General features: G+C 44.6%; 2 protein-coding genes across 2 annotated transcripts; one reads left to right on the plus strand and one right to left on the minus strand.

Annotated features, from left to right (window-relative positions):
• The first annotated feature begins 8,811 nt into the window (after nucleotides 1-8,811).
• VAPB (VAMP associated protein B and C) lies at nucleotides 8,812-54,279 on the plus strand. Its single transcript, XM_033153622.1, has 6 exons — nucleotides 8,812-9,164; nucleotides 35,075-35,227; nucleotides 44,641-44,744; nucleotides 48,204-48,284; nucleotides 50,121-50,297; nucleotides 51,543-54,279. Exons 1-6 carry the CDS (start codon nucleotides 9,107-9,109, stop codon nucleotides 51,699-51,701), a joined length of 732 nt encoding a protein of 243 aa, XP_033009513.1. The 5' UTR covers nucleotides 8,812-9,106; the 3' UTR covers nucleotides 51,702-54,279.
• A 5,229-nt stretch (nucleotides 54,280-59,508) lies between these two features.
• On the minus strand, nucleotides 59,509-100,390 carry APCDD1L (APC down-regulated 1 like). The gene is made up of 4 exons (XM_033153624.1): nucleotides 99,942-100,390; nucleotides 68,873-69,047; nucleotides 65,516-66,074; nucleotides 59,509-60,626 (listed from the first exon to the last, which is right to left on the minus strand). Exons 1-4 carry the CDS (start codon nucleotides 99,976-99,978, stop codon nucleotides 59,856-59,858), a joined length of 1,542 nt encoding a protein of 513 aa, XP_033009515.1. The 5' UTR covers nucleotides 99,979-100,390; the 3' UTR covers nucleotides 59,509-59,855.
• Nucleotides 100,391-144,179: the final 43,789 nt, after the last annotated feature.

The following is a 144,179-nucleotide window of genomic DNA, read 5'->3' on the forward strand; positions in this document are numbered from 1 at the left end:
GGTGGGTAGCCGTGTTGGTCTGCCATAGTCAAAACAAAATCGAAAGTTCTTTCTAGTAGCACCTTAGAGACCAACTGAGTTTGTTCCTGGTATGAGCTTTCGTGTGCATGCACACTTCTTCAGATACACTGAAACAGAAGTCACCAGATCCTTAAATATAGTGGGGGAGTGGGGAGGGGTATTACTCAGAAGGGTGGTGGGAATGGGTGATAGGCTGATAAGTGTGGAAAACCTGTTGACGACTCTAAACGGCTGCAATTAGTCTTGCAGGGAAAGGCAAGGGGTGAGATGGCTAAAGATGGCTTTGTTATGTATAATGAGATAAGAATCCAATGTCTTTGTTCAAACCAGGTTTCTCCATGGTTTTAAGTTTGGTGATTAGTTGCAATTCAGCCACTTCTCTTTCCAGTCTATTTCTGAAATTTCTTTGTATTAAGACAGCTACTTTGAGATCTTTTATAGAATGTCCTGGGAGATTGAAGTGTTCTCCTACTGGTTTCTCTGTCTTGTGATTCCTGATATCAGATTTATGTCCATTTATCCTTTGGCGTAGGGTTTGTCCTGTTTGTCCAATATAGAGAGCTGAAGGGCACTGTTGGCATTTGATTGCATACACAATGTTGGAAGATGAGCAATTAAATAGTCCTGAGATGGTGTGTTTGATGTTGTTGGGACCAGTAATGGTGTTATCCGGGTTTATGTGGCAGCAAAGTTGGCATCTGGGTTTATTGCAGGCTCTGGTCTCAACATGGACACTGGTACCAGAGCCTGCAATAAACCCAGATGCCAACTTTGCTGCCACATAAACCCGGATAACACCATTACTGGTCCCAACAACATCAAACACACCATCTCAGGACTATTTAATTGCTCATCTTCCAACATTGTGTATGCAATCAAATGCCAACAGTGCCCTTCAGCTCTCTATATTGGACAAACAGGACAAACCCTACGCCAAAGGATAAATGGACATAAATCTGATATCAGGAATCACAAGACAGAGAAACCAGTAGGAGAACACTTCAATCTCCCAGGACATTCTATAAAAGATCTCAAAGTAGCTGTCTTAATACAAAGAAATTTCAGAAATAGACTGGAAAGAGAAGTGGCTGAATTGCAACTAATCACCAAACTTAAAACCATGGAGAAACCTGGTTTGAACAAAGACATTGGATTCTTATCTCATTATACATAACAAAGCCATCTTTAGCCATCTCACCCCTTGCCTTTCCCTGCAAGACTAATTGCAGCCGTTTAGAGTCGTCAACAGGTTTTCCACACTTATCAGCCTATCACCCATTCCCACCACCCTTCTGAGTAATACCCCTCCCCACTCCCCCACTATATTTAAGGATCTGGTGACTTCTGTTTCAGTGTATCTGAAGAAGTGTGCATGCACACGAAAGCTCATACCAGGAACAAACTCAGTTGGTCTCTAAGGTGCTACTAGAAAGAACTTTCGATATTGTCCCTATTGGTTTTTTTCCCCCTTTAGCAGGCATACAATGCCTTCCCCTTTTAGCCTGAAGTCAGATGAACCAGTATGAAGATGTTTGTGATTCACATAGGGTGTCAGACCGAAGAATATGATGCTTTATGGCCAGTGCCAGCAGCAGCGTACTTTACAGCCAAGCATTTCAGAATGCTGGGTTCACGCTGTGATTTACTAGCTTTTAAAGGCCTGTGACCTACTCCATTTCCTTCTACACTGACATGGCAACATATATAGTCCCCAGCAGTATATGCTGAGTACACCAAATTTCACATCTTAGTGAGACGCTTACTGGGGAAAATACAACTATCTGAGCAGTTTTAGAAAGTACAGAGTAAACAGCTTTTTAGCTTGATTCAAACAACATAGTTCTCGCCTGGAGATGATAGAGGGGAGGAACTTCCAACTCCATGATTCTATTCTATGGCACGGTTGTTTGATTCTAACCTTGCTTATTAAGAGAGGGAGGATCCAGCTGCCTCAATGCCGCTCCCTTGGAACACCCCATTTTGGGGATTTCAATGGACTACTGCTAGCGATACTCCCCATGCCCAGACAGCTGGAATGAGGATCTCTGTGTCAATGAGCCCAGGCCAGCAGAGCAAGGTAGAAGGTTACTTTCATCCAATCCACCCCCACCCCTGAGATGGACACAAAGCTTGCATCCCAAGTCACCTGGCCCAAAACACCAATCTGGCTCCATCGAACTAAGGCTCCAGCATATGGTATGCCATTTGAGCAACTCATCTCACTGGAGAGGACCTTAGCTAGGTAACTGCTCCTTTTTGAACCTTGTTTTGCTTGATCTCGGGTTATTCTGCTACCTTCCAACCCTCCTGAAATTCAGCTGTTGCCTTTGGAATTTGCCAAGATCAGACCCTCCAGGTGCCCCTATTTCCAGGGGCAGTCCCAGATTTACAGAAGCTGTCCCGGTTTCTGATTTGAACCTGGAATGTTCTGCTCTTCCTTAGGACATCCCTATTTTTATCGGAGAAATGTTGGAGTGTATGGGGTTATGTGACCCCCCAAGTCAAGGTTGTAAGTAAATATACAACTATTAGAAGGCATCTGAAGGCAGCCCTGTACAGGGAAGTTTTTATGTTTAATGTTTTATTAAGCTTTTATATATGTTGGAAGCCCAGAGTGTCTTGGGCAACCCAGTCAGATGAGTGGAGTGTAGTAGTAGTAGTAGTAGTAGTAGTAATAATAATAATAATAATAATAATAATAATAATAATAATAATAATGGAACAGGACACCCCTATTTTCATCAGAGAAATGTTGGCAGGTATGCAAGATAGGCAGGAGGTTTTATTTTGTCTGCTGCTTGTGCAATTGGAGCCTGTGTTGTTTACTTAAATAAAAAGAAGAAATTAGACAGCTTTCTGTATGGGATTGGAAAGGAATCACAATGAAGTATCCCCAACCTGTTTCTTTAAACCCACCTCTTATGGGATTAAAGTTGTGACCCCAAAAATTCACAATAGGAAGAGAAGTACTGTAAAAAACACATGCATACACAAAATGCACACAACCCTTATACAATTCTACAAATTGTTGTGCAAGTCCTTGGAGTGCTCAGAGTGGCTGGGGCAACCCTGTCAGGTGGATGGGCTACAAATTTATTATTACTACCCAATTAGTTGTGTATAACTTTCCCCGCCCCCCTGGATGTAGCTTGATTTTGTTTCTGCAAACTTCTTTCATGGGGAGGGGGAGCTGCATTAGATTGCAGTTCATCATAGTATGTTAATTCTTTAAATCAAAGATGCAAGTTGAATTAGTTCTTTTGACAATAGCCACAAACAACCAGTGGCTTGGTGATTGTCTCTATTCCTACTGAATGTTTCAGATTTGATTTAGAGACCCTCTAAAGGCTTCAGTTCCAGAGGCAAAAGTGTATAAACTTCCCCAGTGGCCAATGATTGATTATCCTGCCTTGAATCCAAAGACCTGAGAGTCTATAGTCTTGACATCACAGGCAGTCACTGATAAGATTGATACATGGACACATATATCCATATAAGTGACCTCAATGCATTAATCGGCCACTATTCTTCCAGGAGGGTGGATCTGTGTTTGCCACAACCATATAGTTGCCATCTCTTGATGAAATCAGTGGTAATATTCAGGCTAGTGGAGGTGGTTGATAACAACCAGTAATAATACTTGTCATTCAGCCAAGCATTTAGCTAACATGTCTGCTTCTTTGGAGTTTCCATATGGAAAACCATAGAATTGTAGAGTTGGAAGGTACCCAAGGGTCATCTAGTCCAACACCCTGCAATGCAGGAATCTCAGCTAAAGCATCCATGACAGATGGCCATCCAACCTCTGCTTAAAAAAAAACCTCCAAGGAAGGAGAGTCCACAACCTCCCAAGGGAGACCTTTCCACTACCAAACAGCTCTTGCTGTCAGAAAGTTCTTCCTGAATTCTTTATTCAAGAAAACTGCATACAAACAGAGAAGCCTCAAGGCAAGGGTGGCCCCCCAGTAATACAGTGGCCAGGACTGATGGTATCTGTGCCCCCTACTTCTTGCTAAGTCTCCCCTCCAGCCGGATGTCTCCCCAGCAGCCTTAAGCTACACCTGGGAGGAACACCATCTGAGCCCTTTGTTCTGCTACATGCAAGGTTCTTCATGTTCTTGGAGACACGTGAGGAAGGGGAACTTATTATAGTCAGAAAGGCAAGCTCTATGGATGCTTCTGCAGCCTCTGGCCCTTCCTTCCCAGCTTCATGTCCCGAGTCTGAACTGCTTCCTGCCTCTGGCTCTTCTCTCTCACTCAAGCCTGTTGCTTCTGCAGCATCCAACCATTGTGCCCCCAATTCATCCTCTGTGTCCCACCACCACTCCCCAGGCTCTGAGCCTTCTGCCTCTGTGACTTCCATAGAGGGGTTCTCTGTCTGGAATCTCCCACCACTCCTCACCATCCATCCAGTCCCTTACACTAGCCCTTGGTGCCCTCAGTGTCTTGTGTGAAAAGAGTAGGTTGTGTGTCCTCTTCAGAGCCCAAGTTTTGGTTTCTTGGCCACTAGCATGTAATGGTATAGAGTATAGACAACTAGATTAGATAACTTTATTTACAGCATGCACTGTGGAAAATTATTAGTAAACCATAATATTTTTATTTATTTTTTTAAACTATGGTGATAGGCTTAAAATATTTGTTTGCAAACTATTATGTTGCTTGAAATATTTCAGCAGTGCATCCTGCACCCCCATCTCAGGCACAGATTGCTGGCCTAGCAGATCTTAGGACCTGGCTATAAAATATTATTAGAAGTGAACAGTTCCCACACCAATAAAGCTGGATGCCTTGAGGAATGACAACCAAACCAAAGGGTAGCCAGCAGAAATGTGTCCCGTTGACAATTTCATTAAGACGGCATTTGCTCTGCAAGGAGCCATCAAACATTCTTCCAAAATGCTTCATCGTAGAAACAACTATCCTGTTAATATCTCGCCGCTTTCCAGATCAAGTTCTCTACTTGCATTACAAAATGATAGACATCCAGTGTTGTAGAACGCCAGCTTTCTGGCTTGAAGATCAATGAAAAATCCAATTTTGCCATGGTGTGTTGGGGGGTGGGGGGCATGATTTACTGATCAAAGCTGTGCAACCACCATTCATGTCATTGATCATGAGGGACCGAAGAAGAAGAAGAAGAAGAAGAAGAAGAAGAAGAAGAAGAAGAAGAAGAAGAGGAGGAGTTTGGATTTGATATCCCGCTTTATCACTACCCAAAGGAGTCTCAAAGCGGCTAACAATCTCCTTTCCCTTCCTTCCCCACAACAAACACTCTGTGAGGTGAGTGGGGCTGAGAGACTTCAGAGAAGTGTGACTAGCCCAAGGTCACCCAGCAGCTGCATGTGAAGGAGCGGAGACGCAAACCCGGTTCCCCAGATTACGAGTCTACCACTCTTAACCACTACACCACACTGGCTCTCTGAACTACTGAAACAAATGGAAGACATTCAGCAGTGGAAAGACTGCTGTTGTGTGGTAGATAAAATCAGGTATGTTTTATTTTCATGCTGGAAAGAGGTCCCAGGAAATATAAGCGCAAGTCAAAATAATGCAAGGGAGGTTCTTGGGTAGCAGAGAACGTTGAACCTATTGTTTTTTCAAAGCTATGTTTTTAAAAGAGTGTTGTGAGTTTACTGATCGCTATTAACAGACTATCACCTGGTTTAGCACACACAAAAATGTTAATGTTTCCTAAAGCCCATGGCAAAGGAGTATCTATAGTTAGGAGGCTGATACCCTGCGTGGCGTACCAGATATGGGGCAGGCAGAGGGCCCTCTGGGTGGGAAGAACAGACCCTCCAAGTGTCCCTATTTCCCAGGGACGTCCCCGATTTAGAGAAGCAGTCCCTGTTTCTGATTTCAACCGGGAACACCCCACTTTTCCTTAGGACATCCCTATTTCCATTGGAGAAATGTTGGAGGGTATGTGTGAAATTCCTCCCATCAGATGGTGTTCTTCAATCTTTTTCCTGTGACAACTGCTTTATGAACCGTTCGGTTTTATCAGGGAAGTTGTTTGCCCTTCCCACAATGATTTTTGTGTCACGCTAACATCCTGTACGTAAGGAAGGGAGCACTTGCCAGGTCACAGCGTCACACAAGTGTGTTTGTAATTCTAAAGGCCAGCATAATAACAATAATAAATCTCTCTGGAGGAGGGGAAGGAAGACCTGTAACAGGATGTTTCTGAGCCACGGGGCTGGGCACTGATGAGTAACATCGCACTTACATTATGTGCCATATGAAATCACTGCTTTAATTCTGTTTGCAGTCAGTTCTGGAAAAAACATGGCTGCATTCAAATGTTTTTAAGACCAGTAGCTATTTTTATACATCATATTGCATTAGAAAATTAAATAGTCTTCTAGACCTTGGTTAAAAGGCTGAGGTTTATCCACGGCGTGAGCTCTGCAACGTAAGCTCGCAGCGTGTCTCCACAGTATTGTGCTTTGGATCAGGGCTTCAGGCAGTCTGTAGCATACCCTCCAAGTGCTCTGATTTTCCATAAACGGTGCCCAAATTACGAAATCCACCCCAGCTTCTGATTGGATCCCAGAATATCCCTATTTCCCCTGCCACTGCTGCTGCTGCCAAGCTTCAACCAGCCTTCACCCAAGCTGGATCCCAGTCTTTCTTCCCAGCAATCCTTGCTAAAAGCTCTCTTTTCCTGTCGCCTCACAACCAGTTGCCCTGGCAAGTTCTCAACAGCCCCCTGTTAATGACCCTAGCTTGGCCAGGTCGTTTTGCATAGGCTAGCCAAGGAATACCTGTGCAGTTTGTATTTCTCCCTTCACATCCCAAATAATGAAAACCCTACCATTTATTAAATTCTAGGGTTGGGGGGTGGGGTCCCCCCAAATCGTTCCTCTGAGAATACAGAAACCACTAGCCCAGTTTCGCCTCCAACCTGATAGGCAAACTTCCAAGTTTGTTCTTACAGGAAATGGCGACGGGACACTGTAATTAACCTCACCATCAATTGCCAATCATTTAGGAAGCAAGGAAAACCCAAATCATTCTAAGAATCTGGTTTTGCAACCTCTCCTCTGCAAAACCAGGCAGGAAAATAAATGGGTGTGATAAAGCTGCCACAAGATGGAAGGAATAAAATATATTGCTTTCCTTCTGAATAGAATAAGGAGCATGGCGCCTTGTTGTAAATGGTATTTTCTATTTCATTTAATATACTATGATTTAAGGCTCCAGTTCCTCTCCTAGTTAAGGCCCATAATTTCAAATGTTTTTGTGGGGTGAGGAAAATTTTTTAAGGCAAAGTTGCTTCTGTGATATTATCATCATCACTATTCCACCAGTTCGCACGGTGCTTTACTGCAGTGTTTTTCAACCTTTTTTGGGCAAGGGCACACTTGTTTTATGAAAAAAATCACGAGGCACACCACCATTAGAAAATGTTAAAAAATTTAACTCTGTGCCTATATTGACTATATATAAAGTAATTCTCTTGAATAGGAATCAAATAAACACAATTTTCCCACGGCACACCAGGCAACATCTCGCGGCACACTAGTGTGCCGCGGAACAGTGGTTGAAAAACACTGCTTTACTGCACCAGCTCCTTGGGATGCAGGATCTGGCCATGGTGTCACATGCCTTCGTTACATCTATGTGATGTGTTCAGAAGCTTCAGCTGATCCAGAACCCTGCAGCCAGAATGGAGACTGGGGCCAAATTACAGACAGCATGTTACTCCCTTGTTGAAACAGCTTCACTAGCTACAGACCCATTTCCAGGCACAATTTGAAATGCTGGTTAGACCACAGCGCCTCTTGGGCTTGCCAATCGGAAGCTTGGTGGTTCGAATCCCCACGGCTGGAGTGAGCTCCCGTTGCTCTGTCCCAGCTCCTGCCAACCTAACAGTTTGAAAGCACACTAGTGCAAGTAGATAGGTAGGTAGGCTAATGCTGTGGTGGGAAAGTAAACGGCGCTTCCGTGTGCTCTGGTTTCCGCCACGGTGTCCTGTTGAGAAGTGGTTTAATAGTAGGAAAAGGAGAGTACCCAAAACGTGTGTGTGTGTGTGTGTGTGCAAAAGTCTATGTAAGGGCTTGCGCAGCATTGTTCTGGGTTCCTCCTCCCTCCTGCGTGTGGCGAGTGAGGGCCCTGTTGCAAGTTTAATAAAGATCTGGCTTACTAGCTGCTTTGCTTCTCAATATTCTCTGGTTGGCCTCTGTTATTTTCTCCTACCGATATGGGACCCACTTAAGGACTCTATATGGGCTCTTCGATACTCAAGGGGAAAGGAGTAGGGGTTTTTTTATTACAGTATACTAATACTAATAACGGCATAGGACGTGTCCCTGTTTTGGAGAGTATGTAACAAAATCCAACGTGTGCAATGCTTTTGCTCCAATGCCAGCTGGGCCCCCTACTGCTTTCTCCCGAGTAAGCCCTCTGCGCCTCTTCCCCCCCCCCCCGCTGCTCCTTGCGCGCTTCCTACGCGGCGCGTGCGCCCTCGCCTCCTCCAGACTCCCTTTTAAGCCCCGCCCAGCATGACGCGCGCCGTTCCTTTCGCCTCCCCGAGCGCTGGGTTTGCCTCTTGCCCGCCCGCCCGCTCGCTCGCCCCCCCCCTCCGCCCGTGCCGGCTGGAGACGTCAGCTTGCAGCTTCCCTCTCCGACCTCCCCCTTTGCCATTGCTGCATCGTCCTCCCCGCCTCCTTGCCAGGGAGGGAAGCAGCGGCAGCGTCGGCGAGCGAGTGTGCGCGTTGAGGGCGCGCGCGGCGGCTTATTCCCCTCGCTGTGTGCAACAGCCTCCGGTGGGTGCTGCCGCCTCCCTTCGCCCTAGAACCGGAGCCGCCGCCGCCGCCACCTCCCTCCTCCGCGGTTATTTTCCTTCCCTTCCCAGGCTCCTCTAAGGAAGGAGCTCTTACCCAAGCAGCCGCGGGTGCGTCCGTGGCGTGTGTGCATTCTTCTCCTTCCCTCCGCCTCCAAATCGCAATCTTACATAAATATATATATATATCTCATAGAATATATAGATATATATATATTGCTGTTCCCTCTCCAACCCTGCTTGGTGCCTCCACCGCCGAGGAGGAGGAGCGGCAGCAGCAGCAGCGGCAGCAACATGGCGAAAACCGAGCAGGTCCTGAGTCTGGAACCGCAACACGAGCTGAAATTCAAAGGTAAGGAGGGGGCGGCCGCCCATGCAGCAGCCATGCGACGCTTCCTCGCCTTCCACTTCCTCCCCCCGCCTGTTTCTTTCCCCCATTTTATTATTATTATTATTATTAATTTTCAGAAACAGAAAGGCAAGGTGGCTACTCCGGCGGCGCGCTCTGCTGCAGCCGCTTTGCCAGAAAGGGCTCAGCTCCAGCGGCAGCCATTTTCCGGGGGCCGCCGGGGCTGGGCAGCAGCAGCAGCGGCCGCGCTTAGCTCGCAGGGCTTGCTCAAATGTCCTTCGTGGTCGAGGAAGGGAACGGCGCGCGGGCGCGCGGGCGCGCCTTCTCCTCCCCGGGGTCCCCAGGGCACCTGCATCGCCCGGCTGCTGCTGCGCAATCCTCCCTCGCTCGGGGCGCTGGGGATGCGAGAGGAGCCCTCGAAGCGTTTCCCTAATTCGGGTGCAAAAGAAGGCGGAGAGAGGGGTGTTTTTCTTTTTGCACTTGCGCTTTCCCCCTCCGCTCGGGCCTGCTCGGGCCCTGGCGCTATTCCTGCGTTTCGATCCCTGGATGCCCGGGGAAGAAAAACCTTGCCAGGCGCAGCAGCCTTTCAGAAGCGGGAGCAGCCGCTTGGCCCCCTTGGTTCGGTCCCACCAAGAGGGATCAGAATGGGATATATTTCCCCAGTTTTAAGCCTGTAGATGCTCCGCGGTGCATCTCGATCCTTGGTTTGGGCGGGGGCCTACGAAACCCTCGTTGACGGCGCCAATGACGGGGCTGATCTGCGTTTGCAGAAGGGCGCAGAATATCCGTCTCGGGGAAACTTGACAGGCTCCCCGATTATTATGAAAATACAAACATCTGCAAACTCGTAAATGCAATTAACGGTTGTTGCACAATCGCGCGCTGGTGGGGGGTCGGGACAGTGAGGTCGGCTCCCCAGGGAAGCGTGTGCTGTGGATGTGAAGAAAAAGCACAGCAGCAACAAATAACGCTTCATGACGTGTCACACTTGTAAGGTAGCTGGCTGGCGCTGGGTGCGTTGATAGGCCTGATCCCAATTATTATGTTCACTCGGAAATAAGTCCTATTGAGTTCAGTAGGAGTCAAGCAAACATGCCTAACATTTGCAACAGATTAAGGGTTTACGGCGCAACCTTGTGCATGCTTACTCAGAAGTGAGTCCCAGGTAAGTCTGCGTGGGCATGTGTTGTCAATTGATGGTAGCTGAATGACAACTGGGATTTTTATCTTGCTGGGGTTGAGTCACGTTGCTCTTACTGCCTGCGGCAACCTTATAGAAAGTGTGGAAGGGGTTTCACTTTGTGTGGCAATAAATTCTAAGACCTTTGGCCCAGTGTGTAACAGTGAACGGCTGACTCCTCCTTTTTTCTCTTTTGCATGTTGAGATAAAAACCATCTGCTATTTTTGAAATCCTAACTAAAGTGAGGCCTTTTAATACATGCCTCTGATTCAGGGTGTTATACCAGGTTTGTACTTTAGAAATCAAACGCTGATATTTTCACGGGCAGGGCTGCTGGTAATACAATATGGTGAGATTACACAGCAGCAACCAGCAGACTTATTTATAAAGTGGATCAGAAATGTTTCTGCTTGCAATGGTGTTGCCCCTGTTCCAAGATTCCACCTTTACTTAGGAGTAAGTCCTAAATAAGTGCATGCATGCTTATTTGGGACCAAGTCCAACTGAATTCAGTTGAACTTCTGAGTAAACATACATACATGATGTTGCAGTCAGGCATGTATTTGGAAATGGGGCAAATTGTTTTGTCCAATTGCCTCATACACATACTTGGTCTCCTTGCGGGAAAAGAGTTGTCGCTTTACTGAACACTGCAGTTCAGTTATAAACATGTGGATGAAACATCAGCTGTACATATGCATGTGAGACAGGAGCCATAATATGTATCTGAGGAATATGAAAACGCTGGTTGAATTGTGGAGGCAAGTCCAAACTCAAATCCTGCTTCATTAAACATGGCATGTGCATATAGGCACATTTGTGTGCTCATAAATCTAATGAATAATGATGGAACTGTTGGTGTAAGGTGAGATTAAAAATAAGACACACGCTGAACTTGGAGATTCCATCTTTATACGACTCATTAGGCACTCAATTGAAGTAAATAAAGTTCAGTCATAAGGGACCCTGAAGGCCATAGATCGGTGCTGGCATACCAAATAATTCTGGGTCAGAGCTTCATTTGCGCATGATCTCATGGCCGTCTCTAGTAAGACAACCACCCTAAATGATGATTAATGCCTGTTTGAGTTGAGTGAAACTGGCAAATGAACTCCAATCCCATGCTATATCCACCCCCCCTTTTTTTTACTTTGACCTTGGCAACAGAAATAAAATTTCCTGGGATATTGAAAAACTGGGTTTTTGGTGTTGCTGTTTCTGGCACATTAATTTTCTTTTATAGATATTTGCCCTGTTTGTCCTATTTGCCTATAGATGGGCAGTTAGTTGATAGCACCTGCCATCTATTAGTGCTGAGGAGCGATGCAGCAGAAATAAAGTGCATCAGCCCCTATACTCAAATTGCTTCATGGCTTTCCCTGTGTTCTCAGACTGCTTACTCTAAAGTAATCCCATTACTCTGCTGTTAATCAAGTAATGGACTGTGACTTTTATCTGTGCAGATACGCTGTAGAGAGGAATTCATACTTGGCTGATGCTGTGTACAGTCATAGTGCCTTCTCATGTATTGACATTACATTTTTTTTTCTAAATTAGTTTAAGGCCTTGTTTTTAACTTTGGGAGGTATAAAAATTAAATAGGTGAGAGCTCGTACACTTCCGTAATATGTAAGGTGTGTTCCCTGCTGGAAATAAACTGTTGTTTACTGGGGGTAAAGAAAGAGTAAGCAAAAACATGTCGTTACTGCAAGCAAAAGCACTCTCAACTCTGTAACATAGAAGACGAAGTGAACATTATTACGCCATGCATATTTGTTTAGATTTGCACCCACACATTCAGTTTTAGAAGGATGGATTTAATCTGGCTTCTCTTAAGTAAGAATGCTTAGGGTTGCTGCATATCTTTGAGGCAGATGTCACCAGTGCTTCAGCAGGTACTTCTGTCCTAATTGCAAAACAGTGCAGTAAATAAATAATAAGAGGGAGAAAAAGGGCTTGAAGACTCCAAGGGAATGAGAGCTGGAAAAGTGTTTCAGGTTTCCTAGGTGGCATTGCTAAATATATAGGTGCTTGGGTGGCCAACAAGTCTTTACTCAAGTCTTGCTCGGGCAGGAATTAAGAAAGTAGAAGACAGAATTAGGGTGCTCTGGGAGCTGTGAAGAAGCTTCTTACAAGGAGGAGAGTTTGCTAGAGTATATTACAGTTTGTATGCAGAAGGTCCCATGTATTTGTCGTCTTCAGGGAGAAACTTCTGCCTAAAACCCTGGGGATCTCCCAGTCATTGTAGACAGTACTAAACTTGATGGACTGGTGGTCTGATTCAGTATAAGGAAGCCTCTTCTGTTCCTTCTCCTACAGGTTTGTAGACAGTCCCTGTTTTCCTCTTGGCAGCTGTAAGGTCAGAAGAAGTTGTGCTTTCATAATATCTTGAGGAGACACCCAGACCTGCGTTGCAAGATGTTCTCTGAATGGCAGTGGAGTTATTGATGGACTTCATAAAGTTTAATTTATAAACCGCTTAATATGTATTTAAAAAACCCTCTTCAGTGATTGTCATGAAATATAATTAAAATTCATATAATTGCAATAATCAGATAAAACTTTAAAAAAAAAAAAAAACTGTAGGCCATAGACAAAAAGTGAACAGTGCACCAAAAGAAAAATATAAGTTGTAAGAGTTGGGAAAAGCCAGGAAAGCTTGTGATAAACTTGTGTGTGTTTTAGAAGCATTTAAAGCTGGCTACTGACTGTTCACTACTTGACCCACACAAGTGAGGGCATTCCGAAGTCTAGGTGCCACCGCAGAGAATATGGTCCTGTGCTTTCACCTGCTGCAAACTTGTCTGCTTATGCCTGCGTTGCGTGCAGAGCGAAAAGCACAGCAAGTACCATTGGAAGGTCCTTGAACACACTTCAGGTTCTGGTTAATATACATTAGAAGTGAGCCGGAATTGAAAACAAATCTTGCCTTGGAGACCAGCAGTTACGTTAACATAAACAGGGTGATTCTCTCTGATGGTTCAAGTTGCTACTTCCTTAGATAAGTGCAGAGACCTGTGAATAGGGTTGCTATGTTGTTCCTTCTGCTTGTCCTGCTCCTGTGCCTTTTTAGTAGCTCACATGCAGAAGTTGAAACAGGGGAAAGGTCTTCCTGACATGGAGGTAAAGTGAACAGCTGCGTCTAGTTCAAGGCTGAGTGACATGTGGCCTTCCAGATGCAGTTGGACCACATCTCCTATCCTTGACAAAGCAGCATGGGCTTGCACATAGCTGTTTGCGTGCCAACCTTTGGCAAGGAATAATTGCTGCTGGATGATAATGTCACAGAATATTTTGTAAATTGGAAGATAATTTTCTTCCACCCCGTTGATAGGCAACTAGTAAGCAACCATTGTCAGCAGGTTGTTGAACAGCTATTAACTCTTATTGGAAATGATTGCAGGCTGGTATTTCCCAGAGCTGTAGGTGGTGGTGAGGCTGTGATTTTCCTGTTTGGGCAGACTGGAGTGGTTATTACTTGGAGAACACGTGAGTTCCGGTTGTATGACTGAAGATTCCTGCCTCATCTTTTCCTGGGTTGTAGGATGTTGTATTCCAGGTGTGGCACGGAGCCTCATCCTTAGTTGTACATCTCCAAACTTCTTGTGCTACCTTTGCTTAATATGCAGTGTTCCTCATCAAAGAATAACACACCATGTAGCAGTTCCAGGTTCACTAGGCTCTCATGTATCCTGAAAAACGGAGGAGGTGGGCTCTCCTGAGACATGTGCTCTGTATTGAAAATTGTCATGTTCTACCATGGTACGATGAGCTAGTTTGCTGTAAGTTCAGTGGGAGCACACAAACATATTTCAGTTGCACATGACTGACTGAAACCTGCATGACAGGGGAGGAGAGAAAGGAGAAACTTGGCACAGCCTTTGATCTTTTGGCATATCCTCTTCATCCTTTCTCCAAGTGGGGTTTCCCAAGTGGGTTTTTACTAGAATTGGAAAAGGCTTGGATTATGCAATTGTTTGCTATTTTTATTAGGACAGCTTATCATATGGCTGCTATTCCTCTTTGCTCCCTTCCATTGAAATCACTGGCTAAATGTCTTTCTGCTTAATCAAGAGCAAGCATTAAGCTGTCTGATACCAAGACCTAAAGTTTATTCCATGCACGCAGTGGAGATGGAAGAATGTTAACTTGAAAAAACCTGGGAGATGATTCAACAGGGATTGGAGCTTCTTTCTGATGTGCCACTATCAGAACAGCACCAGATCCTGTTCCTGTTCTTGTAGACAAAACATGCCCCAAATGGAATTAGATAGGCAGAAAACAAGAATCTGTGGCGAAGCTATTTTACCCATTTTCTTTCCTGTTCATAAACAGGTTAGGACAGTGGTTCTCATGGGTTGTGACAGGAGATGATGGGAAGTGTAGCAGGAAGATTCAATAAAACATTTAAACATTTCAGTGTGGTATAGTATAGTATCAAAATATATATTTTTTTATTTGGATATGGGTGGATACCTTTTCGAAACCAAGCACTGCTGGGAGTTGTTTCTTTTTGTTTTCCAATCTTATCAATAAAAACATTCGGTGTGTCTGGAGCAAATCTTTATTCTGAAAGTGTGGCCCAGAGAAAAAAGTTTGGGAACCACTGGGTTAGGAGTACAAGAAGCTGCCTTGTGCTGAGTTAGACCATTGGTCCATTTAGCTCAGCGTTGTTGCATGGTTTGGCCAGGATCTTTCCACAGTTTCAGAACGAGGGCCGTCCCAGCTGTACCTGGAACTGCTGTGGATGGTACCTGAGGTTTTCTGCATGTGAAACATGAATTTTCCACTACTTGCCAGCACTGCTTCCTTTGAAATGCATCCTGTGTGCAGCTTTAGGTCAGATTTGCTTTTTGCTTTTCATTTAATGGCACAATCTTTTTCTACTGAGAGCATGTTAACTTCTGTAGCTTGCTAAAGAGAGACATTCTGGTGGCTATAGAAGACTTAAATTTCTTGGGGTTCTGCAGTTGGCAGTGTCAATACTTGTGGAAGACAAATACCTGTTTTGAGTGGATATGTTAACCTCATTGTCTGGAGATTTAGCTCATTGCCTTCAAAAAGGGGGGAAGGGGCATTAAACATTCAACCTGTGATTGTACATTATATATGTGTGTGTGTGTGTGTGTGTGTGTGTGTGTGTGTATGTATGTATATATATGTGTGAATATATATATTGCCAACAGCCTTTTCTTTCCCAGATCAAGCATGGTGTATCAGAAATAGCTTGAGGCTTAGCAGTGTTCCTTCCAAGCTATTGCTTGTCATTGAGTGGAGAACTGAAACGAGTTCTAAAATCTTCTGCTTCGCAGAGAAGGTGAGCATGGCTCTTTCCACCTCCCATCAGTTTCACAAAGCAAAAATGTCTACACTAGGGTTTCCCAAACTTGGGTCTCCAGTTGCTTTTGGACTACAGATCCCATCATCCCTGACCACTGGTTCTGCAAGCTAGGGATGATGGGAGTTGTAGTCCATAAAACAGCTGGAGACCCAAGTTTAGGAAACCCTCAACTGAACTTTCCTGGGAGAACGAAAATAAGCCAGAGACTTAAGTGTTGCATTTTTAGCAGGGTTGTCTAATCAATAGTATAGGTTGGTTTTTTTAATCCTCCCCCCTGGTGCTAAAGGTAACTAACCACTGATGATGAGTTTGGCAGGGGGGAATCCTGCACAAAGGATAAATGGGTGTACTGTTCCTTCCACTTTATATGTTGAGGAATATAAAGTAGTAAAGCTTTACCTGCTTCATAACACTTCAGGCCAGAGATTGCATATTGGAACAGTCCTCCTGTGAATGTTGTAAGAGTGGGTCATCCTACCCTTCTCCCTGACATACCTGTGTTTAGGGAGTTTTTTGATGGGGAGGGCAGAGTATTCAAAATCCCCCTCTCAGCCCCAGAAAAGCTATTCCACTTGATTATCCAGAAGGTATAAAATGGCCCTCAGTCTGCTGGATATCAGGGTATGTAGCAATTTAACTATAGATTAAGGGTAGTACTGTACAGTATTTGGCCACACCCAGCAATTAGTTAAAGATTAAGGGTAGTACTGGTATCCTGACTAAGTCAGATAGAGTAGGCCCATTGAGCTCAGTGAAGTTGGAGCACTCTTGAGTCAATTGATTTAATAGGCTCTACTTTACTCTAATGGGACACGGGTGGTGCTGTAGTCTAAACCACTGACCCTGGGGCTTGCCCATCAGAAGATCAGCGGTTCGAATCTCGCGACGGCGTGAGCTCCTGTTGTTTGGTCCCAGCTCCAGCCCACCTAGCAGTTCAAAAGCATGTCAAGTGCAAGTAGATAAATAGGTACCACTCCGGAGGGAAGGTAAACGGCGTTTCTGTGCGCTGCTCTGGTTCGCCAGAAGGGGCTTGGTCATGCTGGCCACACAACCCGGAAACTGTCTGCGGACAAACGCCGGCTCCCTCGGCCTATAGAGCGAGATGAGCGCCGCAACCCCAGAGTTGTCTGCGACTGGACCTAACTGTCAGGGGTACCTTTACCTTTACCTTTGTTTACTCTTAACACCCAGAACTCATAAACAGCCTTTAAGGAAGGTTGTAACTCTGCTCAAGGAACATGGACATCGTGCTTTACAAAGAATGAGAGCTCTGGTCCCTGCCCCAAGGGGCTAGCAATCTAGATTAGAGCAAGCTGGTTCCATGCTGGTGTTCTTGGACTATGGCCTTGCTGGCTAGGACTAATGAAAGTCGTAGTCCAACATCCTCTGCATTGCCCCAACATGGCTGCCTCTGATCTAGAAATCGACATAAGGGAGATAACAGAAAGGGGACAGAATTTGCAGCCGAGGGTAAAAGGAGACGAGTACGTTATTATTTCAGGTACACTTGCTGCTTTAACGACAACATCTGCTCAGCATGGCCGTGGGATTCTGGAGTTGGCGGAGGCTCATGGGCGTTGTAGTCCAGAGCACTTCAGTTGCAGTAGAATATGGTGACTAGGGAACTGTATCTCAAGACTTTGTGGGAAACATACTTGAGCTATAGGACGCCAGGGTTTTCTTTCATGTTAAGTTTCAGAATTCAGAAAACTGCAGTGTTCCGAAGAGGCCATTCTCTTTGATAAACTTATTTTTTAGGAGATCTTCTTGATGTGATTTCATTTTAGTAAATATGGTAGAGAGTACATTATTGCTAAAAAAAAATTTTTAAAGTCTAGCGGAATAAAACTTGCAGAAAATACAATTGAAGCAGCTAGCTTTGCTTTGTCATACTAAATTGTAAACGAATATGTAGTGTTTGTGGCTGGGGCAACCCAGCAGGATGGGCAGGCTATAAATAATGAAATTATTAGCATTAGTATCTGGATTCCAGAGGTGCTGGGAGAAATTCCCTTTAGGTTAGATCTACTATTCTTCTCTTAAAATGATTTGATTAATCATTTACATCAGTATGCAGAAAAGGCTTTTGTGAAAGTTTTGGTTTATTATATTTTAAGTAAGTGTCCATAATTATTTCTTGGGAGAATGGGGTTTATCCAAATCTAACGCACAACCCTATTTTAAGTGTGCTTAGGGCAGCAGCCAGAGTGCAGTTGCTGGTTTGACCTATGGCATGACTGCAGAATGAACCTTTTGAGGTGCCCTTGATTTTGACCACAAAGAAATAGGGCCAAGTGAAAGTTTTACAGCCTCCTTTTGTAGATAATTTAGATTCATGTGACCGGGGACTTGTTAAGATTTGGTTGGCTTGTTACATAAAATTGCACGGTCCATTTATTTGTATTTTATTTGTTTATAAAAAAATTATATAACCCCCATCTCATATATTTTTTATCATATTACCTTCAGCTTTGCATCTATTGATCTGAATTTGGGCAGAGGAGACGTGGGTGGCGCTGTGGGTTAAACCACAGAGCCTAGGGCTTGCCGATCAGAAGGTTGGCGGTTTGAATCCCTGTAGGGAAACTGGCCGCCGTCAAATCCCCGCAACGGGGTGAGCTCCCTTGTTCGGTCCCAGCTCCTGGCCACCTAGCAGTTCGAAAGTTCTGGTTCGCCAGAAGCGGCTTAGTCATGCTGGCCACATGACCCGGAAGCTGTACGCCGGCTCCCTTGGCCAGTAAACCGAGATGAGTGCCGGGACCCCAGAGTCGTCCGCGACTGGACCTAATGGTCAGGGGTCCCTTTACCTTTAATCTACCCAGGCTTGTTTGTCCCTTAGGGTTCACATCTTTCATTGCCTGGTGTGTTAAATGGTCACCAGCAGGAAATCCGTGCAGTACAAACTTTACATTATATTCCATAGCTTCTTCCCAAGCTGGGGTCTTTCTGATAATAGTGTGCAAGCATTTTATGGGTGTTTACCCCCAATTTTGTGTTTGCATGCTTCAGATTTTGCCTGCATGTGACTGTGGTTGGGGCCACCCTCAAATGTGTCAGACCCAGAGAGTACTGTTTGGATGGGGGGGTTGCTTGGATAGGTATAACATAATTAAAGAAGCATAGTGTGTGCACAGACACGTCCAACATGGCTTGGCAACATCAAACAATAGTCTAATGTTAAAGCTGCATGGCTCCGGGGGTGGGGAGTGTTCAGCATTTTCCTTGTCCCTCTCTTTGGGTTGTGATCTGCTTACTTGACCATTTTAATTTGGGGTAGTTTTTTTGCATTTTTGTCCTGAATGAAAGCAGGAACGGGCTGAGAAGTCACCCCACCCATGGAGTGTGAATGTCTATAGAGTCTCTGTGTGGGATTCTTTGGCAAAGGAAAATCAGTAATTGGTTTTTGTCAGTTTTGGGGTGAGTAATGCTGTTTGAATTGATTCTGTCTGTGGCTGCGGGCAGGCTGTTGGGTGTGGGGCAGACACCAGATTTGTGCAACCCAAATAATGGCTCTGGGGCTAGGCCAACGTGCAAACTGGTAGGAGAGGGGCTGGAATCCATAACCAGCTGTGCTCCATGAACCATGCACTGGAGAGAGGGAGTTAGAATTATTAGAGATTCGGGATTTTAACAGCCCAGCTTAGTTCGGTGAAGAGGGGTTCATGTTTTTGTTGCTATTGGTAAACAGTTGGGAATTAGAAACCCCGTGTCTGTCTGCTGCAAACCATCCAGCAATCTGTCAGTACTGCTCGCGTCTATGTTTTGCCCAGTGTTCGAAATTAGCCAGGCACATTTTGCACCCGGCTTTCAACTACTTGTGGCCAAGTGAAGAACTTTGGGCGCCAGGACGTTGCCTGACATCTCCACCATCTGGAGATCATTGGATCTGGACTGTTTTCACATGCTAATACCGCACCCCGTAGAATTCTGTCAGTTAGATTTTATCTGCACAATCAGAATGAATTTCTGGAACAAGATTGCTTTTTCTGTGCAGCCTGAGCAGGAGCAAGTCACCATTAAGGAAAAGAGATCGAAATAGGCCAATATACAGGTGAAACTCGAAAAATTAGAATATCGTGGAAAAGTCCATTTATGTAAGCAATTGTTTTCATTAGCTACTGGAGTTTAATATATGAGATAGACTCATGACATGCAAAGCAAGATATGTCAAGCCTTTGCTTGTTATAATTGTGATGATTATGGCGTGCAGCTGATGAAAACCCCAAAGTTGAGATTGTTAATTTGGGGTTCTCATCAGCTGTATGCCATAATCATCACAGTTATAACAAAGAAAGGCTTGACATAGCTCGCTTTGCATGTCATGAGTCTATCTCATATATTAGTTTCACCTTTTAAGTTGAATTACTGAAAGAAATGAACCTTTCCACGATATTCTAATTTTCGAGTTTCACCTGTAGCCTATATGTGGACTGTGCCTGGATCAAGTGACTTTTCTTCTTCAAGTTCTCAAAGTTCTTAACCTAGCTCAAAGTTGTCATCTGAACTAGCCAGATTTTTTAACTGAGAATCAATCACAGTCAGTCCATCATTTGAAAAATAAGACTTTAGAGCTTTCTTGCCCCAAAATGGCAGCTAGACATTCTGTTTTGGCAACTGCAACCTTGGTTTTAGGAGCCATTTGGCGCCTAGGTTAGATACCTGAGTTTCTAACATCCACATTTTTGGGTAAAATGTCTAAATACCCAGTGAGTGCGGTTCATTTCCTCCAGAATAATCCTGTCGACTTCAGTGGTTGTGTTCCAAAACAAACAGTTCTGAATACTGCAACATCACTTGCTTTTCTTTTAATTTGGCCGGGTCTAATACAAAGGTTTTGCGTAGAACATGCTAGAACCGTCTTTGAGTGCCAAATGCAATGCCAGAAGCTTGTCGTCTAATGAGGCAATACAGAAAAAGTTGCAGTTTGTTCCCTCACCAACTGCTTCTTCCTACCTGGGATTGACAAGAACCCTTCTGTTGCTTACCATGAATATTCAAAATCAAATATATACAGTATTGTCAGATAATGGGATTGTCACAGAAACGACAAAACATTGAAGGCATTTTTTTGTCCATTAGCTTGACGTTTTTTAAAAGGCACAATTGTCTGCGTTGGGGAATTACAGCTACTGTATGTCATCCTTCAGAAATTAGATTGTGTAGCAGAATATTGGGACTGGATTCAGACAACAGGTATGTCATACGGCTGATAAGTTCTGCTCAGTTGACAGTCAGAATCCTCACTGTACGTGATACACACTCTGATAGTCACACCAAGCACCGTATTTTTCAGTGTATAAGACGCCCCATGTTTTGGGGGGACTCCAAATTAAAACACCCCTCAGCACTATCTGTGTATAAGACGAGCCCCAATTTTAAACCTAGTTTTTTTAGTAAAAAACAACAACAAAAAACCCCTAGTCTTATACACGGAAAAATACAGTATTTCTTAACAGTGAAGAGAATGGAATAGCCTTTTGTGCTTATCAACTTTGAGCCCCCTGTTTGTTCCCTCGAACACACACATGTTTGTGCAACAAGAATTTGCTGGAGGACTCTACTGCCCCTGCCAAAAATAAGACTTCGTTTTAAACTTATTGGAAACAATTACACACTTAACAGTGTGTTCCTGGTTGCAGATTGGTTTTATTATGGGGAAGGCGGGGAAGCTGAAATTTGAATACCATGAAAACACTTCTCACAATTTCCAGTTTCTGCAGGGCTTGAAAGCCTAAATAGGCCAGCTTTCTGAGCTCAGAGGACATTTATAGCAACATCTTAAATGCTTTTCAAAGAGGTGTTTAAACAACTATGTAGTTCTAGGTATGTAGAACTAGAAGGGCAAGGCACCCATGCATATAAATTCCTTGGTGCCCTCTTGCATTTCCTACCCGGATAAAAAAAAGCTCTTGGTGGCTGTTGAATTCGCCTCCCCAAGGTCTGAAAATTTCCAGAGGCAGTGTAAGGATTGTTTTTGAACCACTTCAGTTCACCAAATATCTCTGCGCAAGGACATCCCCAGGTCTATGTGAATTAAACATTTCCATTGTTCTGCTGCGTAAGTACAGCGGTACCTTGGTTCTCAAACTTAATCCGTTCCGGAAGTCGGTTCCAAAACCAAGGCGCGCTTTCCCATAGAAAATAAGGCAAAATAGATTAATCCGTTACAGACTTTAAAAAAAACAACCCTTAAAACAGCAATTTAACATGAATTTTACTATCTAACGAGACCATTGATCCATAAAATGAAAGCAATAAACGATGTACTGCAGTCACACAATCAGTCAATCAATCAGTAGCTGAACACAGTCAGGAAAACAAAACAAAAATGCCGCAAAAAAGAAAAAGCAGACAGGCCTCAGCGTAACACTCAAAACAGAAGTGTGGCACTCAAAACGGAGCATGTTCGGCTTCTGAAAAAAGTTCGCAAACTGGGACACTTCTAGGTTTGCAGTGTTTGGGTTCCAAGTTGTTTGAGAACCAAGGTACCTCTGTATATCCTGAGAAAATTGGCTTTCTCCAGCTTTGTGAAAGGAAGAAGCTAGTGCCTAATTCTTGTGATTCCTTGTGGATAGGCTTGAAAGTGTACAGGGCAACAGATAGAAGCATGCAGTGGAATGAAATAACATTTCTAGTCATTGGAGGGAGGGCTTGAGTGCCACATTTATAAAATCTTATTGGCCTGCTGAATACATAAATCCTGCTTCAGCTAAATGTATGAAGATGGAAAAAGTTGCAGAATTGGGCTTTTAACAGTGTATGGTTTGTTTGTTTGTTTGTTTGTCAGGGAGTTCAGCCATCTCTGATTGCATGTGCAATCTCAGTTATATATATTTTTTGCACGACTGAAATCTGCCTTCCATAAGTATCATGTTGGAATGTACACACCGACACCCTGTTTGCAAAAGTGTGTCAAACTTTCAAAGAGTACAGTTTCTTAATCGTGAAGACCTAACTCTATTTTATTTTATTTATTTTATTAAAAACATTCATAAGATATATCAAAGTAGTTTACAACAACAGCACATAGAACCGTAAAATTTTGAAACTATATAAAAAGTTAAAAAACAGACACCTGTTAACTTTTGTGGAAAGATATGTTCTTAATTGCCTGCATAAACCTGACATAATGGAGAAGTTTTCAGCAGGAGTTTAAGTTGGATTTAAATTTGGTTGTTGGCCTACTTGGGGTCCAGTGTTGGGACAGGAAGGTATATACGTTACTAGTATAGCAATATATGAAAAGCCAGCCTCATGCACTCTTAAGAAGTGACATCCTGGATGTTAGACAGAGGTCCAACTTTGCAAGGCTCCCAGCAATAAACAACTATAGCCTAGGTCAGGGTTTCCTAAACCTGAGTCTCCAGTTGTTTTTGGACTACAATTCCCACCATCCCTGACCATTGGTCCTGCTAGCTAGGGATTATGGGAGTTGTAGTCCAAAAAGAGCTGGAGACCCAAGTTTGGGAAACCCTGACCTAGGTTGTCCCAACACAAAACTAGATTGTGGGCCCTTCTCTGCCATCTGCCCACCTTGCCTTGCATACTTGGGGAGGAAGTATCTTAATGCAAGCCACCGCCGTAGATTTCACGAATACGAATTGCAGCTTGCATGGCTAAAAAGGTAAAGGGACCCCTGAGTGTTAGGTCCAGTCGTGGACGACTCTGGGGTTGCGGTGCTCATCTCTCTTTACAGGCCAAGGGAGCCGGCGTACAGCTTCCGGGACATGTGGCCAGCATGAGTAAGTCGCTTTTGGCGAACCAGAGCAGCGCACAGAAATGTCGTTTACCTTCCCGCCGGAGCGGTACCTATTTATCTACTTGCACTGCGTGCTTTCAAACTGCTAGGTTGGCAGGAGCAGGGACCGAGCAACGCGAGCTCACCCTGTTGCAGGGATTCGAACCGCCGACCTTCTGATCTAGGCTCTGTGGTTTTGACCACAGCGCCACCCACGTCCCTAGCTTGCATGGCTACTTACCATTAATGCAGAGGTGGTAATATGCACTTAAGGGGCAATGGTTGAAACTTGTAACCTCATTTGGTTAAAGCTTCTAACGGTGCTACAACTAGCAGAAAATCTCGGTGACAATATTGCTTGGTCAGCCATTTTCTGGGCTGCATGTCTAGTTGTGCTACATTCACAGCCAGTTCTCATGTCCAGGAGTGCCGTGATCTGGGCTGTTTGTGCCTCCCATGCCTCAAGCTGGCTGTCCATGCCTTAGCACAGGGAACCGTCTAATAAACGCTCCTACATCAGCAGTAAAGTGTTAAGAATCCTCAAGCCAAAGTAGTAGTGCAAAGTCTTCTTTTGCACTCTGAAAGTGCAGCTCGAAGGGGCTTAATAAAATTATCCGAATGCCTGTCTGCAGTTTGCTCCTGTGTAGATAATAATGTTCGTAGATCACATTGAAGTCCTAGCTGGGATGGCTCATTCCATGCAGCATAATGCTCTTAATCTCGGGGGTGATGGGTTTGAGCCCCACTTTGGGCAAAAGATTCCTGCATGGATGAAAACAACCTTTCCTAGTTTCTGCCCAAGATGGTACTGTCCTACTTGGCTGGCTTGTTGCCATCCCAGCTTTGTACTGGGAATGGTCAATGAGCAGTCAGAGAAGCCAGCAAACAGAAACCTCCTTTCTTCTGCTTTTCCTGCTTCTGCACAGGGCTGTCCTTTGAGTGCTTGTGCCAGATAAAAGTTGTAACCACAACCAGAACTGTTAAAATCATTGTACTGAACAATGCGTTTTTCCCCCCTTGTTCGGAGAGAATAGCACAATATATGCCTGCAACTGTCCCTCTGTTCTCTGCTTATTCTCTTACCCTGAGCATTGAAGTTGTTTCCTATGTTATCCATTCGTGCTGGGTTGTCACAGGTACAAGTGTAAATCTTGCAAACTTAAGAGGAAAAGCCTTGTTGGTTCCTATGAAAACAAGGAAGATTAAATTGTTTAAAGCACTGCTTTATAGCCAGGGGGCAGGCCTTGCTAGTTTGCTCTGTTGCATAGAGAAGATTTGGGGAATGCACTTTGTCAGTCCTCCACTCTTAATTCTTGGCACCCTTAAACTACAGTTCCCAGGGTTCTTTGGGGAAAGTCCTCTATTTTAAAGGTATGGTGTGCATGCAGACTAAGTGTCTCCAAAGCCTTTTGTGACCACACCCCATATGCTGTCTGTGCATGCAGGAGAACTCTGGATGGGTTGAGTCCTCCCAGAATGGTGAGAGACACCCATCATTCTTCCCCCGCCTGCAAATAAATCAATCAATAAATAAAATGCAATGAACAGAGAAACAGACAAGTTTGGGTGAAAGGATTGTGAAATAAATAAAATAAAAATCCTTGAAATAAAATAGCTACAACTGGACAGTGGGTTTAGATCAGTCCGAGTGGCACAGGTGGCTGTCTGTTTTGCCACGTTCTTCAGCACATGACATAATGATGGCCTCCGTTGTTTTTCTTAAATGTAGGTCTCTGGTATGAAAAGGTTGATGCTCCTCCTTTAGCAGAATGTGGGGAAAGGATTGGAAGTTCCCCTAGGCCAGAGCTTTCCAAACTGTGTCATGACACATTAGAAGAAGAGGAGTTTGGATTTGATATCCCGCTTTTTACTACCCGAAGGAGTCTCAAAGCGGCTAACACTCTCCTTTCCCTTCCTCCCCCACAACAAACACTCTGTGAGGTGAGTGGGGCTGAGAGACTTCAGAGAAGTCTCCATCTTGTCACCATCTTGCACAAATGCTCCCCGTGCTCCTCCTGGGGCTGGAAAGGGGTTAGTTCAACTTCCGGTCTGCTAGTAAAACTGAATTACTATGTCACAAAAATGACGAAGAACTGAATTACTGCGTCCCGAAATGATGCATGTCTCAAAAAGTGTGTCACCAACATGAAAAGTTTGGAAAGCTCTGCTCTAGGCCAATGTTTCCCAAACTTGAGTCTCCATCTGCTTTTGGACTACAGTTTCCATCATCCATGGGGTCACGAAGAGTCGGACACGACTGAACGACTGAACAACAACAACAACATTCCATCATCCATGACCCACTGGTCTTGCTAGCTACGGATGATGGGAGTTGCAGTCCAGCAACAGTTGGAGACCCAAGTCAGTGGCCAGGTTAAAAGAGAAGAGTTTGGATTTGATATCCTGCTTTATCACTACCCGAAGGAGTCTCAAAGCGGCTAACATTCTCCTTTCCCTTCCTCCCTCACAACAAACACTCTGTGAGGTGAGTGGGGCTGAGAGACTTCAAAGAAGTGTGACTAGCCCAAGGTCACCCAGCAGCTGCATGTGGAGGAGCGGAGATGCGAACATGGTTCACCAGATTACAAGTCTACCGCTCTTAACCACTACACCACACTGGCTCTCCAGTTGTACACACAGGAATTGGTGACAGGTGAGGCAGCTGCCACAGTGATGAGTGCAAAGAGCTTCCATGAGATTGGATGCTTGAATGCCCCTCTTTGTGGATGAGGAGCTGCTTTAGTAAAGCCAGCAAGACATACCCTCCACCCTAGAACATGCTACACAACTATGAATTAGACAAAGGCAATGTTGGGCACAGTGCTGCCTGGCTAATGGAGATGGAGCCTTACTTATCTGACAATGACTTTATAGTTACCGTATTTTTCGCTCCATAGAACGCACCGGACCATAGGGCGCACCTCATTTTTAGAGGAGGAAACAAGGGAAAAAAATATTTTTCTGGTTTTCCTCCTCTAAAAGCCCTTTTTTGTGTTTTTTTTTTTTTTTGAGAATCAGCTAAACGTTTTGCAGCTTTTTTGCAAAGGGAAAAGCCCTGGCTTTTTTGAGGATCAGCTAAAAGTTTTGCAGCTGTTTTTGCAAAGGCAAAAGGCTTTTTTTAGGATCAGCTAAAAGTTTTGCAGCTTTTTTTGCAAAGGGGGAAAAGCAAAGCTCCTTTTGCAAAGGGGGAAAAGCAAAGAGGAAAAGCCCCATTTTTATGAGGTTTAACTCACATTTCTGAAAAATCTTAAGGAAAGGGAGCCATTTCTACAGTTTCCAGACAGATAATCTAATCAGCCAGTCACATGTCCTGGGGAAACAAGCAACCTCCCTCTGCAGCACATTCAACAATGGAGGGCGGGGCTGAAAGGGAGCCGGGACCCTTATCTCTCTCCGGATCTCTTGCTGATCAGCTGCTGAGCGGGGTCCTTTCAACACTCCCTTTTCTCTTTGTAAAATAAAAAGCATGATCCTCTTTTGGCCCCTGGGCAATTCAGCTCCAGGGACCACCATTCGCTCCATAAGACGCACAGGCATTTCCCCTTACTTTTTAGGAGGAAAAAAGTGCGTCTTATGGAGCAAAAAATACGGTAAGTGGTCCAGTGCACTTGATGTGCTTGAAAGATTTTGCCACATCAGACTTGTAAGTACGAGTTTGCCTGGTTGTTGCTATTGAGTAGGAATCTGATAACGGGTGAGGGAATCTTTTCTAAACAATATATTCCTTTGCCCTCCAAAAAGGTTTAAAGGTGCTGCTGAGGGAGAATCCCCTTTCAGCTGTTGCCCCCTCCCCAATTTTTCGAATGCTCTCCGCAGGGAAGTCTGTCTTGCACCAACTCATATAATGATTTCACTGCCAGGCAAGAACTGTTTTGCATCACCCGACTTCTTATATTGGCTACTTCTTTGTGTGCAGTTAGTTTTAAAGATTAACTTTGTGGTGCTTGTAGTGGGTGGGTAGGTGTTGCATATGAACTGTGGCACATTTTTGTGTGTGTGTTTGCCACAGCTTGAGTGCCTTACTGCAAGTTACATTTGAATCCCAAGTGTTTTGCATTTGAAATATGGTTGCCTTATATTGTACATTGACTTGTGATTAATGCTTAATAAATAATATTGGAAAGGGCAAGGATTTGGCGGGTTCACGGCCATTCCTTCCTCAACCTGATGCCCTCTGGGTAGGGACGCAGGTGGCGCTGTGGTCTAAACCGCTGAGCCTCTTGGACTTGCTGATTGGAAGGTCGGCGGTTCAAATCCCCGGGATGGGGTGAGCTCCCGTTGCTCTGTCCCAGCTCCTGCCAGCCTAGCAGTTCAAAAGCATGCCAGTGGAAGTAGATAAATAGGTACCACTGCAGCAGGAAGGTAAACGGTGTTTCTGTGCGCTCTGGCACTTGTCACGGTCCTCCGTGCGCCAGTAGCGGTTTAAGTCATGCTGGCCATATGACCCGGAAAAGCTGTCTATGGACAAACACCGCCTCCCTCGGCCTGAAAGCGAGATGAGCGCCGCAACCCCATAGTCGCCTTTGACTGGACTTAACTGTCCAGGGGTCCTTTACCTTACCTTTACCATTGCCCTCTGGGTGTTTGGACTACAACTCCCATCAGTACCTGGCAGCAAGACTGCACAGGCTGGAACGAATGGGAGTTGTAGTCCAAAACATCTGATAGGTACCAAGGTCAGAAAAGCTGCTCCACATTTTTTCGCAAGTCTGTGTTACATAGGAGGGTGGATGTCCCAGCCTGTTTATCTGGGCCTTGAGTTCTCTCTTACACCTTAACCACTGAGAGACTACACAATTCTGCTCCAACTCTTACACATACATACAGCTCATATCCTTTCAACAAATAGGACAGCCCAGTTATGGAATCCAAAACGTTAATCCTTTTTTTTAAAAAACAAACAAACCCAAAACAGATGTTTGTTTGAAACCGAAACCTAAGCAAGGAAAGCCTTTTGAAACTTGTGCATACTAGCTGTGTGGGTGGCTATTTTTGTTTGTGTTGCAGAGTTGTTAGAGCCCCACTCAGCTCTGCTGCTGGTCCAAAATGCACCAAACAATAACCAGATAAATTATATTTGGAGCTTGCCATTTTGAGTTGCACACGACTGTTTCCTAGGAGTGTTTGCTTCCTCCTCGGTGACAGGTGAGGCATCTCATGACCTTTGTGTTGTCTCCCTAAAGTGGTGTTGCCAAATAACCAGAAGCCCCCTAAGGCAGAGATGGGCAGAAGACACACCAGGATCTGCTGGTAAATTTCTGAATGATTTGCAGTACGGTAAATTCCCAGGCGTTTTTGAACCTCATACTTTTATATTCCAGAAATGGAAATAACTGAGAAATGCTTCTAAATAACGTTACCAAAATCTGAAGTAGGGGCAGCATGGGGCGATTGGGAATGGAAGTTTGGGTGAAAAGATGTTGAGCCTGGTTCTGGTACTAAAACCAACTCTAGAGGCTGTGCTAAGGCAGGCTGTGTTCCTTACTTCTGTGTCTCCCCTATTTTTTGCATCTGCCTTTGGTTGGTGGGTAGGGACGCAGGTGGCGCTGTGGTCTAAACCACTGAGCCTCTTGGGGTGGCCGATCAGCAGGTCGGCGGTTCAAATCCCCACGATGGGGTGAGCTCCTGTTGCTCTGTCCCAGCTCCTGCCCACCTAGCAGTTCAAAAGCACGTCAAAGTGCAAGTAGATAAATAGGTACCGCTCCGGCGGGAAGGTAAAACGGCGTTTCTGTGCCCTGCTCTGGTTTTGGTGTTCCGTTGCGCCAGAAGCGGCTTAGTCATGCTGGCCACATGACCCGGGAAAACTGTCTGCGGACAAATGCCGGCTCCCTCGGCCTGTAAAGCGAGATGAGCACCGCAACCCCAGAGTCATCTGCAACTGGTCTTAACTGTCAGGGGTCCTTTACCTTTACCTTGGTTGGTGGACCCTTTGAGTTTTAATGCAAACAACGTAGATTCTCTCTTAAGTTTGCCCACCCCTGCTCCGAGGAATTTTGAGCTTACAAAACTTGTTTTGTTTGTTCTTTTGGTATGTAGGAAAAGTCCATTGGAGTTTCCATTGTGTTCTTCCAAAGGAAAGTCTTAACTGGGGGGGAGAGGGCAGAGCTGGGTGGGAAGCTTTGCTACCAAGCAGAGGCTGTGCATCTAGCGGACTTAAGTGGAACAGGATTAATCAATCCAGAGTAAATAAACTGCAGAACAATGTGCAGCGTTTCAAGTTTGGCATTTTAATCATGTTCAGTTTTGTTTTTTTATGTTTTCCCTTTCCGGTTTTAATGTCGAAATTGTGGCTTAAGTTTTTAATTATGGTTCTGTCCTATGCAGTGTTTCCTTGTGTTTAACTGGAAAGAACTCTCTTCGATGAATCACTGTCCTTTCTCTTTTTTTTCCTTTTGCAAATAGCCTTTGTAATACAATTCCTGTGTTCTCAGTGAAAGTGGTTCAGCATTTCCACATGTACTCCCTTCGCCAGCCTGATTCCCTTCAGTTGTTTTGGACTACAACTCCCATCAGCTTCAGTCACCATGAATGTTGGTGAAGAGTGGTGTAGCTGCATGTCTTGTAGAGTGGATGGTGGGCCATATGTTCAGACAAAACCTGGTTCATGTACTATCTGGGATGGCAGACCCCTAGCCTTCTCATTATGCAGCTTTTGTGTTCAAGAGCTGTGCGGCGAGCCACGATCTGATCCACATAAGACTTAGGTGGGTGTAGGATCTGCATGTTGCTCTGAAATACGCCTGGCAACTAGAATATATCAAATTTTAAGTATGTGGCAGATGATAAAGGCAGAGGCAGGCTACCATTCTCCCTTTGTGATTTTAAGCTTTTCATATTTCAAATGAACATTTCTCAACAAAGGACTTGCCGAAATGGTTATTTTGCATATCCTCCTGGCTTCCCATTTCACAACATTCTTAGGATAAGATTATGCTGACGCCGGCTTAATTACATGCGTCTCCAGAGATGCAAGACGAAGGCGAAAAGTTGTCACAGACAGCTGTAGAGATGCTGCTCTTAGCAAGATTATGTGTGTCCATAGTATCAGAATGGAAGAGTTGGAAGGGACCCCGAGGGTCATCTAGTCCAACCCCCTGCAATGCAGGAATCCTCCCCTCCACCGGCTTGAACCACCAAACTTCTTGTTAACAACCAGGCACACTGACCCATTGCGCCACAGAGCCCTGCATAAACGTGAGTCGCGTTACCCCTCCCCACAGTCCCGGCTCATTTTCTCTAGTTTAAAAACCTTGGATGCAAAGCCTGTGCTTGCTAGATTGATGTCTATATGGAAACTGACATGAGAGCTCTATTAACTGATAGAAACAAGAGCAAGAGGGTTCCTCTTCTCTGCATGCAGTCGCAGTTCTGTCATGCATACATACCCTCCTTGCAGGAAATTACAAGGAAGGGCCAAAGGCTCTGTTGCAGGTGCAAAAATAACTCCCATATGTATTCCTGGGATGCCTTCCTACAGTCTCTACCAGCCTTTCCCAGCCTAGTGATTTGGACTACACCTTCATTGAGCCTCAGCCAGCATAGCAAGAGGGCATCAGTTTGTGAAAGGCTGATGTTTAGCAAGACAATCCAATGGTAAGGCAAGTTGGACGGGGTCCAAAATAGCACTAAGTGAACATTTAACCAACGCGACGATTTCTACTTGTCTCCACCTCTCCCTTCCCCCTGCATGGGATTCCCCATACCCCCTGGAAAAGACTTGGGGAGGGTGCCAGCTGCGATGAAGGGGGAGGCCTGTTGTGCAACAGGGAATCCTTGTACTGTTGGGACACAGACGGTACTTGAATACCACCCATTGGCTAGAATTACAGCAGAGGTATTTAGTGCAGCTTCTTACTTTTAATGTGTGTTGCATTAAGTACTCTCTGTCTCTATTGATGTCTTAGCTTGCTCCTTTGTTTTAAAATACAGAAAGTGCCTTACTTAAAATACGAAAGCATTTAGCTACGAATTCTGTGCCTACCTCCTGTCGCTGGTGGTGATTTTTAAAAAAATTGCTTTAGTGCTGTTGTCAGGAGAGGTAGTCCAGAGTAGCAGCTTTCAAGCTTGGCGGACATTGACTCACCTGCCACAAAGTCCCCTTAGCCCTTCCCCAAGCCCCCTTGTAAGTGTGTGTTGGTTTAAGCATGTGTGAAGGCCTCAACTCTCTGGGCTGTGTGGCTGACTTTGAACTTTTAAAATAGACATAATGTTCTTTTGCCATAGCTCCTTTAGCACATGTTTTACTTGAAAATATATGGAGTTCTGTGATGCCACTGCACAAAGTGGTTAGTTTAGATTGATGCGCCGCTGGTATATTAAGTACAAAATGAACTGTGGCAAACTTAGAAAAAACGCAGTATTCTTTGTTCTTTTTGGAGGAATTGTTTGCCGGCTTCTGGGCTGCTAACTATGGTTGCAGTCTGTAAAATTTCTCAGAACAACATAATAGGGTGTGAATTTGTGAATATGTCCTTTTGCTCTCTTGACCAAAGCCTAGCTGGTAGCCAGGTTCCCACCCCACCCCCCAAAAATACCATTCTGATCTTCCCATTATTAACTTTCAGTGCATTGTGTTCATTTTAGTTTCCTTTGCAGTTTCTTAAAGGTGCTGACGGTTGTTACGAGACCCTTGTTCCCCCTCACCATTTTCAGATAGGTTTGACAACCAGTCCGTCTTCCCAAGGAACTCTGGGAATTGTAGGTCTGTGAGAGGAATCCGAGAACAACTCTCAGCACCCTTTTGATCAAGCTGCAGTTCCCAGGATTTTTTGCAGTGGGCGAGCCATGGCTGTTTAAATTCCTCCTGCGAAACAAGTTTTCTAGAATTAATCTGGGCCTTCAGATAAAGGATGCATAGAGCCACATTTTTTTTTTCTCCTGGAGAAACATGACATATTTTTGTTTTGACTTGTATTTGTGTGTGTGTGTGTGTGTGCTTTACCTATTTCTGTTTGGAAGGAAGGCTGCACTGTGCAATTTGATCTTCGTTGCTAGGTAAGAATTGATGGCATCCACACTGCAGACTGAAAACTGGCTTCCACATATTGTCTATGGTTTAGCGTGACACACAGATTGGTCCACTGTGTCCAATAACATCCGATTAAAAGTCCAGAGGATTGCGATTTACATTAAATATACACTTACAGCCATTATTTATACCATTCTCTTCCGGGTGGAACAGTTCTAATTTTGTTTATAATTGTATATTATTGAAACCCACCTTGGGACCATTATGGTGAAGTGCGGATAATTTTTTTATTAATACAATAAATTACTGCAAAGAAAATAGGATCGGTGGTGGTGGGCCCCGCAAGGCTTTCATATACACTACTTAGTTGCTGAGACTAACCTCTCTCGTCTAGCTTGCCGTCAGCGCTGCAGATTAAAGAACACAAGACTTGGTCTTGCTGGGTGAGACTAAAAATAAATCCACTTGGCCATATGTTTTTGGGATCCGCAGAAACAAGTCAAGAAAGCAACAGTTCTCATCTAATCCCAGCATCTAGTCTTAAACCATATGAAACTAGCAACAGTTTCCACATATTGTGGTAATGAGTTCCATAAGTCAATTGACCTGATTCTTAAGCAAATAGCTTTCATAGGGTGCCTCCCCTAACTTCAAGTATTACCGGGGGTGGGGAGAATACCAGCTTTTTCCGTGCTGCTCATAATTTTATAAACCTGCCATGTGCCTCCTCGGGGCTTTTTAAAAGGAAAGGAAGAATGGTCCATTTTGTTTTCTTCCTAGGGAATCTATTAACCACTTGCAGAAAGCATATCTATCTGTGAGTATGCTGTTGCTTCTTAATATACCTTATAGTGGCCAGTCTTGATCAGAATTCTGCAATAGTAGGGAAAATAATGAGGTTTTTTTTTTACAGTACGTAAGATGAACTTATGGGACGCGGGTGGCGCTGTGGGTTAAACCACAGAGCCTAGGGCTTGCCAATCAGAAGGTCGGCAGTTCGAATCCTTGCGATGGGGTGAGCTCCTGTTGCTCGGTCCCTGCTCCTGCCAACCTAGCAGTCCAAAAGCACGTCGAAAGTGCAAGTAGATAAATAGGTACCGCTCCGGCGGGAAGGTAAACGGCGTTTCCGTGCGCTGCTCTTGTTCGCCAGAAGCGGCTTAGTCATGCTGGCCACATGACCTGGAAGCTGTATGCCGGCTCCCTCGGCCAGTAAAGCAAGATGAGCGGCGCAACCCCAGAGTCGCCCGTGACTGGACCTAATGGTCAGGGGTCCCTTTACCTTTCCCTTTACTAAGATGAACTTGCAGTGGTCTGGTGTAAATTTTGTGCATCTTCTCATAAAGAAGCACAAAAATAAAATAAAAAACCCAAAACAGTTCTAGGCTAGAAGGGAACTCATAAAAATCTAAACTGCAGTCAGAAGTCATACCTGAAATTTTATCCTCTGGCAGCCTCCTTCAGCTATTGACCAGAGAAGTAATTAACTCCTGACCTTTCATATCTGCCCATAATAGCAACATCCCATTTAGAAACTTTGAGAATCTGCAAGCTGAGTTATAATATAGTTTACTAGGGGGCTATTTATAACTGGTGCTAACAAGGCTTTGCATACCCTGCTATTTAAAGTTGGGAACCTCATACGTCTAAACACCACTCTGGAAAACATTTGCCGGAGCAATACACCAATGGAAGCAAGTTCTGGTGTTGCACAGTAAAGAGCAAGGGTTGTGAGCCAGGAAGTTAAGGGGCCAGAGGTCAGCTTAGCTATTAATTCACTGGGGTGGCAGCTAGACATGCCCCTGTGCCCTGGCCTCATCCCCATTTTACAGTTGGGGGGGGGGGGTCAGCAGCTGGGGACCTGCAACAAAATGCTGTGCTGCAGAGTGTTTTGGTACAGGTTCAAGTCCCTCAATTCCGCCCCCTCTCCCCCACATCCCTGGTTTTCTCCAACCAGCATTCTCTACCACATACTGCATGCTCAGTCCTTTCTAGTCTTTTTGGCCCTCCTCCCCTGCTTTAGGGTTTTTTCTTTCCCTTTTTAAAAAAAAAAAATAGCTCTGCAAACGTTGGATCGTGCAGACCTTTGTGCTATTTTGGCAACACAAGTAGTGCCACACACAGTCTGAACCACAAAAATAGAAGGAATGATACTTGGCTTGCCTTTTGTGTGTCTGTCATGGAGTCCCAGCACACCGGAGGCAGTGTTAGAAGCTCAGATATATAAGCTAGGCGCTATATGGCTCCTTAAGCCAGAGTCGCAGCCTCCAAAACAGAATGCCTAGTTGCCATTTTTGGGCCAGACGCCTTGAAAGTTGTATTCATTTATTTTTGTTTGTTTCCTGAAATTCATTCTGATTGCGCTGGTAAAATAAAAGAAATAGAATTCTACAAGGAAGTGTTGGCGGTGTGTGAAAACGGTCAAGATCCATAGATCCCCAGGCATGCACCTCCAGATGGTGGAGGTGTCAGGCGCCATCCTGGAGTCTGGGCACCTTCACTTGGTCACAGGTAGGCGATAGATAGCCAGGTGCAAAATGTTCTTGGCGCCTGGCTAATTTCAAACTCTTGAGCTCATGCCTCTCTTTGTGTCCTGGTAGGTGCACACATTTGTAGGAATAGAAAAGCCGAGGTACTTTCCGAACTGTTTGGGAAATGTTTTGACGTGTCCTTTGTTCCATCCCGCAGGCCCATTCACAGACGTCGTCACCACGAATCTGAAACTTGGCAACCCTACAGACAGAAATGTGTGCTTCAAGGTGAAGACCACGGCACCACGCAGATACTGCGTAAGACCCAACAGTGGGATTATAGATGCAGGAACGTCAATTAATGTGTCTGGTAAGTTATTCTGACAGCCCCAACATTGCGATGAACACATTGATCTCTTATTTTAAGATGCCCATCCATTTCCCCAGGTGTGCTTGCTTTGCCTCCCGGTATAGTAGGACGTCAAATAGAGAAAGGAAGAGATGTTAAGTAAAAGCTCGTTTTTTTAAATTAATTGTGTCGTTTCATTTATGAAAAATGAACTTTACAAAGCAGGCAATCCATTTTGGATCATTAATTTTAAAACGATTTAGAGCAAATCTGCTGAATTACAAATACTGCGCAAAACCAATAAGGAACAAAAGCTTAAATGAAAACAAGGAGGTACAAAAAGATCATTGTTATAGAAAAATAATTGTTCAGTTAGCAAATGAGGAGGACTCAGTAGCAAATGGTGAATACAGAAAGTTGTCTGACAATCAGGCTGCTATCTGCTCATACTGTAGCAGCTCTTCAGGGTCTCAGGAAGAGGTTTTTTGTATCACTTCCTATGTGATCCTGTTAACTGGAGATACCAGATTGAACCTGGAACCTTCAGCATGGAAAGGTGCCAGGTTCTCAAGCGATGCCAAGCCGTAGTTTTAGAAGGCCATGGTTTGTAAGTCAGCAACAAACCATTGCTTCAGATGGTAACTACATTAAAACAGTAGTATGCTGCTGTGCAGTAAATAGTTGGGAGTAGGTAAACTTAGTAGTGACTTTGAGTGGAAGATTAAACACATGCTTAAATTAATCTCCTTGATTTCAGGGGAATTTAAAAGTGCCTAGTTTTTGGTAGGTTTGTGCTGTTAGCTTAATGCTGGCCCGTTCATCTCTTATAATAATAATAATAATAATTTATTATTTGTACCCCGCCCATCTGGCTGGGTCTCCCCAGCCACTCTGGGCGGCTCCCACCAAACATTAAAATACATTTAAAATATCACAGTTTAAAAACTTCCCTAAACAGGGCTGCCTTCAGGAATTTTCTGAATGTCAGGTAGTTGTTTATTCCCTTGACTTCTGATGGGAGGGTGTTCCACAGGGCGGGTGCCACTACCGAGAAGGCCCTCTGCCTGGTTCCCTGTAGTTTTGCTTCTCGCAGTGAGGGAACCGACAGAAGGCCCTCGGCGCTGGATCTCAGTGTCCGGGCTGAATGATGGGGCTGGAGACGCTCCTTCAGGTATACAGGACCGAGGCCGTTTAGGGCTTTAAAGGTCAGCACCAACACTTTGAATTGTGCTCGGAAACGTACTGGGAGCCAATGTAGATCTCTCTTATCAGTTGATTTCAAGAGCAGTTTAACTTGTAGAATAAAACAAGTAATAGGTGTGGCCTTTTAGCATGCTAAGTCTGTAGACTTCAGATGCTCAACAGGACGGATGGAAATACTAAATCAATTTGGTTAATGTCTGCCTTAATTAAACTATCAGCTCTATTGAAAATGTGCTCTTCAGCTACACTTTTTTATATGCCTGAGAATTGCCACTAGTTCCTTGGTGCTCAAAGATCTCATTGCAACTAGAGCCTTATTTTGTACTGCACAAGGCTAGTTCTTGGTGCACTTTACAGCAAATATTTCTTACGAACAAATGCACGCAGTGTCTTTCTCTTCAGCTGTGGGTATTACTCTGATGGGCTGCAAAAAAAGGGTTATTTATTTTTTCTTTGAAATTGTAAAACTCCTTTCTACCCAGTGCATAAAATAGGCAGCTTTTAAACCTGAGTTTTAAACTAGGTCTGTTTGTCTCCTGGGTGATGTACCTTTCGGCAAGCATTGTCTGTCAGTCTGTGATGACCACCTTTAAGCCTTGTTGGCTGTTTCTCTACTGAAAGGGAAGGCTTCACCTGAATGCTTGTTTAAACCTGGCTGATAGCTGCATTGTGAATATCACTAACAAATACAACTGTTTTTGGCCAAAGGAGACTTCGATGGCATCTGTAGAATTCTACTGTATTGATGGAATTTACTGAGCAATCTTATGCAGAAATAATATGTGTTGTGTTTTGTGGACTTAACTCCCAGGTAGGATTGCAACCTCAAAAGTATAAATGCCTTCTAGAAAGGTATGTGGGGAAGAGAGGTGACAAGATTGACCCCCAAGGGAGGGGGGGTACCTGGTCAGAAGGATAGCAGATTTTTCTTACACCTCCAATAGTGCTGGGAGTTGAAAGAAGGTGGCTATTCCCCTTAAACTAGATTTCCTAGGATTCTTTGAGGGAATCCGTAACTGTTAAAAGTGGTATAACGGTAATACTGTTTTAAATGTATAGTTTACATGGGGCCTAGATCAGATATATGACAGCAAGTTTACACAGAAATTACCCTGTAATACAGTAGATTGTCTTGCACAACAGTCTTCATACTGAACATTTTGGAAGAGTAAGACTTTGTCTAGCAAAGGCATTTTACTCATTCCAAAGGAGGACCTTTCCATAGGATGTTCTTCAATGTTCCCTCACATTCCCCCCTTTTCCATTCTAAAAATTGGGGGGGGGGAGCCTGGGAGGGAGGAAACAAAGAAATCCCCCTCCCCCTGAGTATTTCCAGTCCTTTGGTCTACTTCAGGAATAGAGAATCTGACTCTTTTGATGATGATGAACTGCAGCTCCCTTCATCCCAGACAACTGACCATCTTAGGCTGATAGGGAGATGGAATCATAGAATCGTAGAGTTGGAAGTGACCCCCAAGGGTCATCTAGTCCAGCCCCCCTGAAATGCAGGAATATGGAGACAAAAAACATCTGGAGGGCAACAGGTTTCTCACCCCTGCTCTGTTCCTACCACCAGTTCCCAAATGCCCGTGGCAGACTGTTTCTCTGCTTGGCGGAAACTCGTTAAAACTTCAGCAGACTTGAGCATTTATAATCTGTTCCCTGAGGGCAGTGATGTGGGTTTTCCAGAAAATTTTGAATCGGAAAATGTTGCAGAAAATTTCCTATGCAAGTTAGTATAATTTCCATAGCATAATTTACCTCAGAAAACTTTCTGATCTAATTTATCGTGTCAGTTTTACTTGCATTTAGTAAACAAAGCTAAAAATGTAATGCTGCCAAGCTTGCCTAATGCCAAATTTGTGATTGGCATCCATTCCTTGGTGATACTGAATATATGAAGCATTAAAAAAAATATTCCCCAACAAAATAGAGCAGTGGAAAATTTACTGTGGGTAAATACTCTCATGTACTTTAGTTTGAGCGTCTCCATCTCCATTATATATGACTGCAAGTTTACACAGAAATTAAAAACATGAGTCCTGTTATATACTGGTAAATTAAAATTAGTGTCTTAAGACAACCTGATTTGGCAGGCGTTCCTCAGTGTGTTCCAGACTACCGTCAGCACCAGATGACATTGGATAGGCCATTATTTGTGTTCTTTGACATCCAATTGTCTCTCACTTTAGGACCCCCCCCCCCCCCCAAAAAAAAAGCATGCTTGGAAGAGACAATGGTCACCTCATTTCCGCTGTCATTTGGATATATCCTCAGTGGCAGTTTTGCAACTTGGGGCTCATATTTATATACTTCTTGCTTGCTCGGATAGAGGATAAAGAGGTAGTTGGGGGGGGGGGAGTTGTAAACTAGCTTATTGCACAAAAGTAAAATTCGTATCCATTGCTCTGTCCATTTCCCCCTTCCTTTTTTTCTGCTTCCCACTGGCCATGTGACCCACTCCCCTGAAAAATAAGCGGAAGGAAATGATGGCCCTCCGGCAGAACAAAAAAAAAACACGTCCCCACCCCGGTTCTGAATGTTCCTCCTTCAATTGCTCATGTGTTAATGGAAGAAGGCCTGAAAAACCAGAGTTTCAGCCGCCTTGTCGGGTTTTTCACATGGGAGTTCTCGGTTCTGCCGCAAGTGAAGTGGGGGTGGGGCGGGGGGTGGGTGGGTTTGCGTGCTTTGTCTTTCATAGAATGACGTGGCATTTAATTGTTAGCTGGCTGAATCAGTAAGGCACTTAAAAGAGTCCATTTCCAGGACTGCAGCTGCAGGATGCAATAATAATCAATACACTTTCAACCAAGCACAGGGCGGATGTCAGGGAACTGTCCCCGTCTCCGCGCAGGGTGGTGGAAGGGCTCTCTGGATGCTATTGAGAGCCTCAGCCCCCCCCCCCCGACCAGTAGCACCTCCTCGTCCAGCGGAGGGAGCAGCGAGGTCTCCAGTGGGGAGGGCCAGGCAAGGAGGGAGACACGCTACTTCCATCGCCCCAAGTACGCAGAGGGGTGAAACAAAAAGAAGGGAGGCGGAGATTTCGTATACCGAAACTCTTACGTTGGGGTCAGAACCGGAAGGGGCCACTCCCGGATTCTGCAGACGGTTGATACAGACATGAACCTTTTTTTAAGCTCTGCACTGTACATAGTATGCACAATAAAACTACTAAAGAAACGGCTGGAGTTTTGCCTGGTTTCTCATGAGCAACCATCCAAGGCCCTTACAGCGGCTGTGCCCCTCAAAGCTAGCACGACCATTTCCATCTCCTTCTGGTGTTTGCTGGTTTAATTCTGCTTCGCAGCTCCCCATATATCCCACCTGTGCTGCATCTTTAAGCAGCTGATTTCTAGCGTCCCTGGGAGCGTGTGGTCTTAATTTCGTGCACGGCCTTCTACAAAGCACGCTTTAATTAATACTTGTTTACTTTTTGTCCTGCACAGCCCCCGAGGGCTCATAGCTAACACCATAAAGTAAACTTGGGATGACAAAGCATCTAATTGAAAGCTTTTCCGAATACCAGATTCCAGCTACTGCCTCAACCCTTCTCCTAGCTAGACCAGACCCACCAAGAGCCAGCCCAGAAGAAGACTTTATTGTTATTATTTTTTAACAGCGCTGCATGAAGTTGCCTAGGCTCTGGTGAGATTCCAAGGGGAGGGAGTTCCATAACTGGAGCAGCTATCGAGAATGCCTCTGTGCAGTTCAGCGGACAGGAATGGGGCAGACCTCAGCGCTGTCAGCAGAGTTGCAGATTAAGTCACAACACGACAGGGTGTTATCCGTTGCGTATCTCCTTACAGATATTGGTAAAATCAGACTCCAAGGAGAGCGCTTGTTTTTATTAAGGAACAACCTCTAGAGATCTATCAAGAGCTTGCATGTATAGCCAGACTCTTGCCTCCACAAAACTGCCGCAAGATACCGCTTGTGGTTGCTTAATCGAGGATAAACACAATAAGGGAACAGGACATGACGAAAGTTAATGGCTTCAGACCCAGGATTAAAGTGCAAACTATGGTCAGTCCTCACCATAAGTTAGCATATGAGTGCTGATGTAATGGCTTAACAGTTAGGTCTAGCATGGAAATATCTGTTCCTAAAAAAATGGAGGGAGGGGAGTGTGTTATCCCATGGCAGGAGCCCAGTTAAGCATTTAGCATGCAAGGAACTGTGTGCATCTGGAGTGGCTAAAACCAGAATCCATCTTAATGTCAGGTTGATCAGATGTCAGCTTGCCATACAACTGGCAAGCCAAATATTGTACCCAGGCCATTACCGTTTGGGGTTTCACTGTTTTGATCACGGAATCGGAGAGCTGGAAGGGACCCTGTGGGGCCATCTAGCCCAACTCCCTGCAATGCAGGAATTAGTTGCCCAACGTGGGGCTCGAACCCACGACTCAGAGATTAAGAGTCTAATTGCTCTACTGACAGATTTTCCAAGCAGCAGCTGTTATTTCTGTATTTTGAAGGTTCTGATATTTTATAGTATAGGTGTTTATGGTGATTTATAAGCATTTATTTGATTTACTCCGTTTTATCTTTTATTGTACATGGTCCTGGGCTCCCTTTTGGTTAAAGTTTGATTCAGAAATAGAATGAATGTTAGCCACAAATAGGGAGAAGTAAGGGTGGCATCCAACTAACGTATCTTGTCAGGATTTATGCTGGTGCAATGGAATTTCTCCCTATCCTTCCCATCCGCGCATTCCCTAAATCTGTTCTAGAGGTTCCATCAGCCCTTTGGAGCAGATTTGAGGTGGACTCAGGACCCGCTGGGGCTGGAGTTCTGTAGCACGAGTATAAAACCTTGCACAGACAGGACATGTTATTTTGGATGCTGCCCTAGGGTCTGAGTCCCCCTTACTTAGTCATCACAGGGCTCACGTGTGATCTTCTCGTTTCTCTCCTCTGTTTGGGCTGACACGCACTAGGGTTCCTTAGCATCACGGTGGTTAGCAGCAGAAATTATGGAATAAATATAGACGATACCGCTTAGAAATGCAGCTCGCTCTTCTTCGCTCCCTTAAAGCTATCCTTAACTGGAATGCAAATTGCCCAGGAGAGAATCCCTATCTGTTGGGACTCCAGAGTCCACTGCTTGCCTGCACTTCAGTTTCTTAGCAAATGGCTGGTGTATGCTTTAACAGCACTGTCAGCACATCCGTCCTGCGTGTTCTTGTGATTTGTCACGGAATTGCTTAACTCAGCCCTTTTTCCCTTTCAGACTGTTCCGCTGCGCTGCTCTTGCTATAATTGTCTCTTCTCAAGTTCCCCTGATGCAAGGAAGGGTGGGGTCTTAAGAAGACTTTGGGAGCCTTTGGATTCCAGAATAAAAGAATACAAGTGGAACCTGCAGTAAAAAGAATTGCATTGTGGATTCCCTTCTGGCCAGGGTGCCAACCAACCATTCAGGACACTCCAGGCAGCTCCTTCCCCACTTCCTGTTTTTCTGTTTCTCACACCCTTAAGCTCAGTCCTCATTGGATTCCTCGAGTGCTGACATGGATGATTGCAGACAGGTCTCCTTTAATAAAAGAGCCTTTTCAGGCTGGGACACCCCAGAAACTCACCTGGCACCACACGTCTTCCCCCCCCCCCCAAGCATCTGGTGGCAACCAGTTTATTTGCCCTGGTCCTTCAGTTTCCAGGTTTCGCTAACAGTTACGGATTTTACTGGCTCTGCTGCTTTGGTTAAACTGGAAGGGGGGGTAGATAAATGTTTAAATACCTGCTTTTTAAAAACTACTTGGGATTTTGCTACAACTGGTGAAATTCGACAGTCGCCCTCTCTCTCAGTCTGTTTGTGGTCCTCTGCTTTCATCTGTGGTGCCTCCTCTTCACTAGGAGAAATCCAAGGAAAGCCGCTTTCAGTCCTGATAAGCCATGCAAGGCTATGGTGCCAATGTCCTTAAAGGGCACCCCAGCCTGAACCGCAGCATTGCCAAGGAAGCTAGAGTAGAGCACTGGGAGCGTGTGCTGCAGCCCCGACCACCCCGTGCTTAAAAGTAGCATGCAAGCTCACTTGGTTGGAACGTGGTGCTGATAACGCCATGGTTGCAGGTTCTATCCCCATAAGGGACAGCTGCATGTTCCTGCATCGCAGGGAGCTGGACTAGATGGTTCACGGGGGTCCCTTCCAACTCTACAATCCTATGATTTTGCCTGCTGAAGAATTCTTCAAACTCAAAAGCTTGCTGACTCGGGATCCCCCTGTGAAATTGCAGAACATGAGGAACCAGCTTGTGCTTTCAAAAGACGTATTTGGATGGGTGCAAATGACTGCCCTGCAGCTTAAAGCCGGGGCTGACCCACACTTTGTCCCTGCATAGCTCCTTGCCTCTACCTGGTCCTTCTCCCAGCAGCCACGCATCTCTTCTCACTTCCTGTTGGCGTGGAAATCTCTCGAATGCTTCCAATACAAGAAGGCGGGGAGATACACCAGGGGTTTCCCCCTGCCATAGGTGCATCAGAGTAGAAATGGATTAGGGCCTGGTGATTTGCAGCAGAAGTTGGGCGATGGGCTCCCATCTGTTGATATGTCGCTTGCTGTGTGGAGACTGGTGCGCAATGTCTAATAAGCGAGCTGGCATATCTGATCTGCAGGAAGTGGAAAAGGCACGCTGATCTGGAATGTATGTGCCCTTGACTATAGAGCATTGCATAGATTTTCAGGCAGGGGTTGGCCAAACGTCTCATTGCGACATGCTTGTTGCAAGCCTAGATTCAGCTTCGGAAAAGCTGAATGTTCTGCGCTCTTAAAACATGTTTTTTGTTTTTTTTCTTTAAACAAAATGTAGTCTGTTGCTATTAGCAACAACTTAGTATGTGTGCACCCCTCCACATAAGTAGCGCAGACTTGGCATTGTTCTCTTTCCCAGCTTTGGCTTTTCCTTGCTGCATTACTGCACATTCGTTTTATGTAACATGGCCCTGGGTTGCTGGACATGGTAAGCCTTGCTGTGACTGGGCTACAGCTTGTGGTTAGCAAGGGGAGAGATGAACCAGGAGCCTGGGTTCAGACAGCACACTATGCCATAGTTCAGCATACCACGCTGTATGGGCACGTTCCTAAATTTTCCATTCTGAATGTTTTGTAGAATTCCCTTAGCCGTGGTTTGTGCCAGGTGCCCGGGGTTGTGACAACTGGTGGAACAGGCAGCAAAGGAATTTCTTATGCCGACAACTCAAATTGCTTTACACATTGGCCCTGACTGTAGCAGAAACAACACACAAACCAGTAGCCAGGCTTACGTTCGACTCCAAAGACCTTCTGATTTTTGGGTGGGGAGGGCAGATAAATTTAACAGAGACCTCAAACAGAAAATCTATTATGCCCTCAGATGTAAACATACGTGGGTGCATGTAACTGGAAATGAGAATTAGACCAGGGTTTACAAGGGAGAAAAGAAATGATAAAAAACCAGCTGATAATAGTGAAAAATGTGAAATTGAAGAAGTTACTTTCCTTCAGGGGTGGCTAACATTTGATGGTCTAGGTCACTAAACTACAACTCTAGACTACATTGGCCATGTTGGGTGGGGCTCATGGGAGGTTTAGCATCATCTGGAGGGATGCAAGGAAGTCACCCTGGAAACTGCAGGTAGATACGGATATTTTGTGTATGAACTCCAGGTGCATACAGTCACCAATTTTTCCTTGATGTGGACACAGAAGGACTGCTTTTGGCTGCTAGGGAGGACTCTGCTGGAGATGTGTCGCTATGAGTGGGGGGCAGTCAACAGGAGAGTTCCTGCTATTCCCTAATGCGCGCATTGAAGAGGAGAGGGGATTGGTTTGATTATCCTTGCAGCAAAGCATTTGTGCGCTCTTCCCTCCACGCATGAGGGGGGGATACATGAAGCACCTGTCTTAACGGTTTGTAAAAAGAAGTAACAGCTTTCCATTTTTCAGAGGTGTGAGAACCTGGCCTCTGCAAGTAATTTGAGTAAATGCCACCCGAGAAATAACATTGCTACGCAAAGTGGACGTGTTTCTAACCGCATTTCCTTCTCCCATTCTTCAGTCACGGCAGTTGCTCTGCACAAACCTTCATAACTCCGTAGCTTATAATTATAAAAAAGCTCAAGTATTTTCATTGTGCAACTCGGGTTCCAGCTTCCTTGCATCTATCGACGCTGCTGTGAATTACTGCTGGGAACGAGCAAAGATGCACTCGTGGCAATAAATGCTACGGTTCTAATGGCAATGATTTCTCTTTTCAGTGATGCTACAGCCCTTTGATTACGACCCTAATGAAAAAAGTAAACACAAGTTCATGGTTCAGTCGATGTTCGCACCCCCCGATACTTCAGACATGGAAGCAGTAGTGAGTATTGAGAAATGGCTTACAAGTTGCTGCGTTTTTCTTCTGTGTGAATAACATGGCAGAAAGCCTTTTTAACAAGAGCCCAACGAGTTGTTTAAAGTGCAGAGTGTAATAGCAAGGCAAGGCGGAGCACCATGTGTTATAGAAGGGGGTGGGGGCTTGGAATGGAAGTCAGGCAATCTTCAAGAAATGAAAATTGAAATGGGCAATCTGGATACCTTTGATTGAACTGGGCAGTCTTGCTGAGAGTGCAAATGCCTCAAGATTCATAGAGGTCTTTTGAGGAGAAATCTTATTTGCTCACTTCAGGAAAACAAGTTAGGCAACTGGACTGTGTAAGCATATTTGGGCTGCATCCTGCTAACATTATCTTGGTGCAAGGATTTCCCCAGATGAAATGGAACTTCATCCCCACATCCGCACCCTAAATCTGTTTTTTTTTGGGGGGGGGGGGTTGCTTTTTTCCGATTTTGCAAAAACAGATCCCAGGTTTTTTCTTCCTTAAAAGACGAAGAAACAAAACAAATTCCCTTCCCCTCCCACCTGGCTTCCAACATTTCTGGACATTTTACATCTCTAGCATGAACCAAACCAGCAAGAGGGATTTGTAAATAAGGTTGGCCCTGTGGCATGGTTGAACACTGCAAATACACTAATGTTACTCCCACATCTAGAATACCCTTACAGCATAATGTAGGAATGGTGTGGCTTCGTGTTCTCCACAGAGGAAGGCAGTGCTGGCTGAGCCACTTCGGAAAATTCGGGGTACCCTTATTCATATTAGGTTGTGGTGAATACCTACGGGTTTTGCGTCCGTTGCTAGAGTTGGATGGTATCGCTGTGAAAAGTACAGATTAATCTTGCCCAGCGGCAAGGTCTACAATTTATGTACGTTTATTTATTTCAATATTTACGGATGGCCTTTCAGGGATTAACTCTCCGAAAGTGGCTCACGACGTAAATGGAACCTCAAGTTGCGGACGTAATCTGTCCTGAAGGCACGCCCGCAACTCGAAGCGTTCGCATCCAGAAGCGCTGCGCATGGCGTGGTTTAGCGCTTCTGCGCATGCGTGAAGCCCAATTTAGCGCTTCTGCGCATGCGCGAGCGACGAATCCTGGGAGTAACTGTTCTGGTACTTCCAGGTTGCCGCATGACGCAACATGAAAAGATGTAACCTGAAGTGGACACAACATGAGGTATGACTGTATTAGCATAGGGTTATATCTAACAAAGTCATATCTTGCTTGTGCTACAGGACTTTCTCTCCCTCTTCCCCCTCATGTTGCCGCCCCCCCACCCCCCAGATCTGTGGGTTCCCCTAATTCTCCCAAGCAGGTTGCAGGCCATGGGGAGATCAGAGGGAAGGGAAGTTCTGTTACACCAGTGGAACCCCTTGTGATAACGGGGCAACTTCATTGCACACAACCAATAATGTTCACGCATAATGTAATTGCCAACAGCCAATCCACAATCTGTAAAGCACCGAAACATCTGCGAAATATTCTAATAGCAGCAGGAGAGCAGTATAAATATAAAAAACAAGCAGCAAAGCCTAAGATTGTAAAAAGAACACCAATTACATTAAAAAAGCTAAAATGTTTTTTGGAACAAGAACAAGATTATGTGGATCAGTTGTATAAATAGCATGTCCCTTTGACCCTAGCTTGTAGCATATTACATAGCATTAAAAGATATTTAACTCTTGAAAGTATGGTCCTGAACTTTGAATGAACATTGCTTATGAGAACTGGCTGACAGACCAAAATACCCTTTGAATTGACCAGAATTCCGTAAAAGTCATTTGAAATAATCTGGAAGGCAGTTGCCAGTGTCCTAATAACCCTCTCTCTCACACACACAATTTGAAAATGTCAGTATTACCTGTTCCTTAATTTGCAAACTTGCTATCTAGGGGGTGCCACCTCTGTGGGAGGCTGTGGTTAATCCCAGTGGCTTGCATTTGTGAACAATTTTGCCCTTTACCAGAAGCAGACAGCCCTGCTGTTTGCGATGTTCAGATTGCTTCTGGGGCACATTGCATGCAACCCACAGCCAAGCACAATAGGTGGAACCAGTTGGCTTAGCTAATAGCAGTCCCACTGCATTTTTGCTCAATGGCATGTGCTCCTCGTGGGAAACAAAACGTTGTGCAAGCAGAACTAGCCTGTGCAGTTCGCCCTGTGCCATCTGGGAGCACACTGTGTGAATGTTCCAACCAAATGCTCACTGTTTGCCAATAAGCCAAGCCAAAATCTGTAGGAGCAAGCCTCACCCCTTTCTCCCCAGGCAAATCCCTCTTACCCAAGTGGATCGCTCAACTGGTTAGAGCATGGTGCTGATAAGGGCAAGGTTGCAGCTTCAATCCCCGTATGGGACAGCTGCATATTCCTGCATTATAGTGGGTTGGACTAGATTAGGGGTCAGCAGTCTAAGGCCTATGGGCCAGAAGTGGCCCATGGAGGTCGTTTGACCGGCCCACGAGCTGCCCCTGAACTGAGTTGACCGTTCATGCGCTGCGCTAAAGCGGCACAGCGCGGGGACTCACTTCCGCAGCGCTGAAAATAACGTCTGTGCAGATGCAGACGGGGTCCCTTCCAACTCGGCAATTCCATGATTCTCCCTGCCCAAATCCACCAGCATTTTCTGAGCGAAGGAATTGCATGGAGCAGTGGGCATGCGCCAGCCAGCTCTAATTCAACACCACCCCACCATTCCTGCTTCAAAGCAGAGAAGGCCTGGGGGGGGGGGGTGCCACTTTGGCATTTCATAGTCAAGTCTCTTCAAGTGGCTGCACGACTTCCCAGCTGCCTTTGCCCATCTCTGCAGCGTCGCAGTCAGAGGGAAGTGCAGGCTGTTTATCACATTCAGCAGAAGATGACACCATGCTCGTCATGGCTGGGAGATTCATCAAAGCCTGTTATTGGCTCTTCGGAAACTTTCTCAGAAGTAAAAACAAAATAAAAAAATTCTTTCCAGTAGCAGCTTAGAGACCAACTAAGTTTGTTCTTGGTATGAGCTTTCGTGTGCATGCACACTTCTTCAGATAGAAGAAGAAGTGTCTTCAGATAGAAGAAGAAGTATCTGAAGAAGTGTGCATGCACACGAAAGCTCATAACAAGAACAAACTTAGTTGGTCTCTAAGGTGCTACTGGAAAGAATTTTTTATTTTGTTTTGACTATGGCAGACCAACACGGCTACCCACCTGTAACTTTCTCAGAAGTGTTTCTCAGAAGTGTTTCAGAATGCTAGATGGACATTCCCATGTTTTGTTTTGTTTTGTTTTGTTTTGTTTTGTTTTGTTTTTTTACGAATGATCCATGAAATAGGGGGGGGGGGTTCACTTTGCTTCTGGAAGGTATCTTGGACATTGGAGAGACATCGGGGAAACAAACTGCACAATACTGAAGAAGACTTCTTCGTTTAAAATTAACTTTTTCTTCTGTTCTGTGTGTTTTAGTGGAAAGAAGCAAAGCCAGAGGAACTCATGGATTCAAAACTTAGATGTGTGTTTGAGCTGCCGGCAGAAAACGATAAACCCGTGAGTGCAATTGTTACTTTCTGTACACGGCACAGCTGCAGCTTATAAGTAAAAGGTAGTGATTGAAATATCTAGACTCTTAAACCAGCTATATATTTCAAGGCCCAAACATAAGGCTGTGGTTTATTCAGAAACTATATTAAATGTTCAAAACAAATCTTCCCAACAAAGAGGCACTTTTATAGTCAATTTAAAATATTTTCGTAGATTATAATAAAATTGATTTAGACATGTAGGTGAAGCTTATTTTCTTCAGTATGCTTTTTCTTCACTCTCACAGAATCATGTCATGGGCGCATCATTACTAAAACTGCACCTGTGCTTCACATAGGATTGTGCATTGCAATTCTGCAGTCACAGCCATGCCTTTAGATATATGGTTGTTGTTTTTCTGGCGCTTAGTCCTCTAACAATGTAAAAGGTGGAATTACAGCATATTGCAATAGAGTTTCTGCTTTCCCCCTTTTAATCCGTAAAAGTTGTAATGGCAGGAGACTAGGCAGCAAATAGTAGCTTTAGCCATTGTTCTTAGTATTCCAGATTGTGATGCAGTTTCAGCGTCAGATAAGAAATAGAACATTCCACAAGTTGCCGAGGAAGGGTGTGTTTAGGTAACTGATGCCTCCTGCACTGTTTTTGCTGCGTTTGCAGCACCAAAGTGACCTCAAGCCTGGGCAGTGTGTATGGAGGTCCTAGGCTGCCGAGAGAAGAAGTCGCTGATGTGTTCCAAAGGAAAGCAGATCAATACGTTTAGCACCAGCTTGGCTGCAGGAGTTGCAGAGGCATACAAGATGCCATCCAACCGCCTTAGGGACTGCACTCTGGATCTGTGTAGGGTTTATTCCTTAGCCTTTTCTTCTCCTGAAGATGTGGCACAACGCAGTGGAGGTTTAGGATCCTAGCTTTCCTTCTAGATGGGCTACCTCACCAGCTTGACACAGGGTGCGTGCAGGACACAACCAACATTCTGAGAGGTGTTCCAGGACACTTCTGGCTTTGCTTTTTGAACACATAAATACCCTTGTGCCTGGCTGGTTGCTCAGATCTTTTGGCCCTGTTTGTAATCCCAGTTGTCACCCATTGCAAAATGGGTGCAATGAGGAACCCATGTTTAGAACTTGGGTCTTTGTGTACTGTGTGAAAAATAACGAAGTCTGGGAACTATTGAGTGAATAAGGAAGCAGTTGTAATGGGCAGTGATTACAAATATGCCTAGAAATGTAATACCCATTTTACTAGAGCACTAACATTAAGACGTCAAGTAGAATAGGTATCTGTAGGAGGCTCTTGGCATCTCTGTCTCACACACAAACACAACTCTCCATGTACCAGTATAGAGCCAGTGTGGTGTAGTGCTTAAGAGCGGTAGACCCGTAATCCGGGGAACCGGGTTCACGTCCCCGCTCCTCCACATGCAGCTGCTGGGTGACCTTGGGCTAGTCACACTTCTCTGAAGTCTCTCAGCCCCACTCACCTCACAGAGTGTTTGTTGTGGGGGAGGAAGGGAAAGGAGAATGTTAGCCGCTTTGAGACTCCTTTGGGTAGTGATAAAGCGGGATATCAATTCCAAACTCTTCTTCTTCTACTAACCCAGAGATGAGGGAACAGTAGTTGGGGCAATGGGGTTTTTAAAATAGTCATAGATAGAGTATGCAAAGCGTTCCAGCTCCCAGGGGCTCATGGGAGTTGTAGTCCAAAGCATCTGGAATGTACCAGGTTGGGGAAGGATGACTGAGATTGTTGGCTGTCCCAAGTGCTTTGTAAAGAGTGGAATGATAGGATTTGAAGTGCCCTAAATGAAAACAAACTTTCTGTTGTTGTTTTTTGTCTCAACAGCATGATGTAGAAATAAATAAAATTATATCCACAGCTGCAACAAAGACAGAAACTTCTGTAATGTCTAAATCATTAAGTTCTTCTTTGGATGACAGTGAAGTTAAGAAAGTAATGGAAGAATGTAAGAGGCTTCAGTTAGAAGTTCAGAGGTTACGAGAGGAGAATAAACAATTTAAGGTAAGGCCAACCTATTGACACTTAGGACAAAGTTAAAGTATTGGCATGTATTGCAAACTGCCTGTCAAAGTTGTGTTTTTGTTGGGTGTTTAACAACAGCTGGGGATTTGTTTCATGCTGGTTCACAAATCACTCCTAAGTAATAGAGGTGCATTCAGCTAAATTGTTGTGCTGGTGGAGGCCAGTACAAGGATTCCTGCTTGTGCAACAGAAATTCTGCCCTCTCCTTCCCCGCCAGGGCTGGGGGAACTCCCAAGAAGAGGTTTAAGGGGTGCAGGGGGGGGAGGATAGGGGCAGAAGCTTCCATCTCGCAAGGAAAATCCTTGCACTGGTGGTGCAGCCTACATAAAATACAACCCATAGTTTGTTCTAAGTCATTAATTATGTTGGGTGCTGCTGTGCTGTGTCTCCCAGCACAAACAAGACACAGTATACGGTTTGTGCCATCAGATACTGTGGCTTGTTTGTTTCCAACAAACCACAAGCAGTAGGCCAGAAATAAGCTGAAGTTCGTTGTTTACTGATCATGGTTTGTTTGAAATAAACCACAATCCGGGTTCACACGATAAACCATACCACGCTTGTTCTGGGGAGCCATATTGGGAGAAGGTGAGCAGCAGGAACATTCACAATTAAGCCATAGTTTAAAACAAACAGTTTTTTGTTGTTTTAACCTGGCCTTACCCTGATCTATAGTTGTGTATTAGACAGTTAGCCACTCTAGGTGCCTTTTGGCCAGATAACAGGGCATAAATTATTTGAGTGAATCTATGAATTTGGTTAATGCATATAATCTACCGCAGTAGTGAATGATGTCAAAATGAATAACTAGCAAGCTTAACTAGAAGGCGTGGGGGTTTTTAACCACTGTTAGTAACAGATTGTAGGATCATGTGCTGTCTTTTCCCATCACTTCCATTCTGGTCCAAATTTTTCCTGGCTGCCTATGGTTTCTTATAGCATTGGCACTTGCATTAACAGAGGCTAGAGCCGACTGCAGTTCCTGATCAATCCAGCTTGGGGGGGAAAGCTGTTTTCGGATCCCAGGTTTAGCAGGAACCCTGGTTACATTTTAGGTCTGTTGTGGGCCTGACAGAGGGGAGTTTTCTACTTGGAAAAGGGAGCACATAATCTCATCCCAGATTGTTTACATCTCAGCACAGAATTGAGGCTGAGCTTCTAATGCACACTTCTGCTCAGTGCATTTATTTATTTTTTAATCTCCATAAATTATCCTTGCTGCAGGAAGAAGATGGACTGCGGATGAGGAAGGCGCCCCAGACAAACCACCCGGGCTTTGCTTCAGCACCTGTTGTGAAGGAAGAGGGGCTCAGCACTAGACTACTTGCCCTGGTGGTATTGTTCTTCATCATTGGCGTCATTATAGGGAAAATCGCCTTGTAGAGGCAGCATGCTGAGGATTGTAAATTGGATTGATGGATCTGCCATATCATTGGTATTAAATTTATTCATAACAAAATGTTTAAAAAAAATGTATGACATCTCACAGGTCTTGCCTTTTAAATTTTTACCCCTGCACAAATATAACATTAACATAACATAATCTTCTAGAAATCAAAAAACGTACAAGGAGTTGAGCAGGAGAAGAGAGGCGAGTTACATCTTGATTGCGAGCAGTGAGGACAAAATCATGTATTTTAACACTATAAAGGTGCATTTTGTGTGTGTGTGTGCGTGTGTGTGGGTTTTTCTGTTTGTTTTTTTAAAGTTAAACTTCAAAGAGTTCTTGGACCTTCATACCAATTACTGGACTTCTCTTCTTTGGAGGGGGGAAAGAAAAATCCCTCTGTTGAAAAAGAGTAGATCCTTCTGGTTATTTAGAGGGTGGCTTTCAGGCAGGTGAGGTTGATGGCGTTTTTGTAAAATATGCTAACCCACCATTCCTCCTCCTCTTAAATTTTAACAGTTCTGTCAAGTGGGTGTGACTTGGGTCTCAGCAGTGTAACTCCCCAAGCAGCTGTTTATTCACCCTGAACTCTCTTTAAGTGTGACCCTGCCTCTCTAGGTCCTATTCGCAGGAGCTGTGAACCACTAACTGGGCAGCTTGGAAGATGAGGAGGAGAGGGGAGAGAGGACTTGGAGCAGGTTCATGATCCAGAAGGGTGCCAGCAGCACCAGGTTTCTGAAATTGGCCCTGGCCAGTCTTACGTATAGAAAAGGGGCGACCAAAAGATTTTGTAGCAGGAGGAGTGGAAGGCGAGAGGGTCACCCACATGCTTTTTTGCTCATGTCAGTCTAGCAGTGAGGAAACCAAATTGCCAGTAGTGGTTTGGAAACACAAGGAGCCTACTTTCCAGCTGTGGTCAACTCAGCATGTTGCACCAGATGTGCTCCGAATTTGAACTGCGGGTGTGATTTTCTTAGCCAGGCTTTGTATGAAAGAGGAGCGTTGCAATGGGCCATCGCATTTTGTATCTGAACCCTCCCGTCTTGCTAAAATAGTTTCTTCCTGTCCATCTGTGTTTCCAGTCCAGATGGCATCATGTTGAATGGGGACCATGCACCTCTTGCCTCATCCACCGTGTCCTTTTGGCATCCCCCGTTTGTCGCATCCATCAGCAAACCTTTCCTCCTCTGCTTGCACCCTCGGCAGACTCTCACAAGCTTAGCCACGTAATGCATTGCACATTATTTCATCCTTTTGCCATTTACCTTCTCGTGAAGATTTAGAGATCAGGTTTCTGTCCTGAACTAGACGAAAGGCTGTCAGGGATTTGGTCTTCTGGACCTGAGAAGGAATGGGACTTGCTGTTCTGTGTCCATCAGTAGCACAGCTTAGTTCAGTCTCTGGGGCATTCTCCATTTCTCAACAGCTCAGTTCGAGAGAGAATTAACATGTTCCTCCTTTGCCCATCAGCTGTTTAGTGCTGACTTTCTTGAATGGTGCTGCACCCAAGGAAGAAGAGTCTCTTGGACTATAACAGGCTGAAAAGGGGACATGTGCATGGAAGAACTTCTGGGCAAAGGTCATGAATCTTAAGCAACCTGGTTGTCTCGTTTGTGGAACGGTAGGTCTAGACCAGCCTTCCTTTCGACCACTCTCCAGATGTTGCTAGATTCCAGCTCTCCTCATCCCCGACCAATGGGCCATGCTGGTTGAGGCTGATGGGGAGTTGGGAGAACAGCAACACCCGCAGGGCACCAGGTTGGGTAAGAGTGGTTTAGCACCACCGGTATTAACATACCAGTCAATGGAAAGCTGAAAGGAGCTGAATGCAGCCCCATTGAACGATGTGAAAAATGCCACCGGACAGTCAACCTGTGTGGCAGGTTGCATGGGGCGAGGAGGGTCAATGCCTCATTCTAAAAGGGGACCAAGCTACTGTTTGCTGTTGGTTCATGTAGCTAAGTTAAAAGTCCTTTATATCCAAATGTTTAATGCATATTTAACTTATTTAATACACAGTCAACTCTCAACTTACGCGGGGGTTACGTTCCAGAGATAGCTCACAAAGCCAAAATCTCATACGCTCAAAACACACAGTCCCTGCACCTCCAAATGCTCTCCCAGGTGGGATTGCTCTTTTTAATTCTTTAGTTTTTTAAGTTTAAATCCACGTTAAGTTGCAAGTTGACTGTATTTCATCTCATGTTTCCTTTACCGTCACAGAAGTTTGACTACTGTTATAAATGGTTAAAAAAAAATAGAGAAGAAGAAGAAAAGGCACCTGTTCAAAGTTGGTGAATAGAACTAAACTTTCCTTTTGTTGCTGTAGTAAGCGATGGACTCTTCCTCCTCCTGATGCTTTCTTTGGGCACGAAATAATTCTCACTTTCGACCATCTAAACATTGGGGGAAACAGCGGTCAGGAAAACTGTTTTTGTATATAAAAATAAGTCTATGTAGGGGGAAAAAATTAGTAGGAATTAGTTCTATGCTGTTAAAAACAAAAAGACCAATCCTGTTTGACTATGTAGCATCTTTAAAAAAAAAAATCAAATAAATCTACCCCCAAACGAATGGAGTTCTGTCCTTGTTTTGATTGCTTTGTGCTTCAACGCCGTGAAAGTGAATTGTCCGCAACAAGACTTTAAGTTGCCTAGTTTTGATGACCACTTTTTCCTAACTTTAATTTTATTTCCAAACACATAACAAGTAGCAACTTAAGTAAGAATGTGCACAAATAGAAAAAAAGTCTTCTCTACGGAAGATAGGGATGAACAACAGCATTGAGTTGCTTACAAGTGATCACTTTAAAATAAAAGAATGCTTCTGCTGTTTGAATCAGAGATTTAGCTCGTGCCTGTCTGCAGCTTTTACAGCCTTCATCTTCCGGGAGTTGACCATGCTGTCCATCATACCTATGGTGCTTTTAACCATTGCAGTACTGCTGCAGGAAGTGCTGTTTTCTGTGGGTTTGTGCCACCGCACAAGTAAAGGCCCACAGCCATATAGAACTAGGCCATGAGATTAATCCACAGAAATGAAGGGTGCTTTAGTTGAGATTCCTGCATTGCAGGAGAGTTGGACTAGAATCTGAACTGAGGGTTTGGTCATATGGAAACTAGCTGCACAAATATTAGATAGGGAGCACCTGGCTTGTCAGTAGTACATGTGAAAAGGATCTGGGGGTCTGACTCAGCATCAGGAAGAGCTTTCTGACTAAGCTATTTGACAGTGGGGCAGGAGGTTGTGGACTCTCTATCCTTGGACATTTTAAAGCAAGTTGGATGGCCATCTGCCATGAGTCCTTTAACGGAGATTCCTGCATTGCAGAGGGTTGCACTAGATGACCCTTGGAAGTCCCTTCCAACTCTACAGTTCTGTGAGTCGCAGCATTTTCTGTTCAATGAGTATTCTGTGGATTTTATTTTTCAACGTAGAGTTAACCAATTCCAAGCACCGCTTGACGCTTCAATCAAAACTGTTATGCATTTATGACCTACTACTGTTTCTGAAAGGAAAATGGAAGAAACTGCAAAGGATGTGTGCATTTATTTTGGATGGAATAAATAGCAAGAGCTAATTACACACATCTGGTGTCTGTTTCACAAACTGAACACACACATATTCAGATCTGTAGTACCAAATCTGTTTTCAGGGTTTGGTTGTGGGGTTGCTGTTGCTGTTTTTTAATCCATTTGGACATTGAACTGAGACCCTCGGCATTGATTGGCCGGTCTAAACATTTTGTCTAAATTTTAGATAACTTGGGATTTGGTCATGTGGAAATGGATTACACTGCTGAAGCCTAGGCGTCAGCCCTGTAAGAAGGAAAACAGACTCTTCCTAGCACAAATAGCAGGTTCTGATGTCTTTCTCCTTGGCCTTGGCAGGCTTTTGATGCACATGTAGACTTAACTGGTTGTGCTGGCCAGAGTTGCTGGGCTTTATAGCCCCAAACAACTAGCAGGCAAAAAGTTAGCAAAGCGGGTAGCAACTAGGATTTTTAACTGTGTTTTCTATCGTTAAGACTCATCCCAAGGTCACTAAAGATGTGTGGTGGGATATGCATTCAATAAACACAACAAAACAAACCACATTTAATATCTACTGAGTTACGTGGCTTGAGGAACCTCTTAACCACTATTTGGTGTTGTCAACCACCGAGAGCAGCAAGTGAACATTTGCTGAAGAAATGCAACTCTGAAGTCTTTGATTGTGTAAATCAGTCAGTGAGGACGCTGTTGAGGGCTGCATTCTACATGGCGGGTAGTCTGCTTTGTTGCTGCTTCCCCTGCCCCCTCAGTGCACTGCCGGAAAAAAGGAAAACATGGCTTTTTGCTCAAAGATCTGATCACTTGCAAGAGGGCCTGTCATCGCCCTGAACGATCACTTGCAAGAGGGCCCTGTCATCGCCCTGAATGGAATTGGGCTGCAGGTTCTCTCCCCCCCCCCACTATAAAGTTACATTTCTGTGAATATACATGGTCCAATCCAATCAAGTGTTTCATCTTCCACAAACTGCAATGTTTCTGGTAGAGACCCCCTGCACTCCTGCTCCCTTGAACTCAATAGATGGCCAGAATTAAAAACCTGGACTTTTCATAGGTAAAATACGTGTTCCCACCACTGAGTAATGACTTCTCCCCTTATTTCTGGTTCCATTTACTTGAAATAGATTTTCACATTTACCAGGACACACAGAAACATGGATCCCAAGCACCAGACACTAGCTGTGTTAAGACACCACACTAACCCAATAGTTGAAAACATGCATCCTTTCCATATTATGTTGGACTCCATTGGTCATGCTGGCTGTGCTGATGGGAAGTGACCAGATCCTCCAGGAAACCACCAGCCCGCGTCCCAGTCTTACCCACCTGCCAATCAGCTGGTGTTAGTCCAGTCAGCCGGTGCTGTCAGCTGACGAGTTGGGTGGGGTCAAATTCTGTGCTGATTGCATACACCTATTCCCCTACTGGGAACAGGTGGTTCCTGGGCAGCCAAAACAATAGAATTCAACTGTCCAATCCTGGGTTCTGCTTCAAAATGCAGTGTAGGGTTGTCTGAAAGTCCTCCTGCATTGCTCCTTGACACTCTGGTTTTGATAGGTGAAATAGCAGTGTAGGGCTCTTTGCAAAAGGGCTTTTAAATAGCTCTGAGCGGCATTTTGAATTCCTAGCAATCGGGGCTTAGAAATGGAAGTATCATAGAATCATAGTGACATCAGGTGACTGACAGATCAAATTTGGCCTGTCACAAGTGGGGAAATAAGGATGTGGCCCTCTAGTCAAAAAAAGGAACCCACATTCTAACAGAGATCTTGAATTGCAGAGAAATGGGCCAGCAAAAGGGAAAAGTGGAAGTACTTTATGTAATTATGTCGGTGCCTATAAAACAATGTAGCCATTTTTAGAAGTTGGGCAGCTGTTTTATATACATGACTTAAAAAAAAAGTTCCCTGTGTAGGAAAAAAAGTTAACATGCTGTAATACATTTTGTGCTTTAAAAATTTGTACATTAAGATAAGCATTACATCTGAATCAGTTAATGCACAATTCCCCACTGTTGCTTGTATAAAAACCCATCATTAATCTACATATTAGCCAAAAATGTTGTAAATATACCATGTATATTGTAGTTGCATAGCTGGAGGGTTTTCTCTCTCTCTTTGGCGGGGGGGGGGGGCAGGGTAGTTCAGTGATTTGGAGAAGACACACAGTTCCAAGGAGATCCGATTATTCCAGGAATCTATAGCTAAAAAGGAGTCAGTGGTTTTTAAACTACACAATGCCATGCACATTAGCCTGAGTTACTGAAGATTGTCATGGTCGTCCATTCTCCCTTAAGGTTTTGGGTTTTTTTTTAATGCATAGCTCATTGCCAGAAAATAAAAATTACTTCATAGAATGCAATGGCTGGAACTCTACAGCTCCAAGGAATAGCTGCCAAGCAAGTTTTGATCAGACGAGAAATCACGAGTTTTCGCCTGTTGCCAGCAGCTGTGTATTTCAGAGTTAACTCAATTGGATGTTGCTTTGTTGACTGATTAAGAGAGATGAAGGATGCCAGAAAACTCATACTGGGTTATTTTTCACAGTGGAGTGGAACAGCCGAGGCTGTAAACAAATGCCCTTTGGAGCATTTTCTGTTTACCAATAGCTGTTATCTTTCTTTGCAGGTGTAGTAGGATAATCAAGTACGTGAGGCAGGGTGGGAAAAGTCAGTCTTCACAAAAGGAAGGCCGCAGCTCAGTGGCAGAGCACGCACTTTGAATGCAGAAGGTTCCAGGCACAATCCCTAGCATTTCCATGTAGGGCTGGGAACGCCCCATCTAGAACTTGCAACACCTGCCAGGTAGTGTAGATGAATTTCACCTTGTACCTGGTCTGGCTTTTAAACTGCGGCTGTCTCTATCATTTTTATTCCTAAGGACTAGATCCATGCTCTTTTTTCAGAATAACCAAGGGCCTCAGGACTGGTCATAGAAACAAATCCACGACCACCTACAAAGCAGACATTGTGGGGCCGGTTCGCACATAATGCAAAACCATTGTTTTAACACTGCACGAGCAGGAAGAAGCCCAGGCAAAGCATCAGGCTTTGCAGGGCTCTCCTCTCTCCTCTCACATGGCCAGCAAAAATGCTTTGCTAGTGTTCAGTTCCGCCTTCCAATAAGGCTGGCTTGTCATGCCATACAAGAGAGAAAATGTGGTTCAAAAGAAACTGGTCCGTTAAGCAAGCCAGCTTCGTAATTTCTTCTTTTGACCTAAAAATCCCTAAGGAACTTGAGACTTGGCTACCTGAAAAAGACTCCTTATCCCATTTAAACCTTTCTATTCACTAAGATCTTTGGAGGAGATCCTCCTGCCTGTGCCATGACCTATATTAATCCATCTTGCAGGGCATTTCCATGGTGGCTTCTACATTGTGGAAGTCTCTGCTTCTAGATAAGGCACGTACTGCTAGTAATGACTGTTTAAAACTGTTAAAACACTCTTTATTCACCCATGCATTTTCAGGCTATTGATACGCAGTTGTAGCTATTTCCCTGCCTAATGTATTTGATGTTGGGAAAGATGGAGGGCACAAGGAGAAGGGGACGACAGAGGATGAGATGGTTGGACAGTGTTCTCGAAGCTACTAACATGAGTTTGGCCAAACTGCAGGAGGCAGTGAAGGATAGGCGTGCCTGGCGTGCTCTGGTCCATGGGGTCACGAAGAGTCGGACACGACTGAACGACTGAACAACAACAATGTATTTGGATAATTGATAATTGTATACCGCATTGGAATTTACTTTTGATTTAAAGGCGGTCTAAAAATATTTGAAACGAAAAGTTGGCCCGTCTTAAAAATGACCAGATTAAAAAACAAACCAAACCAAAACTATGATCCCTGGTTTGCTTGAGAGAAGAAGGAAATATTAGCGCAAAGTAAAACTTATCTCCAACAAGGTCCTCTTTCTGCCTGCTTGTGCACGTAACACTGTGCTATGGTATAACTTTATGTGCAAACCCAGCCTCCGGGGTTGTTCTGTGCTGACCAAATCTACACCCTCACCGCCCCTGTTTAAGATAAGCAGTTGAATATGCAAATACATTTCCTCGCACATGGTACATTATATGGATAGCAGGGTCCCTAATTCCAACTTCTGTACTAAACAGTTGGTTTACATTGTGAACAAAATAGTAAACGGTATGCCTCTGGCACTAATCCAGAGCAACCAAACTGAAATTTTCCCATGAAAGCAGAATTGCTTCTCGATACATGAGAATTTTTTGTTTTGTTTCGTTTGGGTGGGTGGGTGGGGAGAAGGGGGTGCAGGTCTATCCTACACTCATTGAAACAGGCTGTTCTGGTGCGTTGGGTACAATTTAAGCCACCTGATCAGAAGCCGAAGGGGGCCCTCTACATCAGAGACCAAGCAGCTCAATTCAGATGCCCGTGTCCGTACTTAGGCATGTATGAGAGGGGAAAGCACATCCAACAGGCTTCACCTATCATTAAGAAAAAATAAGAGTGCGTATTGGCAAGGTAGAAAATGAAACAGGTTCCCCAGTGTGCTCATTTTGTTGTGCATACACGTAAGTCTGAATGCTAAGGCTGTCTGGATTCCATGCAGCAGCTCAGTGGCCAAAACATCTGGGCTTCTAGTCCCACCGGACCAGAAGCAGAGCTAGAGATGCTAGCAGGGATGCCCAAGACAGTGTCTTCAGTGCCCCACTGCTACTGTCCTCGCCTATTCTTCCCAGGAAACTTGGCTTGACGTGCCTCGCTAGGGCTCCTGAGGGGCCCCCGCACTGGACGAGAGGGGCCTGGTAGGACGTTGGCCGCTTGCTGGGTGTGTTGGGGCTTGACCCATCGGTCGGCCTCTCCCCGATGAAGAGCAAGCTGTGGTCCTTGGCATCCTGCTCAACTCGGAAGAGTTCATACTCGGTGTGGGGCAGTCGTATCCCCAGTGCAGCGCATCCATTCGTGTGAGTCACGTCCAGCTCTTGCCCGACACTCCAGGCACCGGCTTCTCCGCAGCTCCCGAAGCTGGAGGAGTTCAGCATCGCCACAGTTACGGGATCCATCGGCGTCACCCGGGCACTGGTCACCTTGAAGACGAGCTCGGTACCTCCTCGCACAATGAGGGACGCCGCTCCCTGGGTATAGTGGCCAAGAGCGTAGACGGTGAACGTCGGCTGCTTGCAAAGAGGGTCGGAGTAGTGGTGGTAGTAGCCTTCCCAGCTGCGGTTGTTGGCGTGGAAGATGAAGTACCTCGTGAGGAAAAGTACGGCCGGGCGGACCTCACAGCGAGTGCTGACCCAGCGGCCGCTGAGCATCATGGGAAGGTCCGGCTTGAGGGGTAATACTGGCGGGTGGTGTTCGTCAGCTCGGTATATAATCCCGCAGGCAGGGCACGGCTGGATGTGATGCTGCGGGAAGGGAAGGAAAAGACAAGTTCTCAGCAAGGCTTTTCATTGCTTGTTTAAAAACAGGCATGTTCTTCACCAAGGGAAGCTCCATTCCGCAAAGGGGAAGGAAGAGATTCTGCAGAAAACGTTAACTTCTGTTAGGGCATGATGGACTAGAATGCGAGGGAGGGAGCAAGGCAAAACTGACCTTTTCCCTGGTTGTACCAGCCTCTTCGCTCTACTATTAGTAAAACAAGTTTGCTGTTTTATTCTTCTCCGACCAAAAAATATTAAACATACAGGTTTAGATTTTAAGGATACAAAAGACCAGGGATGTGGGAAGGTGCTTAAAAAGACTGCAGGGGGAGGCAGAGACCCACAACAGCAAATGTACATTTAGATCTCTCAACAAATTAAGATGGTGATTTGGGTCTCACCAGCTCTATCCTTTGCAGGAGGCTTGGGACACAGTATGGAAGACCCAATGCTCCTGCAACCATGGTATTAGAATGTGCATTTTCATAGAATCACATAATTGTAGAGTTGGAAGGGACCCTGAGGACCCTGTAGTCCAATCTACTGCAATGCAGGAATATGCAGCTGTCCCATAAGACAATTGGACCTGCAACCTTGGCATTATCAGAGCCGCGCTCTAACCCAGTGTTTTTCAACCTTTTCTGAGCAAAGGTACACTTGTTTCATGAAAAAAATCACGAGGCACACCACCATTAGAAAATGTTAAAAAAAATTAACTCTGTGCCTATATTGACTATATATAAAGTAATTCTCTTGAATTTTTCAATTTTTCCCACGGCACACCAGGCAACATCTGGTTGAAAAACACTGCTCTAACCAATTGAGCTATCCAGCCTTGCTTTGGCTACAGAAAAGAAACTGGCTCATAATGACTTATTTAAATTATCTGACAAAATACAAGATGCAGTTACTTTTACTGGTCTAGGCTAAACTGGAATCCTGCAATTTTTAGTATTTGAACGCCAGATAGGTGCCATCAAGGGGAAGGGTGGGGTGGCAAATGCAGATTTTTGGTATCAAAACGTCAGAAGCCTGTGTCAGAATTCTACAGGGCAGGAAAAAGGTTTAACTTTTCAGAGTGGTATCTGGTAGTTTATTTAACGACATAAAAGCAATTTCCTCTCTACCCCACTATGAGGAGCTAGCCTCGTTTAATGTGGAAGTAATGTACATACTTTCATCTGACGTACACTGGGGGAATATAACCCGAAAATGTTTCTAAGTCAGCATTAAAAACGTGTTCCTGTACTAATTATAGAAATGGGCAACATAACAATTTACAGTGAACCGTATCTGCTTTCATAAGCCTGGATTGCTACATACGGTTGATTTCTGAAAGACGCCAGCCGCGTTTGCATGGGAATGAGATTTCAGTAACTCTGCACTTAGCAGGCAATTTGCATGTGCGCTGACTGAAGTCTGCAATAACCCAAGCCATTTTCAACTCGCCTTACCACAACTGTCACTCTTGAGGAGCGTTGACGGTACACAGGGCATTGCAGCTAAATATTCCCAGCCTTTTTTTATTTTTAAAGCAGGAAATACTTTAATACTGGAAGATAATTTCCCAAGAGTGGTTTTTCTTTAAAACATACTTAAGAGGAAATCAAAAACGTTCCTCTGGGTAGAGCAGGGAGCTTGGAAGAAACCTCTGCTGTTTGCGATTGGTTCTGACCCACCAGCCGCCGGCTCTGGAGCAATTCAGCTGACTTGGTGGCTGATCTCGAGGTTGGTAAGTGAGCTGAACTTCTATGGGAGTGCAAAAAAAAATGCCGAGAGGCATTATGCTGCCTTACACTGGCTGGGCTATGAATCCCAGATTATTTAGACTCCAGTTCCCATCACCCTTTAGGCCACAATGGCTGAAGCTGATGGCAGCTGCAGTCCAATATTTGGAATGTACAAGGTTGGAAAGGCCAATCTCAACTCACCGTCTTTCCCAATCCTGCTACCCAATATTCTTTTTAAACTCAAAATGCCTGCGAATGAAGTTGAAGAAGAGTTTGGATTTGATATCCCGCTTTTTACTACCCTAAGGAGTCTCAAAGCGGCTAACATTCTCCTTTCCCTTCCTCCCTCACAGCAAACACTCTGTGAGGTGAGTGGGGCTGAGAGACTTCAAAGAAGTGTGACTAGCCCAAGGTCACCCAGCAGCTGCATGTGGAGGAGTGGAGACACGAACCCGGTTCCCCAGATTATGAATCTACCACTCTTAACCACTACACCATACTGGCTCTCGATGAGACCGATGTACACCCATTCCCACCACCCTTCTGAGTAATACCCCTCCCCACTCCCTCACTGTATTTAAGGGTTTGGTGACTTCCGTCTCAGTGTATCTGAAGAAGTGTGCATGCACACGAAAGCTCATACCAAGAACAAACTTAGTTGGTCTCTAAGGTGCTACTGGGAGGAATTTTTTTTATTTTTTATTTTGTTTGGACTATGGCAGACCAACACGGCTACCTACCTGTAACTGGTACAAAAGAAAGTTATCTTCTACCTTGAACAATAGACTTCTTTCCTTTTAAAAGAGACAGGATGTGTGGAAGCGTTTTTGGCTCCACAGGCCAGATCCTTATCGTGTGCCAAATTTGGCAGGTAGGTGAGGCCTCCCACCTGTCGATCACATGACATCACATGACTGACCACGTGAGTGGTCTCACTTACCTTGTGTAGGGTTTCCAAGGGCCCAACAGTTAGCTTTCTGTTGGATACTTGGGAACCTGCAGTGGCTTCAAAGACATTTTGCTGTTTGCAAAGGGCTTTAAGGCAGCCCCCATGTTCCCATTTCAGAACCTGGAGATTCTTATCCGGATCCACTATCCACAACCACTCACTAAATAAAAGGAGAAGTGTGGAGCTGCTTCAAAGAGCGCTTTTGCAAAGGGCTTTATTAAACACAGGCTCGGCAGCTGATGAGTAGAGATGAAATCCTGTTCCCTGATGGGTAAAACCCCCTCCTCCTACCCATGTCTGATGTCACTGGTGGGTGTGAGGAAAATTGCCTCATGGAAACTGGAACCTCCTTGGCAGGCCAAGATTGGCACACAGACTGGCTGTTCTCCAATCTTGTTCTAGCCTCAAAGGATTTATGCTCCTTCTCACCCTTCTCCAAAGCTTGCCATAAACTGCCGTGCCCTTCCTTTGAGTTATCTGCACATGCAAGTAAATACAAAGAGGGAACATACAACCATGTTGGACCACGTAGCCCATGTAGCTCAGAGTAGTCTGCGCTGACGCAGACAGCAGTTCTCCCGCCTCTCATAGCCCTTCCCCGGGAGCCACCGGGAAATGAACCCTTTGCGTGCTAGAGAGAGTATCCCCCCTGCCCCCCGGAGCTACTGTCCTTCCCCATAGATTGGTAGCAAATAAATAAATAAAGTGTGGCCACGAAACCAAGCCAAAATCTACAGGCTCCTCTTCCTTGCCAAAAAACCTTTCTCACTTCCACTTACGTGAAACTCTTTCGAAGGAGGCAAGTGACACTGTCTAACTCTCCCCAGGCGGTGACATCATCCGCCAGCAACAAGCCGCGTAGAACTGTGAGCTGATTAATTGCAGCACTGCAGTGAAGTCACTGTATTTCAGCGCACCTCAGCTTGGGTTTTAAATTAATTTTTTATTTTTTTTTATTTTAAGAAAGCAATTCATGTTTAGCATCTGGTTTAGCTCATACGTATATGGTTTTGGCCCCAAGATAACTTGGCTTTAATGCCAATCTGAGCATGTGCCTCAGAAAGGTGGTTGTTTCTCGTCCTTCGCCTCGTCCTTCAAGAATCCCAGTGGTTGCAATATTGTGTAGGTGGGGGGGGGGCCTGCTTTTCCTCCCCTCTCTCCACCTCAGCCCTGACTTTGGTCCCATCTGGCAACGGTCATGAGCCCTTTTCCGCTCGTTGCTCCTTGTCCTATCTTGCAGTTCAATCACATTTCTCAATTGATTAGTTATGATTTTGATTAAAAAATACACTCTGGGCATGAAACCAAGCTCCTGACAAAAAAAAATGGGGGGTGGGGTGGAGGGGGAGAGAAAGAAACCAAGGCTGGCTTGTTTCAGCTGCACTGGAAGTTGCGTTTCTGTATATCCCAGGCCTGCCGCCCATAATTACATTCTGGGCTATTTCCTCTGGTAATGGCATTCTCTGCTGAGGGATAATGGTTTATTGGATAATGTTTCTCTGCCCCCCCATCCTTTTTCTGCTCCTCTTTTTTTATATGAACTAGGGGAGGACCAGTCAGAACAGAGACCCCATAAGGTAACATCAGTGTCCACTGAGTCTGCCATCCCCTCCATACCAGGGTTTAGGGGACCATTATTATTACTATTTACACCACGCCCATCTGGCTGGGTTGCTCCAGCCACACTGGGCAGCTCCCAACAGAATATTAAAAACACGATAAAACATCAAACATTAAAAACTTCCCTAAACAAGGCTCCCTTCAGGTGTCTTCTAAAATCTGGTAGTTGTTTTTCTCTTTGACATCTGGTGGGAGGGCGTTCCACAGGGCGGGTGCCACTACCGAGAAGGCCCTCTACCTGGTTCCCTGTAACTTGGCTTCTCGCAGCGAGGGAATCGCCAAAAGGCCCTCGGCACTGGACCTCAGTGTCCGGGCTGAACGGTGGGGGTGGAGACGCTCCTTCAGGTATACTGGTCCGAGGCTGTTTAGGGCTTTAAAGGTCAGCACCAACACTTTGAATTGTGTTTGGAAACGTAAATCTGAGGGGCGCAGTCCTTCCTGGGCAATTTTGTGACGGCCAGGTCTGATCAAGGTTTTGGGAACTAAGCCTTATGAGGAACGGTTGAGGGAGTTGGGTATGTTTTAGCCTGGAAGATCCCATCTGGCCACAATCCCACGTAAGATATACCCCTTACCATCGCATTCTGCAGGGGGCGCTGGTATCCTGTTGGCCGATAATGGAGCCTCTCCGACCACTCGGTGTGGATGTCCCCCAGATACAGCTCCTCCACCTCCCTGCTCCCTTGGCTCTGCTGAAGGAACAAGGGCTGGTGGTACTTCTCCACACGTACAAGGCTGAGTTCGTGCATGGCAAAGCCAAGGCCCGCGGTGCAATCCCGCTCTGCTTTGGCACTCAGGAGCTCATAGAGGGCACCGGGAGCCCAAGTCCGCCCAGCCAGCGAGAACCCGCTACAGTGCTCTCCTGAAGTCTGGTTGATGCGCTCCACTGTTTCCCGCATGGCCCTCTGGCTGTGGAAGACAATGCCAACTTTGTGGAGGTGGTAATCTGCTTCCGTGGCTCCCCTGGTGATCCAGGAGGCTTGGCGGAGCCTGACTTTCCCTTTGATGACCAGGGAGTAAGAGGGGTCCCGGCAGGAAGGGTCCCGGTAGTAGAACTGATAGGCTTTGAAGAGGCGGTTGGCGTAGAACATATAGGACCGGGTGAGAAATTCAGGTCCTGGACGTACCTCACACCTGAGAATGAAGAGGGACGTTTTGGTTAAATTAGACCCCTTGCAATACATCTCCCCTGCTCCCCTTGTATATACAATATTGATGAATGTGCTAGAAAAACGGAAACTTCACTACGTGTTTTCTGGTTGTTGCATAACTTGGAGCTCAAAGGGAATTCCAGTTGGGAGAACACTGACAGATTGTCACAATAGGCATGGGCTGCTATGGCTCAAGAATCACGTTATGCCAAAAAAAATAATGGTTGAAATATGTGGTATACTGGAATGAAATATGGCCATCTTACTATCTTAGCTTGTACTTTGCAAAGGAGATTTTAAGAACTGGGATGGGGAAACAGAATGGGTGTGTGAGAGGGCCTTTTCTGTGGTGGCCTCCCTTCTGAGATGTGTCTGGCTTTGACACTGTATGTATATAGTTCAACATCAGAGACCTTTTTGCAGAGACCTCTGGTGGTGGAAGATGGGATCATAATTTAATGTTACATGGTGTATTGGAACGAAGGTTCATACCAAGAACAAACTTAGTTGGTCTCTAAGGTGCTACTGGAAGGAATTTTTTATTTTATTTTTTTCTACCCTTAGACTGTGTGGTGAAGGGCCGGATACGAAGGTACATTAATTAACAAATGTTTTATGCATTTTTCCTTGATGATATGCAAAGTTTTCATTAGCATTTTGAATTCAGAACATCTCAAAAATGTATTTCAAACAGAACATTCATATTCTATGATTGAACAAACAAGGCAAGGCAAATTGGTGTACCATATCTAATTTGACATAATTCAACCAACAACATTTAATTATCTGAATTAAATCTCCTTGGTCATAAAGGAGAGCCAATGTGGACCACTGCCTAGACTAACCCCATGGGTGCTACCCTATGCTTCTTGGAGGAAGGATGCAATATTTATTTCAAGTACACAAACTTCTTAAAAAAAAAAAAAAAAACCAGCAACCCCTAAATCCGTTATGGAGCTTCCCACAACCCTCTGGAGCAGATTTTACAAGGCATACAGGGCCGGGAAGTTCCATTGCAAAGCTAAAACTCCTTGCGCAAGTGGAGCGGTTTAATTGGATACCACCCATGTAAATTGTCCCCCACCCCAAACTGAATGCAGCCTAATGACCACGTATTTTGGCTTACCAGGTGCTTGGATCCTCTGTGCCTGTTTTTTTATAGCCCCAGGTAGGCAATATCAGCAGCAAATAGGTTTATCAAATCTCCAGTGGGCAATCCCATATGGCTAGTGAGTAGCAGATAGTTACAAGTTCGGCAGGGTCTGAGTTTTATTAAGTTCTGGTGCTTCACTCTGGGCAGACCTTATAGAGATTGGCCCCCTCCAGAGGATAGAGAGGAAGTCAACATAGTGCTAAACAGATGGCTCCATCAGCATTTTTGCTTGCCTCATGGAACAATCTGCCCTTTTCACACAACTTGTGTGCCATTCCAGGGCGAGATTGATATATGCATAAATATGGACAGATACCGTCCTACCTACTACTACTACTACTACTACTAATAATAATAATAATTTTATTATTTATGCTCCGCCCATCTGGCTGGAGGAATGGTTGATAAAATTATTGGACTTAGCTGAGATGGCAAAGTTAATGTGTTTAATCGGTGAAAAATCAAATACACAACACATATATTAAGAACTGGAAACCCTTTATGCATGAACTTGTAATATCTGGATTTGAAGATTGGAAAAAAAAACATGGCTTATAGAAAATAGAATAGCTGGATGTCAAATTGAGTGAATACATTGCATAAGTTACTATAATTAGCTGACAGACAGAGAATTGGAAGTTGTGTTTTTTTTAAAAATCCATTTTCCCCTTTCTTTTCTTTTTCCCTTTTCTATTTCCCTTATTAATTTTCCTTTGCCCCTGTTTCTTTTTAGATTATATTTTTAAAGTATTTCTTTTATTCTGGTGTATTATAAAAAATATACTTTGCATTGGGGACGAACTTTTGTGCATCTTTTGATCAATTAAAAAAATAAAAAAGCAACAACTGGAGAGCCACAGAGCTCCCACTCCTGATTTAAGATTTCCAAATTCTCTGTTTGCAAGTTAAGGAGTACTTTTTCTATAAAGAGAAACAGAAAATAAAGTCCCCTGGCCGCAAGGAGTCATGCAAAGGCCACTCAAAGAGAAGTGATGAACAAAGTACACACTGGAAATATTCCTAATAGACCACCCTCTAACACAGAACTCTGCTTTAGTATATGAACGGCCATGTCAGATTTGGGACTCTGTGCAATTGCCAAAGAAGGCAAAGCAACTTGGAGCTCAGGCGTTGACTGTCTTTCAAACTGGAATAAGCAACAAAAGAAAGACATGTTTTCCATTAGTCAAAATTCCCCACCCGCAATTAAATACACAAGAGAGAGTGTATTCAACAGCAGAACATTTACCCTTTACACTGTTGGTAAAGCCCTAAATGGCCTCGGTCCTGTATACCTGAAGGAGCGTCTCCACCCCTGGACACTGAGATCCAGTGCCGAGGGCCTTCTGGCGGTTCCCTCACTGCGAGAAGCAAAGCTACAGGGAACCAGGCAGAGGGCCTTCTTGGTAGTGGTGCCTGCCATTTGGAACGCCCTCCCATCTCATGTCAAAGAGATAAACAACTACCAGACTTTTAGAAGACATCTGAAGGCAGCCCTGTTGAGGGAAGTTTTTAATCTGTGACATTTTAATGTATCCTAATATCTGTTGGAAGCTGCCCAGAGTGGCTGGGGAACAAATAAATTATTATTATTATTATTATTATTATTATTATTATTATTAACTCACCCTGTTGAAATCCAGTGGCCTTCCAGCCTGGGAGGCAGGACAGCTGAAATTCTAGCACCATCCTGGAGGTGGCGCAATTGATGCTGGCATTGTGGCTCCCACCGCAGTTTTCCTGGACCGAGCTGGTCTGTGTGAGATGTGGGGACATCCCACAGCTTCTTCCCAGATGTGTAAGCTTGAGAAAGAGAAAGAGAGAGAGAGAAATCAGATATATATTTTTTAAGTTACAGGTGGGTAGCCGTGCTGGTCTGCCATAGTCGAAACAAAATAGAAAATTCTTTCCAGTAGCACCTTAGAGACCAACTGAGTTTGTTCTTGGTATGAGCTTTCGTGTGCATGCACACTTCTTCAGATACACACATATTTTTTAAGACACACATATAGGTGCTCTCAGGCACAGCATTTCACCTAATAAAAAGCCCACTCATCACAGCATCTGCCTACAGGCCTCCTTTGCCTCTCTGGTAATTTATAGATGCAAAATTTATTGATGCAAAATTTAGCTGCAAAATGCACTGCACTCTCTGTCTTGGCTGCAGTGAAGACAAGCTTGTAAGATTATGTCATTGTTGTGCCCATTTTACAAATGGGAAGCGGAGCCTGAGAGAGAATGAACGAGAGAGAGAGAAAGAGAAACTGTTTTGCTTGCAGCAGATGTTTGGACTGCAACTTTTAATCATTTTAAAAATATTACTAAAAAAAAAAGGTGGGTTGCAATTAGCACTGCACGAGCAGTTTCACTTGCACAAAAGGACTTCCCCCTCCCCTCCTTGTGCACAACCAAGTGGCCATGTTCGCACTGTATGTTTAAAGCATCATGATAGCACTCGTGGCTTCTCCCAAAGAACTCTGGGAGCTGTAGTTTGTAAAGGACGCTGGGAGTTGTTAGGAGACCCCCCTATTCTCCCAGAGCTACAATTCCCAGCGTCACTGAACAATCGATCCCTCATCACAGAGAACTGAGAAGTATAGCTCTGTGAGGGGCTTGGGGGGTGTCTCCTAACAACCCCCAGGACCCTTAACAAACTACTCTTCCCAGGACTGTTTGAGGGGAGAAGATGAGGAAGTCATCTGTGAAAGCCAAATGGCAGACTTGCATCCAGTTTAATAATTCTATTTGCAAAACTTCTCCCAGACACATTTTTTTTTTTGCATACTGTTTTAATGCATATGTGTATTTGTGTGCAAAATTTAATTTAATAAACTGATTGGTTTCAGGTTTCTTCAACTAGGCAGCAGCCCCATTATACGTTTTCATGGTTTATGTTCAGTCTGCGTTTTTTGTATACCCTTTCTCTCTCTGAAAGTTTATCAAGTGGAAAGGTGAGATATAAGTATTTTATATGAAACAGATTAAATAAACCCGTCCGTCTAATCTGTGGCACAACAACAAGGCTCTCTCTCTCTCTTTGAATGTCTAGCCAGTTGGCTCTAGATTATATCTCTTTGACTCTGTTTCCAACAGCCTGGTTCTATTTACAGGATACATAACTTTCTAGTACTCAGCAAGGAAGATCCTGCCCATTTCAGTGGAGGTGCTGCCTTAGCTCTAATTTAAGTACCAAGATCACAGATCTATTTGCTATCCTCTGGCTAAATATAGAGCAACTATAGACAGTTGGGGGAAAAAAACATTTGCTTCCAGAAAGGGAGACCCCAGGGCCCGGGTCTCAAGGAAGGCCAACAGGTGGCAACGGAAAGAGTAGCAGAGAAACTTGAAAAGGCCACAATCCCCAAATCTGAGTAGCACCCAGCAGATAATGAAATAGTTTCTACCACTGCACTGTTGGCAAGAGAACAATATAATTACTTTTTGAGACATGCATAAAATACTTCATTTTTTAAAAATGCATTTTTATTATCATGCAATAATCTAAATATGTAATTGTATACTGAACATCATAGAAATGATTAAAAAGACATGTGATAATGCATATAATAGATATTACTAGATATTGTTACAGGTCATGGGTGCTCTATTGTGGGTGCAAGTCACACACAATTATTAGAATTAGTAAAAGTTACAATTGATCAAGGTTTGATTAAACTGTGCCGAACACCGAAAATTCTGGGTTTAGTTTATGCTAATGAGCCAGGCCAGATGTGCAGGGCCAGATGAGTGTAAGTAAAGTCAATAAAGCACAAAGACCAGCAATGGCCCATCAAGGAAACCGTCAAGAGTGAACACTGCCAGACCAGGAGGGGAGAGACCTCCTTCCAGCTTTGTGTTGCAGGATTTTGGTGTGGCTGGTGTAAGCGAATAGAAAAATTGCCAGTTTTGCAAGCAGAACACGATGCGGGCTGCAGGGGGAAAGCTGCAACCAAGAGACGCAAGGTGGCTTTCTGCTGTTCTCTGAATGCTGTGCTGCGCCTGGGATGTGGAATACTCTGCAGTCCTATCACCTAGGTTCAGGTTGTAGATGCAGTGGTGCCTCACAAGACGAAATTAATTTGTTCTGCGAGTGCTGTCGTCTAGCGAAAATTTCGTCTTGCGAAGCATGGACGGGGGAAGCGCGGTTTGACGGGGGGGAATGCGAAAATTTTTCGTCTTGCGAGTCGCGCCCATAGGGAAATTCGTCTTGCGAGTCACCCTTTCGTTAGCGAATGCCTTTCGTCTAGCGAGGCATTCGTCTTGCGAGGTGCCACTGTACAGTTGCACCTTGGATTTCCAACGCCTTGCGAGTCGAACGTTTTGGCTCCCGAACACCGCAAACCCGGAAGTGAGTGTTCTGGTTTGCAAACGTTCTTTGGAACCCAAACGTCCGACATGGCTTCCGCAGCTTCCAATTAGCTGCGGATTGGTTTTCCGAATGTTCTGGAAGTCGAATGGACTTCCGGAACGGATTGTGCTCGACTTCCGAGGTACCACTGTAAGTGTAAATAAGCAACAGATCACCGTCTCTCTGTTGTGCCTCATTGTCCCAGAAGGGAACCCAGACTCTGGTAAACACACCTGCAACCCCTGGAATCTTCCACCTGGAGATTGGGGTTGGCATGTAACAATACCATATAAAACAGTGAAGAAGCGATTTGGTAATACATTTTAAAATACTGTTAGAAAGTCTTTATGGTGTGTCTCTGGGGATCCGTAGCTGGGGCTCGTGAGCAGGAGAGGAATGTTGCAATCAGGCCCTGCTTGGGGGTTTCCCGTAAGCATTGGGTTAGCCACTGTGAGAACAGGATGCTGGACCAGGTGGGGCTCTGGTGTGATCCAGCACAGCTCTTATGTTCCTATGGTTAATGTCTGTTGCCTCATTCATTCACTTCTCAAAGCGAGGTCTAGGGAGACCCCCAAGTTTCTGGGAACATATGGCTCCGTCAGCCATTGGATCCAGCAAGACATTTTAAAAGGCTGACTATTTTGGTGTGTTAACCAAATCAAGATCCGAGTTACACGAAGCTCCGCAGCGGCCAGAGTGGAACTATTAAAAGCTCAGCGCGCGTACAAACAGCACCACTTTGAAACGTGTCCAATAAACAATCCCGTTTTAATTTAATAGGTTTCTAGCCTGCCCGATCTCTCCTCCCAAGCCCCTGCCTCCTCTCCCTTGCCAAATTTACTGCTGATGGGCAACAGCTGAATTGCAACACAGGAACATAAAGCCTTTCCTGTTGCCCTTTTACAAGGACAGTAATCTTGTCACTTACCTAATTTCCTGTAGCAGCGGATGTTACTGGCTTAGGCAATGGGAGAATATGCAGCCAAACCAAGTCTTTAACTTGATAGTTTTGAAAAAAAAATACACAACTGAAGTCAGTGGGGCTTCTATTAGCGGAAGAGAGATAGTGCCCTAGTCTCCAACACCCTTGTCTTTTTCTAAATAAGCTTTTGCTCCACATATTAAATCATTTGAGCTAACCCCCCGCCACTCCTCCTCCTCCTCCTCCTCCTCCTCCTCCTCATTATTATTATTATTTATTTTTCTCTAAGTTTGAATCAATGTAGAATAATGGACAAACTATGGACCAGGACCAAGGAAGCTGGTTTTCACATTCCATTTGTGCCATAAACCTTTCAAGGTGGCTCCAGACCACATTTCAGAAGTATTTCTCTTTCAGCTTCAATTTGCCCATCTGTAAAATGGGGACATTAACGGTATTATTTCTCTCTGCCATATACCGCCTGCTGATTAGGATTCTGAAAAATGAGGTGGGAGCTGTTGCTAAAACCATGAGTTCTGTAATCTATTTGAATGTCTTGTGTTTTTTTTTTACCTACAGTAGGTATCTGATTATACATACATATATAGATATAATTTTTCTCATGGTTCGGCTTGTTTGCCTTATGACTGGAGTGCTAGTAAGTGGTCCACTTAATCAACCTGTTTATACGGTTTCTGGAACTTTTGTATATTGTTGGTTTTCTCTGTTTATTTTTACTACTCCACACAAACACACACCCTGCCTGCTCTGGGATTGAAAATATTCAGTGACGAGTGGGTGAAAAAATACTGTAAATAATAAACAAACAAACAAATGCTATTTTGATGGGCACTTCTGTAGATTGGCCAAATATCCTACTACGCCTAGGACTCTCTTTGAAGTGCTGTAAAAGGACAGCCTGTATTTGAAGGGGCCCTCTGTTATTTGGAGGGCTGTCTGGTCCAAGTCCAGTTAAAGGACAGAGAACCATAAGAAAGAGCCTTGACATTGCCAGTCCAGTGTGGTGTAATGGTTAAGAGTGTTGCACGATAGACCAGGGTTCAAACTCCCACTCGGCCATGAAGCTCACTGGGTAACCTTGGGCCAGTCACTGCCTCTCGGCCTAACCTAGCACCACAGGGTTGTGCAGATTAAGTAAGTGGAGAACCATGCATACTGCCTTGAGCTCCCTGGAGAGACCCCGTGTTGGAACATTGTGGGAAATTAAACTGGTGGGTGGCTCATAGTGGCCAGCAACCTATATAGGGAACAAGTGAGGGGCAGCAACCGCCGTGGGCCCTCTTGGGGTTTTGGAGGCCCAGCAGCCTGTCCCAAGATGCTGGATCCTGCCACAGGCTGTAAACCCAAACAAAGACTTTATTTTACTTAAAAGAGTAAAAATACATCCCCCCTACAAACGGGGGGTGGGGGGTGGAGAGTCTCAATGTGCAGCGCTAATGGACCAGAATCACTTACTGTTTACATCAGTGTATACACACTTGAATCAGTGTAGTTATTCCAGATGTTTACTAGTGATGGCTTAGCGCCCAAATGTTTGTGCATGCTAACATTTCTGAGCCAATGTGTGGCGCTGCTCTTTGATTGAATCCTTATTATGTCTCCTTGGCAGAAGCACCGAGCCTGCATTGTTTTGCATCACAGACACTTTGGCAAGATAATCACAGGGCTCCGACACATTAAAAAAGGGAAAAGGTTGTGTTTTCTTTCTTTCCTAATAGGAGATAAGACTTGGCAAAGGGAAAAAAGTGAAAGCGCAACCGGCTAAGATGTTTTTACTTCTGGGAGAATCTGTATTGCATTGTGCTTGTGGCAGTGAAGCTTCTAACATCGACTGACTGAAGTGAGAATGCTCATAAAAATTCCAACTGGTCGAAGAACAAAGCTCATAGAATGTTTGCAGTCCAAATTCTTTCAGGGGGGAGGGACTGTCAGTTTGGCTGGGACTGAATCCTCAGGCAAGCTAATGGGACAGGAGAGGCAAGGAGTCCAGAGGCAAGGTGGCTGCAGGAAGGGAACAGAGCAGGCAATGGACTGAGAGAAAAAGGCTATCAATGGCTTCTAGCAAGGATAGATTTACGGTAGTTCAAATCCACTGCCAGAGGCAGTGAATCACAAGTGAAGAGAGTGCATCTGGTTGGCTGTTGTGAGAACAAGATGCTGGACTGGATGGGCCTTTGGCCTGATCTAGCAGGCTCTTCTTGTGCCCTTTGGACGGAGGGCCAGGAAGCAAAGTGCAGTTAGTATGGGCCCTAGCAGAGCTGATGTACCTGGGCCCACAACTCCCCCATCAACTGACCTGCCAATCTTAACAAAGGCAACGCGTTCCAAGAAACAATGAAAGGTGGGGTTAAGGAGCTCCGTTTCACAAATACGGAAGAGCTAGGGATGGAGAAGAATTCTGGAAATGGGAGAGTTGGAAATGAACTCCTCCCATTTCAGAAATCACCAGGCCATTAAGAGCCCAGTCCAACCTTGGCTCCTAATGGTTCAGCCCCGGCCTTCTTGCCTTCCAATTTCCCTCCTTCTACTGGGGGAGAAATAACAGCAGATGAGGCTAAAGCCAAGATCTGGAAGCTGCCTTATACCAGATCAGACCAATTGGTCCATCTAGCTCAGGACTGAAGAGCAGCGGTTTTAGACAGCCCTTCCTGGAGATGCTGTCAATTGAACTTGTTGGGACCCTTCCCTTCCCCACAACATGAACGCTGGGGGCTTAAAAAACAAGAACAACCCTCCCTTCTCATTAGCTAGGAGGAATGAAAGAAAGAACAACATCTCAGATTTAAGCTAAGGGCCATTGTCTGTTTTTCTGCAGTCAGTAATGAAGACTTTTGAGCCAAGACTCATTTTCCAGAAAGAATAATTTATAAAAACAATGGTTCCTAGATCTGGAGGGTTCAAGCATATTTAAAGCTTTCATTTCAGTGAGCTGGCAATGTAGAGAGCTTTAGAATTCCTGGGGAAAGCTAGAAAGAATCCTAAGAATTCTAAAAGGAGAAAGTCCCTTTTGGTAGGATAGAGGAGTTTTAAGCATAAAGTTCTCTGATACAAACTACTGAAGTGATAGTAGAAATCCATGTTGGACTTCCAGACTTCGCCACAAGGGGGCAGTTTAAGGAGAAATGCTCACCAGACAACTGTGATGGCCAAAGGTCACAATGACAGTGACTTTTAGCACGCCAAAAATGAATATAAAGGAAAAAGAGATATTTGAATGAAGGCGATCATAAAGACCTTTGAGTGGTGATTATACCGAATCAGGCCAATGTTCCACCTAGTTTAGTAATAAATAATAATATTATTATTATTAGGTGCTGGGGATTGAATGGATTATCTGAAATCCTGAACAAAATGCACTCCATGCTGCAACATTTTGTTGCAGGGCCCCACTTGTACCTATTGACTCTTTTAAACTGCCATTAAAAACTGTGCAGGCACGAACTTGAGACCAGCTCTTTCAGTGCTAAGCACACAAACAAATACTAACAAACACAAGTCTGAGGGAATAATTACACATCAGGGACATATCCCACCACAAACATGCATTTTGAATCCCCACAAGGGGGAAAGACAGAATTGTGGGTGTGTAGGTTGCCATTTTGAGTGGAAAAGCAGGGAAATCATTAAACTGTGGTCTTCCTACTCCAACCTGACCATTTCCAAAGTTGCTTTTCTCTATGTGAAAAATCAGCTAGCAGGCTTGTCACACGCAAGTGTGAAACATGCAGTTTATTTTATTTATTTAAAATATTTATATACCGCCATATCATTAAAAACATACCACAGCAGTTTACAACAGTATAATAAACCTAAAACCAAACATTAAAATAAAATAAAATAATAATAATAATAATTTATACCCCGCCCATCTGGCTGGGCCTCCCCAGCCACTCTGGGCAGCTTCCTACACAATATTCAAATACAATAATTTTCAGATATTCCAGTTACAGGTGGGTAGCCGTGTTGGTCTGCCATAGTCAAAACAAAATAAAACAATTCTTTCCAGTAGCACCTTAGAGACCAACTAAGTTTGTTCTTGGTATGAGCTTTCGTGTGCATGCACACTTCTTCAGATACACTGAAACAGAAGTCACCAGATCCTTAAATATAGTGAGGGAGTGGGGAGGGGTATTACTCAGAAGGGTGGTGGGAATGGATGATCAGCTGATAGGTGTGGAAAACCTGTTGACGACTCTTAACGGCTGCAATTAGTCTTGCAGGGAAAGGCAAGGGGTGAGATGACTAAAGATAGCTTTGTCATATATAATGAGATAAGAATCCAATGTCTTTGTTCAGACCAGGTCTCTCCATGGTTTTAAGTTTGGTGATTAGTTGCAATTCAGCAACTTCTCTTTCCAGTCTATTTCTGAAATTCCTTTGTAGTAAGACAGGTACTTTGAGATCTTGTATAGAATGTCCTGGGAGATTGAAGTGTTCTCCTACTGGTTTCTCTGTCTTGTGATTCCTGATATCAGATTTATGTCCATTTACCCTTTGGCGTAGGGTTTGGCCTGTTTGTACAATATAGAGAGCTGAAGGGCACTGTTGGCATTTGATTGCATACACAATGTTGGAAGATGAGCAATTAAATAGTCCTCAGGTGGTATGTTTGATGTTGTTGGGGCCAGTAATGGTGTTGTCCGGGTGTATGTGGCAGCAAAGTTGGCATCTGGGTTTATTGCAGGCTCTGGTACCAGTGTCCATGTTGAGTCCTGTTGTTGTATTATTGTGGGTGAGGAGCTGTTTGAGATTGGGTGGCTGTCTGTAGGCGATGAAGGGTCTTCCTCCCAGAGCTTGAGGACTCAACATGGACACTGGTAGCAGAGCCTGCAATAAACCCAGATGCCAACTTTGCTGCCACATAAACCCGGACAACACCATTACTGGCCCCAACAACAACAAACATACCATCTCAGGACTAATGCATGAACAAGTGGAAAAGGCTTCCAACCCCAGTTTAACCAATACTGTATTTAACTCACTTAGGCTAAGACCCTGTTGAGACTCTAAGCAGTGGCTGAATGGCCAGCTGTCAGGGATACAGTAGCAACAGATTTATTGCAACAGATTTAGTGGCTTAACTGCACAGATTTCAAGGTTTAAACTCTGTTCTTAAACAAGGACAATACAGAACTAGATGGGTCAGACTCTGCATAAGGCAGGTTTCCATGTTTCTAAGTTTGTAAGAAACAGAGCTATAGCAGGAAGCAAGACAGACTGTTTTTGAAGTTAAAATTATATGTATTCCTTTCAAGCCGATAGAAGACGTATGTTATCCTTGCATACCCAAGCATGGAAGCTCCATATTAGTGGCCACTGTGGTCTCTTCTACATTGATACATAAGGACTTGCCCTCCCTCGTTCTTCATCTCCTATGGCGCTTTCTGCAGAGCGCAACTATTAATCAGGTTGCCAGAAGTATTTCCAGGGTCTAAGTAATTAATAGTGATCTCAGGCCTGGAAGCAGAAGGACCACCTACCACAAAATAGTAAAATAATCCAGAGATAGACAGATCTACAATGATCCAGAGATAGACAGATCTACAAGTAAAAAAGGGAAAAAGGAGGGGAAGCTACCTCGGAGCTTCTTTGAGTTGGTCAAAACCATGGACTTGGTGGATGTATGGAGATTCAAGCATAGGTCTGAAAAGGACTTTACGTACTTTTCAGAACCAAACAATTCGGCCAGTAGGATTGATGCCATTTGGATGACGAAAGAACTAATTGAAAGGATAGGGAAAACAGAGATTTCACCTAGAACGATATCAGACCACAACCCAGTCTCATTGACATTAAGGGGGAAAGTCCAGCAAGGAAGGAGAAGGTGGAGATTAAATACTACCCTACTAAATGATGAAAACGTAGTAATTGGGGCCAAAAAAGTAATGATGGAATATTTTGAGCATAATTGGAATAAAGAGGTCAACAGACAGATAACGTGGGATGCAGGAAAATCAGTTATCAGGGGCTACTTCATTCAACAAAATGTTATAAGTAGAAAAAAGAAAGAGGAGAAAAAGAATAAAATAATGGAGGAATTAAAAAAGAAGGAGAAAGAATTGAATAAGGATCAAAAAAATGAGAAATTGAAACAAGAAATTAGGTTATTAAAAATTGAATATTCTAATGTAATAGATCAAGAATTAGAATGGAATTTAAAAGTAATGAAACAACGCTGCTTTGAATTTGCGAATAAGCCAGGCAAATTCTTAGCGTGGCAGTTGAAGAAAAAACAAAACGAGAGGCTAATTACAAGATTAAAAATTGAAGAAAATTATATTGATGACCCGAAATTAATAATACAAAATTTTGTAAAATATTATGGAAATCTGTACAAAAAAGGAAAACAGAATATAGAAGATATGGAACAATATTTAATTAATCACAAACTACCAATTATTACAGAAGATAAAATAAAAATATTGAATGCTCCGATAACAATAATGGATATTAAAGACGCAATAAAGAAATCTAAAGCAGGGAAAACACCAGGCCCTGATGGATTACCAGCTGAATTCTATAAAAAGATAGAGGATACAATATGTAAACAACTAAAAGAACTATTCAATGAGGTTATGGAAAAGGGTGATGTACCGAGCTCATGGACAGAAGGATTTATTACATTAATACCGAAACAAGGTGGGGACCCTGAACAGATGACAAACTATAGGCCAATATCGCTATTAAACAGCGATTACAAACTTTTTACAACAATATTGGCAAATAGGCTAAAAGAGATTTTGAAGGACATAATACATCATAATCAAGCGGGTTTCTTGCCGGGAAGGTACATCCAGAACAATACTAGAAATATTATCAATATCCTAGAACAGTGTTTTTCAACCACTGTTCCGCGGCACACTAGTGTGCCGCGAGATGTTGCCTGGTGTGCCGTGGGAAAAATTGAAAAATTACTTTATATATAGTCAATATAGCCACAGAGTTAAATTTTTTAACATTTTCTAATGGTGGTGTGCCTCGTGATTTTTTTCATGAAACAAGTGTGCCTTTGCCCAAAAAAGGTTGAAAAACACTGTCCTAGAATACCTGGAATTTAATCATGATAAACCTGCAGCCCTAATGTTGATCGACGCTGAAAAAGCGTTCGACAACATTTCATGGGAGTTTATGAAGAAACAAATACAATTAATGAAATTAGGAAAGGAGTTTGAGAGAGGGATTGGAGCAATTTATAATAAACAAAGTGCAAACTTAATAATCAACGGAAATATTACGGAAAGAATTGCAATTGAGAAGGGCACGAGACAGGGGTGTCCCCTCTCTCCATTACTATTCATTTTGGTATTGGAAACTCTGCTAAATTCAATTAGGAATAATGAAAGAATTAGAGGAATCAAAATAGGAGCAACATCCCATAAGATCCGGGCATTCGCGGATGATATAATAATCACTACTGAGGAACCTCAAAACAGTATCCCAGCAGCACTGGAAATGATTAATACTTTTGGGAACTTAGCTGGATTCAAGCTGAATGGGAAAAAAACAAATCTTTTAATTAAAAATATGGAAATAGAAGAAGCTAAAAAATTACAATTGATAACTGGCCTGGAAATCAAAAACAAAGTTAAATACCTGGGTGTGTGGATCACAGCAAAGTGCATCAATCTGTACCAGGACAACTACACCAAGGCATGGAATGAAATAAAAAGTAATATGGAAACATGGAATAAGTTGTACCTCTCGCTAACAGGAAGGATAGCTGTGGTGAAAATGAATATTTTGCCTAAGATGTGTTATTTATTCCAGACCATCCCTATATTAGGAGGGATGGACTGCTTTAAAAAATGGAGGAAAGACATATCTAAATTTATCTGGAGCGGGAGAAAACCCAGGATAAAGCATCAGATCCTTATAGATAAAAAAGAGAGAGGTGGCTTTGCCCTTCCAGAATTAGAGATATATCATACAGCTGCTGCCTTAACATGGTTAAAAGATTGGATAGATCTGGAAAATCCCGAAACATTAGATTTGGAGGGGTTTGATAACCGCTTTGGGTGGCACTCCTACCTGTTATACGGGAAGGTAAGCGCCCATAAAGGTTTCTTGAACCACATTATAAGAAAGTCCCTGTTTAAAATCTGGACAAAACATAGATGGATGCTGGAGCCAAAAATCCCATTATGGACATCGCCAATAGAAACAATCACAGTGAGGAGGAAGAATATGCAGGGCAAATGGGCAAGATATAGAACATTAATAAAGGAGGAGAATGGAAATATTGTATTAAAAGAGTACAAAGAGATAAGTAATCAACTGACAGGATGGTTACAGTACTTCCAGTTAAATGAAAGGTTCAAGACAGATAAAAAGGAGGGAATAGCCAATGAAACATCTAAATTTGAGGCGCAGTTAATTCAATCTAAAGGAAAATACATTTCCAAAATGTACGATCTGATACTAGAATGGGAAACCAAAGAAGAACTGGTAAAAAGTGCCATGATAAAGTGGGCTCAAGATATTGGGCACAATATTCTCATGACGCAATGGGAGAAACTGTGGAAAGATGACATCAGATTTACAGCCTGTATTAATTTAAGGGAAAATGTCATGAAAATGATACACAGGTGGCACTATAGCCCAGTCAAATTATCAAAAATGTTTAAAAATCAGTCGCCCCTGTGTTGGAAATGTAAAAGTAGTTTGGGAACGTACTTCCACATGTGGTGGGAATGTGAGAAAGTTAAGGAGTACTGGGGAAAGGTTCATAATGAATTAAAAAAACTTCTGAAAATCTCTATAAAGAAAAAGCCAGAAACCTTTCTCCTGGGAATACTACCTCCAGAAATTAAGACAGAAAAAAGATCATTAACAATGTATGCCCTCACAGCGGCCAGAATTCTTTTAGCGAGAAACTGGAAGGGAGAGAGTATCCCCACAATATGTGATTGGCAAGCTTTAATGACAGAATATATGCAGTTAGCGGCAATGACGGGAAGAATGAGAGGTCAATTCAAACAAAAAACACAAAAAGAATGGGAAGTTTTTATTGATTATTTAAACCAGTACAGTAACATCAAAATCTCCTGGCAATAGGAAGGTGAAATCTGCGTAGGTACTGAATATCAACATATCATTAGAAAGAAATAGAAGACTAGACTGGATGTAACAAGACCTGTGTGAGGAAAAAAGAGAGGTTAAGATAAAGAAACAAAGAGCACGAACGGAAGTCCAATTTATGTATTTGTATATTGTATTAGTGTTGTAAGTTGTAAAATTAATGTAGTTTTTTTTACTCCTTCTCTTTTCTTTTTTCCCTTTCCCCTTTTGCTTCTTCCCCCCTTTTTTTTCTTTCTTCCTCCCCCCCTTCCTTTTTCCCATTCCCTCCTAATCCCACTCTTTTTTTATCCTTTTTCGTTTGTCCTTTGACCCTCTTTTTAGGATTATTCTTTTAATATTGTTAAATTATGTACGGGTTGTATATAGAGGTGTGTGTGTTTCCTTTCTGTGTGTGTTTTGAAATTGTTATGTATTCTGTTGAGTTATGTGTATGATTTTGCTGTATAATAAAATTTAATAATAATAATAATAATAATAATAATAATAATAATAATAATAATAAACAAAATAGTAAAATAAATAGGAGCTTCATCCCAAGCAACACAAAACAGGGGTAGTGGCAAGACTTGAAGGTCCAGCCAAAGGAATTATTAGAGGTTTTTGTTATGAGGTATGATAAAAAGAGCTCCGTAACATACAGGCTGGCTGCCTGACAAGCGAATGGGATGGAAATGATAGAAACCGATAAATATTCAAAGGGTACAGGCATGCAAGAGTGGGAATTTTTTAAGGGTAAAGAGAAAGTGACCAGTCCAGGGTGGAACTGCAAAAGGCAATACAATTTGGGGAAAGCAGGGGGGAAATATTTGACACTTCAGCTCTGCCAGAGACTGCAGGGAGAGGTCTCAAGAGTGTTCGGTCCCCTGTGGTACAATTCAGAGAGGAACGCACAGCCACATAGCGTTCAGGGAACAGGTAAAGTGACCATGAGCAGCTTCTCATTTTCCCGCACAGAGTATTTGCTTAGCTTTTGCCACTATGATCCATGGGACCTTAAAAACATTGTTCGAATTTATATTCACTGAAAGCGATTTTTTAAATACCGCTTTTCGTTTTCCACAAAATACCAAGGTGTTGTAAAACACACCAAATTCAACAGGAAGGCCACAGGTCACCCACCCTTGCTTTATGCCACGCGGTTTCTGATTCAAACCTGGATGCTTAAGAACATGGTGCTGATAATGCCAAGGTCGCAGGTTCGATCCCTGCATGGGACAGATGCATATTCCTATGTTGTACTTCCACTGTCAGAGACAGTATACCTCTGAATGGCACTTGCTAGGAATCGCAAGTGTGAAGAGCGCTGTTATTATGTCTGCATCCTTTCAAATAGCCCACTACCCATATAGCAGCTCCAACATCAGTACATACAGGGTGGGTACAGTAGATGCTGCCAAAACAACAAGGAAAAAGATCTCTCATTGGATCCCCCACTTGAGGTTGGATCACAGAGGGGGAGATAGCCATGTTCAAATATATAAAAGGATGTCATACAGAGGAGGGAGAAAGGTTCTTTTCTGCTGCTCCAGAGAAGCGGACACGGGGCAATGGATTCAAACTACAAGAAAGAAGATTCCACCTAAACATTAGGAAGAACTTCCTGACAGTAAGAGCTGTCCGACAGTGGAATTTGCTGCCAAGGAGTGTGGTGGAGTCTCCTTCTTTGGAGGTCTTTAAGCGGAGGCTTGACAGCCATCTGTCAGGAATGCTTTGATGGTGTTTCCTGCTTGGCAGGGGGTTGGACTGGATGGCCCTTGTGGTCTCTTCCAACTCTATGATTCTATGATTCTAGGTCTGATGTTATCCTATGGCCCCAGGGACACATTCTGAGGGGGTCACAAGACAGCAGCCTTATTGACTAATTGAATGTACTGCAGATGGTTAAGGAAATGTGTTTCAGCTGTGAACTCAGTGGTTCCCAGCCCTTCTACGATTACATTTTCATGCTTCATGAACCCCGTTCCACCCCCCCCCCAAAAAAAGCCTTCAAGGGCATGGCGCTTGCTTTTATGTTACAGGAGATAATTAGAAAGATTCCCCAAGCAGCTTGCAAATTGCATTAATGTGCCCCGAGAGTGTCCCAGGAGTACGGCTCGCACGGCAAGGGAATATGGAAAGATATTTTCTTTCCTCATCCAGAAAGTGCATTTTGCACAGTCAAAGTGCATTATATGCTGCCATGGCAGAAGGCACCTCGAAAGGAAAAAACACAAGCTTGGAAGGCTATTAAAGTGATGCATGCCACACAGCACCAATGACACAAACCAAAATAAAGGAGGAAAGGTAACATGTTTGACTTTGCAAATGGCTAGAAGGAGAAAAATTGCTTGTCAATTCAAAGCATAGAATTGGCATTGTTTCAATAGGCAGACTGTTTCGGGGAGGGGGGAGGGGGGGCAATCTCTTAGGGTGTGGTTTCTAGATAGTCTGAAATTTCAGCCTACTGTTTTGCCTGCCAACATGGGCCAACGTTTGATGCATTCCAGCTCCCTTGAGCGCAGCCGACAGACGCTCAAATTAAAGCTGACGTTCAACCTGCCCTCTGCATAATCTAATAACAGAGCTTGTGCTCCTTCAAATTATAACAAAGTTTAGGACTTCCTCACCACAAACGCAGGCTGTCATTTAGATTTTTCATTTGACGTATCCAGGTGGCCTAATTTGGGGAGTGGGGAGGGCAAGCTTGATTTTTAGTAACATGAAAAACAGAAGGTCCCGTTTCGCGTTAAGGGGAAATGGTGCTGAAAATGAACACCCAGAATACGCTTCCCGGGACTTCACATCAAAATTTCGTTTCTACAGAAGAAAGAATTTCAGTAAATCGTTGCAATGTATTGCTCCGGATCCTGGATGCCCCTTTTTGGTGCGGCCACCATGGGGTTCTGCTGTCAGAAGAGATAACCAAGCTTCTCTCTTCTCCACCCCTCAGCATCCGACTTTATTTATCTATTTACCTGGCAAGATTTATATTCCGCTTAATCAACAAAAACTCTTCACATGAGACAATATATTGTTGTTCTTTATTAAATCTGCATGCCGCCTTTCTTCCAAAAATCACAGGGCAGTTCCCAACATAAAAATACAGAATGTAAATGTAAAACACCTAAGAAAACAAAAGCAAAACAAAGCAATAATTCCCCTCCCTACCTCTGACCAGGGGCAGATGTACTATGAAACTAATGAAGTTTAATCTTCAGGGCCCCTAATCTCAGAGGTGTCCCAGAAGTGACTTTAGCCCATCAAGCTTAAAATCTTAGACCCAATTTGAGTTGCACGACTCAAATCATTCTGTGATGTACTGTATAATGCATGTATATAACATTTCCCTAATTCTCATCCTCCCTCTCATAACTCACAAAAATATAAGGCATAGGAAATTTTAATTCACACCAGTGACTTTGACGTGTGAGATAATCCAGTACAGTACAGCAATTTTATTCAAAATCTGAGATGTAGCAGTTAATTTTTTGTAAAAACATTGTGGTGATCTGTCATCGAGCAACTCCACTGAAGAAGGTAACAGTGGTTACCCAGAGCTTGTTGCTGTTTGTGAAGGCCCCCCATAACGGTTCAACCTTCACGGCCCAAAAATGTAGGTCTGCCACTGCCTCTGACTGCTGCCCCTTCGGAGTTGACCCATGACACTTTTTATTTATTTTAATTTGTACTGTTTTAACATTTTGATATTTGCTGCCCTGGGCTCTATCGGGAGGAAGAGCAGGATACAAATTCCATCAACATCCTGCACTTTGTTCCCACAGTGGCCAACTAAATGCTTCTAGGAAGCCCAAAGGAGGACATGAGACCTACCTGAAGCTTCTAAGGACTGAACCTGGGAGCTTTTGTCCAGAGTTGGGATATGCTATTTTTACGTCATCTTGAGGAAATGCACAATACAGAAATCCTTCTCCCTGCCTGCACTTGGGGATCTGATGTTATCATGCATTGTTAAACATGGTTATACCGTTTAGATGTGCTTATGCTGTCCAAGTTACTTTGGAATATTACTTGTTTCTTATAATAAAAGTGGAGTTTTTTTTATCACCCAAAATGCACTTTATTCCAGCGAGCTCTGATGAAAACCCCAAAGTTGAAATTGTTAATTTGGGGTTCTCATCAGCTGTACACCATAATCATCACAATTATAACCAATAAAGGCTTGACATATCTCGCTTTGCGTGTCATGAGTCTATCTCATATATTAGTTTCACCTTTTAAGTTGAATCGCTGAAAGCAATGAACCTTTCCACAACATTCTAATTTTTTGAGTTTCACCTGTAAGTCTAAATGAATAAGTAAATATTTTATTTTTATTTTTACAAAACTATACATTAAATTAAGTTGCCAACGGAATCAAAATCTCATTTGAAGGGGGAAAAGGTCTCAGTTCCTGGTGGAAAAGAAATGGGAAGGAAGATTAACCGAACTCAGGGCTACCAAAACTGCAGACCACAGACTACCAGCGGCTACAAGCTTCATTCAGGCGGTCTGTGCTGTGTCTGTAAAAATGCAATTTGAAAATATAGCATCTAGCACAGCGCATTGCAATTGCTACAACAAAACCCTCAGAAATTTTCAAGTGGTTCATATGTGTGGGGAGTTTGGGGACCCACTGACCTTAGCTTTGGAGCAGGGAGTTCCACAATGGATAACTACCACAGAAAGGCTCCTCATGCATTGCCATCAACCATGCGTCCGACAGGAATGGCGCAGGCAAGTGGGCCGCAATGGCTGATCTGAAAGGATGGGCTGAGGCGATGGTGCTTCAAGTAGCTTGGCCTCAAGATATTTAGGGCTTTGAAATTGACAGCCTGCACCTGCATCACACTCAGAAACTAAGTGGCACCCAGCTGACTCCATCTTTCAGGTGGGAGATCATAAACAGGCAACCAACTACTGCCTGCAAATAAAGAGCTTGCAAAACAGGGTAAGAGCTGAGCTAGTATCTCCCCTCAGCTCAGTGAGGTAGAACATGAGATGCTTAATCTCAGGGTCTTGGGTTCGGGTCCCCACCTTGGGCAAAAGATCCCTGCATTGCATGGGCTTGGACTAGATGGCTCCCATGGCCCCATCCAACTGGGTGATACTATGAAGTAATAAAGAAACTATGCTTGGCTGCTCCAGTCTTGCTTCCTGGTGCTGCTAGAGCTCTCCCTCCACCCACCAGCCAAAAACTGTTCTCAGGGAACAGTTTTCCACTTGTCTGCTCAATCCCAAACCCGTTTTAACATCTCAAGAAGATGCTGTAGTCCAGGAATATGGAACCTGCAGCCTTCCAGATGTTGCTGGCCTACAACGCCTGTGATCCCTGAACATTTGCCAAGCAGGCTGGGGCTGATGGGAGTCCAATAACACCTGGAGGAGCAAGAGCTCCCCAATATTGGCCATATTTTGCCCAGGGATGCCTACACAGGTATTTCTGCTTTCTCATCCTGCCCATCCTCCAAGGATGGAGAACCCTGCAAGGACTTATACCACCCACCCCTTTGTCTGCCCTGGTCCTGCATGTGGGGGTACCAGACCCGCAGAAAAGGACCTCTCATTTTGAAATAAAGCACCGCTAATCTCAAGCCATTAACTTCTGTTTAAGTCGAACACGTATCTGCGCTACGTCTCCTGGAAATCCAAATACCCATTTATCATTGACAAATTTTAAGCCTCACGAGGGAATGCGGTAAAGAATGACAGAGTTGTACTGGATTTCTCTGATGATGGATGGAAAAACTACATGCACACACATTCTATATAATAGTAATAACAACTCTCGTTTCTCTGAACACCAAGCTACCGCCACTGATTTTGGGTCCCTCACTCACCAAGTAACCACTATTTCTTGGAAATGTCATCCAGGACATGGTCAAAAATCTTACCTACCCTTTCATTAAAGTATTGAAATTCCAATGGACTGCACCAATGTTTTTTGATGCAATCCAGACTGTTTTAACATCAAAGGATCCATACTGGTTGCTTGACGACGCTTGAAAGTTTTGTGTCTGAAAACAATTTGGGTCAAACTCGACTTCAGATTAACAGTTGCGCATAATTATTTCATGTGGGAAAGAATTTAATGAAACAATGCTGAGCAAACACATCATACTTAATAAGCAAAATGCATACTTTCCAGCTGCCGGTCATGTTTAATTTGGACGAAGTCTTTTTTTATTTTATTCATATATTCTGTACTTTAAAAAAAAAAACCGAGTAGAGAAAAATACCAATGATTAATGTATTTTTTGGATCCTGTGATCTGAAGCCGTTTGTTCTTTACTCTAATGATAGCTTTTGGATAGTACAAAGTACATGGATCCAGATAAAAACAGGATTCAGATAAAATAGATGGAGGGAGATGCAAGTGAAATGAAATATATTGTGGTTTCTATATTTTCTCCACAAGCGCAGATTGATGAGTAAGGAGATTTTCAAAAGCCAGAAATTGCTAGGAAGAAAAACAGCGCTGTGACCCTCTTCTACGGGAGGCTGTGTCTGGCAGAACAAAGTTTGGAAACAGGTTTGGCATGCAGCGATTTTCTTAATCTCCTCCCTGCCCACCCCACAACAATACAGCTTGACAGTGAGCACCGTTGCTTATATAACCAAAACGGCACCATCAACACCAAAGAAGAAAATGTTGGCAAGCTCAGGAAAAAACTTCAAGGTGCGCAGAAGCATTTTTCTGTTTTAGAAAACCGGGGGGGGGGGGATAAACTTCCTTGTGAGAAATTAGCATGCTCAGTAGTCACAAAATGCAGACTGAGTTGTGGGCGGGAATGGGAAAGGGAGGGGAATGGATGGAATGGAGTATCTTGGAACAGGGTGTGGCTGGCTGGCACGCTGATGAACATGGGCCACCCCACACCGTAACATTTCGCTCCTACAAAGAAAAATCTCCTTGCTTCTAGAAAACTAGCATATCAGAGGAAAGGGTTAGACAGGAATTATTTCCCCTTACGTGTCAGTTTTCTACATGCAGGGAGGATTGAAAAAAATGGGTAGCTAGCATTTGGAAATGCAATTCTCCCATCAGCAGCCTGAAATGGTATAGTCCTAGGAGGATTCTACCATTTAATTTTCATTTTTGCTGAATGTGATCAGCCTCAAGTTTTGCTGAATGCGCCGTTCCTATTTCCACCTAAGTGCCATTTAATTGGAATCAGACTGTTGCACTCCTCCTCCTGTGAGCAGCTGTGCTTTCAGATACACACAGCTGGCGAAATCAAACATGGGTCCTAGCAGTGGCAAAAAAATGCAGTTCGTCTACTTGTGAGACTCCTGACCAGAACTTCCGAAGGCCACTGCACTACTCAAGTGGAGACAGGCTTCTCCCCACTCCAACAGGGAAGGGCAATAGCTTAGTGAACGAGCATCTTCTTTGCATGCAGAAGGTCCCAGGCTCCATGCCAAACATCTCCAGGTAGAACTGGGCAAAATTCCCTACCTGAAACTGGGGAGAGATGCTGCAGTGTAGACAACACTGAGCAAGATGGACCAATGGTCTGATTCTGTATAAGGCAACTTTCCTTTTGCCCTGGGATATCTTTGCAGCAGTTCGTAGGGGGAACTTTCTCAGCTAAAGGGCAGAATTCTTTTCAGGGCAAGCTTCTGGAGTAGATTGGAGGGCAGAACCAGAAGGAAAAGAGAATGGAACAAAATAGGATGGAACACATCCCTCTTTATCTTCCATCCAGGCAAGCAAGCAGCTTCATTAGAGTTCAAGGATATGGTCCAGCCTGGCAGAAATGCTCAAGGAGGGTGTGATCTGGGGGAGAGTGCCAAGGGCCGCAGAGAAATTCCTGGAGGGCCACATCTGGTCCCTGAGGTTCTCCACCCCAGTACTAAAGCAAGAAAATCATTTTGCATGGACAGGCGGTGACCCCCAAGCGGAATAATGACTCAAAGACAACTTGCTATGGGATTAAAACTGGCCACAACTTTATTAAGATTCAGATGTAGGGAGACCTTGGCTCAGGCATTGGGCGTTTATCCTTCCCAGTCCCCAGCCGGGGATCTGGGAGACTTCAGGGTTATCCAGAATGTGTGGGGATTGGGCTGGCTCTGGAGAACATATGTTGGAGCAGAAAGCCCACCCACCCCCCGTTTGCCCCCGCTGGAGGGGAGAGCAATGACAATCTCTCAGCGTATGGCCAATGCCTCCCACCAAGACCCCTTTAATGGGGAACCCTGGGATCACCGCCGCAAGGGGGTGTGGATCACCGCTTCAAGCCCCCTCCTCCATTTAGGAAGATAGACTAAAGGATTCCGCCCAAGGCCTGGAACCGCCAAAGTTGTGACGTATTGCTACGGGAAAGGCGAAACCTGCCAATGCAGGGAAATTCCTTTCCGGCCCTTCAACAGCGACCTTGACATAGCAGCGCCTGCGTCCCTGTGGAGAAGGGGTTAACCTGCAAAAGAAGACTTAATTGAGGGAGTGGAGGGTGGGAGAAGCTCTGGAGCCGAATGCCGCTTCACAGGTAAGCTACACCTTCTGTTGTGTGGGCAGGGAGGTCCCTCCCCTTACCTGGCCAATCCCCTGGCAACGCCTCCCCAGGCGGGATTGGGCGGTTGACAGAGGTAGGTGGAGACCTCAGGTATCCAGCCTGGAGAGGATGAAGCCAGCCCAAACTACCAGGAGCCGCACTGGGATCCAGGGGGCTGCACACGACCATGCAAAAGTCGCCCCCCATTTGATGTGAGGAGCAGTCATTCCAGACAACCAGAGCAAAATCAGACATGAAACAGGACTTCTAGATCGAAGCCTTCTTCGGATTACTTAAAAGAAACACTAAGTATGATGAACTCGTGAGCAGGATTGGAACTATGAGCAATGAAAGGATTAGAGACCATTGAATTGTTGTTATGGTATTAAGAGACAGATGTTAGGGTGCAGCAAAGGGGGAGAAATTTAAAAACCACCGTGGGAAATGGGGTGGAAAGTCGACGAAACAAAATAAAAATTCATGATGTATTGGAGTGTACATGTTAATTTTTGGAAAATTCAATTAAATATAATTTTTTAAAAAACAAAACAGGACTTCTGCAACAGTTTAATTGATTATTAAACCAATAAACTGGACTGGGATTGCCTGGAGATAAGACAACTGCTCCACAAATTAATCCCAGGCTGAGAGGGGTCCCAAATGATGCACCTCCTAAATTTTGCTTGCTCTCTCGCGAAGGAAGGATGCTGACGACAACCAACATCTCCAGTCTCCAAATTCTAATAAAATGTACTAGCGTTTCAATGAAACTGAGAGATTCACAGCCAATAAAGTGTATCTGCTCTATAATCTGCTTCTTTGAAGCTTGTGGTGTTGCCAGCACTTGAAAATGAAATGCACATGCCTTGGATAAGAAAAACAGCTGAGAGGATTCTTACGCAGCCTTCCCCAGCCCGGTGCCCTCCAGATGTTTTAAACCACACTCCCACCAGCTCCAGCCAGTTCTTAAATCATCTGCAATTTGCGTGTTAACCAAGAGGATAGGATTGTGTATTATTGGTGTTGAAAAAAACGTTTTTGGTTTTTTTAAAAAACCACCCCAAATTCTGCAAAAGGATATTCCAAATCTCCCACCAAGGAAGGCTTAATTCTGTAATTATCAGTTAATGCAAATCAGGGGAACTTTTGGCTTACTTAGCTCCTGCTGGGTATGAGGATGGACAAGAAGCTATCCCATCCTCCTTGGCAACACAGAACATTTTTTCATTTAATTCCTCTCATCTCTCCAAGCTTTGCTAACATAAGCTTTCAAGCTTCTGTTTCAAACTTTCCAAGCCTTTAGCTAGATCTACTATATTCACGAGAAGAGAAGAATTGATGCTTTTGAATTATGGTGCTGGAGGAGACTCTTGAGAGTCCCATGGACTGCAAGAAGATCAAACCTATCCATTCTCAAGGAAATCGGCCCTGAGTGCTCACTTGAAGGACAGATCCTGAAGTTGAGGCTCCAGTACTTTGGCCACCTCATGAGAAGAGAAGACTCCATGGAAAAGACCCTGATGTTGGGAAAGATGGAGGGCACAAGGAGAAGGGGACGACAGAGGATGAGATGGTTGGACAGTGTTCTCGAAGCGACTAGCATGAGTTTGGCCAAACTGCGAGAGGCAGCGGAGGATAGGCGGGCCTGGCATGCTCTGGTCCATGGGGTCACGAAGAGTCGGACACGACTGAACGACTGAACAACAACACTATATTCTGAGCACATACAAGCCAGAGTACGCCGGGGCGCAATTCTGGCACCTCTCAGGTGAGTGCTACTGTGGGCCAGTGCTCTCCCCGCAACTGCTTCTTGCCTTTACGTACTTCTGAGAAGCCACAAACGAATTATTTCAAGTCAAAATGGAAGCTAGCCAGCCTGTACCAGTCTACATATTTTTTAGATCTATGACTTCACCTAGTTCCATCCTAGCCGCGACTGGTCAAGCTACAGGTCTGGACTAATTTGTATTTTCTTCAATCCATCTCCCATGCAGAAGAGGCGGGCTTTAAGCTTTCCAGCCAGGCCTCTCCTGTTGCACACGTGCGTGTCTGCACGAGGGCCTTTCCGAACTGACCTAGCCATCCTCCTGAATCAAAGACGACGAGGGAGGCGGGGGCGCATTTATTTGACCTGCACCAGAACCAGGGGCAACCCCAAAACCAGCTAGGGAGCAGCTTGCCGTAGTTTTGCGTGCCTCTGCGGGTGATGAACGTGGCTGTTGTTAACCCAGCATCTGTTCAGGGCTGCCCCGAGTTGCCCGGCGACTTACTGCAAGCACGCTGAGTTCCAGCACCTATTTTTTTTTTGGGGGGGGGGGGACACCAAGTGCACCAATAACGTCTTTCAGTGTGACTTAAGTTTTATGTAACTTGCACGCCATTCTTGGAACTGAAGCACCAACTCCCCAGTGTTGCTCCAGAGCGACCATGGAACAAGGCCACAATGGCTGACTCCCCTCCTTTCCCTTTTATTAGCTCCAATAAGCACAAAGGTTGAGACTATTTCTCAGGGGCTAAAGAGACCCCTTTCCATGCTGAGTGGGTGGCTCTGGGACACTGGAGACGGAAACCCTGTCGGGGAAATTGTAATGGGTCTTCGACCTCGCGCAACCCGGACCACTGCACCTCTCCTTCCAATGGACCGAAGAAGAAGAGTTTGGATGTGATATCCTGCTTTATCACTACCCAAGGGAGTCTCAAAGCAGCTAACATTCTCCTTTCCCTCGCCCCCCCCCCACCGCCAACAAACACTCTGTGAGGTGAGTGGGGCTGAGAGACTTCAAAGAAGTGTGACTATCCCAAGGTCACCCAGCAGCTGCATGTGGAGGAGCGGAGACGCGAACCTGGTTCACCAGATTATGAGTCTACTGCTCTTAACCACTACACCACACTGGCTTTCCACGAATGGAAAGTCGTCGTCCCCCCCATGCACACAACCCATTCTTTGTCGTCCTAGAACGTGGTTCGAAGACCTGCCATCTACTTACTCTGTCACAGACAACGATCTGTAAAGCTGGGGTGGCGGGGGGAGTTGAGTCTGCAAAATAACTGAAAATGGGTCATGATGTCCCAACAACTCCTTCGCCAGACTTGGAGAAGATTGTAAGAGCCTTCAGCCAAGATGGAAAATGTTAAGTTCCAAGCTGTACAAATCAAAGACCCTCCAAGCAGGCTTAGCAGGAAGATGGAGGTCCTGGGAACCAAGGTTTTGTTTTTTCTGGGGTTAGCATATGTGCAGGCAGAGAAGAAGGGCAGTAAGCTGCTACTCTCCGGAAAAAAAATGTTTGCCTTAATATCAGATAGGAATCTAAAGCTCAAAATGAGGTGCGAAGGGATGAGGTTCAGCCCCCAGCAATACTGTCCAAGCGGTGCATTTGGCTGAGTGCAGTGCAGTCTTTGATCATGTGGGTCCACACACGTTTCTCTTTGGGTATATAACCTTCTGCAACCTTTAAAAAACGCATTGAGAAGCTGGGACACACAGGAAACCTGCAGCATACACCTTCCACAATTATTATCATTCTTTCTGGGTGCCCCCAAACCCGTGCCAAACAGGTTACACTAATTGCATTTTTTAAAAAAAATCCTTAAGAGTGAAATCGGTTTTTATTGATGTAAAAATCCACCATGTGTCATCAAACTAAGAATGTCAACTGACACAATCACAGCATCTCTTAAATGAGCTCAGTCCTGTTGTGGCACTAAGCCCAGAAAGGAAGGTCCAGACCTGGAAATGACAGGGGCAAAAGGGAGAGGCTACTTAACCCCTGCAGTACAAACTGAATGTCTCTTCCAAAGGCCACTTATTACTTAATTGTGTTACTTAAACTTATTGTTTTGAATTTGTTTTGTACTTAAATATATTATTGCACATCTCAATCTCCTAGTGGTACAAGACTCCAGGGGTTCCAAGAGCATTTACCCAGGGTCTGTGCTTTTTTTTGGCAATGAGGCACAGTAGTGTCTTTATGATATATGGTTTATTTACACACATATATATAACCTGAGCCTACTATGGAGGGGCTCATAGCATTAATGCTCCAAGAGGGCAACATGCATTGGACCCCTCAGGTGCCTTAGATCTCTGCATAGCGGTCAATTCCTAGGCACACTTACCTAGGAGCAAGTTCCACTGAACTCAATGGGGTGTATTTCTGAGTAGACATATAGAATTGCATTGCAAGAAATAATCTCTCTATCCACCCTCTGCCCCTCCCAAGATTTTAATTCCCTTTTAAGCAGAGCAGTTGCTAACTTAAAAAAGGTAAAGGGCCCCTGACAGTTAAGTCCAGTCGCAGACGACTCTGAGGTTGCAGCGCTCATTTTGCTCTATAGGCCGAGGGAGCCGGCGTTTGTCTGCAGACATTTTTTCCGGGTCGTGTGGCCAGCATGACTAAGCCACTTCTGGCACAACGGAACACCGAAACCAGAGCAGCACACGGAAATGCTGTTTACCTTCCCACCAGAGCGGTACCTATTCATCTACTTGTACTTTTTTTGGCTTGCTTTCGAACTGCTAGTTGGGCAGGAGCTGGGACCAAGCAACTGGAGTTCACCCCGTTGCGGGGATTCGAACCGCCGACCTTCTGATCGGCAAGTCTAAGAGGCTCAGTGGTTTAGATCACAGCGCCACCCGCGTCCCTTCGTTGCTAACTTAGTAGGGCTATTTTACATTTTCAATCAATTTTCTCTCTTACCTTAAGGCTATTTCTGTCTTGTTCCCTGAGATTTGTTAATACATAGAAACATAGAATTGTAGTGTTGGAAGGGACCCCGAGGGTCATCTAGCCCAACCCTCTGCAATGCAGGGATCTCAGCTAAAGCATCCACAACAGATGGCCATCCAACCTCTGCTTACAAACCTCCAAGGAAAGAGAGTCCACAACCCCCCGAAGGAGTCCGTTCCACTGTCAAACAACTTGAACAGTTGTATATATAGCAATAGTTTATCACAATAGCTTCTAGTCAAGCCGGATTATGCAAGCTTTAAGACTATACAGAACTCTTCATCTCATAACAAAATCGAAAATTCTTTCCAGTAGCACCTTAGAGACCAACTGAGTTTGTTCCTGGTATGAGCTTTCGTGTGCATGCACACTTCTTCAGATCTTCATCTCATATCTACCTTCCAGTAATCCCCATTAACTCAGAGTGTTTCTGCACTATATGTGTTCTGGAGCATCATCAGCCTGGGAGGGTCTCAGTCCTTCCAGCCTCTCAAATTTCACAGGGCAGCTATGAAGATCTACACTTCAAGCAAAACTTAGGTACCCTGTTTTAGAATACTTGCAGCTTTTTAAACAGTCCCATTATTTTTTTTTAAGGATCTGGATAACTATAGCACAATTTCCTATAAAATGCCCCCCCCTTTTCAGAACAAAGGCAATTTTTACCTTGTAGCATTCTACCAGAGCAGGCTTAGCAGCATTTAGCTATTCGCTATAGCTGGCCGACAACCAGAGTTTGCTCTCTGTTAGCCCAATGGCACAGACTGTGCTTAAAGTGGCAAGTGGTGCCCCATCTATAGGCAGACTCCTGCAGCCCCCATCCCACCATAAGACACTTGCTGTGTTATCGTGTATAAGAAACAAGACTGTAAAGGCCAGGAGTTCAAAATTAGGAATCCAAAACGCAAGCTTTAGGCTGAAGGAGGCGGTACGCAGCCGTGGTTGATCTGCCCATCAGAGAAAGGAATGACGCAAAACGACAGAAAACTCCAGGACTTATTTTCAGAAGTAAGGTGACCGTAGTAGCTCGGTGGCAGAACATCTGCCTTAAATGCATGTGCCCAAGTAGGGCTGGAGAGACTCCTGTCTGAACTTTGGAAAGCTGCTGTCAGTCAGTGTTGAACATACTAAGTATGTTGAGAGCCATTGTGGTGTAGTGGTTAAGAGCGGTAGACTCGTAATCTGGGGAACCGGGTTCGCGTCTCCGCTCCTCCACATGCAGCTGCTGGGTGACCTTGGGCTAGTCACACTTCTTTGAAGTCTCTCAGCCCCACTCACCTCACAGAGTGTTTGTTGTGGGGGAGGAAGGGAAAGGAGAATGTTAGCCACTTTGAGACTTCTTCGGGTAGTGATAAAGCGGGATATCACATCCAAACTCTTCTTCTTCTTCTTCTTCTACTAAGCTGAACTGACCACTCAAATAGAAGGCAGTGTTCCTATGGCCTCCTCATAGTACCCTAAACACATGTCTAGTTTGCACAAGCAGGAGAATAAGACGAAGAACCTGAATCTGGGTTGCTCAAAGTGCCATGCGCGCACAGCACAGAAAGCTAAGCTTAAAAAATTACTATGGAGAGAAAGCTAGCATGAAGGGTCTAGTCTAGCTAAACTAAACCCTTCCACCTGGCATGACAGTTTCCTATGTGTGGCAAGGTTGGGGAGGGGGTAAAATATAATCCCAGGAGTCCCTGCCTGTAGTTCTAGGTGATCCAATTGAGATACAGGTTTACTGACTCATCTTCCATTTGTGAGAACTAGGCCACAGCGATGCAATAAAAATTGCTCTCATGCCTCCATATCCTTCTTCCCGTTCTATGCTCTTTCCATTTGGGACAATTTTCGCCTGTCACGTCTCTTCAGCTACAAACGTCATTTCTATCCTGCCGTCCTGGGGCAAAAGCGGTACCGGTACTCAGGGCAGCTTGCAACATTTACCGTTGCCAATTCATTAAAACAACAGTATAAAACTATCAACCAAGGAGACAGCACCTGCAGTTTAAAGTCAAGCATAAAAATGGTATCTGCCACATACAGGTGACTCTCAACTTTCAGAGAGGTTGCGTTCCAGGGATAAAGCCAAAATTGTGTATAGTCAAAACATACCGGGAGTAATGGCAGGCAGGATTCCCTAATTCCTCCCCCCTCCCCGATGCCCTGCCCCGTTTTTAATTAACGAACTTTTTTGCCTAGTTGAATGTGCACAAGTTGAATGTGCATGAACCGTGAGTTACTTGTATGCAGCAAAAACCTGCTGGAATAAAACAGTCTTTATTAATCAATGGGAAACAGGGGAGGAGCAGCCAACCTTTCTTAATGGGGAAAGGGGTTCCATATTCTAGGGTGCAGCCAAACTATCTCTTCTCTCACTATATCAGCGTTTGCCAACCTGGTGCCCTCCAGATGTTCTGGGTTACAATTCCCATTGTTCCCAATCATTGGTTGTCCCGGCTGAGGTTGATGGGAGTCGTAGTCCAAAACATCCTACGCTATAGGACACATTAACTATAACTGCTGAAAATGTGGCTAATGCCAGCTGCCGTTCAAGGTGGGAAAGGCGACAAATTTTGCAAGGGCTCAAAAATGCATTTCCCCATTTTCCAGACTTACACCTGTAAGCAACTTTTCAGATGGTCACAAAACTTGCACTCCTCAATAGGTGCACATTTCCCTGTTAAGGTATGCAAAAGAGAACAAGCGCTCCTTACAGGTCTGGCCCACTGTTTGCAGATCGCGGCCATTCCCTCTGTATTTAATATGTGCTACATGAATATTAATAAAACATAGTAAAAAAGCTACCATGCTGCAAATAGCTGTGGAAAGCATTTCAAGCGAAGGGAGACGGTGGAACGAATCCCCAAATCAAACGGGATGGAAGTTTTCCAGTTCCTGAAGATTACTGCCCGGCTAGTTAAGCTTGACCAATATCGGACAGTGGGGGCGTCAAGGGGGAGGCTAGCGCAGCCAAGAAAAACCCTTCCCTCCCAGCCGCCTTCCTTTTGCAATCGAGATCGGCACCACCACCTTCAGGTGCTTGGCTGAAGGCAGCAATGTCTCTTCCTCATTATTAGCTGTGATCTTTTATTAGCTGTTGGAGACTGGTACTGGCTCCTGCAGCCAAGCTCCCTGCCATGGCAAACAGAAGCAGATCCCAAACACATGTACAGTACATGTCTGCGTGTAACCCTTTCTCACTGCAGCAAAATATCTGCAAACAGACGGATCGGCAACTTGGGACTTCGGGGACGGGGGGACGGGACCACACCAAAATTGACAAAAGAGCGCGTGCACAAACCCACATGTTCACCCTCCTCAACTGAGTGAGCTGAGAGACACACATCTGGCAAAGGAGGCTCTTCTCTACCAAAAAATAAAATAAAATAAAAATCAGGCCGCAATATATTGGCTTAGCTTTTAAGCTGCTGCAGGAGCCTTTTGCCATGTTAGATGCAATGGGCTAAATGCAAGCACTTCTCTGGAATTTGTCCCAGATGAGCCAGGCAAGCTCAGGGGAACCATTTGGACTTAAAACTGAGCCAGGGCTCATTGGGGCTTAGCAGGAGAACCTGCTGTCCGTCCCCAGGACACGGGAAAAAAGGAGAGAAGGGCTTCCTTTGTGTGTGGCAGTGCCTGTTCTTCAAGTAACTGTGCATCTGGCACAAGGGAAAAGTCTTTTTACACACACAGCACATGGGGGGGGGGTTGGATGCCTGTACACAACCCCTAATTATTTCCCCCCATCCTTGCATTACAGAAGGAAGCCCAGGTGGCTGAGTCTACATAGGAGACAGATTTATTAAAACCCTCCGCAACTTGCAACTTTGGCTCCCCCACATTGGTGCAAAATTGCATCCTTTCAAAGCAGGCTAGAGCATTGAAAGACAGGGAGCCACAGTACGTGTACCAGGAACTGGGAGGCAGAACTGAGCAGGGAGGTGTAAATTTTAAGAATCCCCAAAAGAAAATCCACTCTGGAAAATGCTCACACACAATATCAATCCCTCCTGTTCTGGGCGGATTAAACTTCCATCTTGGTTGTTCTGACCTGTCCCATCAATGCAAATTTACTGCCCTGACCTGTTCAGAAAGACTTCAACCCTCCCCCCCCCAACCGCTTTTCAATCCATACTGACGGGTGTTCGGAGTTTTGGGACACTGGAGTAAGTGGTGGCACTTATTCTGGAGTACAATCATGCACATTTGTGTATATGAAACAAAATAGAAAATTCTTTCCAGTAGCACCTTAGAGACCAACTGAGTTTGTTCTTGGTATGAGCTTTCGTGTGCACAAGAACAAACTCAGTTGGTCTCTAAGGTGCTACTGGAAAGAATTTTCTATTTTGTTTCGACTATGGCAGACCAGCACGGCTACCCACCTGTAATTTGTGTATATGGTGTAAATACCAATCAGAATCAATATTGCTGCATGGGAGGGTTGGACTTCTTCCAGTTCCGACTGTACTAAAATACACAAACTCACACACGTCACAACCGTGAACCCCGCATTCATCCGGAGTAACCACCGCTTCCTATTAATCATAGCACGTTCACACTCAATAACCCTTACAGCGCAATTGTTACGGGTGCCTATTCAGCTGGTTTCAATGCAGCTTACTCTCATGTACATACTTGCAGGGCTTGCGTTTGAGTAGGCACGTGTAGGATTTCACTTATTATTATTATTATTATTATTGTTATTGTTATTATTATTATTATTACTACTACTACTACTACTACTATCCTAATTATTCTGACTTCGAGGCCAACAGAGCAATTAAAGGGTACTGCGATTCCATTTTAAGCGTTGTCGCCTCTACGAGGGTGTTCGACGCGCACTAAATCCTCTTGCCCGCGCAACTCTCCATCCCCAGCCGTTCAGGCGTTCCCGACTGCAGCCGCGCTTTGATTTTACACGTGGGAATCCGCTTTACCCCTTGACGCTCTACGGGTGCAACGGTGCCGCGCGCGGCCAACCCAGCTCCTTGGAGACCATCAGCACGGCATAGCCGAGGGAGCCCGAGGCAGCTGTGAGTCTCCACGCTCCAAAGCGGCAGTCAGGAACCCCAGGCGCAGATGCAAGCCCAAACCCACGCGCCCATTAAAAAATAAAAATATCGCGCGACTGCTTACCTACGAAGAGCCCCACGAGCCACCAGGAGCCGAGCATGGCCAGGTCCAAGCCCCACGCGGCGGTGCCTTTGCAACAACCTGTCCCCGGGAAACAGCCGGGGAGGAAAAAACCAAAGCGCGCACGGAGAGGAGGCAACTCCGGTGCTGTTTGGCTCAGCGCGCACCGCCTGTGCCGGGGAATCCCCGGGGATCCATGTGCTGCTGAGAAGCGAAAGTCTCGGGCAGGCGGGGAGAGGCAGCAGCCCACGGGCAAAGGAGGCCCCGACGGGCTGGGTTTGGCGGCGGTGGCTGCTTCAGAGATCGAGAGAGATCGAGAGAGAAACACGCCGCGCTCGTCTCTCCTCTTGCTGCTCCCGCAGCGCACGGCGCGTTCACTTCTTCGGAGCCACAGCGCCTGACTGCCGATAGTTTTAAGGCAGTTCGGCAGATCCCAGGTTCGCCGGCCAGAAGAGGTGGAGACTGGGGAGGTGGTTGGGGGGGGGAGCAAGGAAGGGACGGGCGCCGGGCGGAGAGGGGTGTCCCCACGTCCCTCCACGCACATTTCGGTCACGCCCAGCCCTGGCCGAGTCCCTTCGCCGACTTCCCCACACCCCACCCCCAGCAGAAATTATTTGCGGTCTCCCCCCCCCCCCCCCACACACCATTCACAGGCCAAAAATCGCTTTAAAAGAAGATTAGAGGAGAAATTCGTGGAAGGCGAGGGCTGCTAGCCACGATGGCTTTGCGCACTGTCAGAGGCAGCGTGCCTCTCTAATGCCAGCGGCTGGTTGTTTTATTTTATTTTTGATAATTACATTTATAGCCCAACTTTTCCTCCAAAGAGCTCAAAGATAAGTGAGCAAGGACAAAATTTGGCACCCCTCCCCACTAAATATTTCTTATTTTCACAAAATTTCCCTTTTTTGCACAATTGCTTTTTATGGATGTTCTCAGTTGGTATCCATATAAATATTAGGTTATTATTATTACGATTATTGTTATTATTATTATTTTACGCACTGCCACTCTCAAATTCAGTTATCTCACTGCAATAGCTTTGGGCACAGAGCAAAATCAGGCCTCTGTGCCCAATTCCAGATGACTTCTATATTGAGCATTCATCCCGATTTGTTTGCAGGACAGTTAGATGGTATTCCAGTACATTTCCCCGTCACTTTCCTTACAGTAAGAAGTCTGATCTTTTGGAGACGCAGCTTTCTTGAGCAAGAACCTCCCAGTCAACTATTGAGGTTGCAACCTGAATTTGCAGCTATGTGATTGAATCCACCTGCCTCACCTGAATGAGGCAAGAGAGGTATCAACTGTGACCTCACTCAGTGGCTCTTGGAACATAAGGAACAGGCTTCGCCATCAAGGAAAGCCTTTGCAACCCTGATAGCAAACTCGTGGTCTTTTGCCAGTGCCGAGTGCAAAGCAGTCTAATATGTTTTTTGGTGCCCAAGGCAAAGAAACCAACCAGTCCCGTCTGTACCAGAAGCAAAAATATAACAAGGAACTGTTTGGGTTCTTTGTAGCTAGCTCTTTAGAAGTGCCCAAAATATATTTCCTGTAGCAGCTGCCTCCCTCTGCCTGATGGGGCAAGTCCCTGGCATGTGTATGGTTTCAGCATCCATTGGGAAGCGTGCCACAGACACTGTGTGTGCTAAGAGTCGAATTCTGCACATGATGATAAGGTCTGAGGGGGACAGCATCCGTATCAATGTGTTCCCTGATGCCACCATCTTTCTACCCAGAGGACCGTGCAAGCAGAGCTTTAAAAACGGGAGGCAGATATCGCAAGGATTTGCAGGAGAGCTGCTGGCACCGTTTTTTTTTGTGTCCTCCGGCCCGGGCTGAAAACAAGCAGGCTCCAGGGTCATGTGAATCAGCCCTCGTGAGTGTTGAGGCAAGCGATGCTGCGAGTTTGCCCAAAGGGAGGGCTTTTCAGCTGAACATCACCCTAGCCAAGTGGCATGCCCTTTGGGCTTGGAAACCAGCCATCTCTAAACTGCCAAGAAAACTTCCTCCCCTCCTGCTTCACTTTCCTGCCATTGCAAGACTTTCCCACTGCTTTGAGAGACCCACTATTCAATAGTTTTGTATCTCCCAGGAGGAGCGTTTTTCTGCAGCCAGCTGGGGCCTGAGGACAATAAGCAAGAAGTGGCGTTTTCTGCCAGGGACATAAGCCTTAGACAAGAGTTTCTTTTAATATATTCATTAGTGTTTTGGAGGGGATGTTGTGGTTCGTTTGTGTTTCCAGGGAACTGGGGCAAGTGCATGGAAGGGGGAGCCTTGTATCTGCCAGTCCCCCGCCCTTAAAAATATTTTTTTCTGAAAGCAACAGCTTCCTGAAGCTATAGGAGACTGGGGACCATCTGGGTAAATATGTTGCTTATTAGCCAGTAGCATGATGACCGCTTCTATAACAGGCTGCATACTTATTTATCAGGCAGTATTGGTAGTTATCGCTAGCCAACCATTTAAATGCACACTAGTCAAGATGAGTTAATGTAGATTACTAGTTTTGGGTGGGTGAGGGAGGAATGAAGGAAATCAAACACATAACAAAAACTTCACGGGGAAAAACAACTAAGTTGGGGTGTGTGTAATTATATAAAATAACATGCATCTTCAACGGTAGAACACAAAATTTATGGCCACAAGTGTTGTATTTTTTTTTTTAAAAAAAGTGATGCATCACTAGAACGAACAAACCTAAAACCTTTTGTACATAACAAACATTATACACATTTAGGTGTTTGCCCGTGAGCAAGCACACATTATGTACGTTATGTAGCATTTAAACAATACATGGGTCTCCTCCAGTGATCACAATTTCAAATGTGCATATATTGCGTGGACAGGCAGAGTCCCCCCAACCCCAGGCAACCCCCAGGTGGAATAATGACTCAAGACACTATGTTATAGGATTAATATTGGCCACAACTTTATTAAAATTTCAGATGTAGGGAGACCTTGGCTTAGGCACTGGGCGTTTATCCCTCCCAGTCCCTGGCCGGGGAGCTGGGGAACATCAGGGTTATCCAGAATGAGTAGGGATTGGGCTGGCTCTGGAGAACGTCTGTTCAAGCAGAGAGCCCACCCCCCATTTCACCGCCATCGCAAGGGAGAGCAAGGACAACCTATTGGCGTATGGCCAATGCCTCCCCTCAAACAACCCCTTTAACGGGGAACCCTGGGATTGCTCTGGAGCCGACTGAGGATTCCCAGGTAAGATCTGCCCTCTATTGTGTGGGCAGGGCGGTCCCTCCCCTTACCTGGCCAAATCTCCTGGCATCGCCTCCCCAGCTGGGATAGGATAAGTGGCAGGGGTAGACGGAGATCTCCACTCAGCCTGCTGCTTTACTGTATGTGTTACCTACTCTTTCAGCCTTCATTGCTTCTATTGCAAGCTCTCTTTATCTGTAGATGGTGCGGCAGGTTCCTACTCATTTGGCATCTCACCCCCAGCTCCTTTGATTCTTTGATGTCTTAATGCCTCATTAGCCCCTGGTTATCATCCAATGCAGGAGGCTAGTCGTGGCTTAATTAGCTTTTGACACGTGCTGATTCCAGATGATTAGAAGTGTCTAATACACAGTTTAAATACCCACAGGTCTAGCACATTTTAAACACTCTAACCATTAGTTAAATTCTTTTTTTTAAATGTATTTATTAACTTTTTCCAAACATCAACAAAATACATAAAACAAACCAATACAACAATTACAAACACATTACAAAAATAAAAATAAAAACTGTTACAAACTACAGACTACAAAAACAAAAAAATTATTTGTTTAAAAACTGCTTCTTCCCTTAACATTATTATTTGACTTACTCTCGTCTGCCCTTTCTGCGTTCATTGTCATTCATCTTTAGTAATTTCCTTACATTATACAAACCATATTTTGCAAAAAATCTTATCCATTTCTTCAGCTATTATCCTAATTCATTATTTCACATTTCCTTAACACTTAACATAATTCTAAATCTGCAGTCTAACTTTTCTTCCAAGTTCCTTCTAAATTTCAATCTTATACTTTTTCAAATACGATTTAAATTTCTTCCATTCTCCTCCCACTGCGTTGTCCCTCTGGTCACGGAGTTTTCCGGTCATCTCAGCAAGTTCCATATATTCCATCATCTTCATCTGCCATTCTTCAATCGTTGGTAGTTCCTCTGTCTTCCAGTTTTTAGCTATCAAAATTCTAGCTGCTGTTGTGGCATACATAAATACATTTCTATCACATTTTGGGATTTCTTGGCCTAGGATGCCCAGTAAAAAGGCTTCTGGTTTCTTTTTAAATGTGTTTTTCAACACCTTTTTCATTTCATTATAAATCTTTTCCCAGAAGTCTTTTACCTTTGGGCACGTCCACCACATGCGGAAAAAAGTTCCTTCTTCCTGTTTACATTTCCAGCATTTATTACTTTGTCCATAATATATTTTTGCCAATTTAGCTGGTGTCAAATACCACCTATGCATCATCTTCATAATATTTTCCATTAGTTAAATTCTGTCACTAGCTAGATTCAGGAATCTTGAGGAAAGTTATGGCAGGATTCACTTCTTAGGGTCTCTCGTTGTGCTTTGTTCCTGGTTAATGTCTGCAGTATGGTATAGACCACAAAGGAGAAATCATGTACACATTTCTAGCCAACATTTTGTGATTTTATGTTTGTATCATATATCTGCAGTAAGCACAAACAAATTTATGTGCCTGTACGAAAAAGCCCTTAGAGTTCTAACACAGAAGGTACAGATATATTACACTTTTTGCATAACTGGGCAATGTTTTTTCCATCGAAAGAAGCAAAATCTTAATATCAGCTCTGACCAGCTTAGCCCCAAATGCTGTAACCTTTCCTCATAGGGCGGTTGCTCTGTTTCCTTGATCACTTTGGCTGTCCTTTTAAAGGGTTGCAGTCCAAAACAGCTCCAAAAATGGTGACGGCTGTTTCCTTGGGACCTGGTGTGCAACACAGCAGTCCTGTAACTCTGGAAGGAACATAGCAATCAGCATCAGCAGATCTCCTTAAATTTATTCAAAATATTCCCAACAAAATATGCACAGTGTTCTCAGCTTGGCCCTCTGCACCTGGGACAGGATCCAGCCCAGGCTCTGTTTCTCCCCTTACGAAGCTCAAATCGGGCGTTGTTGTGCAACAACGGCGAACAAATAAACATGCTGAGAAGCTTGGTAAGACACACAACGGTGGCTGGCTGGAAATATGAACGGTACTGGGGGAAGCTAATGCATTCCAGAGGCATTTGGGCATTATATATTTTCATACCATGAAACTTCCAATTGGACTGCTTTTTGACCTTGGCATTGGGTAGGCAATTCTAGGCAACTCTTGCATGACCTCGTCTGCCAACATATTATCACTGAGCTGAATCGAGGGTGACGCTTAAACGGGAGATGTGTGGAGAGTCCCCTGTTGTTGTTGTTTAGTCGTTCAGTCGTGTCCAACTCTTCGTGACCCCATGGACCAGAGCACGCCAGGCACTCCTGTCTTCCACTGCCTCCCATAGTTTGGTCAGACTCATGTTGGTAGCTTCGAGAACACTGTCCAACCATCTCGTCCTCTGCCATCCCCTTCTCCTTGAGCCCTCCATCTTTCCCAACACCAGGGTCTTTTCCAGGGAGTCTTTTCTTCTCATGAGGTGGCCAAAGTATTGGAGCCTCAACTTCAGGATCTGTCCTTCCAGTGAGCACTCAGGGCTGATTTCCTTAAGAATGGATAGGTTTGATCTTCTTGCAGTCCATGGGACTCTCAAGAGTCTCCTCCGGCACCATAATTCAAAAGCATCAATTCTTCGGCGATCAGCCTTCTTTATGGTCCAGCTCTCATTTCCGTACATTACTACTGGGAAAACCATAGCTTTAACTATACGGACCTTTGTTGGCAAGGTGATGTCTCTGCTTTTTAAGATGCTGTCTAGGTTTGTCATTGCTTTTCTCCCAAGAAGCAGGCATCTTTTAATTTCGTGACTGCTGTCACCATCTGCAGTGATCATGGAACCCAAGAAAGTAAAATCTCTCACTGCCTCCATTTCTTCCCCTTCTATTTGCCAGGAGGTGATGGGACCCCATTGGCCTCCTCCAAAACCCTCTATTACCACCTGATGCCACTTTTGATGGACAAATCGAACTGAACAGAAATTCAGAGCTTCCTTTCTCCCTTTCTTTCCTCTCTGCCAAGACAGCCTCATTTAAAAGATAACTGATTGATAGATTGACTGTCACTGGCTAGAGGCATGACACTAAACGGGTCCCTGTGTCGCTGTTTTTTCATCATCATAAAAAGAAATGAAAAAGGTCTCTAGGGAAAGAGAAATAAATGCATTTCCTCATTTATATCTCATATTGGCAATGAGCAAGAAACAAAATGTTGACAAAAGGGTGAATGTGGAGCAATTTTCCACTGTTCAAATAAAGGAAAACAGCTAGTGTCATAATTCATACCCGACGTTTTCTGCTGGAGAGAAGAGGGGCGGATGCCAAAATATAATGACTTTGATAGTTTAATACTCATTCGGCTGTCTAAGCTACAGGCTGAGTTTAATGGGGCTTTTGAAGCAGAAAAATAGGCAGACATCTGGATGTGAAAAATCGATTTGGACATGCTATAAAACGAAGCATTTTGTTGAAAATTATCCACCTCTTGACTGGGTATCCTGGATTTGCTATTAAAAATTATTCAGCACCTTAAGGTTACAACCCTAAGCTAACGTACTAGAAAGTAAGTCCTGTGGGACTTGGCAGGATTTACTTCTAGGTAAACATGCTGAGGATCACTTGGTGGAAAATAATTTTCCACTTCTTGGAAATTTGCGTGGAGAGGAAAAAAGACATTATTTTTGGTCTTTTGCTCTCACAGAAACTTAGTGAGGTAGATATATTTATTTCAGAGGGGCTGTCTATGTGGCAAACTCTCTTCCTTGCCACAGAAATATTGGTAAGAATGCTGAAAATTCTTTAGTACCCCTCACAATGAGGGGTCTTTCATTCCCTGAAACAAAGTAAATTCTGTTAAACCAGTTTGTCAGATTGATTATTGAGGTTAAACTATACACCTTCCAACCCATTATTTCAACTGTGTACCCAACATCTAGGGCACTCCTACTGCTGTTTTGGAGTGTACACACAACATTGTTGTTGTCGTTGTTGTTGTTGTTGTTAGGCCCATTTGACTGTGTTGCCCCAGCCACTCTGGGAGACTTATTAACAAATTAAAACAGCAAAAACAGTAAAACACCAAACATTAAAAACTTCTCCTACAGCCACAAAGCTAGCAGTTAGCCACAATCCACATCTATCTCACAGTTTCTTGATAAATTCTGCATTTTGATACATTTCCCCCACAAACCAGCTTCAATCCGATTTGAAAATGTAAGCCACTGGTGTGGACAGACAGCAGGTGACTTAGAAGCACACCCAGGCACACTGATGTGTACAGCAGGGTGCGAATGTGACTGGAAATGCGGTTTAGGGTTTTTCGGGGTGTGTGTGTGTGTGGAGAGAACCACACTGCGCTTTTGGCCAGTAATGCATATGTAGCCTTAGTTATGACACAAGCTACTAGGAAAAGAGCAACAGCACAAGAGGCAAAGAAATTCTAGTGCAGGGCTTCAGGGAAGCCTTTCCACACCCGCTGCCTAGGAACCCCTTGCTTGTTGGCCAAGGAATCCCTGAGTATTGCAATGGATTGTGGGAAGTGCTCTATGCATCCGCTTACAGGTCTGTTGGACCTTGCCATTGCTCTGGGAATGAACCATGAGTGCACCTTAAGAGCAGCATTGGGGAACATTTAGAGCACGTTCCACATGTGGCTTGCACAACGTTTTGTATCTGAACTGCGGGGCTCTTTCCTTGACTGCACACTTTCTAGCAGACATGGCATTCAATGGGCCTGTGGTGTTTGAATGACAACAAAAACGATGGTTTTTCTGTTGCCTTGTCGCAGGGAGGGGAATGCCTGCGAAACTGGGGGGTGTCCTGTGCATGCGTGTGTGTGTTTGCTTTGGCCCTGTCTTCTGCTTGCACTAAGACCCTGGAAGGCTATCCCTAAGGGTATGTAAATTTAGGCATGGGAAACTTACCCCCAGCCCTGACCTAGCTGCACATTTTGGAGGACGACAGCTAGCGTCGGGTCAGCTGTCTGTCAGGGTGAACTTTCCACCATTGTCCACCACAACCTTCTCATTGAGGACCCCGGTAAACACCTGAAAGTCTCACATTTTTGCAACAAGCTGGCTTGATAACCACACTCAACAGACCTTCACTAGCAGCAGTGTCGCTGGAGTGGATTGCGGGTCTCAATTGTGGGTGTCTCTGCCTGTCAGCTTCCTCCTCCATCTCAGTAAAGCCCTTGTAGACCTCAGCAGGCAGCAGGATGGTGACAAAACTAGAATTATTTGGCTCTGCCTGCCATTATCTCTGGCGCCACCTACTGTTTGCCTCCCTGCCTCCCACCCTATCAGTCCTGCCACCGGGTAAATAACTTGTGCTGAAATGCTCTGAGTTAAAATAACCAAATGCTCAGAAATTTGCTGATTTTCTGCAGTCATTCTCCTAAGCAACTAAATTTGGTAAAGGGCGAAAGATTTATACGATCTGAAGAGAAACCAGAGTTTTTAGCTGCTTTTCCCTGTTGCCCTCAAAATACCCGTTCAAAGTATAACTAGAACATGGAGTCGCTTTCAGAAGAAAGCACAGCATTCTACTCTTGGAGTGTTCCCAGGCTTTAATGGGATCCATGCAGCAGAAAATAAGCACATCAACTTGAAAAATTACAGAGTAAATGGTTTTATAATAACAACAATCTTAACTTTCAAGTCCTGCGTCTTTTCCTTCCCATACAATGCTTCCAATATGATCCGTGAGCCTCCATTAATTGGGCCTCACAGCCGTCAGGTTTCCTTGCAACCACCTCACCCCTCCCCTTTCCCATTATTTATAGTATTTTTAAGGACAAAAATCAAAGTGGTTTAAAAACTGCAGGTGTTTGAAAATGGTTGCAGTCACATGCAAGGCAGCCTGTGTGTTTTGTATTACGTGGAGCGAAAAGGTTAGCACACACACACGCCTAAAAAGTAATTAATTTGCATGGGTCCTTTCATCGCGTGGGATACCCCCCAGAGGACTTTGCAAACATAACAGAAAGCTATATGGAAATTTTAGGAGGCAAACATCTCTTCTCTCTCTCCCAAACCCCGACCCGCCATTTACTGCTGATATGTCTGACTGAGGGATGCCAGCTGTCCCCATAACACATCAGACCGACGGGTGAGAAGAACGCCATATCCAATTAAAACTGGAGAAGGGATTTAACTGAGGAGAATATAGCTTTTCCATCTGGAAACATGCCAGGACAGCAGCGTTTTGCCGTTCCCTCCTTGCAGATTGCCACCGAATCCACAATTGCAGCAGGTTGTGTGCCTTTCAGGCTATGTGGCTCTAATTTAGAGGACTGCGTTTCCCGATTTCTCCTGTTGATTTCTCCCTATTGTGGGTGCGTAGAAGTCCCCTAATTTGGACGGTTGCGTTTCTGACCCTACAGATATCACACTCACAGAAAGTTTCAGACTGCACTGTCCCCCCCCCCCCAATGTCATTGTAGGAACATAAGAAAAACCCTGCTGAATTTAGGGACGGATCCACACCGTACTTTTAAATCACACCCAACATCGCATTTATAGTGCATGGCTTCCCCCCAAAGAATCTGCAGCTTGCTATAGAACTGTAGAGTTGGAAGGGGACCCGATTGTCATCTAGTCCAGCCCCCTGCAATGCAGGAATCTCAGCTAAAAAAATCCATGACAGATGGCCATCCAACCTCTGCTTTAAAACCTCCGAGGAAGGAGAGTCCACAACCTCCTGAGGGAGTCCATTCCATTGTCGAACAGCTCTTACTGTCAGAAAGTTGTTCCTGGTGAGTCGGAGTCTCCTTTTTTGAATCTATTGGATCGAGTCCTACCCTCTTCGTATCATCCTTACAACATCCCTGTGAGGTAGGTAACACTGAGAGGCGCAAGGCCAAGCAACGAGCCCAATGGCAGAGTGGGTATTCAGACCCTGGTCTCCCAGGTTTCATGGTGTGGATCTGCACCCCGAGGTCAGTATTCTGTTCTCCCTTTGGTCAACTACCGTAGATGCCTTTGAGATGTCCGGAAGCCAGACACGAGTTCAATAGCAACCTTCCCCTTGCGTTGTCCAGCGGGTGGTATTCAGGTGCACTTAAGTGAACCAGTGTGATCTGGGAAGTCTGTCCTCACAACAACTCTTATGATGCAGGTTAGGCTATGAGAAGCAGTGACCGCTCAATGGGCATCTTCATGGCTGAGCAGAGATTTAAGCCGACCTAGCCCAACAATTTAAGCACTGCATTGCATCTTAGTTGGGCACACATGCCCCAGTTACTCTGTTTATTGCCTCAAACCTGTGATTTAAGAGCAGCAAACGAATCCCGATCTTGGATTTGTTATTCTGTGGAATCAATCAAGAAACTGGCACGTGCAAATCCTATTGAAATGAATGGGAGCTGTTCTTATCCCAGAGGGGGAATGTCCAGTGGATCAATCCCTTAATTTCTTAAGTCAGAGCTTCCTCTTCATTGTCTTGTTTTTTTTTTTAAATAGATTCAAGCAACCCACCCTAGTTCCAAGCATGGACTCTCCTTCCTTAGATGTTCGGGGATTGGACTAGGTGACCCTTGGGTCTCTTCCATCTCTACGATTCTATGATTCTGTGCATTAATCCACATCGCAGTAAACCATAGTTAATAGCTTTCCATGCTGATCCGAACCAATTTGCTCCTCCCTGCTAGCGCACTGGAGAAACAAACCATGATCCCTGGCTTAACCTTATGTCCAAACCAGGGAATACTTCACTCAAACGATGATCTGTAAGCCAAGAACAAACTTTGGCTACAGGTTGCAGTTTGTTTGGAGTGAAACAAACCACGATTCCCAGTTCAGACATAACACTAAGCCGGGGATCATGGTTTATTTCTCCCTCGTGCTAGTGGGGAGGAGCAAAACGGCCAGATCAATGTGTTCACGGCAAGCCATTAACCATGGTTTGCTGTGATTTGTGAGCGAGGCCGTTACCGAATAACAATAGGGGGAAAGTGAATAGGGCTTGAAGGGTACCTGGCTCAACGCGTTGTGTTTACATGCTTAAAAGGACCTGAAATATTATTTACATGCTTAGCTGGAGTTTATCCCGTCTTAGACAAGTCTGGATGGCTACCTGTTATACTTGGCTCGTCCTGGTTTCAATAAGAATTTATAGACCCTAAGCCATCTGCAAAATGTCCCAGCTCTTCAAGGCCAATGTAAATGCAATGAGGGGGAACGAAACCACACAAAGGAAAGGTTAACTGCTCGCTCGCTCTCCCCCTCCCCAATGCTGGCACATTTTATAATTGCAAGAAAAAGGCCTCCTAGCCGTTGAAGTTCATCACTCATGTGCATCTCCAGGGATAATTGCAGCATTGCCTTAGCACGTAAAAGGGAGCAGATTTTCCTCTTCTTCTCTTCGCCTCTTTCTTGTGCTTAAAAACACGCTGCAGGCTTTGCTGAGCATCACGGAAGACGCCCGGTTTGTTTGAAAACTGCTGCTTTCACCTGGCGTGTGCATTAATTCTATGCCTCTTATTGGGAAGCTAGAGGAAGCATGCGGAGCGAAAGGACTAAAGTTGTACATTTTGTGCAAGGGAAAAATGTCAACTGCACGTTCCTGGTTTGGAAGCAACAAGCAGAGAGAAAGAGAGAGAGTGGGGTTTCTTCTGTCCCCTCCCCCCCATCAATATTAAGAAAAGTAATTTGAAATTAAAATAGATCTGGAAACTCTAGCCTTGCTTTTCTTCTGAATGACAGATCCTTCCTGCCCTTAGCTCACCACATCTCTCCAAGCTCGAAAACCGAAGCGCCTTCCACTGCAACGGAGAGAGGGGAAGATATTTGTGGTCTGGTGCTAAGGAGCAAGGCGCTGGAGAGGCAGAGGAGATGTCAGTCCAGATTTGGGCTAAACGCCATGCTCACGCTGGACAAACATCTCCTTCAGAACTTCTGGGAGATGCCGCTGGCCTCGCATCATCAGCCTGCGGGATCTAGCACACTGTTTATGAAGAAGAAGAAGAAGAAGAAGAAGAAGAAGAAGAAGAAGAAGAAGAGGAGGAGGAGGAGGAGTTTGGATTTGATATCCTGCTTTTCACTACCCAAAGGAGTCTCAAAGCGGCTAACATTCTCCTTTCCCTTCCTCCCTCACAACAAACACTCTGTGAGGTGAGTGGGGCTGAGAGACTTCAAAGAAGTGTGACTGGCCCAAGGTCACCCAGCAGCTGCATGTGGAGGAGCAGAGACGCGAACCCGGTTCACCAGATTACGAGTCTACCACTCTTAACCACTACACCACACTGGCTCTCCAGAGCCCCAGAGAGGCTGTTACTTTCGCTGCAGATACGTTGACAACATCAAGCTGCCATGGGCTTTGAGCTTTGTACCCTAAATCAATACTAAATTAGCATACTGAATGAAGTAATCTGCGTTTTTGATTTTGAGTTCGGACAAAACCACTCTGTTGGATTACATTCAAGCTCTAGTTGTGCTTAGAATCTCAGAATTGTAGAGTTGGGCAGGTGTCCCCTGAGGGTCATCTAGTCCAACCCCCGGTATATTAAGCTGGATCAGGCCAAAAGGCCCATGTAGGCCAGCCCTCTCTTCTCACGGTGTCAATCCCTGATGCCTAGGGGGAGCCCACAAGGAGGACACAGCTGCGATAGCCCTCCCCCACTCCTGTTCTGCAGCAACTGGTATTCAAAGACACGCTGCCCCTGACGCCAGAGGTTTGACTCTATTAAGTAGTGGGTGGACATAGCAGACGACACAGTGATTCTCCAAGCAGCTCGTAGCTGCTGATTGTGTTCTCATCCGTTATTTTGCTGTGGTTATTTTGCATGCATTAAAGCTCTAACTGAATTGCCAAAGGCTGTAGCTGTGCATGCCTTAAGTGCAAATTTAATAAATAAATACCCAACTGATCGCTGCACTTTGAGGTGGTGGGGGCTCATTCCCAATCCCACTTACCTTTTGCCCTGCGCTTTAAGCTCCATATTGAACTACCTTTCTCTCCCTTTTGTTTTTTTTTTTTGTCCCAGCACTTTCCCCAGGAAAACCCGCTCTTTACCGCTGAATCGGAACAAATGGCAATTTGGGTTTCCCGCGGATTGCTGTTTGCTCCAATTCGGCCATCGAAAGTTAATGAGGCTTTCCCCTCCTCCCCTTTTTAAATCGTGTGCTGTTCAAAAACATTATACAGGAAAGAGAGAAAGAGAAGCCTTTTATGAGATATTTCCCCCTACCCACCCCATATTTCCAGTTTAGCACTGCTGTGCTAAATCAGCTTGTGGGAGGGGATGCCATCTGGATTTAGCCTAAACATATATGCTAAGTGTAATGGGAAACTGCCTGGGTGATGCAGTCCCCTTCTTGGCCAATGATGAAAGGGTGTTGTTGGTTCTTCTTTTAATGCTTTCCACTGTTCCCATCTGAACACTCGGCTAAAGTGCTTTCAGTTGAAGTGCTTCAAAAAAATACTTTTTAAAGAACTGCAATTAGAAATGATTTTTTTGTTTTTGTTTTTTAAGAAAGCCTGGTTCCTTACAAGACTCCAAAGAGCAGTTCTGATTTCAAATTCATGCATTGGGCTGGATTTTTGAGGTCGGCAGCAATTTCATTTGTCTTTGCTTTCGGCTCCCCACTCCCCGCCCATAGAGAAGAATAACAATCACGAGTTGGTTTATTCCAGAGGTACGTCCAAGACCACCTCTGTTTCCTGCTTGGGGGGCAGGGGCGGGAGTGGGACAGGGGAAATAGCTCCAAGTAATACATCTCTCTCGCAAGTGCTTTCCCACAGTTTAGCAAAGGATTTTGCCCTAGAGTTCATGGAAGAAGTGGATTCAGACAAATCACTTAGCGCTTCTTACACTGCAAAAGTGACCCACATAGGAGATCACCACTGGAGGCCCTCCGAGGTGTTCCAGGGTCTATCTTTCTGTGATCAAGGAGGGAGCTGTATTCATTATCCACACAAAGTCTCTGAAGGTAGTTCGCCTTGCCTGCTCCCTTATGAAATCATTTAAGGCGAAGATCTTCAGCAAGGCCTGTGGCCAAGAACCACTGCAGGGTCGTTGATTAGAGTGACTGGGGCACCCTACCACCTTTTCACTTTGTAGAATGAGTTGATTCCACCTATTGTTGGCTGTGGCACCACCTGCTGTCTCCCTCCCATTGTTCCACCCTAACAATGGGTACCAGCCAGCACTGCTGATTACATCTTGCTTTGATAGACTGCTCAATATTGCTTAAGGTTATTGACACATGGTGTTAATTGATGTTATTGCCTCCCCCTCCCCCCGCTGCTATTTTTATAATATAGGCCAGGCATGTCCAACTCCCAAGAGACTGTGATCTACTCCCAGTATATAAAAAAACTAGCAGTGATCAACCCATTGACATTGGAGGGAGGAGGAGTGTGCATGGGGTGGGTGGATTGCCCAGGGGTTGTTGAGCTTATTGGGGATTGCACAGTTTTTTTAGCTTTCCGCCCATAACTTTTTGTATACGATAAGGATCCCACGACCTACTAGGATCAGCTGGGGATCTACCGGTAGATTGTGATCTACTGGTTGGACGTGCCTGAAATAGGCTTTAGCTTGCCGCTTTGTGCTGTTTAGATTTCAATCCTAATATCCATTTACGTGAAAATAAGCTCCACTGAACTCAATTTATTTCTGAGAAGCTATGCGTAAGATTGCACTGTTAGCTTTGTAATTGGCTTTTTAACGGTGTTATTGTTTGGATAGTGGTAGTAAAGGTAAAGGTAAAGGGACCCCTGACCGTTGGGTCTAGTCGTGTCCAACTCTGGGGTTGCGGCACTCATCTCGCATTACTGGCCGAGGGAGCAGGCGTACAGCTTCTGGGTCATGTGGCCAGCATGACTAAGCCACTTCTGGCAAACCAGAGCAGCGCACGGAAACGCCGTTTACCTTCCCGCCAGAGCGGTACCTATTTATCTACTTGCACTTTGATGTGCTTTTGAACTGCTAGGTTGGCAGGAATAGTGGTATTAGCCACCTTTTAAAGTAAAGGGGTATAAAAAACATTTTAGATGCGTAAACAGAAATGGAACCCAGAGATGCTACTTCACCTAACTTCTGCGAATCTGCACGAGAGGCAGAAAACCCAGCAGGTAAAGCATTGAACATCCACACTGGCTGTGACTGAGAACTGCATGTTTCTTTTTATTAGATTTCATTGTAGAAGAGTATAGGATTTGTTTATTCATCTGAAGAAGAGAGCCCTTTGCTCGAAATGCACCCAAATCCGGATTCTCAAATAATAAATCTTAGCCTGCCCCATTTTGGATTTCCCTCTTTCTGTGTGCGCTGGATCTAACTGAGAAGATTTGGTGATACTTAACCACTGCTATCCCCAACTACTCCAAAATATCATTCCACAATATTGCAGATATTAATATCGTGCAGCTTGAAGCGACTGTATGCATAAAAACTGACTCCTTTTGGAAATAAAACACTGTGAAGGTCCTTAAGTTGAATTCAAAGATTTACTTGCAGAACTTTCTTCAAAATGGAACAAAAAAAAATCAAAGATAGATACATCTATATAATTCCATACAATATCTTGTGCAAGTCCAGCACAGGTTCATCTTCTTAGAAATAAAAGGTAATTCTATGATTCTATCATTCCAAACAGACCTAGAATCAAAGATCTCTATCCTTGCATCCTCCATTTTTTCTGAGGCTGCCTGCTCCTGCATGAGCTCCATTATCACATCTTACTCTCACAGAGCCTGAGAACAAAGACTACTCTTCCAAGATGGCAATTTGCAACTAAATACCTTTGTCACCTGATCTAAGGTTAAACACTCACGTTTTAGCTAGCAGAAAACAACAATAGTTAGTTATCAATCCATCAAGGAGTTCAGAGACCACTTAGTACACTTCAGTGGGATTTCCCCACATTAAAGCCTTTAGTCATACACATTTAGTCATTCCCCATTTCAGTGTCAAGTAAACAATTATACTTAACACACACAGCATTGGCAGGTTGACTTCAGAATTGCTGCATCACAAAGAATTATAGAGGGAGAGCTTCAGCCTTGTTTCTGGACTATGGCACAGGACAAAGAAAGGCAGTGTCATGGACAAAGGGCACCTTCTTGACTCCCTTTTAATACAGTAGTTTGATGGATGTCTTGCCAGTGATGATGATGACCATCAGTCAACTCCATTGCTCCTTCCCAGCTCGAGCCGGCATCTTGCAGACATACTGTTCCAGTGAAATACTTTTTTTTTTTTTTTTAAAGCAGTGCAGCTAGCCAGAAAGAGCCTGGGCTGAGCTGTGGTCCCAGGCGCTGCCATTGCCAGTCTGCCTAAAGAAAGAAATTCATAGGCAATCTAGCCATCAATAATGAAACAGTAAAATAACTCTCTGTGTTTGCTCCTTGGCTGTATTTAACCATAAAGCAGCTGTTAAAACAGATCCAAATATATTAAAAATCCAAATCTTTCTGTGGTCCTGGATCTATTGCCATGCTGTTGTTTTTCAGCTTGGTGAGAATTTCCCCTGCCTGAAATCCTGGACAGCTCCTGCCTGTCAGTGCAGGCAATACTGAACTAAATGTATGTTTAGTCGGAATCTCCTTTCTTGTAACTTGAAGCCATTGGTTCAAGTCTTACCTTCCAGAGAAGGAGAAAACAAGCTTGCTCCATCTTCCATGGAGCAGCCCGTCAGACATTTGGAGGTGGCTATCGCATCTCCTCTCAGTCTCCTCTTGCATCATATATTTCCCCCCTCCTCCTGGTTCATGCCACCAGTGGGATCTGAAATGTGATCATTTGTATAAACAGAATCCCAAACCTTTCACATCCTCTTCCGTTCAGCTTGGTTGCTCGGGGCTTTCAGAGGTCATCTCTATAATTGAACAGACGCTTGGGACGAAGGGATGTCTCTTCCCACCTTGTTTAGGAACACACAGGTCCCCTTCCTGATAGACGTAACAAACAGCAGGAGCTGCTTCTCCAATTGTAAACTAATTTACGGTGCAATCCTGGACATGTCTGCTCAGAAGTAAGTTTTATTAAGTAGGGCTCATGCTTGAGTACATGGATAGAGGATTTCAGGTTAAAGCAGGTGAAATAGATCCGGTTAGGGCAGGGATGGGGAAAACTCTGCCCGCCCCCCCCAAATTTGTTTTTAGACTACAACTTCCATCATCCTTGACCATTGGCCATGCTGGCAGAGACTGATGGGAACTGGAGTCCAATACCATCTGGTTCTCTACTCTTGAAATAGGATATCCCCAACTCATTCATCATTATTATGGTCTGCTTGTGTTTCAGGAGTTTTGTGCAAGTACATGGAGATAGCTATGGATGAAGTTCGTCTATATTCTCCCTGAGGCAAAATTGTGCAGTCTCCAGTTTCAAAAATGTAAAGGTCCTGTGGATCATCAGACAGAAGCAGGACACAAGTACAACTTGTGTGTCACTTGCAATTGACATATACTGCTCAGAGCCTGGAAGTTCCAGTTAAACTGGAAGTATCATACAAGTATTATAGAATCATAGAGTTGGAAGGGACCACAAGGGTCATCTAGTCCAACCCCCTGCAATGCAGGACTCTTTGGCCCAATGTGGGGCTCGAACCCACAACCCTAAGAATAAGATTCTCTTGCTCTACCAACTGAGCCAGCTCTATCAACTGTCATGGCTAATAGCTTTTAACAACAACAAAATAGAAGGGAGGGGGAATTCTGCAGACATCGAAACACAACAGTAAAGGTTCGTTCACGCATTGCACTAAACACAGGTACAAGCTGTCTCTACACATGTGCAAGTGTTTTTTAAAAAAAATTTTTTAGTTAAAATAAACTTTATTCATAATTCAAATCTTACAAGAGAAAAGATAAAAACAAATACATTACCTTTCCCATTCCCATTGTCCCCCTCCCCTCTCCCCCTCACCAATATGTGATTTTATTACACAATATTTAACTTTATCTTTTTTAGTTGTGTTGTTGCTTCCGTTGTCATTATCCTAAACCTTTTATTTTCCTTAATATTTTCCCCTCTTCGATTTATACCAAATCCACCAGAATATCAATATCTGAACAATATACCCTTAAGTAATCTTCCACTCCTTCCCATTCCTTTATTATTTCTTGACCTCTAATATTAGCTGTTAATTTTGCTATTTCAACCAATTCGCACATCCTACTTCTCCATTCCGATATTGTTGGGATTTTCTCTCCTTTCCAATTTTTTGCAATTAATAACCTCGCAGCTGCTGAGGAATTTCAAAGAAACCTTTATATTATTTTTAGGAAATTCTTCCGATATCATACCTAATAAAAAGGATTCTGGTTTTTTTTAATAAATGTAATTTTAAATATATTTTTTTAATTCCTCATATATCTCATTCCAGAATTTATTTATCTCTTTACACATGTGCAAGCGTTTGTGTTTATTTCTGCAGCTCCACTATCTGAACAGAGGCACATAGACTGTACACTCATTGAATGTTACACACTGTAAATGTGCTTAAAATACCCAAGAAAGGTAAGTTGCTTTGCGGTGATAGTGCATAAGGTTGTAATTTCGTTTGCCGGTCCCCGAGAAGACTGCAATTGCTAAGTAGGATAACCATACATTTAAAGCCATACATTTAAAGCCTTATGATACCACTTTAAACAGTGGTATCATAGGGCTTTTTGGCTTCTCCCAAAAGAATTCCAGGAGCTGTAGTTTGGTAAAGCTGCTGTGGGTTGCTAGGAGACACCTGTTCCCCTCACTGAGCTGCAGTTCCCAGAGTGGCTTAATAATCAATCCCTCTTCACAGGAAACTCTAGGAATTGTAGCTTTTTGAGGGGAATAGGGATCTCCTAACAAACCTAGACACCATCTTAAAAAGCAAAGACATCACCTTGCCGACAAAGGTCCGTATAGTTAAAGCTATGGTTCTCCCAGTAGTAATGTACGGAAGTGAGAGCTGGACCATAAAGAAGGCTGATCGCTGAAGAATTGATGCTTTTGAATTATGGTGCTGGAGGAGACTCTTGAGAGTCCCATGGACTGCAAGAAGATCAAACCTATCCATTCTTAAAGAAATCAGCCCTGAGTGCTCACTAGAAGGACAGATCCTGAAGTTGAGGCTCCAGTACTTTGGCCACCTCTTGAGAAGAGAAGACTCCCTAGAAAAGACCCTGATGTTGGGAAAGATGGAGGGCACTAGGAGAAGGGGATGACAGAGGATGAGATGGTTGGACAGTGTTCTCGAAGCGGCTGGCATGAGTTTGGCCAAACTGCGAGAGGCAGTGGAAGACAGGAGTGCCTGGCATGCTCTGGTCCATGGGGTCACAAAGAGTCGGACACGACTGAATGACTGAACAACAACAAACAACTTCCAGCACTCTCTATAAACCTCAGCTTCCAGAATCCTTTGGTGGGAGCCACGACTGTTCAAAGTGCTTTAAAAGTATGGTGTGAATGTGGCCAGTTTACCAGTTTCCTGCTGTCCAGTTCCATATTTATCCATGAAGAGGTTGCAACCTGAACACCTAATCCATTCCCCTCACTGTTTCAACAAATGGCAACCCTTGCTATATCGGAGAGTGTTCTGATCTGCAGTGGCGCTGGCAGTGCCCACAGATGCCCTTTCCTTCTCACTCAGCTGTTTGCAATGCCAGCCTCTCTCATTATGCACATGAACGCCTCCCTGCAGTGAGATGCATGTGCTGGCATCCGAATGCGCTCAAACGCTCGCACACAAAACACCCACACAGGTAGCAGCCCCCCAAGGCAGAAGAGAAGCCTCTGTTCTCCCCCCTGGCAGGCCTTCTGAGCTTTCTCCTCCCCAGATCCCTTTTCAACCCCCTTCCTTTGCTGAATTGGCCTACAGAGATGGGCCTGAGCCAAAAGCAGTGTGGGACCACATTAATAGGGGCCTTGAGCAACTCTCAACGGGACAAAGAGAAAGAGAGAGATTGTTTTTACTGAGAAGCCCAAGATTTGCCCACTAGAATAAAAGGACCGTGGTCAGCTAACTCAGCTGCTGCCAAGTCTTTTTCTTTCTAGAGGTGGACAGATTTGTCAGTTTTGGGTTCTTTCTATTTTTTCATTTTTTTATTTCAGTTCACCACCACCCCCCCCCCAATTACTGCATCAGTATATGAATTTCCTTTAAAAAGTCCACATGCAAATTTGTACTTTTTGTGTATATTTCTCCTGACATACACATTTTCATCTAACATACTGCATGTTGCAAATTTTCACACACACACACACGTTTGTATGTATATTTGTGCACACGTTTCCCTAATATGTGGTTTTTAAATGCATATTTTTGGCTGGAGAAAAACTGCAAAATTTAGAGAAGCACAAATTCCCGACAGATAGCTGTGTTTTGGTTTGCGTTTGGTTCATGTGTAAAGTAAATTAGGTAGGCTTGCATTCATTTCTCTCCAACCCTGGCTATTCAGTGGAATTTACTGCTTTCAAGATCCACTTGTTTGTTTCAGTGTGACTCATAACTGAATCTGTCTTAAAACATTTCTGTCACATTCCCTCGATTAATATATATCCCCCTTTCCCCATAGGCGCTCAAGGCAGATTACATGGTTCTCTCCCCGATGCTTTCTTCACAACAACCCTGTGAGGCAGCTTAGGCTGAGAAATAGTAACTAGCCAAGGGCACCCAGGAAGCTTTGAAGCTGAATGGAGAGCTCAAGTAGAGTTTCCTCAGCTCTTAATCTGATAGCTCGAACCACTACCCCACATTGGCTCTAAAATGAGAAGCCCCAACCTTCTGGGTTCAGACTAAAACACCATTGCTTACCTCAGCAAAGTGGGCTACAGCTCCTGGTATTACAGCGAATGAAGAAGTGCCCTTCACTCTGTCAAAATTGCACTTCTCTGCCAGGTTTTCTGAATGCTCCACGTCTCATTATTCCCCTGCAGGAAGACATTATTATTTTTACCCTCATCATAAATACAGCCTTGACAGGTGGAGAATATCAATTTTCAGGGGAAAGGCTCGATGCAACCTTTGGCGGAGAAGAGTGAATTATCTTACCAAGACATCGGATGGGCGAGTTAATGTTAGATCTGCAGGCGACAACATGGAATTGATTTTTCCCACTCGGGAGGCGTGACTGATGCTGCATTTCTTAAGCAGGGCCCGGGTGGTCCAGATGTCCATGTCTGATTTTGGCCCAACTACCGTGGTGCATTTATGCCCGCTTTCCTTTTTTATTGTCCTCCCTCTCTCCTTCTCCCTTGTCGTACAACCCACCAGGCAGTTGCTGTTGTTGGAAGCTTCGCCTGGGAGGCAGCGGAAAGGACAGTGAGTTTTTCAAGGAAGGCTGGTGAGGTGGGTGGGAAGTTAGGGTTCCATAGAAGCTTTCTGGTTGGGGGCAGAGGATGGCGTTAGGGGAGGAGCTGTCGCCGTGCCACTCCTTGGTGTGTGGAGTGCGACAGGGCACAATTCTCTCCCCAATGCTTTTTAACATCTTTATGCGCCCCCTCGCCCAGTTTGTCCGGAGTTTTGGTTTGGGCTGCCATCAGTACGCTGATGACACCCAACTCTATCTGCTGATGGACGGCCATCCTGACTCGGCCCCAGACACACTGGCCAGATGTTTAGAAGCTGTGGCTGGGTGGTTGCTTGGGAGGCAGTTGAAGCTAAATCCTTCGAAGACAGAGGTCCTTTGGCTGGGTCGGGACGATATGGGGTTGGAGGGCCAATTCCCATCTCTTGCGGGGGCGCAATTAGTGCCAGTGCCTTCTGTCAAGAGCTTGGGTGTAATCCTTGACACCTCCCTTTCTATGGAGGCGCAGGTTGCAGCTACAACAAAGGTGGCATTTTTCCATCTCCTCCGTGCTAAGCAGTTGGTCCCTTACCTCTCTTGCCCCGATCTCACCACTGTGATCCATGCGACGGTCACCTCCAGGCTTGATTATTGTAACTCACTCTATGTGGGGCTGCCCTTGAAGCTGACCCAGAAACTCCAGTGGGTGCAGAATGCCACGGTGAGACTCCTTACGGGATCTTCGCCGCGGGATCACATTCATCCAGTGCTATACCAGCTGCACTGCTCCTGGTGGAGTACAGGATCAGGTTTAAGGTGCTGGTTTTAACCTTTAAAGCCCTATATGACCCAGGACCCTCATACCTACGGGACCACCTCTCCTGGTATGCCCCACGGAGGACCTTATGGTCTACAAATAATAACACCTTGGAGATCCCGGGCCTCAGAGAGATTAAGCTGGCCTCAACCAGAGCCAGGGTCTTTTTGGCTTTGGCCCCAGCATGGTGGAATGCTCTGCCACAAGAGATCAGTGCCCTGCGGGATTTGACATCTTTCTGCAGGGCCTGTTAAGACGAGTTGTTCCGCCAGGCCTTTGTTCAGGGCTCAGCCTGACTCCCCTTCTCTTTTTGTATAAGAACTAGTATGAAAGAGGCCTCCCAGCATTCTCACAGGCCCGTATAAGAACAGCGTAAACAGTTGGGACTGATGAACATTTACTGGTCCCAACCCTAATCCTGCGGAAAGCCATCTAATTAGATTTTAATTTGATCCTGACTTGTTTTTAAGAGGTAATTTAATTATTGTTTGATTTTATACCAATGTTACCAGTATATATTTGATGTTACCCGACCTGAGCCCAGTCTCGGCCGGGGAGGGTGGGATACAAATAAAAGTTGTTTATTATTATTATTATTATTATTATTATTATTATTATTATTATTATTATTATTGGCCCCTTCTTTGATGGGAGATACCAATGGCTTCCCTTTCCAGCTAAGGTTGTTGGACTACAACTCAGTGGCTTAGTGTGGGTTGCCAGAGCCCAGGGCTGTGCAAAGTGGGGGTCGGAGGGAGGGAAACAGATGGAGTAAACATGTAAACATGTACATTCAACTGCCTAATGGTGTCCATGCCACACAGGAGATCACAGCCACACTGATAAAAAGAAGAGTCATTCCGTTGCCAGGCAAGGTCATTTCCTGGTTCACATGGAGAAACCATTTTCAACCAAGTCCAGCAACGGAAGCGCATCGTGTTAAGGATAATGCTTTAATTTCCAGAAGTGGGGATGTTTGCTTATGTTGAACTGCTGTGCATTTTTAACATGAGGTTTTTTTTTCCTTTGGCAGTAGCCCTCCTGTGATTGGCTGACTGTGAGTCACATGAGAGAGGCATTCCATTCTGTTGTGACTGTTATTCCAGTAACTGTTTTATTAACTGCTTTCTGTTTGTTCTCTCTGTTGTGAGGAGAATGGCTGCTGAGAGAGACTTCTCAGGATACTGCTGAGGACAAGTATGTGCCCGTGTGATCAGTCTGAAGTGAAACAGACAGGAAGATCCCTAAACGTTAATAGGGAGATAGATGCCTGTGCAGGAGATCTCTATAAGGAACGAAGTGAAAGGGCACACTCACTGCCTACATGATTTCTTGAGTTCATCCCAGACTTTTTAAAGATATTGAAGGGGATTCTGAGGTGCTCCATTCTAACCAACAAAAACGGTTGAGCCAATCCTGTGGTCCCCATCTGGAACATTCTCCCACAATCCTCCACAGGGTTTCATTTCTGAGCTGTGAAAAAGGGGCCCCCGAAAGTTCAAAATACCACTGCACTAGAAGATCAAACACCAGCATTTATCTTTCCTTAGCTGCTCTGATCTCTGCCATCTGATCAGTTGCAGGCTTTAATCAGTAACCAGCAGTTGGACACCACAATTTGCTCAATTACACGAAAATAAATGTAATTGTAGCAAATTGACCCAGGTTTTCTTTTTTTAAATAAAAAAAAATCAATGCATTTCAACTTAGCTGTCACATGCTAAAAAAAATTTTTTTGAAGCCCCGCTGGGTTGGGGAAGTGGGTAGAGAGCAGGCTTGAAACAAAACAATCTTTCAAGTTGTATGAAAATCTGAGGAAAATTAATAGTGCATCCAGTTTTGAGGTTTCTTGCTCAGTTTTTATTTCTGTGGGAAGCTTTCCTGTGTAAAGACTAAGCAAAACCAAGAGGATAATACATGGAGGATTTGAGCCAGCGTGCATATTAGATGAACAGCAGAGATTATGTGAACACATCTTGGACCTTTCTTGCTTCTTGTTTTATTCAGAAGCAATTTTTATTCATAGGAGTGCTTCAGTGGCATATTGCTCTCCTTTCCTAGTCATCTATTCATACTTCTTCTTCTCCTCTCTTTATCCTCTGTTTGCAAGGAGAAGAATTGCCAACTTGGGTTCGAAATTACAGCCAAGTGGTGTGTAGAAAAAAAAAAAGTCCTGGGTTGGATCTTTTATCTCCTCCTGATAATCAGCCCAGGTGCCAAGACCTCAAACTGGTTGTCACTTTGTCCCAACAAAAGGAGACTCCACCACACTCCTTGGTAGCAAATTCCACTACCGAACAGCTCTCACTGTCAGGAAGTTCTTCCTAATGTTTAGGTGGAATCTTCTTTCTTGTAGTTTGAATCCATTGCTCCATGTCCGCTTCTCTGGAGCAGCAGAAAACAACCTTTCACCCTCCTCTATATGACATCCTTTTATATATTTGAACATGGCTATCATATCACCCCTTAACCTTCTCTTCTCCAGGCTAAACATACCCAGCTCCCTAAGCCGTTCCTCATAAGGCATCGTTTCCAGGCCTTTGACCATTTGGTTGCCCTCTTCTGGACACGTTCCAGCTTGTCAGTATCCTTCTTGAACTGTGGTGCCCAGAACTGGACACAGTATTCCAGGTGAGGTCTGACCAGAGCAGAATATAGTGGTACTATTACTTCCCTTGATCTAGACGATATACTCCTATTGATGCAGCCCAGAATTGCATTGGCTTTTTTAGCTGCTGCATCACACTGTGGACTCATGTCAAGTTTGTTGTCTACCAAGACTCCTAGATCCTTTTCACATGTACTGCTCTCTTTTTTAAATTACTAAGATGGCAAATACCAAATGCGAGCCACTGTGTCCTGCACCTCTTATAGTGAAAGCAGAATGGCATACGAGATGGACATCCCAGATAAAATTCTGTCTGGTGTTTTGGTTTTCATCCAAAGAACATGCCTACCGCTTGGGTGACCTGCAATTCAAAATGTAACATTAGATGTGACCCTCAGTGAAAGCTCTTCAGAAGCTAGTGATTATTTACACCCGTGAGCAGTGCATCCAAAATTGGAAAGCATTTTTGGTGCTCAGGAAGGATGCAATTATGGAGGGCACATTAATCATCACGGTGAAGAGGGGCAGAAAGTTCAGAACTTCTAGGCCTGGCCTGTGTGTGTGCTCAGCAGAATGAGGAGGTAGAATTCTAAGTGTGTATCATTTCAGGCTAAACTTGGGGAGAAGTCATTTTGACTGAAACAAGCCTAAAGTTAATAAACCTCTCTGTTTAAAAAACGTATGGTGATGCAGCATGCTAAAATTGCAAATTCTACCTAGGAATAATACAAGGTGCTTGAAATAGGGCTGCAAACTTGGAATGAATTGGTAGATTCATCTAGCAGCGTTTTAACTGCAGTTTTAAACCAATCCACTCCCAATCAGAGGGTAGAAAATGAATGAATTTGAATCTGCTCTTTTGGAAACTGTTAGTTCTGGCCCTGATAAGAAGAATATATACAAATAGCATATATTCTACAATCCAGATTCCTGAATTGTTTATGAAGAACCTATTTGCGATTCTTGAAACAATGGGTTGGGGATCCAGGGAAGACTGAGTGGGATTCCTCTCCCGTAATGGGGATTTCCGGACTCCTTTCCCAAATGCAGCTCCCTGTATGCCCCCAAAAGTCACACCTGAGCACTGAACATAGGAGTCTGCCTTATACCAAATCAGAGTGTTGGTCCAGCTGGCTCAGCACTGTCTGCACTGACTGGCAGCAGCTGTCCAGGGTTCCAGACAGGGGTCCTGCCCAGCACTACCAAAACATGGCAGGAATTGAAACTGAGACCTTCTGCATGCAAGGGCAATGCTTTCTCACTGAGCTCCAGTCCTTCTGAAGTGGCATGGGATGTGGCGTGGTGGAGGTGTGTGTGTGTGTGTGTGTGTGTGCAGCAAGAGAGAAAGTTGAAGAATTGGGGTGGGTGGGAGCTTTCCTACCCATGCAAGACATCTTGCAAGAAATCTTAACACCCAAGCAACTCAAAAGCTGGCATCCGTCTGTCTCGGGAGACAATGGAGGAGTGTACCTTTCGGGGTGGGGTCAAGCTATTGAAAGGTTGCAGCACCTGCTGTTGCTCTAGAAACCGATGCAGGAGAGACATGTTTTGTTGCAGCTGCAGCAGATGAAGACTCCCAGCTGTGCTGCTGCAGATGCACCATGGCGTTTCTTCCCTTTGCCCTCCCACCCAGCGATCATCCCTCTTCTGGTCACTGCTATGAATGCATGACCTGACTGCCTGTCTCTGGGCACTAGGTTGATGCTGCCAGGCTTCCTGTCACGTTTGCAGACATCGTTGTAACGCAGAGTTGGTCTGCCAACTGGCCTGGTGCCGGAAGCCAGTTCCCTGTAGAGCAGGGTTTTGTTTATTTAAACGCTAAGTTTTCCCAGGCCTTTCCACCAGTAAACCCTGGTGCACCTGCTGCAACATCTCTGAGCCTAGCCACACTGATCGATGCCTTGTTAACCTAAAGGTTAGATTGCTGCAATACGTTATACGCGAGGCTGCCTTGAAAAACATATTGGAAAGTTCATCTACAGCTGCTTGGCTGCTAAATGGGTATGGCCCAACAAGGGAGCAGATCTTGCCAGCTTTGAAACAGCTTCTCTGGCAGCCAGACCATTTCCAAGCACAATTCAAAGTGCTGCCGGGACTGAATGTTAAATCCCCATACAGCTTGGGATGAGGTTACCTGTCTGTTCCCTATCATTGGGGGAACGAACGTCCTCAGATGCTCCTGACTCTTACTTCCCTGGCATCTACTCTTACCCTTTTCTGGCACTGAATGAAGACCCTTTTTATTTCCCAGCCCTCTTAAAACATCAGATGAATCTGTTTTCACTCTACTCATGTGATATTTGCATGCTTTCATCAACTCTGCAACAAACAGTTGGCTATTGATATGTGCTGTTTGGTTGTTTTCATGGCTCTTAGTGTGCAAGATGCCCTGAAAAATTAATACTGAAAGTCAATGTTTGACTTGGAAGTGGATTCCCACTGGGCTGTATCCAATGCTGTCCGTGAGGGAACAGAATGGACTCCCTCTTGCATGAAAGAGAAGAGAAGAATTAGAAGATTTTGGATTTGATATCCCGCTTTATCACTACCGGAAGGAGTCTCAAAGCGGCTCACATTCTCCTTTCCCTTCCTCCCCCACAACAAACACTCTGTGAGGTGAGTGGGGCTGAGAGGCTTCAGAGAAGTGTGACTAGCCCAAGGTCACCCAGCAGCTGCATGTGGAGGAGCGGAGACGCGAACCTGGTTCATCAGATTACGAGTCTACTGCTCTTAACCACTACACCACGCTGGCTCTCAAGGTTTGACACTGGGTCAACCTTGCTTGGCAATCCCACCTAAGCATGGTGAGCTTGTGAGGGGGATGTCAAAGCTTTCCCACCCTCACTCATTCTTGACAGGAAAAGGGGCAGCCGAACTTAGTCCTTTGCAAGCCACACAGCTTCTTCCAACTTCTAATTTGGGAAGTTGAAATCAGCAAAGTGGGACTATTCTCATTATTCCTTTCCACCTCAAAGTCATTCTTACCTCATCTCAGACTCCCCCTCAGCCTCTGCCTTCTCAGGCATCCACTCTTCCTCCTGTACCTCTACTGCCCCCCTTCCTTCTGTTGTTGTCCCGTCTCCTTGTCCTAGTTGTCATCTTGCCACCAACTGCCTTCCCTCCTCTACCTCTGCCTCTGCCTACTCTCCTCCTTCAGTCCCTGATCCTAATTGTCATCATGTCGTAGTTCACGGGGCTAGAACCATCTGTTGACAGCCATGCAAATTATACTGTGACGTCAATCTTGTACAAATTTACAGGAGAGAGATAATTGTAGGAAAGTTCAATCATTTTTTTCCCCTAAGAAGGCTTGCACTTACAAGACAGAGACACATGTAATGACCAAAATAAATTGGCTGTGCCTTTCTCACTTCAGTATGATCATTTTAAAGAAGCTGATGGGTTTGGCAAGAGCAGGAAAAATATAAAATGAAACTGTCTCTGTTCACATTAACAGGTGGGAAAATAGCATCCTCCACTGCATTTTGACACAAAAATGGTTCCTTGCGAGCCAAGCAGATTTATTTGGGTTGTTTAATCTGAAAAATTGCCAGTATTCTGTCTGCAAAGAGAATCCAGTGGAAAATTGGGGAGAGCAAGGATTAAAAATGAATGCAGCTTCAAAAGCAGGCAGCTTGATTTGCAGCAAATCTCAATTATAAATGTTATTGTTATTGTTGTTATTGTTTCTTATGTATTCGGTGGTCTGTATTTGCCTGAGCTTGAGTCTGGACTAAGAATTCTGAGCTCCTGTGTTCTGATTCGATACATGATGTCTAATCACAAAACATTTCAGGATTTGGGCCGCTGCCATTGACCCTTGAACTCTGAGTCGTGATTCGCAGCTTGGAAGTTTAGACAGCCAATCACGTTGGGAGTGACAGTGGCCCAAGCTTTCAGGAATGTATATAAGCAGTTGCTTTGCCCCTGTTTCCTGGTTATGTAGTTTTCAATAAAGGTTCTTGCTGTTATCGCTGGGTCTTGCCTCGTGGAACCCACCTACACTTCATTGTTATTGTTATTTTTTCAAAATAGTTACAGCACAATCCTACACAAAATTAAAATAAGCCCCATTGAGTTAACTATCAGGAATGTGGGCATTAGGGATGCAGCATTCTTATAATTTATACTATAGCAATTTCTGAGCGCTAAAAAGAACTTTGCAGACATGATCTCAGCAATCCTTTCAGCAAGCCTATAAGGCAGGCCATTGTTATTAAAGTGAAGCAATCCTAAAATCGTGCTAAAACAAGCTGTGTCCATGTGACAGAAACATCCCACTCATTCTGTGAAGTACTGCTCTAAAAGATGTGTCACACTCTCTTTGCTTAAATAATTATTTGCGTGTCTTTTCATGTCTCCTGCATTTAAAGGGTGGCTCCGACCCACCCACCCACTCTCCCTCCCTCATAGAATCATAGAATTGTAGGAAGGGACTCCAAAGTTCATCTAGTCCAACCCCCTGCAATGAAGGAATCTCGACAAAAAGCATGCTTGACAGATAGCCATCCAACCTCTGTTTAAAAGGAATCTCCTTTCTTGTAAACTAGAATCCATTAGATACGAGTCCTCAGCTCCAGAGCAGGAGAAAACAAGCTCGCTCCATCTTCCATGTGACAGCCCTTTAGATATTTGAAGATGACTACCATATATGCGGTATGATGCTGGTGGCGCTGTGGTCTAAAACCACAGAGCCTAGGGCTTGCTGATCTGAAGGTCGGCGGTTCGAATCCCCGCGACAGGGTGAGCTCTTGTTGCTCGGTCCCAGCTCCTGCCCACCTAGCAGTTTGAAAGCACGTCAAAGTGCAAGTAGATAAATAGGTACCGCTCTGGCAGGAAGGTAAACGGCGTTTCCGTGCTCTGCTCTGGTTCGCCAGAAGCGGCTTAGTCATGCTGTTCACATGACCCGGAAGCTGTCTGCGGACAAACGCCAGCTCCTTCAGCCTTTAGAGCAAATTGAGCGCCACAACCCCAGAGTCGTCCGCAACTGGAACTTACAGTCAGGGGTACCTTTACCTTTACCTTTACCTTTACCCATATATCCTTGCAGCCTCTTTTTTTATAAAGACACTGAGCTATCCAGTTGAAGCTATTATCCCCAGTATCAGGTGTGCCCCTGCCATCTGTAATGTTGTCTCCCTCCCCTGACTGCTTGCAAAAGGATGCTAAGGCTGGAGGTCTTAGGTAGGATAGCCAAGTGAAAAAGAAGCACCTGCTTCTTTTAATAGGTAAATGAATATAGGATGGCAGCCCATGATGGAGGAGCTATATGATTTGAGTATCTCACCTTCCTATTGTTTTTTTTTAAATTATTGCTGTTTTTCCTTTTGTTCCCCCTGTGAACGATGCCATGGCCTTTGGCTAGCGCAATAAAGTTTATGAATGGGTGTATTATTTTTAAAAGCATTTTTCATTTTCTCATTTGTAAACTTATAACAGTACAAAGTTACGGATCCAGTTTGAATTACCAAATATTAATATTGACCCCCTTTCTGTGGTTGCTTATGTCATACCTTTTATCACTGCATATCCAGTTTAAATCTATTTGTTATTTATCCTTTATACGCAATTTAAATTGTTTCACTGCTCGTTTTTAATTCAATCCTGCTAGTGTTCTAAGCTGTTTGCAATTGTTCTTCAAATAGTCCTTAAATTCTCCCCATTCTAAATTAAAAATCATCTCTTTGCCCGTTCACTCGAGCCTCCCTTTTACAAGGGAAGCTCGAGAACAGGACAGCACAAAGGAAAGCCCTGGCCACGGGACGCTCTTCCCGTGGGTTACCGGAGTCCGCAGCGCAGTTGCGGGGCTCCTACCCCTGGGGGAACCAGAGCTGTCTCGGAGCCGAGACAGCTCCCAACCTCCAGCAATGGCGCTTGCGCCGGAAGTCTAATAAACATTTTTTTCAACTCATTTTATACAGCACTGGCCTGAATATAAGCCATACCTGAATATAAGCCACACCTTTAAAATTCGGGCGGGGGGGGGGAAGGAAAAAAAGATAATACATGAATATAGTAAAGGTAAAGGGACCCCTGGCCATTAGGTTCAGTCATGTCCGACTCTGGGGTTGCGGTGCTCATCTCGCTTTATTAGCCAAGGGAGCCAGCGTACAGCTTCCGGGTCTTGTGGCCAGCATGACTAAACCGCTTCTGGCGAACCAGAGCAGCGCACGGAAACGCCGTTTACATTCCTGCTGGAACGGTACCTATTTATCTACTTGCACTTTGATGTGCTTTCGAACTGCTAGGTGGGCAGGAGCTGGGACCGAGCAATCGGAGCTCACCCCGTCGCAGGGATTCGAACCACCGACCTTCTGATCAGCAACCCCTAGCCGCTCCCTTGAAATTCTGCAGGCACTCACACCCATTCCGTTTTACCGTATGTCTGTTTCAGCAGCGATATCGTAAAAGCAAATTTTTGTAAGGTCATGAATTTAAGCCGCACTTTAACTCTGGTTTGCCAGAAGCGGCTTATTCATGCTGGCCACATGACCCGGAAGCTGTATGCCAGCTCCCTTGGCCAATAAAGTGAGATGAGCGCCGCAACCCCAGAGTCATCTGCAACTGGACCTAACGGTCAGGGGTCCCTTTACCTTTTAAAAAACTTTTCATGGTCGGAATTTGGGGGGGGGAAATAAGGCGGAGGCTTACATTCAGGCCATAATACCTTAACAACCTTACAAAACTACCACATATGGAAAAAGGTACCTTCCTTTACACTTCCAACAGATACCCGATGTTGACTTATACATTTTTGCTACTTTACTGGGTGTCAGAGACCACCTATACACCATTTTCATATGATTTTCTTTTATCCCATAACACCACCTTCCTATTTGTTTTCAAAAGTAGCTGACCGACTTTCAGAACACTGATCAGTTCAGTGGTGATGGAGACAAGGGGGTGTTAATCCTTACCCCCCTTGCTAGTTTCGCAATCTGATTTGCTTCTCTGCTACATCTTGGTGGTACAGCATCTGCTTTGGTTGCAGAAAGTCACAGGTTCAATCCCTAGCACCCAGGGGTGCAGCAAGGGGGATGCGGTAGGTGCGGTCCACCCCGGGTATCCCCACTGAGGGGGGTAACAAAAAGGTGGGCGGCACTCATCGCGGGACTTGCAGCACGCCTGAGCCACACGTTTCTCCTGGGAGTGACTCGGTGGCTTGAGCACCCGCAGGCTCCACACTGCCCAAACGGTCTGTCCATTGTCTGCCGCCCCAGGTGCTACCACCTCCAGGGCTGCAAATGTCCCCTACGTAAACCCCTGGATAGCTGCTGCCAGTCACTGCTGAGAATGATCAACCAGTGATCTGCATCTGTATAAGGCATTTTCCTACATTCCTGCTGCAAATCTGCTGTTTTGTTTGTTTGTTTGTTTTACCCCCCCCCCCACACACACATCTTCTAGTTCCACGAGTTTTTCAAGACAGCCTCAATAAAAGCCAAAAATAATACCCAAATACGGGAAGGTGTTAAAACATCAGAGCAGCTTATAAATACAAGCACAAACTCAGCAGACAAGCAGTAGCAAATCCAAGGGTAACAGGGCGACCCTGTGCCTGCCTGCCTGCCTGCCCAGAAGGAATCCCTGCTGAGATCAATGGGACTTACTCGCAGGCAAGCCTGGAAAGGATTGCAGCAATTCCTATTAAACACAGAGGCACTTCTGAGTCAATACATTCAGGATTCCACTGCAAAAGATTAAAAGGGTCTGACTACGTGTTGTAACTGTTAACATGATAGCGAAAGAGAGATGCGATGTTATTAAATTTCTGGAGCTTGATCCAGAAGTGTTGATCCAAAGGCATCTTCAGTGGCGTAGTGAAGCAGGGGGGAAAGTGTTGTCACTTATTTCGCAGCAGGGGTGGTGATATTGCCTCCTGGGGTGCTATTTGCTGGGTGCTCTGCCTTGCCAAATGAATGTGCTTGTCTCTGAGAGAAACCCACCAAATAAACTTGGCAGAGGAAGTGGTAGGTGTAAAGCCTACCTAAGAGAAACCGCAGCTTGAGTGAGTCTCAAGAAGGACACGGAGAGCTGAGTTGAGGCTTTGTAACTGGCTTAGGATGCTGGCTCTCTCCCTAGAAAGCTGAAGTGAGAGCAGCAAGCTGCCTGTTTGGGTGTTGAAGCTGTGCCTCCCTTATGTTCAGCCTGCGCATTTGTAAACACATGCAAATATTAGTTCCAGTTACAGGTAGGTAGCCGTGTTGGTCTGCCATAGTGCATGCACACAAAAGCTCATACCAAGAACAAACTCAGTTGGTCTCTAAGGTGTTACTGGAAGGAATTTTTTTATTTTGTTTTTGCAAATATTAGAAAAGTCAACAGTCCTCAAGCAATCTCCTGGACTGGAGGGTCCCTGCTTGCTACATAACTCATATCTCTTGCACATCCTCATCCTGGGACAACTTAATTGTGAGGGAGATCCTTTAACTTGCTAGAGGTGCCTATTATTTATTGTGTGTATACTTCCACCCTTCCTCTAAGAAGCTCAAGGCAGTGTACACGCCCCCTCCAACATTTCTCTGATGAAAATAGGGACTCCCCCTCCAATATCTCTTTGATGAAAGTAGAGATGTCCCCTCCAACATTTCTCCAATGAAATTAGGGATGCCCCCTCCAACGTTCCTCCAATGAAAATAGAGATGTCCCCTCCAATGTTTCTCAAATGAAATTAGGGGTGTCCCCTCCAATGTTCCTCCAATGAAAATAGAGATGTCCCCTCCAACATTTCTCCAATGAAATTAGGGATGTCCTATTTCATACCATCCCACATTTCTCCAATGAAAACAGGAAAAGCGGGACATTCCGGGTTCACCTCAGAAGCTGGGGCGGCTTCTGTAAATCTGGGACTGTCCCTGGAAAATAGGGACACTTGGTTCTGTTCTTCACCATCCCACAATAACCTCACAATAACCCTGTGGGGGTAGGTTAGGCTGAGAAAGAGGGGCAGGCAGGCCCACAGACACACAGTGAGTTGAGTGAGGAGTTGAACTCAGGAGGACCAGACATAGTTCAAATGCACTCTTACCATTTCACCGCAGCAGCTTGCACACTGGATAGCCCTTGGAGTTGAGCGGCTACGAGGCAGTCGCCTGCAGTCATATGGAATGTTTAGCATCTGAACTCTAGGCCAGGGCTGGATATGCAGGAAGTCACTGTCTTCTGCTTTCTCGTCTGGCAAGCTGGAGCACAGCATATCATTCTGGACACTTTTATTGCAACCCGCAGTTATGACTCAAGTGTTATGACCGCAGCTCCAGTCGTCCTGAAGCAGCTCCAGTCTTTCCAGCCTACGACGCCATGCTTTGCGACGTTAAAAAATCTGCTGTAATTCTATTGCTTTCTTCCATCCGCACGTCTGCACATTGGCAGTGCTGCTAATGACTTTCAGTTCAGAGATTTAATAAAAAGCGCACGGTTTTTGGAAGAACTGTGGCTTCCTTATAGCTCATAAACCGGGTGTCAGCAATCAGCGGGAAAAGGCCATCCATAAGGCCAGCATATCCCGTGTTTCCTTGCTGTTTGCACCACTGAAAGCCAATTCACGCTGGGCTTCATTATGACTGGAACAGCAGGAAGCTCAGAGACCTCCGTTTATAGAGGATCACGTAGGCGGCCTTTCATGTGACTTCTAACTTTGAGACCAGTAGGGAATTTCAAGCTGGTGCTTCCTATCCTCCTGTTTAGTGGATGTGATTTGCTTATTTATTCCAGTTATTTATTAGACATCTTTCAGGGCTAAGCCTTCACATCAATGCCTTTTCTTTCTTTCTTTCTTTCTTTCTTTCTTTCTTTTTAAAAATATTTTTTATTCATTTTCGCCTTTAACAATTATCATCACAAATAAATCATAATCATGTACACATAGGATCCTCTAAATCAGTGTTTTTCAACCACTGTTCCGTGGCACACTAGTGTGCCGTGAGATGTTGCCTGGTGTGCCGTGGGGAAAATTGAAAAATTACTTTATATATAGTCAATATAGGCACAGAGTTAATTTTTTTAACATTTTCTAATGGTGGTGTGCCTCGTGATTTTTTTCATGAAACAAGTGTGCCTTTGCCCAAAAAAGGTTGAAAAACACTGCTCTAAATCCCTGGATTTCCCTCCATACCTCCATGGTTTCCATCGTTATTCTTTTCCAACTGCATCTTATGATGTTCTCCATATTTTCTTAATACTCAATTCTCACCATAGTTCTCGCTACATTGCAAGTGTGTGTTTTTTTTAGAATCCTGCCATAGTTTTTAATTGTTTCCAGTGTTCTTTTAAGTAACTTATACATTTTCCCTTATCGCAAAATGTCTGATTTAGGAGGGGAGAGTGGCAAAGTGGGTTATTTGTGCAAGATCTTCAGATCAACACCTCCAAATCAACCTTCGTTGCACAATCTGAATTGGCTGGTGTGCGACTGAATCCCATCTGAAATCAGCAATAGTCTGGCAGCCATGACTTGTCTCAAACTGCAGTCTGTCTCCTTTTGTTTTCTCCTTATACCAGACACCTCTAGACCACATCATCCCCACCAAGAGGGACTGATAGGCTATTTATTTACCTAATAAAAGGAAGGGTCTCATAATCTCTGCTAGGACCAAGGAGACAGCTGCCAGCAGAGCTCTTCTTGGCCCCATTAACCCTCTCCTGTCCACCCGCAATCTTGCAGCACTTGAGAAAGTAGAACCAGATCTTTTATGAGATTAAACCTTCTATTAATCATCCTTAAGTGGCTGTAAAAAAAAAGGTAAAGAAATGGTTATGGCTTCAGAAATGAGAGCAGGAGAGACTGTAGTATATTAAATCAATGTGGGATCTGCAGGCTTAAGAGAGCCATCCATATGCAGGGGGAAGGTGACAGTCAGACAGTTATCCTTATTTAGTTGATAGGTAAAAAGAAAAAAGGAAAAGAAACCCCGGACAGTTGAGTCCAGTCAAGGGCGACTATGGGGTATGGCTCTCATCTTGCTTCAGGCCAAGGGAGCTGGCGTTTGTCCGCAGACAGCTTTCCAGGTCAAGTGGCCAGCATGACTAAAACCGCTTCTGGCACAACGGAACACAGTGACGGAAGCCAGATCGCACAGAAACGCCGTTTACCTTCCCACCACAGCAGTACCTATTTATCTACTTGCACTGGTGTGCTTTCAAACTGCTAGGTTGGCAGGAGCTGGGAGAGAGCAAAGGGGAACCCACTCCATTATGGGGATTCGAACTGCCAACCTTTTCATCGGCAAGCCCAAGAGACTCAGTGGTTTAAAACACAGTGCCACCCGTGTCGAATTTAGTTGATAACTGTCCCTGCCACTCCACAATGTTTCTGCTTTCAAGTCAACTGATAACTGCTGTATTCTGCTTGAACCTGCTAATCTAACTTGTGCACATTCAGCTTTATGTGATTGGCAAAAAATATTATTTTAAAAATGGGGGGTGGGCCAAAAAGGAGGCATGTGTCTTAAGGGAAAAGCTTTGGCAATCCCACCCTCCATTGCACCCAGTGGGTTTTTTTTGTTGACTATACGCAATTTTGGCTTTATGTCCTATCACCAGAATGTAACCCCTGTGTAAGTTGAGAGTCGCCTGTTCACTCTGTCCCTCAAGACATTGTAGTTTAACCCTCCCACAGAAAAGATTCCCAGCAGCCCTTTAACAAAGTGCCCATAATTATTTGAGGGGTGGAAATGTGCTACAAATGTGCTTTAAAGGTAAGGCACCAACATAACCTCTGTAATTAGTCTCATTTCTGTTTCCATCAGAGCCATTGATTCTTTGTCAACAAGCAGTCCAGCCCAGGGAAAATTGCCTCCTGTCATGAGTTTGGGTCAGAAGTTTTGGGTCTAAGAAATAGTAAAGGGACACACAAACAGCCCTTGTGTGCTCTTCCCATTTGAAAGCTGCTGGTTAGATGTTAGGACCATGATGCATGTAGGGTGAAACATTTCTTGCCCAATTCTGCATGGCCAAGACCTTTTGGGTATGGCACCAGTTGCTGTCCCATGGCTGCGTTCAAATGGAAACAGGAAGTGCCAATCAAACTACATTGGGATTAAGGGTTGCTAGCCAGAAACAGCCTCTTCCAGCTCTTTGTGCTGCCAAAAATTATATATAAAGTGCCTGTCATTTATATTCAAATATCAAAGTCTTCTGGAGGCGTGGGTTACTCCAGACAGGGCGGATCTTGGAAAAGCACAGTGAGCATTCACCTCTGCAAATGTTTCTCCTGCAGCAATACAGATGTCTTCCTTAGAGGGGTTTTGCATACACCATGGATTGCATCATGAGCTCCCTAGGTGTGTTTGGAATCTCTTGTTACAGTTCCAAAATCCCTTCGGCAGCTTAAGTGCTGCAATCATTACAAAATTATACAACCCCATTTAAAACAACAGCAACAAATCTGAAGCTCCTGAAACACAAGAGCCACACAGAGGTTGTTGGGTTTGTTTTTTTAACTGCTTACAAATCGTTGGCAAAAAAGAGAGCATTTATTTGGAAAAATAAATACCACCTGCTATGAATACAGCAAACCGCACAATGCACTAGAACCAGGTGGGATGGTTTGTTGTCGTTGTTGTCTTACTGCATCTTACAGGACAGACGAACTCAATGTTCAGCAGGGGTGACTTTCCAGAGTCCGTACTGAAATGTAAACAAGCTGGTTCAAAACCTCCATATGCAAGGAACCCATCCTTAAAAGATGATCAGCTTGGATCATAGAATCATAGAGTTGTAGAGTTGGAAGAGACCCTGAGGGTCATCTAGTACAACCCCCTGAAATGCAGGAATCACAGCTAAGGCATCCATGACAGGTGGCCATCCTACTTCTGCTTAAAAACTTTCAAGGAAGGAGAGTCCACAACTTTACGAGGGAGTCCATTCCTCTGTCAAACAGATCTTACTGTCAGAAAGTTCTTCATGATGCTTAGTTAGAATCTTCCTCTATTGCTTTCAGACCCCATCATGTACCATTCAACAAATTCCCACATTTTTTGTTAAACAAGTGTATGTTTTGGGATCCCATACATGCTTTAGAAAGTTGAGCAGAGACTGAGGGCAGATCCAAACTACAGTCCCCACAATTTTTTGATGGAAGTCATGCGTTTTAAACACGTGTTAGATGTGCTTTAAAGGTATGTTGTGGGTCTGCCACCACTCTCACATCCAAGCCAGTTAGTTCACTAGGTAGTACACCACAGTGGTGTATGGGTTTGCCACAATAAAATTGTGTTATGATTGGAGCAAAGTCCCACAGGATTTCTGAAGTCAGCTTCCTCATGTTGCTGGATATCATTTTACGTCAAGCAGTGGATCTTGAAGCAACTTGGTGGTGGCTGCCAATTTTCACTAACCTAGCAAAAGCTTGGGTTACTCATTGTGTTGTTGATTCATGGGGTGTTAAAACAGGCCAATTTGGAACCTGGAATAAGGAAGCTTCTTTAAAATGGCTATTTGGAAAGATTACCACAGTGTTCTTAAATTTTATCTTAGATCTTGGTGGTAATCAGATACAAATGTATCTACTTTTTTATTGTTGCCCGGTTTTTTTCTTTTAGTTTGTGTCCTCTTAAATCAGTGGCTCAATTTAAGTTACATTAATTGGATTCTGCTTTATTTAAGGTTGTCATATTCCCAAAAGTGAAAATCTGGACAAAGTTGTTGAGCTTTACCCCACCCCCCTTGGGCAAAGTTGTCCCACCCCCCAAGAAAAAAATGCCCTATTTGGCATACATCTGGGTTTTCACAGACATTTTTTGCAGCACGATTCCCAGATGTGTCCTGGAAAACTCAGGTGTATGGCAGCCCTATTTATATAATCTCCAATATTTTTGCCTCCCTGAAGTTTAGACTTACATTTTGAGAAGTGAGCTAGAAGCATTAGATAACTCAATGCAAAGTAGAAAGGGAGAGGAAACAGATGTTCTGCCAATTCCCAAATCACCCAGGCTTGTATCTCTACCAATTCTGAATTTAAACAAATAGTAATCGGAAGCAGCCCTTAAGGGTTGCTGGTCCCGTGCTGTGCAGCACTCTTCCAGCAGAGATTCGGCAGACACTCGTTTTCTATTTTCAGGTGTGTTGTGAAGAATTTCTTTTGCTGAGAAGCCTATGCAGTTGTTTAACATTTTCTCAAGTACCCAGTCATTTTAATGACTGTTCTATACTGCTTCTATTTTTGTTGTTGTTTCTTTTTAATAAATGTCTTATATTTCTTATATTGCTGTGCACTGCCCTGAAATTTCATGAGAGGGTGGTATAGAAATGTTTTTGTAAATAAACAAGACCTTTGGAATGAGGTTCCAGCATTTCAATGGGTCAGTCTACTGTAATCTGGTTGTCATTTGCCTATGGTCTGATCTACACACTCTTGGGCAAATAGGGAAAGTGTGGCCTTTCTGGTATTGTCCTTCAGAAGGCAGCCAGGAGCCTGTGTGATCAAATTCTTGGATGACAAGATCCATGTCAGAAAGTAATTGCACACAGTGTTAGGAAAAAAATCTAGGTGTGAGGCTGCTCAGTCACCCAGCTCATCGGGCAGAGCCTGCGGGTCCCTGCGGAATAAAGGAAGGAGTCCAGCCACCAACCAGAGCAAAACAGCGTAGATCAAAGTTCAAGACAAGATTGAACCCCGAGGATGGGGTGACAAGAACTTTTAAAGACTTTGATCCTTTCCCAGCATAAAATTCGTTAGGCATCATCACTACATCATTGCTATATCACTACTACATCAGAAAAGGGGAGGGTTGTACAAGATTAACACAGAGACTTCCCGGGGGGGGCAAGTTGTTAGACTGACCCCCAGGCAGGAACGAAGCCTCTGTGCCTTCCTGGCTACTCGAGTCCAGGGGGACATTAGTAATATGTGATTGTTCCCAGCGTCAGGAACAACACACACAAGCTACTTTATTGCAGTTAAAATGCAGAGTATGCCTCTGCGTAGCCAGCTCATGAATTCAGAGCTGTCTATACTTGCGTCCAGCATCTCTGAGCCAGAACAGAAAGTAAGAATACAACAGTACATTACAACAGTACAATACAGAAACATCACATGTGTGGGAAGCTAGCAAGGCTGGTGGCTTTCCCACAGGGTGAATACATGACTCATAGTCAGGTGACCTCGCTGCTGAGGCTTTTCACAGCTCGGCTTGTAATAATATCACAACAGAAGCAATGCCCTGGGGTGAAATGCAAATGCAAGATAAGTATCGGAGGTACATCCTAAGTATCCACTGGGAAAGAACAATGGAACTTTGGTTTGCATAGTCTGTCACCTGGGTGGGTCCGGAGGAAAGCATTTGCCCAGTGATTGTCCCTCTGGGTACTTCCCTGTGACCTCCTGCTTAAGCGATTATGGCGGGGACCGAGTGTTTTCTAAGCCCTTGACCAAAGGTACAAATCAGTGGTAGAGGTAAAACCAGCGATTTTCTATGAATTTCCAAATGTGGAGGAGACCTTGTTTAGGTGCCCCCCCACCCCGTCCCATTCCGTAACAACAGAAATCTACCCTGCCAGGTTTATGGCTCCAGCTTTCTTTTTGATATGCTCATTGAGTACCTTGCTAATGTAGGGGAGCAGTCATGCAGTAATCTGAAATAGCCCAGCAACCAGAGAGGTTTGCCATAGAGAATCAGATGGCCCACACTCAGCTCTCCCCAGGCAGGGCCAACCCACACGAGGCAAAGTGAGGCAAGCACCTCAGGCGGCAGGATCTGCAAGGGCAACAGATCCAGCTTCCAAGGAATGCATTGCCTGCTGCTACCGCTGCTGCCAAAGTAGTAGCAACAGTTGTGGTATGCTCCTTGGAGCCCAGACCTGCCGTCTCCTCAGCAGTCCCACACCCAATGCCGGCTCTACAGCAGCCTCTTGGTGAATAGGAGGCACTTCTGCTCTCCTCCCACCCTTAGGGAAGAAATGGTGGGGGGGCCCTCTGGGGTCTTCTGGGCTCCGCATCTGTGCGGCATGATTCAGAGCAGGCCCCTTGTTTCCTTGCCCCCTGCCTTGTAGATGTAGATCTTCACTCGCCCCTTCTCGACGGGCCAGGAGGCGCCATTTTGTGGTTTGTCTCAGGTGCCAAAACATCTTGGGCTGGCCTGGTTCCCAGGACACACACCCCTCCCTGGCACTGCTTCAGACCCCGAGTCATCAAATTATGGAATCGTAGAATTGTAGAGTTGGAAGGGACCCTGAGATTTCAAGGAGATAAACAACTGTATGACTTTTAAAAGATACCTGAAAGCAGCCCTGTATAGGGAAGTTGTTAATGTTTGATGTCTCAATGTGTTTTTATATTTTGTTTGAAGCCACCCAGAGTAGCTAGGACAACCCAGTCAGATGGGTGGAGTATTATTATTATTATTATTATTATTATTATTATTATTATTATTATGCCGGAGCTCACCATGAACTTCTCCCTTGTTCTCTTAGAATGGCAAATGCAACCCCCTGAGAGGTGCTGGATCTGAGCTCCAGTGAGCTCTGGCTGAAAAAAAAAGCCTGGATAATAATAACGTAGTCCAACCCCCTGTGATGCAGGAATCTCAACTAAAGTGTTTTTGCCAGGCTGGAATTTGTCTTTGAGTTCTAAGAATGCCACTGTGCAATGTGGATGGAGGACAGAGAAGGGGTGTGTGAATGTGTGCAGAAACTAGTCTAGTGTACATGTGTTACACGCGTTGCTCAGTGCACTTTTGCCTCTGGCCCTGCCCACCAATGCATGTGGCCCTGGGGAGGCTGCCCAGAAGGGAATGTGGCCCCTTAGACAGGAAAAGGTTCCCTGCCCCTGCTGTGAAGAATGATCCAGGGTACGAAGGCCTTCTTTTTCCAGGCACACTTGTAGTTTCACGGTTATGCACCATGTGTGTTCAGGCATAGCTGGGCATCAGATATAAAATCCGAAGAAAGGTGTAAAATTAAAACGCCAGATCAGACTGCGCTGTAAAGAAATTATTATTTTTGTTTCCTAATGAGTGAAATGGCAAGCAGACGTCTTAACCACACCTTGATTAACGTTTGGTGGAGCCACCCCGTAGCCCAGCTGAAATTGCTTCAGGGTCTGGATCCAGTCTGTGGGCTGCTAGTTGGCTTCACTGACATAAACCACCGAATGTTTTCTTTTCCAAATAAATCATAAACACTCAGAAGCTTTCTCCATTTTGGAAGGGAACTTTTTCTCCTCCAGGCAGGAGAGTCTGTCATCGGGACAGCTGGCAATCCCACAAAGCAGAGAAACAAGCTTATAAATGTCATTTGAAAATGAAATAAACACAATCTGGTGCAAACAAAATAGGATGTGATGAGGGAATGCTGTGCTTTCATGGGACCCTACTTGTTATGATAAAACTACGTGAGCTCAGGCTGTGTACACACTCCTTGTATACTCTGCATTCAGCAGACTCACATCTCTGGTTTGGACAGTGATACAAACACCCCATTGGCCACAACCCATCTCTATCTTGTATTCATCCTGACATTTCTTAGGAAATACTGCATTCTGATGTCTTTCCCCCTCCAGACCAAGTCAGCTTCCTATGTTCCTATCTGTTTCAGGTGTGCATTTTTTACCTGCTGTTGTAGGGCTTCCTGTCATTTTGAAAAGACAGTGGACAGTAAACAACCTTCCAGATTTGCAGGCACTAAAGTCCATTTCTCAAGCTAGTTGCTATTTGAGGCTCCAATCCTTTTCACACTTACTTGGGAGTAATCCCCACTGAATTCAATGAGACTTACTTCAGAATAAATGTACATTGGCTTCAGCTAGGAACATTCACACAAACGCACACATGGTTATATCCAATGCTAGTCCTCACAGAGCAGATCCGTACCGTTGGAAGTATTGGACAAGACCAACTTAGGTTCACTAATTTCATTGAGTCTGCTCTGAACATAAATTAGTTGGATAAAACCGTTCGTTTTTCATGGCCTATATATTACTGTAGGAAATAACAGCCGGGAAGGACAATTTGTGTCAATTTCGCCAAAGCAATGTGCAGTCCAGGAAAATATGATTGAGGCAAAGATGCCTAGAGGAAAATAAATCAGCTGCTTAAACCAACAAAATGTGACCAGCTCCCAACACTGCAAGGCAGCCAACACCATATAATATGAACCTTAAATTAGATGCTGGAAATGCTAACGAAACGAAGTATTAAATAAATTATGTCTTCCCGCACCTCGGCACCAAGCTGGTTTCAAAACGAAGGCAAATGCGACCAAATGCCAAATAGCAAACATGGGTGTACTTAGTGGTTAAAACAGGCAGAACTGAGCAGGTATGGATTGAGTACAGGATGAGGGGGGGTACATTTCTGTTAAAACAGTGGGCTAGTTCACAGAGTATGGAGTTTGCCAGATGTAGATACTTGGACTTGCTTTCAGAACCAGAAACTAGTACACACACACACACACACAGGCACATACACGAGCCATTCCTTAACATAATATTACATATAGCATTATGGATGTTTTCGAAAAACATTAAGTCCACACTCATTCCTAGTTTACTACTTATAAATGCTGGCAGGGTAGGGAGCTTGCCATGTATTCCCTAAGTTAGACTGGTGGCCTCAGGCGCAGTGAAGAATACTATTCCGTTGCCAGCAATTAAGTATGATTGAACTGCCAGTTTCATTAATTGAAGGGGACGCCATCTTGTCCTTCCCCTTAAGGCTACAAAATGTCTTAGGCTGGCCCTGAAGGGAAACTAGGAAGGCATCATTGGAAGCAGATATGTATAAGATTGGGCCCAGAGGATTTTCTCACTATCAAGGTCCAGAAGTGTCTCCAAACACCAAATATATGTCTCTTTGTAGCATCAAGTTTTACCTCAGGAGACAGAGGGCATACCCTGCAAGCATCCCAGAAAAATCGGGGCATCCAATTTTCTCTCATGAGAGGATGGCAGCCATTTTGGGTGTCGTGATCTCGTGCGATTCTGCACTGTGATTTCCCATTGAAAATTGTGTTTTTCTGGGATCGCGGTCTCACACAGTGCCCCAAAATGTGCAGTTTTGGTGCCGTGCTTTAAAAAGCGCTTGGGGGGGGGGGGATCGTGGCACAAAATCATGCAGCGTCACAGCACACAAAATGGCCGCCATCCTCTCATGTGGAAAAAATGGGAAGGGTATGAGAGGGCAGTTGATGTGCAGTGAGGTCATGCAATGTGAAATCACATCAGATGCCTAGCTTACATATGATACATGCAAGCATATAGCATAAGGCTAACCACATAACAAATGTCACGTCTAGTCTGGCCTTAATGGTCTTGGAAAATTTTTGGTTCCATTTAGTATTCAAAAAGAGGGAAAGTTCCCAAAATATGGTTTCCATCACCGTGTTGTGTGTACAAGACATCAGTCTCTGACAACGAGTCCTCTTGAATGTTTCCATTGTGCTGAAAATAATGAAAAGTCACTTCACCCCATCTGGCCTTTGTTAGCTGCGTTTCCAAG

Source organism: Lacerta agilis, chromosome 6, assembly GCF_009819535.1.
Source record: "Lacerta agilis isolate rLacAgi1 chromosome 6, rLacAgi1.pri, whole genome shotgun sequence".
Taxonomy (NCBI): Eukaryota; Metazoa; Chordata; class Lepidosauria; order Squamata; family Lacertidae; genus Lacerta; species Lacerta agilis.

What these genes read in the sequence shown, in the direction of transcription:
- VAPB (XM_033153622.1), top strand. Translation starts at nt 9,107, where the DNA reads ATGGCGAAAACCGAGCAGGTCCTGAGTCTGGAACCGCAACACGAGCTG. An exon ending in AACGTCAATTAATGTGTCTG is followed by an intron (nt 35,228 to 44,640) that starts GTAAGTTATTCT and finishes TTCTCTTTTCAG; the next exon opens with TGATGCTACAGCCCTTTGAT. An exon ending in CTTCAGACATGGAAGCAGTA is followed by an intron (nt 44,745 to 48,203) that starts GTGAGTATTGAG and finishes TGTGTGTTTTAG; the next exon opens with TGGAAAGAAGCAAAGCCAGA.
- APCDD1L (XM_033153624.1), bottom strand. Translation starts at nt 99,978, where the DNA reads ATGCTCGGCTCCTGGTGGCTCGTGGGGCTCTTCGTAG. An exon ending in GCTCGTGGGGCTCTTCGTAG is followed by an intron (nt 69,048 to 99,941) that starts GTAAGCAGTCGC and finishes CTCTTTCTCAAG; the next exon opens with CTTACACATCTGGGAAGAAG. An exon ending in GCCCCCTGCAGAATGCGATG is followed by an intron (nt 60,627 to 65,515) that starts GTAAGGGGTATA and finishes CCCTTCCCGCAG; the next exon opens with CATCACATCCAGCCGTGCCC.